We start from the raw sequence: 144,179 nt of genomic DNA, 5'->3' as shown, positions 1-144,179 counted from the left end.
GGAGGGAGGGAGTTCCATGGCAAACATGACATCAGAGTAAGCCTTGGTGTCATCCATCCTGTGGTTCAGCTTGGCAAGCAGGTGTGAGCAACCTCCTGGACCAAACAAAATACCAACACAGTGCTGCTACTTGGCTTCACCCAAAAAACCAACAAGCTTGACCCCCAGGCTAAAAGTTCCAAATGTCACGTTGCTTTGGGGATTTCTCTTCCCCTCCTGTGTGCTCCTCTCCTCTACCCATTTCCTCTACTCCAACAGTGTCTTCTCCACATCAGACAGGGAGGACACTGTTATGGGTCATTTGCTTTTGTGAGGGACTACGTTTCAGTGTAAACGTGCTCCAGCAGTTTTAGTCCAGTGGTACTTAACCTTCCTGGGTGGATGCATCATAGGCCTATCGATGTCCTGATAAAAGCTACCACTCGTCTTCTAGGAAAACGCACCCCTACTGCCCCTCAAATGCACAAACTCTGACACCATTCCAGGAAGCTTCTGGGGCACACAGCCTTGAGATATGTGGCCCAGGGCTACTGGACTCTGTGATATTTGGCTCAGGATATTTTTTAATGTTAAACTTCTGCTCTCTCATTGGTAAAGTACCCAACTTAGAGGACTGTCAGGCACAAATAACCAGATGGGGAGAAAGATGTTTCGCTGATCTGAATCATACCTCAAGGTGCAGGAAGGAAAGCCTTGTTGATCTTCCTGGTAATTGGGAGAAGATAAGGTACCAAGAATGGAGACGCCCTTCTCCCAACCCCTTGGCCCCCACCTGTCCTGCACACACACACACAAACACTGGCCATTGGACAAAAGTGCCAGAAGACTATCACCTCTGGGGAGCAGCCCCCATGGACGATTGATATGAGTCAATGGATCAGCTGCTCAGCTTCCTTCAGGTGGAACACCTGGGCATGCTCCCTTGTCTCCCAGAAGTCCCATGGGGTGAAGGTGCATCTGGCCACAGTGTCACCTGTGCACTCATGCACCCATGTTGGCCTCCTTCCCTCCCCAACTCACCTTCCAGCTCTGCCACCAGGGCCTCCTGGGACCATCTCCCAAGAAACTACCTGTATGTCAACCCTTGTTTCAGAGTCTGAATGAACACAACCTGATACAGGTGGTGGCCAGAACTTTGAACTATCAGATACGATTCTGAGAGAGCTTTATAAGATGGTCAACAGATTTCACCATCAGGTTCAGTATCTGGCCTCCTAGAAGAGAGGAGCAGGAAGCAGGTGAGGGTGCGGCTGTGCCTGGGATGTAGAGGAACAGAGGGTGTGGAGAGCTCACCTCCAGGCACCTGAGGGTGTGGCCATGACAGGAAACAAGGTGGGTCTGTCACTCAGGCCACCCTGATGGAATGCCCCAGCATGGGGGGCTTACACAGCAGACCCTACTTCTCACAGTTCTGCAAGCTGAACATCCGAGATCAAGGTGCTCATAGATTCTGTCCATGGTGAGAACCCTCTTCCTGGCTTGTCGATAGCCCTCCTCACTGTGTGCTCACACAGAGGGGAAACAGACAGGGGGTCACTCCTCTTTTTCTCCTAAGGGTACTAATCTCATCCTGAGGGTCCCACCCGTGTGACCTCCTTTAAACCTTACTACTTCCCAAAGGCTCCACCACTAAATACCATCACAGTGGGAAGTTAGGGCTTCAACAAAGGGATTTGTGGAGGATATGGATACTCAGTCCATATCAAAGTGTATAACTGTTTTAGTTGAAAACTATGCATTGTTTCAGTTAGCGCTTAACCATGTTTCTCAGATGGCATTTGCTACCCAGCTTGTTGCTGTTGTTTGAAGTAGCTGTACTACATCATCAGATGTCTGATCTGTGGAGCTCATTTTCCAGGGGGCAGCGGCCACTCTAGCCATGTGTATTTAGGGGAGGTGGGTCCTAGACTGAAGGAGCCCAGGAATTTAAGGGGAGGGAGGGAGCCCAGAACAACACCGCCAAATGCCTCTTTGCAGACACCCTAGGAGACTCTTCCAGTCAGGATGTCACCTTTAAGCCCTTAGGGAGTGGCTCTCAAAAACTATCAGCAACAGTGTTACCTGGGAACTTGTGAGACATGCAAATGAAGGGCCTCACTGTAGACCCACTGCAGCATGAATTCTGAGTAGGCACCTGCAATCTATTCCAACAAGCTCTCAGGGTGAGGACACGGGCTCAAACTGGAGAGTCACTCCCCGAGGGGGTGGCAGTCCTAGAGGGGTTGTCCTTGTAGGTATAATTTTCTAGCTTTGGGGGTTTAGAACCAGAGGAGTGGGGAGTTGAATGCCTACCACCAGTTTTTTTTTTTTCAACATCTCACACCAGACAGGTTTTCCTCAACCCTGATCTCACCCAACAGGTGCTGGCATCAGTGGTCTGGACCCTTGTTGAAGATTTATGAAGTCAAGAAAAGAAGCAGAAACTGTCCCAAGACTTGTGAGCAAAAGGCAAGAGGAGAAGCCAAAAATCTTTCTGCCAATCTGTCATCTCTGTGCAACTTCTGACCCTCCTCTTCCCCAACCACAATCTCCCGCTTCCACACAAGTCTGGGGTGGCCTTCAGTTCCTGAAGGGATTCTCATGCTTACTTTCAAAATCTTTTTGTTAATTCCCCCTTAATTCCTGTGCTTTTATCAGGTTTGAGGGTAGGGAGCCAAAACTGTTGATACACCATTTTGTCACCTACCCTGAGAATTCTAACACTATAGGTCTTGAGACCTAATTTTCTAGAGCAATCTACCCGTGGCATTCTAAATAGACCAATCACTTACAGCCTTCTTTTAAATAGCCCTTTTTTTAATTGAAGTATAGTTAATTTACAATGTTTTGTTAATTTCAAGTATACAGAAAAATGATTCAATTATATATATATATATATATATATATATATATATATATATATATATATATATATATATATATTCTTTCTCAGATTCTTTTCCATTATAGGTTATTACAGGATGTTGAATATAGTTCCTGTGCTATACAGTAGGTCCTTCTTTCTTATCTACGTTAAATATAGAAGTGTGTATCTGTTAGTCCCAAACTGCTAATTTATCCCTCTCCCCACCCCAGCCTGGACCTTATTTTTTAAATAAACATTGAGCAGAAAGTACAGAGATGCCCTTTATACCTCTGGTCTCCACACACTCATACCCTCCCCACTATCAACACCCCCAAAAGATGGTACATTTTTTATAAGCCATGAACCTACACTGACACATCAATATCACCCAACGTCCGTAGTTATAGTAGGGTTCACTCGGTGTTGTATATTCTATGGATTTTGACAAACGTATCACGACATGTATCCACTATTATAGTGTCATACAGAGTCGTTTCACTGCCCTAAAATCCCTTGTCCTCTGTCTATTCATCTCTCCCTGCCCCCTAACCCTTGGTAACCACTGTTTTTTTTACTCTCTCCATATTTTTGCCTTTTCCAGAATGTCATATAGTTGGAAGCATACAGTATGTAACCTTTTCAGACTGACTTCTTTTACTTTGTAACATATACTTAATATTCCTCAGTGTCTTTATATGGCTTGATAACTTGTTTATTTCTAGTGCTAAGTAACATCCATGTCTGGATGGGCCACAGTTTATTTAAACACTCACCCATTGAAGGACATTTTGGTTACTCGCAAGTTTTGCCAAATATGAATAAAACTGCTATACATACACACATGCATGTGTGCTATACATGCACACATGGACCTAAGTCTTCAACTCACTTGGGTAAATACCAAGGAACACACTGCTGGATCATATGGTAAGAGAATGCTTAGTTTTGTAAGAAACTTCCAAACTGTTCTACAAAGTGGCTGCACCATTTTGCATTCCCACCATCAATGGATGAGAGTTCCTGTTACTCCACATTCTCGTCAGCACTAGGTGTTATCAGTGCTAGAGATTTTGGTCATTTAAATAGGTGTGTAGGTGTATCTTATTGTTGTTTTAATTTGCAAATCCCTAATGACATGATGTTAGGTATCTTTTCATATGTCTATTTGCCATCTGTATCTCTTTTTTTGGTAACGTGTCTAGCTCAAGTATTTGATTTGTCACTAGTAATATAGCTGGTCACTAGTCTTATAGCCCATGAATTGATATTGTTAACCCCATTATCATTTTTACAATCATCCTGAATCCTTTTTTAAAGTTGGCGACTATATTTTTTCCTCAATGAATAAGTAATGGTTCAGTACATAATGACTTATAATTTCTTAAGTATCAGAAAACACAAACAATTGGATCCAATTGTACTGACTAAAATCACTTTTTACTTTCAAAAGTACTATTTAGTTGCATTCTTTCCAATTATAGCATACATCTCATCTCTCTAACATAGAAAGCTTTAGCTTTTAGGTCACAGCTGTTTTTTTTTTTTTACGAAAACAAGTAAAACCCATGAAAAGCTTCCAACTTCTTAATTTTACACTAAAGTTTTATTTTCACCAACTAGATGAAGACCATGCACTTTTTAAGAACAACAACAACAACAAAGGAAACAGACATTTTAATACAAAATTATTTCAGGGAAAGAACATACATTTAAGTAAATAATCATGGGTGATAAAAACACACCAGAGTTCCCCTTACAGATAAATTCGAATATGCCAAAATGCAATGAAAATTGACATTAAGATATGACATTAAGATTGACATTAATGCAGTCAATGAAAGAAAAAACAGATAAATTGGACTTCATCAAAATTTTAAAATTTTGTGCATCAGTAAATCAAGAACACTATCCAGAGAGTGAAAAGACAACCCATAGAATGGACCAAAATATTTGCAAATCATGCATCCAATATGATTCTAGATATTAGAATATATAAAGTCTAGTATATAGCCAGAATATCTAAAGTGTTCAGAATATATAGAGAACACTTACAATTCAAAAACAAAAACACACACAATCCAATTAAAAAATGACTAAAGGACTTGGATAGACATTCCTCCAAAGAAGATATACACATGGCCACCAAATATATGAAAAGGTGCTCAATGTCATTAGTCATCAGGTAAATGCAAATTAAAACCACAATGAGATACCACTTCACAACCATTAAAATAGATATAATCTAAAAAATGGAAATTCATGGGTATCAATGAGGATGTGGTGAAACTGGAACACTTACACATTGCTGGTAGGAATGTAAAATGGTGCAGCTGCTGTGGAAAAAATTTAGTAATTCCTCAATAAGTTACACATAGAACTACTACATAACCCAGCAATTCCACTCCTAAGTCTATACCCACAAGAATTCAAAACAGGTACAGTATCCAAACAAAATCTTGTACACAAATGTTCATAGCAGCTCTGTTCACATTAACCAAAAGGTACAAACAACCCACATGTTCATCAACAGATGAATGGATAAACAAAATATCACACAGTGGGATGTTGTTCAGCCATAACAAGGAGTGAAAAACAAATACATGCTACAACATGGATGAACATTATTCTCAACAACTTTCTAAGTGAAAGAAACCAGACACAAAAGGCCACATGTTGTATGACTCCATTTATAGAAAATATCCATAATAGACAAATTAATGGAGATAAAAGCGGATTAATAGTTGCCAGGGGCTGGGGAGGGGTGAATGAAAGCAACTGTTTAATGGGTATGGGGTTTCCTTGGGGTGATGAGAAAGTTCTAGAGATGATGGTGGTGATGGTTTACAACACTGTGGATGTACTTAACACCCCTGAACTGTATACTTTAAGTAGGTTATGATGTAAATGTTATTTGATGTGTATTTTACCACAGTAAAAACAGTCAAATGCTTCAAAAGCATCATCTAAATTGGCTTCATTAGCCAATTTTATTTCAGAAACTAGTGCTTCCACTATTTAAAACAGAAATTCTCTGTGTTTAAAGCTTATTTTCTATGGGACAGTTGTAACGTTTCCCACCTTCCTCTCATGTTCTAAAGAGCATTTCGTTTGTTATACTGGTTTGAAAAGTATGTCTAGTTTTTTTAGTTAATATGGCTTCCACAGGTGTGTGTTAAATCTTGGGGTTCAAGATGTGTGACAGATTCATCATAAATGCTGTTGAATACAAACAATAAATGCTAGAGAGAGTGGGGAGAAAAGGGAACCCTCCTGCACTGTTGGTGGGAATGTCAGTTGGTGCAGCCACTATGGAAAACAATATGGAGGTTCCTTAAAAAACTAAAAATAGAACTATCATATGATCCTGCAATCCCACTCCTGGGCATATATCCAGACAAAACCATAATTCAAAAAGATGCATGCACCCCTATGTTCATAGCAGCACTATTCACAACAGCCAAGACATGGAAGCAACCTAAATGTCCATCGACAGCTGAATGGATGAAGAAGATGTGGTACATTTAGACAATGGAATACTACCCAGCCATAAAAAAGAATGAAATAATGCCATTTGCAGCAACATGGATGGATCTAGAGATTGTCATACCAAGTGAAGTAAGTCAGAAAGATAAAGACAAATAGCATATGATATCACTTATATGTGGAATCTAAAATATGGCACAACTGAACTTATCAATGAAACAGAAACAGACTCACAGACTTAGAGAACAGCCTTGTGGTTGCCAATGGGGGAGGGGGTTGGGGGAAGATGGAATGGGAGGTTGGGGTTAGCAGACATGAGCTATTATATATAGGATGGATAAACAACAATGTCCTCCTATATAGCACAGGGAACTATATTCATATCCTATGGTAAACCATAATGGAAAAGAATATTTTAAAAAATATATATATATATATGTATAACTGAATCACTTTGCTGTACAGCAGAAATTAACAAAACATTGTAAATCAACTATACTTCAATTTTTTTTTTTTTTTTTTTCTTTTTGCGGTATGTGGGCCTCTCACTGTTGTGGCCTCTCCCGTTGCGGAGCACAGGCTCCGGATGCGCAGGCCCAGCGGCCATGGCTCACGGGCCCAGCCGCTCCGCGGCATATGGGATCCTCCCAGACCGGGGCACGAACCCGTATCCCCTGCATCGGCAGGCGGACTCTTAACCACTGCGCCACCAGGGAGGCCCTATACTTCAATTTTTAAAAAAAGAAAAGAAAAAATAAATGCTGTTGGAGACGTATTTATGGGTCTTTCTAAATTTTGTATACCTGGGTTTTATTTACCAGTGTGCAATAAACTGTCTTTCACTTTTCCAGTAAAGTTGATAATTAAGCTATCAAAATATTTGCATCTAACACTCTTGGACTCATGGATATCTTAGAATTAAATTAATTTTCAAAACAGTCTTTGCTTATTATATACTTTTCTTTTTCCTTATGAATTAATCAGTTATCATGATGGTTTCCAACATAATTTTGGCCCAACTTAGGTTCTTGTTAACACTTTTTTAATTCTATGAAGCAAATCAAATGAGGTATCTCAACTACAATTTTTTACATTACATAGCTTTATCGATAATATTAGATATTACTAATAATACTGTAATACAGTCAAAGAATATAGAAAATTATTAAGAAGAAAATATAAGTCACTCAAGAAACTCTCACCCACAGGTAATGTTAACATTTTAGTGAGAGCCTTGTAGATATATATATGAAAAACCTGTGAAATGCTTAAAATCATTTTGCAATTTGAATTTTCACTCAACTACTTATAGTGCGTATCTTTTCATCTCAAAAAATCATCTACATCATCTACTTTTACAGGAACTACTATAAAAACTACTCATTTATAGGAACATATATTTATAGGAACATGTCAAATTTTATCTTATCTTGTGATGAACATTCAGTTTGTTTTCAATTTCTGTTTATAAAAACCTCATTCTAAAAAACCAACTACTACGTATAAAATATATAACTAATGAGAACCTACTGTATAGCACAGGGAACTCTACTCAATGCTCTGTGGTGACCTAAATGGGAAGGAAATCCAAAAAAGAGCAGATATATGTATACGTATAGCTGATTCACTTTGCTGTACAGCAGAAACTAATACAACTTTGTAAAGCAACTATACTCCAATAAAAAAGTAATTAAAAAAAAGAAGACTCAGAGTACAATGGAAAGAAGAAAAAAAGAACCAACAAATCATACACACACACACACACACACACACACACACACACACCCCTATTTCTTGAGCATGCATTCCTTGAAGTTACAAAGTACACTTATACATTTTACGTTTTGATTCATATTGACATGCAGTGCTCAGTGGTGCACTAATCCACCCTATGAATGCCACCAAGGAGCCCCACTTTCTCCACCCCCTTAACAGCAATCTTTGAGGTGCGATAAATAAAAAGTCATATCTTGCAATATATTTTAATTTTCATTTTTTAACCGCTACTAAAGCTGAATCTTTTTCTTGTATTCAGTGGCCTTTTTGTTTCTTTTGTAAGTTGTATAATGAAGTGATTTGCCCGTTGCTTATTGAGTTACTTCTTTTTCTTTTTTTTATTAATTTGTAAGAGCTCTTTGTATATGAGCAAATATATGCATATATGGACTTTCTTTCATATGCATTGCAAATATTATCTCAAGCTATCATTTGTATTTAAATAGTGGTCTTCTTGCCTTCTTTTTCTTTCTTAAAAAATGCTGTCACAGAAATTTTCAAATATATACAAAAACAGATAATCATATAATGAATCCCCATATAGCCATCACCCCCATCAACAATTATCAAAGATGTTACGAACCTGGTTCCATCCCTCAACTGCTTTTTTGATTTATAATTGTTGTTGTTGTTGTTGTTTTGCTGGAGTATTTTAAAGCACAGCTCATTTTACCCATAAATAGATCAGTAGGCATCTCTAATTGATAAGGACATTTTGACATATAACTACAAGACATTTTCGCAACCTATCCATCTTTAATACTAAGAAAATTTCACCTACCATGTGAAAGTTTTTTGGATGATATATATCCATTTCAAAATACCACCCCCCAGGTCATTTTGCTTAGGCTGTTTTGCCTTTTTAACCAGAGGCAATTTCATCTATTTACTTTGCATAATTTCTTATGCACATTTCTATAATTCTTATCATATTCTCTTTCCCTACAAAGAATTTTTGCTCCACTCATATGTTCTCTACACTTTCATCACATTCTCTTTTCTGAGCATCAGATGATTATAGGCCTTTGAACCTACACACTGTTGTAATTCTGACCTTCACGGCCTCTCTTCAGTTTCAGCTCAACATTTCCAGTTGAAGTGACAGGGTTTGCTGAGATCTCAGGGTCTCCCTGCCAATTTTCCATGTTGTAGGCATTTACATAGGCATTTGGGGAAGTCATGGGTTTTCCCCAAAGCATTTCCTACTTACCAACGGCCTAGCTCACAGCAGAGTTCAGAATTTCCCTCATATCGATACACTTACTTTAGTTTGATATTAACTCATCTTCCTTAAATCTCCCCTTGCTGATGCAGGAGGCAGCCTTTTCCAAGAGTTCTGATCTTCACCAGGTGTCTCTCTCCTTTTACTCAGGAGGACTTTCCCAGGAAAATCCTGCCGCAAGCAAGAAACTTCAAGCTTCTCTGTGAGGGCACTGCACAGATCAAAGGCAAGTGGGTCTTTCTCTCTAGCACATATCTGTTTTACTTACGTTTCAGGTAGGAGAACTGTCTACTTCTTCACTCCTCTCACACAGTCCTGAAGTCAAACCATCCAGGTTTGGCCAAAGAGGCTTAGTCAGTATAGGTTAGTAGGTGGTGGAGTTACTGGTTGTGTTGGTGCATGTTTCAGGGTGTGATAAGTTCTGACTGCTTTTGGAAGAGTTAGCCCTCAGTGTTTGGGGATTTCTGGGAAGCACGGCACTAAAGGACAGAGGGAGGGTGGACTTACAGATAATGGGCCAAGAGCCTGCAGAGCTTTTTGCCAAGGCTGTTCTAAGGTCTATGCAAGCCCACAGAAAAACATTGCCAAAGCCAAAATCAAGTCATGGAGGATCACTCTGGGGAGACCACAGAGACCACCTTGTCAACCATTCCAATCTTATGACCAAAGGAAATGATGCTTAGGAAGGTGACCTGAAGGACTTGCCCAAGGCTGGAGAGAGAAGCATGACCAAAACCAGGTCACCTGACTCTAACGAGGGACACTGTCCATCTACCCAACCAAACCAAACTGTCTCTGGCTGGTGACATTTTCCAACCACCCAACCTCTACCAAAGCTCAGAAGGCCAGTGATGCTTCTCTAAAGCATCTCATCTTGTCCAGAGCCTACAATCACCTCAATGGGGTTGACCACCATGGTCAAACTAATTCCAAGGGACTTCAAAGATAACTTGCTCCATCTGGGGTCCCATCAATTGCAATTCTGGAATCCCTCATCATGGACATCAGGAAGATGGGACTAGATATTGGCTTGTTGAATGAGGTAAGGTCTACTGAAACAAAAGAGAATGGTTGGCCTAGGATAAAATGAAAAATACACTTCAAAGGGAATAGACTACTAACCCTGCTGTCCTCTGGAAGACCCAATCCAATGCTTCAATTCCCTCCTACCCTTGGCCTGTCTCCGTCCTTAAAGTACTCAGTCTTTTGTCTGTGAAAAGACAACAGGATTGGGTCTTTAAGAGAAGAAATAAATAGTAAGTAGTTCTCCAGGTTTTCTGCAGCTATGTCTCATATTTGACAATCTCACACTCACCGACTTGACAGTCTGCTTTTGCTAATCCATATGCATATAAGGTGTATATTACCCCCACGTCTACGAGATTCTCACTTAGCCAACGACATCTGTCTGTGAACTGTCACGAAATGCTAGAATGATTCTTTTTCTTTTGTGGTGTCAATTCCTCTATCTGTCATTATGAACCTTGTTAAATACCCTCTTCCCTCCCCTTATGAAAGGCATGAACTGAGTGCTAAGTTTCAAACATACCCCCTTAGCTCATCCAGATGGGGAGAAAAAAAGGCACATCTAACTATCTACTTAATCAAACATCTACTTTTACTCCATCAACGGGGAGGAGGCCCTTTTGTACATTTAACAAATTCAAGCAATTTAGCAACTGAGTTAAAGCCTATGTAAAGTACTTCAACAACATGGGAAATAAAGACACTGGTCTTCTGTCTTAGAATTGGTTAATGGAAGACGTGAAGTCTCAAAGCGCGCACAACCGTGGGTTCTTACGGAGCTGCCCTAATGCACTGCTGGGAAAACCTTGTGAAGTTTTCCATCACGGGGGGAGGTGGGTTGACAGTTTTTGCTTTTGCTGTCAGTTCCACTGTGGGAGGCTCCTAAATTTATTATATCTAGGAAATGATTCTGGTGCAAGCCTATCCTGGAGGAAGCAAAGAAGCAAGGCATGCAGCCCGCTCTTCCGAATGTATTGTCTGTTATTACTACAAGGCTGTGGGCTGAGTCTTGGCAACTCCATGGGCAGGGACCTTGGGCGCTTCTCGGTCTAAACTTGATCAAGGGGAGGCATAGCAAGAAAGAGGTCCCACTGGCCTTTCTTCATCTACCAGCTTGACAAGCCCTAGCTAAACAATATATTCAGAAAGTTAAATGGAATCGTCACAGTGGAGCAGCAGTGTTTTCCACTGGTGTGAATGTCTCCATCAAATACCATCTCTGCTAAGTCATCGAAATGCTCAATACCACCTGTTAGAAGATGAGATGTCAAATATTACTTTTGGATCGTCAAGAAAGAGCTTTGTCTCTTTTTTTGCAATCTCCTCACTTTGGGAGGGTCCATCACCTCAGTTTCCTCATCCACAAAATATGAATAATAGCGCGGTCCAACTTCCTGGGGAGGAGAAGATAAATGAGTGCTTTTTGCTGACTAGCTCAAAAGCCACGCACATATAAGTCACTGAGTACTGCACACGCTGCCTTGCTGCTGCTGTAGGCGCCTGGAGCTGTCACTGAAGCCTGCGAGGGCTACAGGAACCTACAAGAAATATGCTCTGGGAGAGCCAGGTCCAGTGTCTTTTGGTGGTGATGACTGAAACGCTGTTGTAGTGGAGGGGAAGCTGCTAAGTATATGGTTATCGACCGCTGGACTTGGACTTGCTCTGAGAAGCCTGCTCCATCAGGCCATCCGGCTCAAAGGGCATCAGTCACTTGGTGCAACACTGTGTCTCATGGGCTTAATGGTATTGGAATCTGAAGGGCCAGAAGCTGCCCTTGGAAGTGAACAAAGGGCTGCTCACAGGCCGGAGGAGTGAGCACAAGACGGACCTGACTTTTGCTTCACAAATAATCTAATAATAAAGGAATGAAACCAACACGCAGGTTCTATTGATCTATAATAGTGATTGAATGATCAATAAATGCACATCTGCACTCTACAACTTAGCAAATGGAGCCAAATCTCTCAGTTATATCCTCAGGTTAGTTACTTGGCTTGTCACCTTTTGGTGATTGTGGAATGTGTCCCCAACTACAATTAATCATCTTACAAATGTATACAAATCCCCCATCTCAACTTGCACCAAGTACTAGCAATAGCCTTTGGTATCATCTATCAATCAGTACATTATCCCTCCTCCCCAAATGCAGGGTCATTCACTACAACCTATTGGAAACATGCTGCTTGGCAGACAATGTTTATGAAATATAAGCATAGAAAATAAAGGGATATTATAATGAGAAGTCAACCCTTCAGTTTAATTGCAAAAGACTGTTTGAGCTAAAGGAAATAGTGTATTTGAGCTCTGAAGTGGAAATAAAGTTGCCAGTTTCTGAAATGCATATCATAGAAAATGAGTTCTTTTTCTTCATTAGAAAAAACATATCTGCAAGTAATAAGAATATTATGAATAAATACTAAAAGAATACATAGCCATTGGGCTGTGAGTAGCTACAGAGTACATTATATCTTTGAATAATTTCTAAATCACCGACGTAGAGAAATACTGAGTCCTGGCCTTGGTAAATCATAATCTGTGTTCTTATCCTATAGAAATGAAAAGGATCATCACCCCCCCCACAGCCAGAACAGGAAAAGTTTATTATGAATCTGAAGTGTTGCATTTTTAAATTATTCTTTGCCTCCCTTTTGAAAAATAGCTTGAAAATGAACAGAATAATGTATGTATAAGGATAGTATGAACTAAACTGTCAAATTCTCTATAGACCTAAGGAGGGAAGAAATTTGGAACTTGCTGTGCTGAAGTTGTTGTTGCTAAGGAAGCACTAAACAGGTGAAGGCGAAACCCTACGATGTGCATGAACTTGGTGCCCCAGATGGACGGAGGAACAAAGAGAAGGTAGGTCCTTCCAGCTCTAAAGCCAGGAAAAAGCAGTTCCTATGCAAATTTGAAAACAAAGATGACAACTCTTTGTTGTTTGACTTAAACAAAATTGTTTTTCCTGAGTTAGAAAAGTCAGATTAACCCTTCAAAATCAGTACCCATAAATGGAAATATCAGTTAACTGTTCTGGTCACTGTTCCAGCCACTGAAGAAACAAAGGAAAAATATTCTATCTTCCTAGAGAGTAAACAAAATACGTGTTAACTCTACAACATGGTACAGATGATAAGGGTTGTAGGGAAAAAAAGTAAAGAAAGAAGGAGAACAGGAAATGCTTGGGTGGGGGTGGGGGGAGGGTTGTCCGTGCTTTACAGAGGGTAGAAGTGACAGTCTCTGAGCCAAGATAACATCGGAGCAAAGATTTGAAGCCAGCAGGAGGGCAGGCAGGCAGGTACCCGGAGGACAGTGAGCTGGTCCAGATGCTTGAAAAGTAGCAAAGCAGAGCAAAGTGGCTGGAGACAAGTGAGCAAGGGCACAAGAGCTGGACATGAGACATGGGAGAGACATGAGGAAGGAGAGAAAAATCACACATCCTCAGGACTTCGGCTTTAGTCAGAGAGCGCTGGCACACTGTCCAGCAAAGAAGCATACAATCTGACTTCGTTTTTCTCAGGCTCTCCCTGGGTGCTGTGAGGGGCGAAGACAGAAGCAGAGAGTGACTAGGAGGGCCCACAGTTTGCAGATGGAAGGCGACAGTAGTTTGGACCAATATGGTTGCCATGGAGATGAGAGGAGGTTGGATTCTGGATACCTGTTGGAAGAAGAGCTGGCACGAGGTCTTGGCAGATGGGATGGGAAGAGAAGGAGGCATCCAAGATGACTTCAAGGCTTTTTGGCCTCAGCCATTTCCAGTTGCTATTAGATAAGATGAAGCAGTTTTGAGAGGAAATATCAGGGATTTGGTTTGAGGCCATGGTAAATATGAGATGCCAATTAGATCTCCAGGTAAGGTGTATGAATCCTGATTTCAGAGGGAGGTCTGAACTGCAGATGTCAGGATACACGTGACATTGTAAAGTATGTCTGGGGCCTTGTCTGGAGAGCTCCAGCATTTCAGGAAGGAGACGGAGGAGTCCATGACACAGGGAAAAACCTGGCAAATGTGGCCTCATGAACATCTACCTCCCTGATGTCATCAGGTCCAGAAGAAATGTTTATGGGTGTTTTAGGTAAACTTTAAAGCCCGAGATCAGTGCTCACTTACTACTCCTGGAACCAGCTGGACTTTGCACCAACCACTTTGAGTTAATTCTTCCCAGCTCTTCTCAGATAAAGAAACAATCAATTTGCAACTTGGTCAAGGTGAGTCCCAACTGCGAGCCTGCAAACCCCTTTCAGGCACTTGGCCTTCTTCCTCACCTGCTTTCTGCTGGATGTCACCTTCCAAGAATCCTCAAGGACCTCCCTAAACAGGGGAAAGGAAAGAGAGGGGACTAACACGGATTACCAGGCAACAGGATTGAAGATTTACATCCAGGCTCTCAATCACTCTTTAGGCCAACTCCATGCAGCACGATTGACCTCTCCTGTCGCAGATACAGATAAGAACGTGATGCTCAGAGAGGTGATGTAATTCAGCTAAGTTCCTACCGTGGCCTTACCTGGAGCTGGGAGAGACACCAAGATCTTCAGGACAGTGTCCACTATAGAGCCCCAAAGCGCAACCCCTTCTCCAAAACCATCCCAATTCCTCTACCGATGGGACGGGAAAGATTTATGATGTATTAACACTGAAAAGAGAAAGTTGCTATGACGCTACAGAAAGAGCTAGACTCAATGTCCATGTACTTTACAGATTGGAAAGCCCAGTCACAAACCTTCATCTTTCCTGGACGTGTCGATCTGATCCCTTTACCAAGACTCGTGCTGCCAAGATTGGTAACTTGGCCTCAGGGGAATAAAACACTGAAAGTGACCTGGAAAGAAAGACTTTCCACCAGTGGGAGGAGGATGTCTTAAAGGTCAATGAGTCCTTGGAGGGATCTCAGCTCTCTGCTGGGAAACAGGGCATAGGCAGGGGACAGAGCTGAGAGAAGTGACCAGATTTGTGTTCCAGCCCAACCACTTAGAAACCGAATACTTCAAAAGTATCGAACACTGATTCAGTGCTAAGTATCCATTCAAGGTTGCTTAGGGCACATTGACTCAATCAGACTGTGGACGTTACTGATGAAGATTTGACTGTTGGTGGTGGTGGTGTTATATTCCCATTTTACAGAAGAGGAAACTGAGGCTTCGGGAAGCCTAGGAGCTTGCTAAGCTCCCAAACGCAGTTTGGTTCCAGAGTCTGGCCCTTAACCTTCAACCTCGGGCAAGCCACGCTCTCTGAACTTGAGTATCCTCGTTGCGTTGTTAGACGGAAAATAATCTGGCAATAATAGGCTGGCAATGTCCTCCACAGAGCTGGGCTCAATAGGGCTGTTTCCTGAATATGACTGTTCCACTTTGGTTAATTGTCTCTTTGGAGGAAACTCTTCTAAAGCCCCCGCAGGTAGAGAAGACCAGCACCTCCTACACTAGCTGGAGTACCATTGAGCAGCTTCACCCCCTGTGTGTCCGCAGCCTTTGTGTCTGAATTTACCACAGCGCGTTGCACGTCAAAATGCGGTTGTTTCCACTTTTCTGGATTAGCAATTGGAGGCCCTTCAGGGATAAAACCACATCTGATGCTTTATCGGGCCTATCTGCCTCTCAAATACCACCTGCAAAGGTAGGTGCTCAATGGATGCATGCTCTTTGCATAAACGAATAAATGCATCCCACCGGAAGGTGTGACACCACGAGAAATAGTGTTCTAATCCCGATCTTACCCCATACAGTCAGTGGGGGGAGGGTGACACTCAGCCCTCGGTTTTCTTTATCCTAATCTGTTCAGATCACTTCAATATCTGCTTTTCTTTTACTCACACAAAACATCTTTAAACCTTTTCATTGGAAAGCTTTTGGGTGAATCTATCTTCTCCAAATCACTATATCTGACTCAGTTTGTTTTTCAGTTGCTTCTAACCAAACGATATTGATAAAAAGTCACTGCTTTTGAGAGTCTAAGTGTATTCTTCTTACAAATACCAAAGGGAATAAAGTGAAAGAATTATCATAAAGTGGGAAGGATTTGGTTGTCAGCTGCATCACATCCTTGATTCAAAACCCAGCTGCACTGCTGCATTTCTCTGAGTTTCAAAACCAGGAGCCACGGAGCCTCTGGAGAGGACATGGCGCACCCTGAGGGGTCTCCTTCTGGGTCCCCAGGCATTTCCCACCCAGCTGGACGTCTTGGCTCTGCATGAGCCACCTGCCACACTTCCCCACCCCTGAGTCCTGGCTCTTCCCTTCCAAACCCAAGGAGTGAGCCCCAAGAAAAAGGGTCGAGGCCTTGCCCCAGGCGGGAAAGCTTTGGTTTTCAAAAACAGAAGAAGCAGAAGCTGGAGATCATAAAAACTGGGAAAAAGAAACCAGAGAAGCACAGGCCCTGTTGCAGAAGTTTCATCCCAGTCCTCGGTCTTTTTCCTCAAGTTCATGATCCTTTACACTATACAGAACCACAAGCGTTCTGTATGAGTTTCCCACTACAGAAAGATAATAGAATTTCATTTTTTACAGAAAACTTTACCTATTATTTAACAAGATACTTACTATTTAACAAGATACTTACTATTTAACAAGATACGTATTATTTCTCAACTGCTGGAGGCAAAGGGATGCTAATTTTATTGCTGTTTAATAGATTTTCTTAAAGAAAAAAACACCATCATCATCGTAATTACTTACATACATTATCTCATTTAATTTCACTGAATTCTAGCAACACCATTGGAAAGTAGGTATGCTCTGCAGATGACAAACTGAAACTCAGAGAGGTTAAGTAACTTACCAAGACTCACACAGCTAGTAAGAAACAAAACTAATAACCACACTTATCACCTCAACTATCCTTTTCCTCTACAAAACTCACTCTCCTTTAAAATGCAATCCAGGCTCTGCCAGAACAAAGCGCCAGTAACTGACTCCATTATTATAGTAAGTTCTGAATACATCGACTTTGATTCATTCTATAGGTGTTTTTTTTCTTTTGAGAAGATTATCTCGAGAGAAAAAAATGGTAATTTAGCAATTATTGTCTGAATGAACTAAGCTATTTTTAACACTCTAACATGGAAACAGCTATCTATCTCTATCTATCTATCTATCTATCCACACACACATATATATATTTCTAAATAAACAAAATGACACCTATAAATTTTTAGAGGATCACACCTGTTTCAATTTCCACTGATACGTTTTCTCCTCCAATGTGTTTTTTAATGTTTATCGTTTTTAATTTATTTTTTATCAAAAGATTCTTTAAATTATAGAGTGCTTTACAATTTAAAAAGTTTCACACACATGGTTTCACATAATCCCATAATAACCCTTTTTTTTTAACCCCCTACCCCTATATAGATCCTCCAATATGCTTTAACTGTTGTCTTTAGCAGCTTTAACTTCTGATGGAAGGGTCGTCTCTGGCCCCACGGAGCCTTATCCACAGACCCAGGTTACAGGCCGAGTTCCTTCTGCTCCACGTCTTTGCAGTGGTACATGAGACTGGCTAATAATAGTAGAGTTCATCATAAATAATAATTACTGCTCACAGAGTCCTCCTCTCTGCTATGGCAAGAAGCATACGGCAAGGAGTTTTGTATGTGATCTACTTTATTCACCAACAATTCCGGGAGGTAGCTTGTATTATTACCATCAATGTATAGATGGGGAAACTGAAGCTCAGAGAGGTTAATGACCTCGGTCAAGGTCACACAGCCAAACAGTCTGGGCTCCTAGCCTCATGCTCTTCTGCCTCAGGAGGCTTTGCCTCGGTGGGATGAACACATCTGAGTCCTTGACACGCACTCCTGGGGACCATGGCACACATTTAAAGAGAGGAGCCTGGGGGGCGGAGCTAAGAGTGCCGCACTCATCCAAGGTCATGACCCCTCCACCGCGTGTCATCTGCCTCCCTTGGGGCCCTGCACCCTATGTTTATTGCCTCATTGAACCTTGACAAGGACTCTTTAGGATGAAGTAGCGTTTATTTCTTTTTCAGATAAAGAAGACGAGGCTCAGAGAGGTTCAATAACTTTCCCAAGGCCACACAGGTAAAGGAAGGACTAGGAATTAAGTCAATGAACCTTTTACAAGGCCACCCTCCTCTGGGCTTTTAAGCATGGAGTTAACTGTCTCGGGCTCAGCACAGCAGAATTTCAGGACGAACCGAGTACTAGTGTCGCTGAAGTGGTCCAGCAAGAACTTGGCACATCCTGTTTGTAGCTCAAGGATGGTAGGAGAGACTTCTCCCAGGGATGGCAGAGGTGAAGGTGGTCCACAGGGCCCCTGGCCCCGCCACGAGCAGCCTCCGTAGACGGGCCACAGCCTCCCCTGGCCTCGCTCAGCTGCCCGTTCCCTGTGCCCGGAGGCACTTCTCTCCACTTGCAAGACCTGCCCAGCCTCCCGCTTCGAGGCCCCGGGGCCCTTTCTCGCTCTTGCCATGGAAAGACGCGGTCCCGTTTGTCCTGCTCGCAGGGATGCGCCGGCGTTGGTCTGAGCCTTACCGAGGCGCCCCTGCAAGTCTTGAAAGGCCGCGGTCTGGGCTCGTGTAACAGACCCTCCCCTGGCGCCTGGGCGGGGTTGGGGGGCGATGCCCAGCACAAATCTGTTGAATTCATGACTCCCGCCCTTCTGCTCGAATTGAGCACCCTCGCCGGGCTCCTGCCGGTGGGGCCTGCCTGATCAGAATGACGGATTCCTCGCGGAGGGCGAAGAGGTGCGCCATCAGAGCCGGCATCCCCGTTTGAATCGATACTCAGCGCCTAACACTCGCGCTTCGGGGCTCGCGGAGGGAGAGGCTGAGGCGCAGAGAGCCGAGGAGGGGTCACAGGTTTGCCTTCCGAGCCGCCCGCGCCGCCGCCGCCGCCGCCCTTTCACACTCGCGTGTGCACACAGGCCAAGCCGGAAGGCGCGATCCTAAATTGTGCCTCGAGCGGGTGGGAGGGAAGAGAGACGAGAGGTATTCCATTGGTTGTCTGGGAAAATGAATTGCACCTTCCCCTCACTTGCGGAGGATCAACTTTTCCCACCCCCTCGGGTGGGCACTCATAACCTGGGGTCGCAGCCAGAACCGGGGAGCCAAGTGGCCCTAGCTGGAGGGAAGCGAAGCCGGGCGGGCAGTGGGCTGCCCTAGACGTCGGGGAAAGTGCTGCACTGGACCCCGAGTGCCCCGGGCGGCCGAGCACGCGGGTGCCCCGACGAGCGGCCCGGGGCGCAGGGTTGAGGGTCCCCGGGAGGGCGCCCCGGCTCCAGCGGCCCTGCACGCGTCGTCCGCGCCGGACCCCCAAGGGTTAAGCGCGGGCCCCGCGGCGCGGTGGCAGACACGCCAGCCAGCCCGGGACGCGGAAAGGCGGTCACCGCCGGCCGCGCGGGGCCGCGGCGGGATGCGGCGCTGGAATGAGGAAGCGCGGCGGCGCGGGGAGGGCTGGGGCGCGCGGGCGCGGGGGTGGCGGCGGCGCGCCCAGCGGGCCCGGCGCGGGCGAGCGGGCTGCAGCCGGCGGCGGCGCCAGCAGGTACGGCCCGTGCCCGCCGCCGCCCCGAGAGCCTGGGCTCGGGGGACCGGCGTCCAGCCCAGCGCGGCGGCAAAGTTTGCGCGCGCGGCCCCGGAGTTGCGGTCGGGACGACGCAGCGCGAGCGGGCGACCGGCGGCGGGGCGGCGCGCCCCGCTCCGCGTCCCGCTGCGAGCCTCGCTCCGAGTTCCGCGCCGCGCCCGGTTCCGAGTCCCGCCCCGCGGCCTGTCCCCGTCTCTCTCCGAGCCCCGCTCCGCGTCCCGCCCCGCTCCCCGCTCCTGTCCCGCTCGGTGCCGGGACAGGGCGCACCGGGACCGGCTTAGCGCCCAGCCCCAAAGTTTGTGGAGCGCGGGCTGCGGGGGCGCGCTCGGGCCGGGCGGCCGCAGGTGGCGGAGCGCTGGTCCGCGGGGGCGCGGCGCGGAGCCCAGGTGCGCGGCCCGTGGGCGGCGCTGTGCGCGCGGGACGGGCCGACCGGCCGGGAGCGCGAAAGCCTGGTGGCGGCCGGCGGGGGGTGGGGAGCGCAGAGGAGAAATGGGGAACAATGCGAGTGAGCAACTTCAGGAAGTCATTGTGAAAGAAAGCTGGGAAGAGCTGGGCGGCCGAGCGAGCCGGGCGCTCTGACAAGTGCCTGCGCGGCCCGCGCCCGGGGCGGCGTCTACGGCGACGGTCCTGGGTCCCCGCGGAGCGCAGCCGAGCCCGGGCGGGACGCTTGGCCGTGGCGAGGGGGCCGAGCCGGCGAGCCCGGCTCCGAGGTGCTCTTGGCGCCCGAGGATCGGTCTTGGACCCCCAGAGTGCGACGCACACATCCACGTGAGTGTTTCCAGGTAGAATTTCCGTAGGAAAACTTGGATTAAAAAAGAGAGAGAGAAAGAAAGAAAAGACGAGGCGGTTAGATGTGTAAGTACTGGTTTCGCTCGGGTCCGCCTCTCCTCTGTGGGGACAGTGGGAGCGCTGACTTTTGTCAGAGCCTGGGCCACTTGGTGCTGTGACTGCAGGTGCAGGGCAGGCCGGCCGTGGGACACCTGTGAGCCGTTCCGCTGTCCCCGTGGGGAGGACACCGTGGTCCCGGTCATGTTTAAATCGATCTACGCTTATATAGTGAGATCACGGAAGTCAGCCTTTATAAAGTCATTCATAACGCGCTTTCTTTTCTTGTTTTTGACGTGAGAGCTTTTTGTTTATACTGTAAAATAAATAGACCGAGTCTGAACTTGCTTTCCGCAAAATCGGAATTATCCCGGTTTGAAAAGTTGGTAGTACTTTTGCCGAGTGCCGTTTTGGCTGTCAGGTTACGAAACCGCTCGGTCAGAAGGCGTCGGGTTACTTGCGACTGTATTTGAAACGTGTTTGAAAAATTCGTCAAGGATCCTTGGTGATTCCTAAGGAATCTCCTGAAGGTGTGATTGTTTTTTCTTCTAAGTTGGAGGCACGGAGTGTAGCATCTCGAGAAGCAAAGAGGGTTACGATTCGATTTGCAGGGTCTGATCCAGCACTTCCAAATGCAGTTTCCATTCTGTCTCGACTGCAGCCCCCGGAGTGAATGTCAAGGCCTGTGCTTCCCTCAATTTCAACACTCAAAATTCCCCACCCTGCTCCCCACGGGGTATTTCAGCTTTGAGGTACCTTATTTTAAACTTGGAAAGACAAACTGGTATTGAAGAAAGATCTCCTTAACCTTCTGTTAAAAGTTAAAAAAAAAGGAAACTGAAAATATTTAATATGCATAATATTTAAACTTTCATGGAAATTTCAGTGATTTTAAGGATTGGTTCACTTTGGTTATAAGTTGAGGGGAGAGTGGAACCTGCAGGAAATGGTCTGAGCCTCTTGAATTCACTGCTTTGTTTGAAGATGTTTATTTGATGAGGTTATTTGGATTCATCTTTTATATGGGATTTTTAAAGTAAATAATTCAAGTATTATGTATATTATATGTGTTGCAATTGTTTCAGTGACAAATTAGATTATTTGATATGTGACTTAAAATTTAAGCAGTCACAGATATCTCTAACCGGAAGATTACTTGCTTACGTTCCAGATTATACAGAACGTGTTAAAAAAATAATTTGTGTGCACAGATATAAATAATGATGTCGCATTTTAAAATCCTATACAACTTGGGTTTGATATAGTGTATCCGATTTCAAAACTTCCCATGGTCATACATGTTTATACCTTTTTTCCATGGGAAAAAAAATGTGTTTCCTGGCCTCAAAGTCCACCAGAGCTGAAGACCAAAACATGTCACTGAGTTAAATGGTCAGGTTTTCTTCCCGTCCTGTTTCTTGGTGATAGTTGAAGGCAGCAGTTTCAGCAACTCCTCCTTGCTTCTTTAATTCATCAATATTTTAATAAAAGTGCTACATCTTGGGAAACTACATATCCTCGGAAATTCAGAAGCATCGTAACAATAAAAGCCCATCATCACGGCCTCATGGGATGAGCCCACAGGTCCGTGAATCAAAGTATGTTGCATTTGGGTCTTTTGAGAAGTATGTCTGAAGACTCCTGAGAGAAGGTAACCAGTGGTTTCCTTGCAGCCATTTCCCTTGTTGAAAATTAAGATCACATCCAAGTTCCTGGCCAAGAGGCTGCAGCCAGTAGTGCTGGGACCACTGTGTCTTCCTCGCTGGAGGCCTAGATTCTGAGGATCGTGGTTCTTTGGTTTGGGGATCTTTTCCCCTTGGCTTGGATGTGCGTGTCTCACGTTGGGTCATGTGTAGGAGCATATTGTCAGTATAAACGTCAAACTCTTGAAGTTTGAGAGGACCCGGTGTATATATACAGTCTACTACATGCCATGCTGTGAAACACCTCCACCCTGTCCACGTGTCGTGTGTATCCTTCACGGTTACATGTGTATTAATAGATACAGGAAATCAAGGCATTATGTGACCATATGCACACAGACACACACGGGGAGTACACACAGCGTGGGGAGAGACGCAGGGGGCAGAATGGGAAAGGGTTATAACATCAAACACATCTGACCCGAGTACTAAAGCCCCTCCTTTCGGGGTTTGTTGGTTGGTTGGTTTGATTTTTACCTTTTACTAAAACAAGACAGATTTTCCTGCTTGGAATGGTGCATTTAAGCATAAGTGATGCTCGTACTCTGGGTGTCTGCCTCACGTATTTTCAGTTAACCCAGAATTCATCAAGGGTAGCAGCGTTCAGAGGCATTTTTGTTTCTTTTTCCCTCCTCTAATATTTGTCATTATGAAATAATTTCACTACGAAATAACTCTTGGTTTTGTTGCCTTATTTGAATGGAGATTTATATCAGTGGATCCAGCTCACAGAGTGCAACCCTTTGGGGTTGACTGGCAGCCCTTGCTATTTCTCTTTTTTTTTAATTATTATTTTTAAAATTTCACTGAAGCATAGTTGATTTACCATGTTGTGTTCATTTCTGCTGTTTTTACACACGTTTTTGGGTGCTGTGACTCCCACTTGTGGCCATAAGACGCCGCCCCTCCGGCCCTGATGGTTACCGTTAGTCCCTGTCTGGTGTCGGTCCGTTTGTACCTGCAGAGCCCTCAGGCGTGTGTGTAGCATCGTTCCATGTCACTGGAGAAAACACAAGATGTAAAAGCGGCAAGTGACCCATCCTTTGAGGCTGACAAGGGGAGAACCGTTGATCCAGTTGACACCTTCAGACGGATCATTCTGGTTTTGCTCAGAACAGGCACATGTACACGTGTGGTCCAGACCTTGGGCGGGTTGCATTTCAGAGCGTAGGCATTACACACACACACACACACACACACATATTTAAAATCCAGATGAGGAGGGAGACAGGAATGGGGTTCATCAGGGACGTGGGCCTCCCAAAGCAGACTCGAGCCACACCACCAAAACTGGTTTTATCATGGGGTCGACCAGATGCCCACCCTGGTTTCTCCACGGAGACCTGGCCTGTTGTTGGCTGCAGTGTAATCAATGTCTCTGCACTGCAGGTTATCTTTCGACATCTCCTGTTATATATGTTCACGTCCTTCCAGTTTCAGTGTCGTTGCTTTAATAGCTTGTGTTTGACATCACTTTGAAATGTTGGATGATATTCTAACAAATATTTGTAAGATGTTATGAAACATTAAAAGTGAAATGCTGCATTATTACAAGTGAAATAGAGCAAACAAAAGAAGCTTTGCAGAGAGCCCCAGGGTGGAGAGGTGGGCAGGGCCCACCCTGCTTTGGTGTGTGTGTGGTTGGGGGCCGGGAGTCACTCCTGAGCAGGGCCTGGTGGGGAGGCAGCCCGGACCTCCTCTGCAGGACATGGCCTCATCCCTCGAGTCCGTCTTTTTTTCCCTTCTCCTGTTTTGCTGCAATAAACAGGTGGGTGGATGCCTTGGGTGCCTCCCATGATCCACCTGGGGATGAACTGTGAAAAATGCTGAAAACCCCGAGTTCCAGGCCTGGGGGCCACCTGCGTTCCCCGCCACAGGCCTGGCTGTGTCTCCCTTCTCCCGGGGCCATTTGTTTCTGCCTTTGGGGCGCTCAGAATGCCTGTTGACTAAAAGAGATCCCTCTCCCACCCACCGCAAGCCCGCCAAGTCAGACGTCCTAATCTGTGAACCCGTTTTGGTCAGGACAGGAAGCACGGGCTCCCTTCCTGCCCCTGTTTTCCTGAGAGAAAACTACCTTCCCTCCTTTTTTGCATATTTGGCAAATGGGCCCACCTTCCTCTCCGCCCCAGTGGAAGGCGAGAGGGCAGTGACGAGGCGAAGGAGACACCAGGGTCCCTTGCAGGTGGCTGAGTCCAGGGGCTTCTGCGCAGCTCAGGGTCCGAAGGCCCCAGGCCTCCAAGGTAGGACTGGGGGGCAGCCCCCCTGGGTCTCCAGGGGCCACAGGCTCCTGGGTGAGATCGCCCATTTCTTTGCGGCTTTTCCACAGATGGGATGTTCCCAGCGTGCACTCTCCTCCTTCCCAGGGCAACCTACGACCCAGCCCCTGCCCGGCACCCCTCCCGTTGTCTGTCCTGGGTGATGGAGAGCCTCATTACCTTCCATGTGTTCTCTCTGCTTTCGGGGGTCCCCGCTTCACCTCCTGATGGCTTACGGCGCAGGGCCACGGCTTAACGAATTGCTGAAGATGGGCCCCAATGAGAGGGAAAGCTCCTCCTTCAGCTTTTCTCGTTCAAGTGTGCAATGATTCGTTTTTCTTCAGCAGTCAGCTCACTGCTAAAAGAAATCTGACTCTCTTCCTGCCATGTTCGCGCCAAAAGTGAGGTCTCGTGGACGTGCAGTCGGTGCAGGGCTTCTGGGGCGTGTTGAGGGCAGGTGCCGTGTGCGAGGGTCCCAGCTCTGTGACTGAGTCCCTTCCCTCCCTCCCTTCTCTCTGTCTCTGCCGCTGTCTCTCCATCTTCCTTCTGTCTCTCGTGTGTGGGGTGTTTGCAGAGACACCTCAGAACTGCATAAAGACCTTGTAGATGACTTTACACATACTGAAATAGACTTCTGGGCTCCATTGTTGAGTTCACGTGCTAAAATGGACACTCTAAAGCTTTTTCGGGCAGTTTGAAACTGTCTAAAATTGAACAGGATGGTTTGGATTAGAGTCCTTTTCTAAAGCGAGGGGTTCCACAGTGAATATTGATTCATCAGTTTTTGGTAAATTTTTGTTGTTACATCAGACTTTCACTAGCACACTTGGAGCATATGAAATAGCACGCAGGACACCTCCTTAGACCAAATGGGGGAAATGTTTAATTTCGAATCTTTAGGAGAAATGATAATGAGGGATTGATCTCTTATAAGCTGACTTTGGAGGCACTCTGAAATGAACTCCAGTGCTTTTAATGGAAACTAGAAAGTGCCGTTGACCCCCTGGTGTGAGCCCCACTCTGAGCCTGAAAAAGTGACCTTTTCTTCCTCCTTTGTGCTGGGTTTTGTGTAGGGCAGTGATATTCAAAGAGATCCACAGTGAAAACATATTGATAAATTGTGTATCCTACTCCATTAAATTAAAAATCATACTGCTAATTATCTCAGGTTGTTAGAGATAAGGCAATTAATTACCATTTAAAAATGGTTTCGAAATTTCTAGTGCATTTCTACCTGCGTTTTCTCGCTTCTCTCTGGAGTTGTGTTTCTTTAACCTGAATTTCAAGAATTTTCAGTTTAATTTAGAGCAGATAACCTTTTGTAAAAGAAATGTAATTTGCTGGGAAAAAAAGTAAAACATTGAAAATAAATAACTTAAACTTATTTAAGGGCTGCAGAAAAATCTGACTGTAGTGTTTAAAATGAGTTTTCCTATATTTTGCTCCCTGATGGATGTGAGCATTTTCTGCCTGATTATACATAAAGATGTGCTGATTTTGTAGGCCAGAAAACGAGGAAGTTGTAAGCCTCTGTGAGGTTCTACTGACGACACCCACCCCCCGGGTTTGCATTGTGGGCTGAAGGTTGTGGATGACAGAAAGGACACCAAGCAGTCCTGGTTGGGCCTGATACCCACTAGGAGAGCACATCCATATGGACCTTGTTACATGTTCTGTTATGTTGGGCATTTTGTCCTTGGGATCCTACAAGGTTTGGGTTACAGGATAGCTCAGCTCACTGTCCGTCACCGAATACAATGGAAATCTAGAACTTTTCTTGCTAATTTGGTCCAACTAAAGAACCCATTCAGAATATCAAGTGGTATTCTTCTCTGTGATCATTTTAGTTACTGTCAGTAGCATCCACTGTTACCAAATCATTGATACATTTGTACTTCCTTTACCCTTCTCAGACACAGCTGAACTTGACTTCGGCTGACCCATTTGAAGCTGGGGTGACCAAAGTAAATTCCCAAAGTCCTGAAGCTGCTAAGAGATTAAGCTACGATTTAAGGAGCCTGATTTTTGAATTTACATTCTGTGTACTATGAACTTGGTTTTGAAAAGTGGATGGAGATGATTTTTTAAGAATTTTTATAAGAAGTTACTTCATATTAATTCATTACAGCTGATAATTTAATTCATTGCAGCTGATAATTTAATTCACTACAGCTGATAATTTTGGGGTGTTGTAAACAGAAGTGATCTCAGAATGCAAGTCCTTTAGGGAGAATTTCCCATTAACCTGGAAACCACATGGCCTTAACATGGAGAGTCAGCCATCAGGATGTCTGCACCCATTTCTCTGTGGAGCCAGCATCCTATGATGCTCTGGAACACATTTTCTCTCACTGTTTGCATCTAGATTTGTAGCTCTTGTTTCCCACCAGCTAGGCAGGTGAGACTTTTCTAAATTAAAAAAAAAAAAAAAAAGTTATATGGTAAACTGGATGGTGTCCTCAGTGGGAAAATCAACAATAGCTTTTCAGTTGTTGTTAATAAATAGATATGTATGGATTGCAAACACTGGGTATTCCTGTGGGGATTAGTATAATTTTACTTCCTTGGGTCTAAATAACATAAATATAGCTTTAAAAAGAAGTCCAATGGCCTTTGTAGAAACCTCAGTACGACAGGTATGTTTTTCGGAGTGTTATGGGTAGACAGGTGGATTTTCCTACCATATACAATTTTAATTTTGAATTTTTCATGTCCACATAAAACTTCACTGCTAAGAAGGCAAGAAGAGATACTGTATTCATGACAGCATCTTGCCTTGCTGAGTAAAAAACTGAGTGCATATTGTAACTTTGTATTTATCTACTTTATTAAAAATGAAAAAAATCTTTGAAAAATAATAGGAACACAAAAACTATTCCTGGGTTCCTCTGTCTTTTCACTTTATAATGACAAGAGATCAACACTTATGAGAATATCCGTGTAAATCATTATTTTAGTCCAGTTCCTACATTTTTCTTTAAGGATGGAGACGTCACTTTTGTTGCACAGTTGCTGGCCAAGCATGAAGTCTTCTAAAATCGGGAAGAAGGTAGAAGAAAATGATCTAAACTTAGACTTTTTACTTAAGTGATGAAGTGTAAAAGGCCATTTATATTTAAGGAAGTGACTTAGGAAATGGCCTCTGATGACGGCCAGAATCAGGAAAAGTCCTCTAAAAGAGTATGTAAATTCTGAGTGTGTCTGTCTCTCCCAGGGTTGCTGAATAAACAGCAGTTACTGTCAGTAGTTTGAGAGGCAGTGTTCAGGGGTGCACACATGAGCGGGTCCAGACACACAGCAGTTGTGCAGCGCTGGACCTTCCTGGGGCACTTGAAACCCAGCTCTGGACCTGTTTTGAAAGCACAAACTGTCTCCAGCTCCGTTTTCTGTATAATTTTCTGATTTCTAATATTTTGCATCTGTTTTTCTGCCTCACTTCGAGACAGGTAGCTCCATGATGGCTTTTACAAATAGCCTCATGGTTCTTTTCATTCTGTATTAAATCCCTCCTCACTAAGCATGTTTTCAGACAGCAGCGTTTTCAGCTGTTTTTTGAAGAGGCTTCCCGAGTTCCCCCTGACCCTTCCTCTTTTGCATATCAGTTCCTGCCCCTAGAAACAAAATGTGAGGACAGATTGCACATGGGAGCTAATTTGCCCTCAAAAAGGAGGTTCACAGCAGAACAAACCGCTGGAGGAAGAGCTCTCTGTAGCTCAGTTTTAAAAAAGGGTGTGTGTGTGTGTATGTGTGAATGGCTCAGTTAAATATGGGGGAGCGGGTGTGTGAAAGCCAAATTGGATTCCCTGCCATCCTGTTTAAATCTTGTTTTTCATTGTTATTTGCACCAGCCCTAATCTCTGTGGAATAATCATGAAAATGTGTAGATTGGCAGCTAATTTTTGAAAAATGAAAAGACTCAGAAATGGAATAACTGGGCTCCGAAGTTGTTACGTTCTCCCGACCTGTTTTGTCAAGTTGTTAGGAAGACCTCTGTGGTCCTCAGAACCAGACACAAAGACCCTGCATATTGCCTTTGCTTTCTCTTGGAAAGTTTCCTTTTTTAAGAGACAGTGTAATTCACAGTGATAGGGTACATTTGCAAAAATAAAATCTACCAGTCTGAAGATCAAAAGACTTTCTCTCAGCAGGAATAATGGGTTTTATTAAAGAGGTCTGTGACCTAAAACATTTTAAATAGATTATAGGCTTGGCCCGTGTTCCCCCTTCAAAATAAGCGTCATTGAGATTAGAAGGAAATAACCCCAAACGTAACTCTAGTGGAACCTCACTCATCAGGGAGGAAAATAACCAATAGCATCCATTGGACCAAATAACCAGAATTTAACTATATTGTAGAAGTTTTGTGATGAAGTTTGCCTTAATTGCAGAGTATTACAAAGAACATGCTTATTTTCTGTGAAGATACAGGTAACACCCATTCCTTATCCATTTATCCATTTAAAATTTGGGACCGCTGCCCAGGTGGTCCTGGGTTCAGATCTCAGCTCTGTTGTCTGTTTAGATGTGTGGCCTTGGGCAGAATACTTCTTTCTTAGCCTCGGTTTTCTCATCTACAAAATGGAAAGAATAATATGGATTATGTATCATAATAAGAATACAGTTTAATTGTAAGGATTAAAGATGCACACTTAGCAAATGGGGATTGAATACTAGATCTACAGTGGACACTCTGCCGGGAGCTCAGATAAGACAGAGGACAATGTGGGTGGTGTCCAGGCCTGTGGAGATTAGCAGTGAAATGCCAGGCGCATGGTAGTTGCTTCAAGAAAGCAAACTAACCCCAGTATCGTTTCCTTTCCCTCTTTTTCTGGCATATATAAGGCACTCAAGAAAGGCTATGAAATATTTCTGGACAGAAACCCACCCATGTGGTTCCTCATAGCACATTTGTTGTGCTGTGTACTTAATTCTTTAATCGCCATTCATCAGGGTGGCTTGGAGAGTCATCGAACTGTGGTTCGTGACAAGCATCTGGCTTTTAATTTTGACTTCATTAATCTAGACTCACCTTTTTGGACTATGGACAAGCCCTGGTACCTCAGGGAACGTGCTGTGAGGGGAGGCGGCTGAGGAGGGTCCGGGGACCCCTGCTGTCCCCAGCTCTTCCCACCTGGGTGGTCCTCGCAGGCTCTTGCCGAGCCGTTCTTCCAGCTGCTGGCTCTCCGGTGGGTGGAAATGGGGCCACTCGTCCTAGAGATGTGCCCGGGCTCCACACTCGGAAGCGACGGCTGCCCGGGGCTGTTGGATGCTTGTCCCCGGGGAGGCATCCAGGTCCCAGCCCCCGTGGGTATGGGAGGTAATGTTCCCGTGAAGTAAGTGTTCCCTCTGGCATCTCCCTTTACAGGCCTGCTGGTCTTCGTTTGGGTTTTGGGGAAGGTTTGTGAAAATAAGGTGTTAAGTCCCTTTTGCGATAAACTCCTCTTCCTGACTGCAAGCCTTTTGTACTGAGATCAGATCAAGCCTGAGTCCCATTTTCCATTTGACACTGGGCACCGCTTCCACGAGTCTAAAAAGAAACACAGAGCCTGGGCCGTGCCTGTGTTCCCGGGGATGGGGTTATTTCACTGTCCCCTTCGAGACCCTTCCAGGCTGCCCCTTGGCAGCTTCTTGGTCTCAGAGGGGGTGGCGTTTCCTCTCCCTCAGACAGTTTTCCATTGTCGGATTATTCCTTGGTCTTTGCCTAAAAGCAAAGTCACTTTTACGAAAAACTCACTACTTTTTGGCCCCAAGAGATGCAAATTTCGACTTTGGGGAAGTTTGAGGGAGCTTGTCAAGCTACCCCCTGAACCACCGTGTGCTGTCAGACAAGACAGGCCACAGAATCACAGGGCCGGCGTGGACTGTGCCCTAATTCTTAGGAATCTCAAAACGATGGTGCCCACAAAACGTTGGTCCAGTCAAGGGGGGCGGCCCGTAAGCACAGCCGCAGGACTGCAGTGGCTGCAGACCCACACACAGTGGGTCCGGGTAGGGTCGGTAGAGAGTGCATTGGAAAGTCTAGGTGAGGCTGAGGACCTAACAGTTCCACGTGGGGGTGAAAATGGAAACAGGCCTGTGACAGGGATCCTGCATCCCCTGATGGCTGGGGTCGGCTCCCTACCACGCCCACTGTCCAGAGCACCAGTGGACACAGAGGCAGGGCTGGATCCAGGAAGGGGCCCTCGCCCTGCCCCCTGGGAACACACAGGCGCACACGCCCGCCCAGCAGAGCCGGGCCTGGGCCTTAGCCACGGGCCCAGAGCATCCTTTTGCTGCTTTGTGACGTGTTCTCCCGTCTCCCCACCTGAAGAGACCGACGCACAAAGGGGAACTGGGAGTGGGTCGATTTGGCCCCGACAGTGAACCCAGAGGGTCCAGAGGGTCCGGTGGGCTGGAAGGCACCTTCTCCGGCAGGACCAGGGCGGGGGGCCATCAGCTGGGCCTCGCGAAACACCTTCTCTGTTTCCTCGGAAATTACTTGAATATACAGTAGGGTATTGAGGAAATCAGTCCCTGCCACTGAGCAGCGCGTAGGCATTAAAACAAGAACGTCGATGCCTATTTATCAATGAAAAAGATACGGGTAGTGTTAAATGAAGAAATTGTTTTACAACAGTTTATTTGGAATATGTTTAGTGTCCTGTTCTTCTAAAAAGTTCTGTGTGTACACACACACACACATACACACACACAGAAAAACTGTAGTAGTCCTAAGTAGTGGAAATTATGGGCATTTACTTGCCTCTGTTTTAAAACAGTTGTAAAATACGTATCACTCGCACAGCAGAAAAAAAGTTCAAAGTCAACAAAATAAAAATTGGGAGTTAGAGTACCATTTGTTGCTGCAACATTTGAGTTCTATCTACTATACGTCGCCCCGCCAATATGGGGACACTTTAGAAGTGGTTTGTGATATTTGACTGTAAAATACCATGTTTGTCTTCAGAAAGCTGAATCTTGTATTAATGCTGCACAGTGAACACAAAGGTTTTTCTCATTTGAGTCTGTCTTGTTTCTTTAGAATTGTTTCAGCACGTTTCAGAAGAATCATAGGTTTTTTTTACCTTTTTTAACTGTTAAAAGGATGTGAGACTTTGGACACATTGCTTTTTGGTGACCCTAGACAGGTTTTGTGTTTGCTTCTGGGGCTAGTTTGTCTGGCTTTGCTTTTGGTGGACCCTCAGTCTTGGGGCTGAAACACAAGTGGGCCATTGGGGCCATTTTCCCTTCTGGGGTCACAGACTGTACCCCTAAGGCCCACACTTGCCTTGGAAATTCGAGTCACAGCTCAGACTAGTGCAATGGCTTTTTCAGGAATAGATGCAAACCGTTCCCCATCCAGAGCCAGTGCTGGTCATCCGTGTCCTCTTCCTGACTAGTACCGCCAGGACTGAAACTGAAAATCTGTATTCCGAGTGCACCATGATGGCTGTTACATACACACACACGTGGCCTCTGTCTGCTCAGAGCTGTAGCCTCCCCTGAGAGTGTCAGGCCCCCTGAACCTTCCTTCGCTGTGTAGGCATCTGCTGAGAACAGGCCTGAAAGCGCAGACACACACAGCTGAACAGGAGAGACAGAGGTGGTCCCCCAGAAGGAAGTGACCTGATTTCGAGTCAAAACAGGCTCCGCTGGCTGGGTGGAGAAGGCGCTCTTCTGAAGGTTGTCCAGCAGAGCACAAACAGGCAGACTTGGTGGAGGTCATCTGCTACTGGGCCCCAGCGTTCCTATCCACGGAGCCTCCAGATGTCACCTACAAGGGGTACCTGAGACCTGTGGGGTGCAGGCCAGGACCCTGAGCGCAGAACGCAGCCATCCCTCCCTCCTGCTCGGCTGACGTGGCCTCTGCCCGGTGTTTGTGGTGGCCGCGAGCAGAACGGTCCCCATCGCCACCCAAGGGCAGCTCCTCCAGGCTCGCTTTCTCTCTCTCCACCCGCCTGAGGAGCCAGCCACGTGTCAGCAGAACAGGAAGGTCTGGGCGCTCTCCGGGTCTGGTTTGGGTGCCGTCGTGAGGTTTCCTTCTCCCCGCGTCAGAGCCTGGCAGAGTCTCAGGCAGGGGCCCTGAAAGAGCGGGGGACAAAGCCAGCGGCGCGAGGCCCATCTGCCAGGCTGGAGGTGTATCTATTATTGATGGACGGAGCACGGTGGCTGCTCATATATGCAGCCCTGCCTGGGTAAATGAGACATTCTTCAGCAAATTGCTTCGTTTTTTGATTGCTGATTGTACGCGTGTCACCAAGCTGACTCAAGGTTCATCGATGCATGCTCAGTAAATTAGAAAGAACATAACTGTGGATCAGCCAAGAGAATGAATTCTGTGCCTACAATGACCCAGGGCCATTTAATTTTCTGCTTAATTTTGTTGCAGTCAGTTTGCATTTTGGGTTATTATGCAGTAGGAAATTAACAATAAATAACAAATTTGGTCCTCCTGTCCTCGTAATGATATTTTTATAAATCTTTGTAATGCTGTTTTTCAAAGGATCAAGGTCTGTGCCAGTCTGATACTCCAGCGAGTGTGTGAGGAGGAAAATGCATTATTCTTTGTAGATAGCCTCGCTGTTAAAGAGCTCAGCCCTTATCTCTCTTTCTCTCTCTCTCGTATCTTATGAGTAATTTGCTTTCAACTAAAATCCCTTCCTCTCTTTCTCAGATAACCCGAGGACCATGGATGCTGATGAGGGTCAAGACATGTCCCAGGTTTCAGGTGAGAGCTGGCGAGATGCCCATACGGGGAGTCCAGGAAGCCCGCTTCAGTGGGCGCCCAAAGCCAAGGTGCTTGCTGGGGGGTGGGGGAGGAAGAGGGCTGTCCTGCCAGAGGAAAGGCCAAGATGGAATTGGTATCCATGTTTTGCTTCAGCTCTTAGAGATTATCCCAATATGGCCACCTGGACCGAAAAATCTCCCTCCCAGATAAAACTGGTTTTCCTGTTACATCTGTGAGCGACTTGGAAAGGATTCAATCTATGTTGATACTCTTGGAGGGCAGAAAGGACAGGTGACCTGCCCTAGAGTCCAGACACAGGCCAGTGAAGGTGCTTGAAACAGAGAGAGAAAGATGGAGGGAGGAGGGGGAAGGGGACAAGGAGAAAGTCGATTGGAAAACAGGGTTTGGGGCACAATTCAGGATACTTGTTAAACGTGGCAACAACACTGCCCCAGTCACCGTAGGTTTATTTCAAGCCCTCTTGGACATAGCTCCTCCCATCCCGGGAGCTCCAGGGCCTGGGGCAGTCCTGGGAGATGAGGCCCAAGGTTGGACCACGCTGTCCTGCTGGGCGATGCCCGTGCGGTGGACCCCCAGCCCGTCTAGCCAAGCCTGCCCAGCTCCATATTCACAGACCCAGGAAGCCCACTGTCTGGCTAGCCCTGAACCTAGATGTGTCAGCAGCAGTCGGGTTTTCGGTATTTTATATTCTCCAGTCTCAGGCCCACGGTCAATCCCAGGTAAGCCTCTCTGCTAGAATGGCCCATGTGGTCCTCTGGGCATGGCCAGCCTGCCCCCATGGGTTTTCAGTTTGTGACTGAATTCTGCATCTGGGCCTCGGTCCGTCCTGGTGATGGATATCAGGGCTGAGCGTGTGGCTGCCACTGCCTGCTCGCTGCTCCCGGGAGATGGGCAGGAGGGGAGATTCAAGTTCCCTCCACCTGGAGACGGCCTCCTGCAGCCCACGGTCCCCCCTGCTGTGTCCCTGCCACTCCTGTCATTTAGAAAGTCTGGATTGAACTCCCCAGGCTGTGAAGTACCAGCAGACTCCTGGCTTTTCAGCTGCAGCATGTAGGCAGGTGACGGACAGTTGGTGGACGTGAACATTGGTCAACACGTTCGGCCTCATCTGTAGAAACGAAAGTTGTGTTGGATTAATCAGCCCAGGAGACGTGCTCGCACACAGGCACAGGGCGTCGCTGCCAATACTCGCTGCAGCGTTGGTGCTGATGCTGGAACACGTTGGTCCCTCCGTGCCCTTGTTCATTCAGCTCTGAACAGTGAGGGCCCTGTGGACACAGTCATGTGGAAAGACATCCAAGATGTACGTGAAGGTGAGAAAAGCCTGTTTCAGGATGATATGCAGAGTATGATACCATCCTTTGTAATGAAAACATATCACACACACACACACAGACTTTCCACGTGCCTGTATATACGTTTAGGAAAATTCTGGAGTGATACTTATTACACGTGCACTTCCTCTTAGAAGACTGAGGATGGAAGGAAGGAATGGGTTAGAGTAGAAGGGGGCGGAGACTTTGGTTTTCCGTCTTCTACCTGTCAGCATTGTTTGGATTTATTTCCCTTAAACACAGCCTTTGTTTCTTAAATGTAAGTAGAACAGCAACAACAATAAAACTATGTAAAAAAACAAAAATGTTTGCTCTTTGGAGCCTGTCCTTCAGCTTGGCCAGGATCTGATCGCTGCTGGTAGATGCAGTCTGAGCTGAAGGAGAGGTGAGTCCCATTCCCTGGAATTGCAGACCATGGCTAGAGGTGATGAGAGGGTCAGAAACACGGGATGTTAAACATCCCAAAGGCTCAAAGAGACCCCTTCGTGGTTTCTGATCCTCTGTGTTCCCTTGTCACCTTCTTCTTGGGTGGCTTCCAGATTGGCATCTTACATGATGCATTGAGGAGGGGACCCCTTGGATCCATGCAGACTCTGCTGTCCCAAAGGCAAAGCCGAAAGCCCGAGCCTGGGCTGGCATCTCTAGAAAGTTTTGTAGGAGAATGGCCAGTCAATATTCGGATCCCCTCAGTTGGTTACAAACATAACAAAACTCATTTTCTTCTGCTATTTTTCTTGCCCTTAACATTATGCTAAACACTCAATTTGTTTGGAAGTGGCTGAAGAGAAGGTTGGCAGGGGGTGGAGTCAAGAGTGAGGTTGGCCTGAAAAAGCCAAACTCTTCTTTGGTTTAAAAAAGATTCAAGATTTGGTCTGCAATTTACTTTTGCATACTCCTGGCAAAGGAAATGCTACTTTTAGTACTTTACACAAATAGTCCTTTGGATTGTGTCAAGCTTGGAGCATTCTAAACAGAGATTGGAGCATTTAAAGAGTTGTGCCCTTTTTTAAAATATATTTTTTAAATTTATTTATTTATTTTTTGGCTGCGTTGGGTCTTCATTGCTGCACGCGGGCTTTCTCTAGTTGCGGCGACAGGGGGCTACTCTTCACTGCGGTGCGCGGGCTTCTCACTGCGGTGGCTTCTCTTGTTGCGGAGCACGGGCTCTAGGCGTGCGGGCTTCAGTAGTTGTGGCTTGCAGGCTCAGTAGTTGTGGCTCGCGGGCTTAGTTGCTCTGTGGCATGTGGGATCTTCCCAGACCAGGACTCGAACCCATGTCCGCTTCGTTGGCAGGCAGATTCTTAAGCACTGCGCCAGCAGGGAAGCCCACATTGTGCCATTTTTACTAAAGATTTGAAGCATACTTTTTCTACTTCTCCAATACAATCCTTATAATGATCACTTTTCCTTTTTGATTTCTAAAATGGAGGAAGGTGGCAGTAAGTTGTACAATAAGGATGTACACTTAGCCAAACAGAAGTTGAATTTTTGATTTATATGAGGAATATGTTCTGAATCATCCCCTTTTCCCACAAAATTATTCCTTGTTATATGCTGCTCCCGAAAAAGAAAAATAGATTTTTTTCTCAGTTGAACCCTATGAAATTGCCACTATCACAGGTAAAAAAAGTTCCAACATCAGCAATTTCATAAGAGTCCACCTAATCTATGTGTACTACTCCCTTGAAAAATAGAGAAGTACTTAATACCTACCTTTTTTTTCAAACTACCTGTTTCTTTCTACCCTGGGGTTTATCCTAAATGTGGACTGAGCCCTGGTTTACAGGGTCTTGCATATAGTAGACACTCAATAAATATTTACCCACTTGCACCCACCAGAGTCGGGAAATGGTGTTGAATAGGCTTGGAGGAGAGTGTGTCTAAAGCAAAGCCATCCTTTCCTTTAGGGCACATCTCCTTCATTCTTTGGGTAAGTTTTCTATTGCTTTCTCTGTCTCTTTTTTATTTGGCACACTTTCCAAATTATTGGTTATGCGTGTGGTTTATGGTTTGTTTTGGGTCCTAAGGGAAGAGGCAGCCTGTGGGAGGACGGGAATTGTGAGGCCCGTATCAGCACCTCATCTGTGCCTCCAGCTCTGAGACCTGAAACTGTTCTCCATGCCTCCTGGACCACTGTGTGTCCTCTGCAAAGTGGGGGACTGGAGCCAGTTGAGCTTAGAGGATGCTCAGGCTCCTGGGGCCCTATGGGATGTTTTCTTAGTGGTTGTCTGTAATGTTCGTTGGAACAAGGAAATAAGAACTATGCTCTGTAGACATCCATTGCCTGCCTGGGAAATGAGGCTCATCTATGTTGACGTGTCAGTGCAAATGTCAGTCAGAGTAAATCACATTGATTGAGTGCTTGATACTGACCAAACACCACCCTCAGCATTTTTCTCCTTTCAACTTTACAAGACCCCCGTGAAGAAGACACAGGGACCATCTTCAATTCACAGGGAGCTGAGACTCACAGTTTCAATAACCAATCAGAAGTCCCATGGGAGCGAGACATGGCACTGAGCAGGAGCTTCCCCACTATTCTGTAGAGTCTGTTTTCTGAGTTGTTCTTTTTTTTTTTTTTTTTTTTTGCGGTATGCGGGCCTCTCACTGCTGTGGCCTCCCCCGTTGCGGAGCACAGGCTCCGGACACGCAGGCTCCGGACGCGCAGGCTCAGCGGCCATGGCCCACGGGCCCAGCCGCTCCGCGGCATATGGGATCCTCCCAGACCGGGGCACGAACCCGTATCCCCTGCATCGGCAGGCGGACTCTCAACCACTTGCGCCACCAGGGAGGCCCCTTCTGAGTTGTTCTTTACACCCAGGAATTATGTTCTCCTGGGTCACTGTGCATAGTAAAAGCTCATCCACTAGGGAGAAAGGGAATCACAGAACTTTGTTGGGTGAATTATAATCTACTTGAGGAATATTTGCTTGCTGTTGATAAGCTAATTATACAATTTTCTCATCTAATTTGCCCAAAATGCTTCTCGTAGGTAAAGCTTTATTTGAAACATGGGTAGTAGGTAACTTACATAGAAATTGGTAAGAAGTTTCTTTCATTTTTCTGAATAAATAAAATGACCTCTCACCTCCCAAATTCTTCCATTTCAATACTTGATTTCTCACTGTCTACAGTTCTGCGTGTCTGTGTGACATTGTACATGCACTTGGGGGACATATGGGCACTTGGTGCTGTGCATACCTCTTTCTATAGGATGTTACATTTACAAAATAATACCGTAAGCTTATTTAGCATATTAGCATCCATGCACTTTATTATTTTATCCTCACAACAACCTTGTGAGCTAAGCCAAAATCATGTTTTTTAGCCTCATTGTACTCTTGAGGAAAGAGACTTAAAGAGGTGACTTAGGATGGAATCTGTCTTATAGTTGGTCAAATCTGAGCTGTACCCCGTGTCAACTAACTTCTAGTCACAGTGTGTTAATATCTGCTATGTGTTGACTTGATTTAACAACTTCATTTTCTTATCTTTTATCATGGTGTTATGTTTTATACCTGGTGTTGTATTTTAAGTGGTTAACTGGGTGAATTGGTTTAAAAGCAACACATAAAAATATGTTTGCTCCCCGTGAAGGTTTTGATGAAGTGGTGGAGGTTCATCGTGGAACTCTCCGGCAGGGAAAGGATCCCAGGGTCGCTGAGTACCGAGGCTCAAGCCAGTGATTAATGCCTCAGTAGCCGCTGCTCAAACTTGGGGGCTTTTAGGCAAATCAGATGAGCTCTTAAAAACCATCACAGAGTGCAGGCCAGGTGAGGCTGAATTCCAGCAGGGCTCGTGACAGGCACGCGGCTGTCTCACCTCGCTCTCTTCCAGTACTGACTTGTTACCAGATGCCCCTGCACACGCCGAGACGGATGTTTTATTCTCGCTTCTTCTGCATGGGGAGCTCCTGTGGATCGACCCGGCCCAGGGTATTTAGAATCACGGCCCCTACCGTTTCCATTATTCCTTTTTCTCCCCCGTGTAGGAAACAATGAAAGCGCTGAGATGCTGCAGGACTGCCGGGCTGTAGCTCAGCACGGGAGTCCAGCCAGACGGAAGCACGCCTAGGATCTCACCAAGTTCTAGTTGGTCTTGTTCCCAAGAAACGAATCAGCTAAATTTGAGAAAAGATTATGTGGATGCATTTTTCACATGAATGGAGGAGAGAGACCACATCCCTTCACTGGATGAATCCCGAGTCTTTATGATGCTCCCTTGGTTTCTCATGCCTGGGTATCTAAATTGATCGCAGAGTTCGCCAATGTCATCATCAGGAAGCTCAGAATAAAAAAAAAAAAAAAAAAAAACATGAATACAGTCTAGTTTCTCAGTGTCCCACTCCCAGCCCGTAACCATGACAGCTGGTTAATCAGAAAGGCGAACGTGCACACCCCACACTCTGTACCTTAATGATCTGGTCAGTTTGTGGGGCCAGAGTTCCCATGGCCAGTTCTGTGGAGGCTCCTTGGGGGCCTTCGCAGAAGCAAGTGGCCTGGGCCTCTGGTCCTTCAGCCCTCCCTACCCTGCAGTGTCCCCACTTTACACAGAAGACGGGTTTCGTATATTGAAGTTCTGTGTAAGAACTAGAGATTTTCACCCGAAGTGAAGTAAGTCAGACAGAGAAAGACAAATATCATATGATATCGCTTATATGCGGAATCTAAAATACGATACAAATCAACATACCTACGAAACAGAAACAAACTCACAGATGTAGAAAACAAACTTATGGTTATCAAAGGGGAAAGGGGGGAGAGATAAATTAGAAGTTTGGAATTAACAGATACACGCTACTATACATAAAATAGACGAACAGCAGGGTCCTACTATATAGCACAGGCAACTGTATTCAATATCTTCTAATAACCTATAATGGAAAAGAATCTGTAAAAGAATATGTGTGTGTGTATGTATAACTGAATCACTTTGCTGTATACCTGAAACTAACACAATATTGTAAATCAACTTTACTTCAATAATTTAAAAAATATATTATTCTTACCAAAAAAAATTGAAAAAGAGTCCTCTGACCACCTCCCTGAAGTCCTCAAGGTTTGAAGACCATAACTCTAGGAAATCAGAAGGAAAAAAGAGTTGTCGGTTGGTCATATGCTTCCTGCAGGCTCCTGTTCAGAACTTTGGCCCACCTGTACAGGTGAACAGTAGCACTGCGTCTTGAGCTGTTGCTACTTTTAAAGTCTTCCTTTTAGGGTGATGAAAATATTACTGATGTAATGCACATTTAGTGTAACACAAGCACTTCAATCAATTTCTCTCTGGCCTTTGGCTTTTCCTTGGGAAATTCTTATCATCCTGCCCCACCTTTAACTATCCATCTTGTATTGGCTATCCAAATATACCCAATAATGCTATTTCTGAAAGTATGCCAATTGAGGTAATTACAGCTAAGCTGGAATATTAAACTGTGATGTCTGTTTGCTAGAGAATGCGATACTATTCCCCAAAGCATCACCTTGGTGCCTTGCAGCTTCTATTTTAAATTATTCCTGGAACGGTCATCTCCTGTGCTGGGGACGCTTGCACTGGTCCTGCCCATCCCCTGAAGGGTCGTGTCGCTTTTGCAGGTGGTTTATTCAAACAAACAAGATGATTTCACACTCTGCCTCTCCCTGTCTTCCAGGTTTGCCCTCATCATCATCTGTGCGCTCTCCTGCAGGTCTGGGCTTCTGTGCAGGAATAGCCTTTGTCTGGGATGCCAGGTTGCCGGCCCAGCCAGCAACCCGCAATCCCAGCCCATCCCTTTTCCAGGAACCTTCCTTGAGGCTCCTCATCCCTGCTTGTCTTCCACAGCAGTGCTCATGTGCTATTCTGCATCCACTGGGGGCCTCACCAGCCCTTTTCTTGCCTGGGTTTATTGTCTCCTAACTCAATTTTAGGTAACATCTATGTTAGAAGGTACAGGGGTTTCCATTTCAAAGGAGAAGGAGCATTTTCTACACATCTAGGCTTCCCAGTATTGAGTTCTTGGGAGTGGGAGTGATTTCCCCATTTCTGGAGCTTCCGATGAAACATTTTAATATAGTCAAAAATAGAGTCGGGCATCCTGTAAAACCCTATCTCATTTGGTAAATCCTACTTTGTGAAGCAACTTTTGGAGTTGTGTGGATTCTGTTTTGTTTTCATATTTTGAGGATAAAACTTCCCAGTGGCCGACTCTCTGTGCAGGCGGGGCAGAATCGTGTTGATTCCCTGTTCATCCTCCTTCCAGACTTCCCGGCCCCATCAAGTTAATCAAATTGGGCGGCTGGCAAAATACGTAACCCCTGGCTCTTGAAAAAGAGAGTGAACAGACCCAGAATGTGTAGCTCTGAGCAGGATGCTCCATCTGGTGACCTTAAAATCGAAATAATATGAGGGTGTGGTGAGCAGGCTTGTAGGAGGCTAAAGTGGAACAAACTTACAGGGGAAAATTTGGCCCTAACACGTGAAGAGGCTTAAAAATGTGGATGCCTTTTGACCCAGGCATAAAACTCCCGGGGTTTATACTATGGTGATTCTTAAAAACGTGGGCAGAAGCTGTCTGTTTGGAGGTTTACCACAGTGTTGTTTCATAAAAAAAAAAAAAAAAAAAAAGATTGAAAATCTAAGTTCAAAAGTAGAAAAAGGATTTAAGTAAATCCTAGTGTGCCCATGCAATGAAGTATTACACAGACACCACAAAGTTATGGAAGTAGGGCCACTGGTTATGAGAATGTCTAAAAAGTGCAGTTTATTTTGATCAAGAACATATGTCACCACGCATTATCCATCATGTATAAGTATCCATGTATGTGTACACACACGCACACGCACACACACCACAGTTTTAATAGTGGTGATCTCTAGGTGATATGTATTTTTCACATCTGTGTCCTCTCGGTTTTGGGTGTGGCAATGATATTATTTTATAAAAAGGAAAGCAGGTTCTAATCCCCAGAGAGAGACGTGAACTCAATCCAGTAACTTGAATGAAGCCAAGCCACGGTGAGGCCCAGGCTGTCCCTGCTGACCCATTGCAGCGACCACCACCCCAGGGTTGACCATGTCCCCAGAAACTCAAGCTCCTAATTGCCTCCTCAGGGAAGGAAAGCCCCCCGGTGAGTGACACCCCCGACGATGGCGATGAACCCATGCCTGTCCCTGAAGACCTTTCCACCACGTCTGGAGGCCAGCAGAGCTCCAAGGGTGATAGAGGACTGGGTAAGTGGCCTCCTGTCCACAGACTGTCACGTGCTCTAGTCCTCCTGGACCTTTGTCTCCTTACAGTCATTTCACCTGTGGTTTCCCCTCCACCCCCATGTCAAGGAAACACGAAATGCAGGACGGGGTCCTATTGTATGCAGGACGGGAGACCCAGCTCAGTGTGGTCTTGAGTCCCATGTGGGAAGCAACGTGGCCAAGCTGCGGAGCATCCCCCAAAGCAGGCACATCACTGGCCTCCTGTCCTCAGCGCGCTGCAGCAACATCCAAGTTGATGGATTGTAGATAGGGAAGATTATCCATTTTATCCATGTATAAATTATCCAATTTATCCATTTATTGCCATTATGTGTAATGGCAATAGGGCTGTTCATTTTCATAGTTTTGGTTTAGAAGGAGCCGAATCTGGCCATGTTAAGTTATCCTTCTCATCTCTGTTTCTTGAATGTCCAGTTTAACTGACAGTAGAAAATTTGACAAGTAGAAAAATTTTAATGTTAAAAAAAATCTAGATAATCTTGACTAGCAGACATTTAACACGCCTCCTCCGTAAAAGAATGTATATGGAAGTATCTGCAATCTCTCCCCTGGTTAACCTACCCAGGCTACAGTTCATGGTGAGAAATCTTAATCCACCCTCTTTAAGAAAACAGAGGCCCAGAGAAATTCAGTGAATTAGCCAAGGTCACATAGCAGGGTCAGAAGGAGACTCAATTTCTGACTCAAAGACTGGTTTTCACTCCATTATACCCTATTCTCATCAGCTAATGAGTCAACAGTTCCTTGGAATACCTATCTTTTTTCTTTTTATAAAGATAAAACTGTGATGTTGAGAGCCACTTATCTGCACAAAAGAGTATCATGAAGGGTACACAGGTGGACATGAGGTAGGACAGGTAGGACAGATCTCATGCGGATCAGCTCAGAAGCGCCGCAGCCAGGGAGGGCACGTGGGTAAAGTTCTCGGGGTTCTGAAAATCGCCAGTGATTTTCCTGTAGGATATCCTAATGTGATAACTAGGAAACATATTTTGTATGTTTTCATGTGTCTTGGAAACCAAATAGACTCTGGGTATTATGGTTCTTCTGTTTTAATTTAGCTCTACAACTAGCTGTACAAACAGACAAAGATAGTGGCTAAAGCCCTTTGACATAGGTGAACCAAGAAAACAAGTACGTTTCTGAATTCCTTTTCCCTGTTAGAAAATGTGTATGTGGGTGAGCAGGGGGAGAGAAGAAGGTTTGTGGGTCTTGCCCTTTGTTCCACACACAGCCTTTCAGCGTTTCCCAAAGCTGAGACCCAAAGGAGCATGCTTTCTTGTAACTGATGCCTTTATGTTGAAGATTGTCTTCTGTTTATTACAAGACATACTGGTTTGTCCTACACCCTGTACTGCTGCAGGGTTTCCTTTCAAGGCACATTTACATAAATTAAAAGATCTAATTTAAATAAAAACATTAGGACAATGAGGGTGTGTCTACATGATAAAAACTTGCAAAGGCTCAGGGACCAAAAGGCAGGAGAAATTATGTGGATACGTACCCACTAACCATTTAAATGAACCGAGAACCCAGACATCAGAGTTAGGACTCTGGGGTCATTATGGAGAAACTGCGGAGCCCCCCACCGCCACCCCCGCACCGAGATCCCTGCAGCTGCTGTGCAGGCTGACAGCCATAGTCACCTTGGGCAACCTGTAGAGAACTGAAAGTCGGGCCGGTTCCTGGGGAGTGAAGAAGCGTCCACTTGCTGTAGGTAAACAAGCCTTCGTTATAAATGCCTTCACGGTCTACATATACCACCCCTTAAGAACTTCCGGTTGTGGGTGATCTGCCTTGGGAAGAGGTCATCAAGCCCCTGGTTCCAAAGTTCTGGTGGTGAGATCCGGGCTGGGTCCTGACAGAGCCCGTGCGGGCGTGGCTGGTACAGCCGGGGGGTGTGATCTCCCGCTGGCTCTTTCCAGTGCTTGGTCGCCATGCGACTCGATGCTCACCCACTTCTCCTTTCAGCATAAGGTTTCTAAAGACTGAATTTCAGAGTTGTAAGACTTCAAACGCCCAAGCATCCTCTTTCCTTGGTTTGTAAGTAGCGGCTGCCGTGTGGACAGGCAGGGAAAGTGGCTGGAAGTGGGGGCCAGGGACAGAGACGTGATGGGTCACTGCCAGGAAACTAGAAAGGACAGGAGCAAGACAGCGGGCAGGTTTAAGGGGACAGGTGAGCGGGAGCGAATCCCAGAGGACCGAGGGGTGGAGGGAAGCGTCAAGGGAATCGACTGCTGTTCGCGCTCGGCCAGTGAGCGTTAGAAACCAGCCTCTATGGTTTTTGAAGGAAATCAGCTGGCTTGAGTAGGCGGTGCTAGGTTGTTTATTAAAGTAATGCATCTTAGGTAGCACTGAACAAATGAAGTATGTCAATAGCATTAGGAGACCACTTGAAAAGATGGGGAATTCGAAGCTGGAAGGAGAAGGAAAGGCACTCAAAGGCGTGTTTCCTCAGCTCCCTGGGAAGAAAGCAAAGGAAGGAGGGTCAGGGCACAGACAACAGGAAGCAGTTGGGGGCCCCTCCCTGCTCGGGGGCCCCTCCCTTCACAGAAGCAGGAGCAGCACAGCACAAAAAGGCAGAGCCTGGGAGAAGGCACCGGGGAGGGTGGTGAGGAGGCCGGAGGCTGGCCCGGGAGAAGGTGCCCCTGGGAGGGCAAGGGTGAAGCCTGGGCCCCTCCCAGGCAGACCTCCGAGCCTCGGTGCCCTCATGTCAAACGGGCGGCAGCATCGGAACTCAACGCACAGAATGGTCTCCAGGGGTAACTGAAAACATGCGAGCACGCTTTGCTGAAGACAGACTAACAAAGTCAAAAAGTAAAACAGGAAAAGGCAGAAAAAGATCTTTTAAAGGTTTATGGGCAGAGTGAATAGCTTCCCCTGAGAGAAGGGAACGAGAATGGATAAGATTTGCAGCACCAGGCACAGAAGAGGAATTTATTACTTAAAAACATGGGATCCAGAGAACAAGCAAACCGAAAACACAGCCAAGAAGACGGGGGAGGGATCAGTTAGGAGAGGGCAAGACCGAGAGGGACATGGAGGTGCCGGCTACCCCCAGACCCAAGGTCCAGCCAAGCGTGCTGGCTCCTCCGGTGGAAATGTCAAGGAGAGACGGCGAGAGGCCAAAAGATGGGGAAAGATGGGAAAGCCTTAGGTGAGACTAGATCACTGGGCGTCTGTTTTAGAAAGAGCCAAGGGGTGCCCTCGTTACCAGTTTTAGACAAATCGAATCCCAACCAGGAGAACAGACCTGAGTAATGAACACGTTGTTGGGAAAGGTGGGAACCAGCCCCCTGAGATGGGAAGGTAACGGCTCACTGGTGGCAGGTCATTCCCAGCACGAGAGACGTAATGGGTTTGCGCCTCAAGCCTTCCCCCAGTCTTGAGGGAAGTCCTGCAGGACTGTGGAAAGGGGGTCAGAGGAATAAGGCCAAGGCCAAGGCTGTTGCTCTCGTCTGCCTCCATTTTCTTCTGGGCCTGAATAAGAGGAAGCAAGGGTCTGAAGTGCAGCGTGAAGAATGGAAGATAGACACAGCAGAGAACTTCCTGGCCGTGAGGGATTTAGTCATCAGGACAGTCTCCTTAATGAGTTCCTAGCTCGTTCTTCTGAAGTGGTCTCTGTAAAAATGAGAGAAATCTCGCCTCTCTGAAGTGGTTGTGTATGAAACTGCTGAAACGGAGGATGCACTCAGTGACCTCCTAAGGCAACCCCCAAATTTACCCCCAATCACCCATGGCAGGTGCCCTAGAGAAGTGGAAAATGGGACGAGAGTTCTTCTGACAGCTGTGGACCAGGGGTGGTTAAAAGTGTCTCGTGTAGAAATGATGTCAGGACGGGCGTGTAACAGGACAGATAAGCGTCGTGAGTAAAGGAACGAAAAGCTTACTTCTCTTCCTCCTTTATTCAATAACCCGTACATTGCTTTCTTCCTTCAGGCGTGGATTTTTACCCATTCCTGCCTGACTCTCCCTTGGCTTGTGTGGGTTTCCCTGCCCTAAAATTGGGCAGGGGTCCTCCAGCGCCCGCATGCTATATCAGTGAGTGCACAGGCCTGGAGAGGAAGGGTGAGGACTGCAGGCTGGCTGGTTCCAGCCCCAAGAGAGACTGTGAATAAAGTCAGAAGCCCCTTCCCCTTTGCGTGTAGATGGCTGGCAGGGAAGGAGGCTTGCTGGGCTGGAACAAAAGAGACAGGGAGAGGCCAGAGATGGAGAAGAGAGATGTGAGGCCAGAAAACCAGATGGTACCCTAAGAGAGATGCCTGGCAAGGTTAGGATTTAACGTAGAATCAAAGGGAAGACTCAGGAGCAGGAGCCCAGTCACGCCCAGGGGGTGGTTGAATTAGCCGACAGCCAAAGGCTCGAGGCTGGTTTGAGGTGGAAGGAGGCTTTCCAAATGGCTCGGTCGGCTCCATGGACAGACAATCAGGCTGACCTTGTGTCGTAGTCACTCGGATGCAGAGGGAGATGCGGGGTTGGGTGCCTTTGAATACGGGGCGATGACGTGTGTTTGTGCATGCCCTGCCACATTCTAGAATGTTCTTCCCTTGCTCAGGACCTACACCCAGAGCAGGGCGGCAACAGCCATTGCTTCCTGGGTGGTTTATTGTAGGACCTAAGTCCTGCAGGTCACATCCCCCAGAGTGGTGTTTGGAGCATTTTTGAAGCTGAATTCTTGCATCAGCTTGGGTCCTTGGGTCCTTCCCTTGGAAGACTTTGACCAGAGTTTGATTCACCCTGGCAAAAATGGAAAGAAAAAAAAAAGTAGAAAAAAAATCTGGCGTTCTCCCCCTGGAATCCAGGAAAATGATTGTGTCTACACATAAATTCTCTTTTTTGGTCCATTCACTTGAAATAAACATTACTTTATTCCATCATGAGTTCCAGACCTAAAGTGTGAATCGTAAGAGGATTCATATATTTTTCACTGGTGATTCTGGTACCAGATCTCACTTTTGTTTTAAAGTTCTAGGCAGGGCACCAAGACGGTGGCAGGACAGTGGGTGAGGGCTGTAACACCTCTCCACAGCCTGGGTGGATGGGAGATGCTGGAGAGAGTTTTTCACGGTGGAAAACAGTGGGCTTTGGTCTAATTAGAGCTGGGGCGCTGGCGTTTGAGTACGGATGCTGCGCCCGCTTATCTAATCAGCAGTTAGAGGAAGTCGTTTTTATCTGTGCAATGCATCTCCTCTGAACCGAGAAACCCCATTTGAGCTCGGGAGAACTATTATCTCACAGCATCTGAGCATTAGCTGCAGCTGGTCTCGAGCTTGTTGGGATGGGATGTGCGCTGTGAAACAGTCTCACAGAGAAACCCGTCCAGGGCTGAACTCCATCCAGGGCTCGGGTATCTTGGTTTCCAGATTTCTTCTGAGGAACAGCTCAAAGCATGTCATTTAGATTCGTGTTCACGTCTCTGTTTTATTTAGTTCCTTACTCCTTTTCGTAGTTGACACATTGTGCAGTGCTTTTGATGGGGCACCTTTTAAAGATCCTGTCCTCTTCATGTTCCAATTTGCTGTCTCTGCCTGGGGTGCCTGGTGAAGACCACAGAGGCTACCATACATCAGCAAACAAAGAGGAGGCCAGTTGGAAAGATTCTCATTTTTCTGAATTTCCCAAAACGTGAGACACAGCATCCAAAAATATATATATATATTTTGCCTACTGTCTAAGTCTTTCTAGTTTTGAAGAGGAGCTATTATGTAGCAGGTTCATTGCTTCCCATTTAAAAGTAAATGTTAAGTTTTTTCTGACCTCTGTTTTGTGGGGCAGAGCAAACCACTTGGAAATCATGATCTTTGTGGAACATCAGGACCCGTTGGTACACGAAATTAAAATAAGTGGTTGTGTGCTGCATGGGGTACCATCCTGTACTGGGTTTTGGTATATAAGGTGAGACCAGGCAGCAGAGGCTTCTGTGTGTAGTGCCTTGGTGTGTGTGTGCGTGTGTGTGTGTGTGTGTGCTGTGTGGTAGTCAACAAGACACCACAGTGGGTCGCTTGGAGGAGCATCTCTGTGCCTGGGGCCCAGCTGCAGGGATTCCGTCCTGCTGGCCCTGGCAGGCCGCCTCCCTGTGGGGTGAGGGCGTCACCTTGCCCATCGCTGTAACCTAGGGCGAGCGCCCGGGGGGCGGCGGGGCCGCGAGGTAGGGGCATCGGTGTAGCGGCAGCCGTGTGTGTGTCATCATCACCCGTCAGGCATGCTGGCTGTGAGATCTCTGCGGGATCTGGACACCAGATGAGCACGGACTCAGGTCACCTCCTGGCAGGTGACTTCGGGGAGAAGCACCAAGGCGGTGACCTCACAAGACGCCGAACATTCCCAAGAAAGAAGGCACACGGGAAGCAGCACGTGATCGGTGTGGCAAGACTGGAGGGTCTCAGCAAACTCCGGGTCCTTCCCAGCGGCTGGAGAGAGCGGGATACGAGGAAAGGCCTGGCTGGAGGGTGGAGGGCTCGTGAAGGTCCCCCCACCAACCCCGCCGTGGTGAGGGCTGGCCCACCGGAAGGATGTGCTTGGGGACGAGGGACTCGCGGCGCTGGGCTGTCAGGTCATCTGAGGGCCAGTGTGTCCTGCTTGTACTCGGAGGTCAGTGACCACACGGTTGGAAGCTGTCAAGGTGTGTGTGACCGAAAGCAGGGCCCCTGCTGGAGGCCAGGCTGCTCTGGGCCTCGCACTCCTGTCACCTCCCCACTGGGAGGTGGGACCGCACCGTTGAGGTTGGCTCTGTGCTTTGTTTGAACTTGTGTTTCTGTGACTCTTAGGACATGAGGACCTTCCATTCAATAACAGTAATATTGACTGAGCCCTGCTCCCTGGCTGGCTGATGCAGCCGCTGCCTTGCCGACCTGAGCAGTTACAGCTTGCAGACTAATAGCCCAGCCCCGTACGGCCCGGCAGAGCGCTCACAGGGACATCAAGTTCTCTTTAAAGAAAGTGGGCAGAAAGGCTTGTTCCCAGCTGGGCTGGGGGCGGGGGGGGGGCCCTGGGGAGACGCAGGCAGCTGAAGTTCTCACAGAGGCGCGAAGGTGAGTCACGTCTGACCTTAGGAAACGGGTGGCAGGTGGGCGGGGCGGGAGGGGGTGGGCCACGTCACAACCAGGGCCCCCGTGGCCAGCTCTGGGAGCGAGCTGTGGGCTTTGGAGGGGACCCCGCAAAATGTTTCCTCCAGACCGGAGTGCTGGCAAGATCATCTGGTGACAGCAAACAGGGAGAGATGTCCTGTGCCTGAGCCGGGAGGGGCCGGGTGGGGAGGCGATTCCCAGCAGTGGCCGTGGCGTGTGTCCACGCGGCGTGGGCACGTGAGTGAAGGGACTGCGGCGGTTCTCTTAACAGAACGGGAAATGGACACAGAGTTGGGGTTGACTGGAAGTCCATTGACAAGCTTGAGGCCAAGGAACTGTCTGGAAGGCAGGGCATGGGAGGGGTGGACGGAGCTGGTCCGGCTATGCCAGGAGGGACGCTGAGCACCAGGGCCTTGGGAATACATGCGTGTGATTGTCTGGAAGAGAAAGCAAGGGAGGAAGCAGAGAATGAGTTGCTTGATCCGGGTACAATTTTCTGGAAAGAAACATGGTGTAGAAGTTACCGGGATAGAGGTTTTAGGGAAGGTGCGAAGCATGAAAGGGTGGACGGAGGGGCTGGGCAGGGGCCTTCGGGAGTTGGGTGGTAGCTTCCCAGAGGGCTCGGCAGGGGTGGAGGCCCAGCTCGAAATGTAGCAGAACAGGAGGGGCCGGGGAGCTCAGGCAGCTGGCAGACAGTAGGGATGCAGGGACGAGCCGGGAGCAGGCTGCGAGGATGCAGCCGGGGAGGATGCTCGGGGTGGCCTGTGTCAGAGGAGGATAGTTAAGTCTGTTAGAAGGCAGATAGGAAGGAGTGACTGAAGAGAAAGGACTAATATATGACAGCCCAGTGGAGCCCCAGCACAGGCAGGACCAGCCATCCAGGGGCTGGGCTGGGCTGGGGTGTCTGCCTTTCCTGTCCCCCACCAGGCCCTTGTGACCCTCTCCCCTCCTGCATTCAGTCTCCATTCGGAAATGCCACGTCCGAGGGGCCCTCCCTGACCTAAAGTAGCAGCACCAACCTCTCGCTCTTCACCTGGCCCCACTTGCAGGGAAAGTGCGCCCCTGGGCTTTGCTCAGTGCATCCCAGCATCCGGGGGGCGCCCAGGACGCGGGCACCGAATGCATGGGATGGTGGCCCAGCTTTCTCAGGCAGAGAGCTGGCAGGACAGCAGAGAGAGCTTTTAAGTTGAGGGGGAGGAATTTAAGGCTGCACCCGAATTTAAGGTTCATCACGTGGATTTTTTAGGCCCCTTTTCTCAATGGGCGCCATCGGTATTTGGGGCAGAGAGGCCTTCCTGGGCTGACTGTCCTTCCTCCCCCAACCAGGGGCTGTTTAGCCACCTGTGTCCCACTTCGGCCCCCTCATCGTGATGCCCTGGTGTCACCATGTTTCCCAGCTGAGAACCATCTAACCTGAGCACCGCCATCCTCACGGGGCTCCATGTGTGCACTCACACGAGCTTCACACTGCAGACGGGCGTGTTGTGGCCGACTGTTTAAGGTTTTTTATACAGTGAGTAGTGTCCCAGAACCGGAAGTGTGACTTTTTTACAAAGGGAATAACCTATAGAAAAACGGGGCCCGGAGAGGTTGGAATACCCCAAGCCTGGCATTTCTAACCAAACTTCCAGTTTTCTTTTTTTGTTTGTTTTTTGCTTTCTGAATTTTATTTATGTATTTTTTATACATCAAGTTCTTATTAGTTCTCTATTTTATACATAATAGTGTATATATGTCAATCCCAATCTCCCAGTTCATCTCACCACCACCCACAGCCCACCCCTGCTTTCCCTCCTTGGTGTCCATATGTTTCTTCTCTACATCTGTGTCTTTTACTTCTGCGTTGCAAACTGGTTCATCTGTACCATTTTTCTAGATTCCACATATATGCATTAATATACTGTCGTTTCATTTTGTGTCTCCAAAGGAGTGTGTGAACTCAGAAATGCTGGTTATTTTTACAAAGAGAAACCAGTGACCGGCTTCTGTCCATCTTCTTCTGACAACCTAAATTCAGGATCACATTGTACCTAGTTGGTTTACTGAGGGCAATAAAGATAGATTCTTACCTATCAAGGAGAGATAAACAGTATGTTCTGTTCCAGGGTTTTGGTCCCCATTTTATTCTCTGCTGTGTTCCATCTGTGTTGAAAGCATACTTAGCTCTGGGGGTAAAACAACCAACCGACATTTTGTTAACTTTCCTTCTACATGGGGTTTCAGAAAGAAATGGAAAAAAAAAGAAAAAATGCTTTTGAGCTGTGGTTGCCAGTTGCCACCTGTCCTATCTGGTTAGGACATTTCTGATTTGGGAAGTGTAAATATAACCCAGAAAAAAAAAAAGCTTCCCCTCCTTTTATGCAAAAGTAGAAGCCTAAGCAGAGCTGAGCCCTAACCATTGCCCTGTAAAGTTTCCACAGTACCAGTTCGATGAGATGAAAACACTTGCTCGGTTGAGCCAGGCCCCAGGAAGCCGCCTTCCTGGTCCCACAGCCGTGGGGCGGGGTTGAGGCCGAGCCCACTGTAGCCGCCAGATAAGCCCAGCACCCTGCAAGGTCTTAGCAGGAACTGCAGTTCACACGTTACCGCAGAGCCGCTCAAAACTGTAAACGCTTTGCCTGTTAGGACTTGGCGGGGGACAGGAGCTTACAGGCAACTAGGAGCCTGTCTTCAGGTTCTCGGGCCGGAATCAAAGCTTCCAGGCTCTGTTTATCTATTGGTAGCCAGCAGACTACTGTGATTGGAAGGATTTACACCAAAGAAATGGGCAAATGCTACAAATTAGGAATTTTTTCTTTTTTTTTTTTTTTTTGAGAGCTAGTTTACCCACATACAGTGGCTTAACTCTGGTTGTAATGTCTTGACAGCTCCAGTGGAAAGCAGGAACTATCTTGCTGATGGCTGTGTGGGGTGGGTGTTTTTTGGAGGGGGTGTTAGGGAAGTCTCAGTCTGTTGGGGAGACCGGGGGCAGTGAGGGGTAAATGCAGCTTGTCCAACACGAGTTGATTCCAAGTGACATTTTGCTGTTGATGTCACAAACTGGAAATGTCACAGCAACTAGATTCTCTGTATTAATAAGTAGAATGCTGCTTTAGCAATTTAGTTTTGCTGCTGGGGGAGTGTGATTAGAAAGGATTCTGTGTCTTATTTATGAGAGTAGTATTATTATTTTTGCTGTTATTTCGGTTTGAAGAACTTTAAATGCAAAGCGAGACTTGTCTGCATTCCACCAATATGTTGCTAAATTACAGTGATTTTTCCAGGAAAGCACTGGCCTCATGCTGTTCTTCAAAACACATGGGATTGAATGAACTTGGTCTTCTCAAAAATGTTTTTGTATTGAGTTCCTTGGATGAAACACAACCCTGAGATGTGGGTACAGATCTGGGAGGTGACCTCTGTGATGGTCCCTAAGTATGTGGTGGCTCCACTGGGACATTTTCTCAGCAAGGGCCCAGCATGTGTGAGCGGCCTGGGGAGCGATTGGAAAGCTAATCGCCATGGCAGGACCAGAGAGGCTCTTTCCAACATTCACGCTCGAAGCGCCTGACCCTGGCAGCAGCTGGATTAACGGAAGAGTCTTCGTGCCCTACTTTGAGGAGTGAGTTGAGCTGAAAGGATCTTTCAGCAGGTCTAGGGCGTGTCTTGCGAGGCTGCCTGCCAGGAGAACACTTCCCCTGCAGGGGATGTGGCTGCAGGCTGTTGATTTCCACTGAAATCACCCGGGCCTGATTCCGGTGAAGCCCTGAACATCCGGTGTCTTCCCCGCAGGGTGGGGTGTGATGGACGGAAGGCCTGCAACCCTGGGGCCTCACTGTGTTGACAGAGCGCGTGGCAGAGGCGGCCACTTTCCTTTTCAGAATGAAGGACTGCCACACTAGAGGTGAAATCCTGCTGAAATGGGAAAAGGACTTTTATGACAGCCCTGCAGGCAGCTCTGTGATTATTTTTATTGCTATTATTGGAATCCGGCAGAATTTTGCTCCTGTCACAATATCTCTACTCTGTCCAGTTAAACGCAGTAACAATAAAAATATAACTTCGCCTGGACTCCCCCCAGCACTTCTGATGGGCCTGTCCCCCCGACCACCGCCGTAATATTAAATGATGACGATTAACTATTATCCGGTATAGAGGGCGCTTAGGTAATCCTAGCGTTACGGTTCACGCGGCCTTTGGCGAAATTCATGTTCAGTAGACAGTGCTGTGGTTTGAAGTGAGAAAGAAGAGAAGAGAAGGGAAGGGAAGGGAAGAGGAATGATTTTGTCATGATCCACACGACACTTACAATTTTAAACAAGTGCTATTATTACAAATATGCAGACTCACTGCTGATTTTTATACTTGAAGCCAGAGCTATAGGTGTTAACAGTTAAGGGTTTGTATTTGTTCATTTGTTTGTTTTTCCCATTTCAATAGCTTTTTTTTTTTTTTTTTTTTTTTTTTTTTTTACTGATGGAGTATCTCCTAACAAGGCATCCTTAAAATCAGCCTGCCCTGTGCATGCACACACATGCACACTCTCTGCAGGGGAGGTGTGGGGTCCTTCCAGCCAGGTCCTCGCAGACAGCTGGACTCCAAGCCTTCTGAGACATGGTGACCTTGAACAGCCCTTGTTTGGGGAAAGGTTTCATGGATGAAGGACAGCCAGCATTTCTGGAACATAGTTGTGAAATCTGGGAATCACCTATTCCAGGGTAACACTGTCCATGGACTATAATGAGACTCACATAGATCATTCTCAGTTTTCTAGGAGTCACATTAAAAAAGAAAAATGGCACAGGTGAGACGAATTTTTATTTATATTTTATTGAACTCAGTACGCCCCAAATTTTATTATTTAAACGTGCTCTCAGTATAGACAATCATTAATGACCATTTTACCCCTTTTTTCTACTGAGTCTTTGAAACCCAGTGTGTATTTGAGGTTTACAGCACATCTCAATTTGGATTGCGCATGTTTCAAGGCTCAGAAGCCTCCTGTGTCCAGCGGCTACCTACTGGGTGCAGCAGATCTGGGATTCTATGGAAGTATGTGTCATTATATCATAGAAAACCTTTTACAATTAATTCTTGCTGAAATTAAGCCCCAAACTAGTCTTCTACTCTCTAAAGTAGTTTTTAAATCAGTTTTATCTTCAAAACATTTTCTCAATTGTCATCACAAAGGAATTGGAAATTTTTCATTTTATTTCTGGTTTTGGCCACATATGATTTAGAGAAAACCTAGGTCCAGTTCCTTTTTTTTTTACATCATTTGGATTTACTTAACGTAGCTCTGTTTCAGCCATAGGTTTTGTAGGCATTTGATTAAGTATGCAGTAACAGGAATAAAGCAAAATGTAAACATGTAAAATAAAGTAGTTTTCCAAAGCATAGTAGCTGCATGGAATACAGAAATCTACTGTGTTTTTTTTTCTTGTTTTAGTTTTCGTCCATTCGTTTTATTCTCATGCACTCTCTATGGTCCTTTTGGGTGGTGGGAAATCCTTTTGAATGTTTTGAAGCAAGGCAGCTCTTTTATAGACATAAAGCCCGTTTCCATAAGCGTGCCATTAGGACAGGCACCACATGAACTGAGCTCCAGACCCGGGCACCATCATCGTGGTGAACTTGTTTGCAAAAATTGTGGAGGATGAAGCTTCTTGATAACTTCCTAAAAGATGCTGCTGCAACCTGATGAAGCAATGGGGCAGAGGTGGTGGAGGGGAGGCTTTTTGCTTTTATTGTAATGTGGGAAAGGGAAGCAGCCGGTGCCTATACTGCACCCTGAGAAAACAAGCCTGGGGTTTCATCTCGGCACCAGGTCCTGATGCCCGTGCATGGGGCACCCTGGCATCCAGCCAGGCTGAGCTGTGTGCAAGCCAGACCCCAGCCTTCCTGTGCAAGGACGCCTCATGCTTACTTACTGGCTCGCTTCTTGCATCTCAGGAGACAGCGTGTGCTTGTGTGGCTGCTAGGCTTCCTGAGCACAGCAGATCCAAAGAGCCACAGAGGCAGTACTGTGGCTTTGATTGTGCTTCACTCCCTGAGGCTTTTTTTCTTTCTTTCCTCCTGTCTTTCTTTCCTTCTCTCTCTCTTTCCTTCCTTCTCCCTCCTTCCTTCCTTCCTTTTCTCCCTCTCCCCTTCTTTCTTTCTTTTTTCCTTTCCTGCCAGTGTTTCTTCCTTCCCTTTTTTTTTTTTTTTTAATATTGATCTTGGAAACAGTTTCATCAAGGTTCTCGAACTTGGTTCCAAGGACCAATAACGGAAACCTTTAGCTCAGGAACAAAGTATCTTAGGTGGCCTCAAGGAGAGGCTGCTCCAGTGCCCTCGGGTACCGCACGCCTGTGCGATAAGTAACCTAACGTAGCAGTACAGTCGGCAGTGACGGGAAGCCTCACAGCCTCCCAAGTTCAAGGTCACTGGCTCTTGCCTTTTGCTGCTTGTTAAATGGAATAGACAGGGATGACCTGGTTCATGATTTGTTGAGAAGAACCACGTCTTTGTACAAAAGGGCTGTGCCAGGAAAAACCATCGTGGGGAAGGGTTGCCTCTGGAGCTGAAAAGCACACCTTCCCCAGCTCAGCGCACGTGGAGGAATGCTGTGCCACCAGGCTGGGCTCCAGGCCACCGCACCTGAATGCATATGCCCAGCACTTGTCCTCAGGGGCCCAGATTCTCCATCGCTCACACTCACATTGTAGCTTCCGCACCGTCATTCCCTGCTGAGCCCCAAGCACCTACTTTTAAATATTTGGGGCAAGGCTTTCTTTTTCTTTTAGGAATAGTTAAAAGTCCATTTGGAACCTTAGAGCTTTGCATGAAAGTGTTGGCTTAGTCTGGGGAATGCTATTGTTTGGTTCAAAAACACAGTTTAATTGTAAAGTAGTGAGAATTGTTTTCTGGGTTGACCTAAGTTCACCCTAAAAAATCACCCCCGGAAGATGATGAGTCCAGCTCGTTGTAGGTTGGAAGCAGAGCTCCCTGCATGCACTGCCTGCATCTGCAGGTACATGGAATGAATCAGACGTTTTCCCTAAGTACATTCTGTGTAAGGTAGTATTTATTTATTTATTTATTTTTTATTTTTTATTTTTTTTTTGCGGTATATGGGCCTCTCACTGTTGTGGCCTCTCCCGTTGCGGAGCACAGGCTCCGGACGCACAGGCCCAACGGCCATGGCTCACGGGCCCAGCCGCTCCGCGGCATGTGGGATTTTCCCAGACCGGGGCACGAACCCGTGTCCCCTGCATCGGCAGGCGGACTCTCAACCACTGCGCCACCAGGGAAGCCCGTAAGGTAGTATTTAAAACTGGCTTGCAAAGCACAGCCATCTTGCTGTGTGTTTGCCACGCGCGTCTCCTCGTGCGTGGGGGATGGACAGGCCACATCCTGTGCGGCTCCAGATTCCTTTCTTTATCCCTCCCGATGAGTCCTTGATGAAGCCCTTTGGCGCCTGTCTCCCCCATTCTCTTTACGGGTTGGTACCGTAAGGACCTGTCAGCCACATCTCACCTCTGTATCCGTTGTACTCTGGGAAATATATTTCACAACTTCCAAGCTGTGTACCTAACTTCACCTGAGCACACCTGGCCTTCCTGCACTCCATCAGTGCTGAAACTGCAAAACCAGCCTAAAGATGCCGTGAGGCACATGCACCACCTTTGGATGTGACCCGCCCTGAGGGCACCGATGCCCAGTGCCCGTGCGTCGCGTCCAGCTAGGTGTCAGGGTCCCTGCGGGCAGCACTTCTCCTGCTGCTTCTCCAGCCCGTCACACAACGAGGGGAAAAGCAGGACATAATGGACATCCTGACACTCAGAAATACCAAATCCAGTGTATTGTTAAAATCCTCTTTATTGTGTCTGTTCATGAGACTGGCTGTAGAAATAGAAAATCATTTCAGTTGAAAGTCTGGAAACAATATTTTCACCATTGAAGGAAAATAGTGAACACAAATGGGAAGGAAGCAAGACTTAACACAGTTGAGGGGAAAATAAAATGTCATCCAAAACTTTAAATCAATATGTATGGGAAGTAAAAGGGAAATGAATATTTTCAGTTTTGCTGTATAATTAGGATTTGCTTTGCGGTCCAGAGTCTGTGAAGGCCCCCCCCCTCTGGGCTTCTCTCAACCCTTAAGGGGACAAATAATCCGAATTAACAGCATCCTGGGATCCCAGAAATTATTAGCACGCCCTACACGGAAGTGCCATCTTTTTCAATGTTTACAGGCATAGACTATGGGTTTGTTTGATCCTCTTCAGTCTTGAAAATTGAAAAGAAATCCGATTGCTCATTGACATGGTATTGAAAACTGTATTGTCTTCAAAGTGCTATCACTGAATCCATCCCAAGCTGCTAGACCAGCTGTCATGGGGAGTCAAAGCTGTGTGAGAAGCGGCATCCACAGGGGTTAAATAGACAGAGGGGCCTAAAGGATCCCTGGTAGGTTTGTGGCCAAATGGTTAGCCCAGGTCCTAAGCAGTGTCAGCGTTCCAGATGGCAGGGGAGCAAGCTGGAGGTGGGGATGGAGCCAGCCTTGGAGGACTGATTAGTGAGAGAAATGTTTGTTAATGACCTGCTCCATCCCAAGCACCCTGCTAGGCACAGGGGCGACTAAGAAAGGTAAGATTCCGGGGCTCAAAGAGTTTACCTGCTGGTGGGAGAGAGGAAGGATGCAGCTGAGCAGAGAGAGAGAAATAGTAAAAAGGGAAAATATAGAAACAAAATATTTCCTCTTGTCCGGCAGACAGTTCTGCCTGGTTATAAACGTCTGCTTCATAGTAATGAAAACGTTTAGCTTGATGCTTTGAAGTTCATGACCGCACTGACTGCGATATGACCGTTCCCCTGGGGAAAAGGTGAATGGGAGCATCTGTCTGCACGTGCTTGAAACCAGGCCAGTTTAGGAAAGCTCCTGAGGCTGACTGCTTCCGCCACCCCAGCACTCACGGAACCAGCCGTGCACACAGCTTGCTTGCTCTCTGCTCTGTGTCTGCGGTAGGGGTGGATTCCCAGTCCCATAAAGCATTCCAGACCAAAGTTCCTGAGTGGTCCTGAGCCCAGGGCTCGGCATCCTCGATAGGGGATGGTCGGCCTGTGCGGGCACCTCGTGAGACAGCCTGCTTGAGGTTTCGAGAGACGCTGAATGTTAGAAAAGCCTTGAAGGAATCTTCTTCTGTCCAGAGCCATCCCTGCTATAGCAACACTTTCTCCGAAGTGTGGGAGCCCCACCAAGCATTGGAGACGGTAGACCAGGCCCTCGAAGCACCTCCTTCTCCCAGCCAATGTGTCCTGGTTCCCTCCGAGTGTGTGAAAGAAACAGGATCGTATATTTGCCCCGCCTCTCCTCACTGTTCTCGTGGTACCTGGGCATCGCACGGTGTGCCCAGGTCTCCTGAAACCCGGCACCAAAGGGCCCCGCTGGCCTTGGCTGGGGACGCAGGTGAGAGAGAAAGCCCAGCCTCTGCCCCGAAGATGAGCTCCCCTTGGTCCACATCTACCTCTGTCCCCAGGGTGCGAGGGAAGACCGCATGTCAAAGCCAATTTTGTTACCCTGCAGGACTCTCTGCTGTTAGTTTATAAACACGTGGGTATAGAGCACATCTTCTGTCCTTTTGAACTTTAATGTTCTAGTTCTGTAGAGCAGGGGCCACGTAGGAATAGAGCCTTCCTTGATGAGGTGCAGGTTTCTCCTAGATGCACAGTCGGGTCAGATGTGTGCAGCCGAGACTCGGGTTCACCGCCAAATAAGAACTCAGCGTCCATTTCTCAGAACAGCCCTGAAGACTGTCTCCCTCCTCTTGCACCTGTGCCTTTGGTGTTTGGAGTCTCACGTGCTGTTGGGTACAGGGTGTTTCCCTTCAGCCTGTTAGGGTCCTTCTGGAAGGACTGTGGGTTCCTCATGCAGGGACGGCGGTGAATAAGAGGGGGCCTCCCTTGACATGTTGGTACCTCAGCAACTTTGCCTGCTGAAAATGTAGCCTTTTTAAAAAACATTCAGATAATCTAGTTTTTTAAAAAAGATGGAATGAGCATACCTGTGCTGCTAATGACCACTCTGTCTGATCCCTGATTCCCTCAGGATCTTTGCCCTGCAATCAGGACAAGCAGATATAAAAAGGAGGCAGTTCATGGTAGTTTGTCAGCAAACCAGGGCTAAGGTCAAAGTCTTGCTTTTAAACCTAAGTTTTTAAAAGGTTCTTCAAAGGAGCAAAGCTCACGCCGTGCATCAAAGCAAAAAGCAGAGAAATATCCCATTGCTCCCACTGAAATTCTTCCTCCGTGCTGTTTTATTCTAGGTAAAGCTAGTCTTGCAAACAGCTGTGTCTATGAGATCTTTCATTGAGTTTAAGTTTTACTTTTGTAAATAGAAACGTTATCTTTAAACAGATCGGTCCACTCCTTCAATCCAGAATTTCCACAGCTCAGTTGAAACGTCAGGTGTCGTGTCGCGTAATTTCGTGAACCATTCACACGCAGGTGGTGCACCATAAAGACGGAAAGATTTCTTAGAAAGTTTCAAGTGAAAGGGAAATCAGGTAGAAAGTGTGCTTTAAACTGTTAGGTACGTGGATGGTCTTCTCTGTGATGCTTTGTGCAGTCATCACGGTTTTGCTGCTGTGACTGGATTCCCAGCTCTTTGGGTCAGGAAGGCTCACATTCCAAGATGCACAGAGAAACAGGGGGAGCCTGGAGGGCAGGATGCTTTACTGTCATCGAAGGATGAGGTATGTCCTTTTCTTCATTTGGGAAAAATAAAGAAAATGCCACGATTTCCCTATGAGATGCCAGAGGCGCTTCCAGGAGGATTCCCCTTTCAGAGAGACACACCTGTAGATGCCCATCCGTCGGCTGTACCTTCCAAATAGTCCAACAGGGAAAGGAATTCAGTTTTTAAGTTTGTCAGAAAATTTTAATTATTTGAAATCTTCAGCTGCTGCCCCTGGGAGTGACGGGCCCGACTTCTCGGAGTCCATGGAAAGAGCATGTGATTCCCACAGGAAACAGAAAACGAAGACGCAGCACGACTGATGAGCGATTTCAGGAGATGCCCTACAAACTGGCTGTTAGCACACATTCTCCCCTCAAAAAAAAATAAGAGTAGGGTATGTACATTGAGAAACAGTTATTTTTGGCACAGTCTTTGAGGTCAGATACCTCTGTGAGGTGCCGCTTCCTCATTACTATGGCACAAAGGTCAGAACAGGAGTGCGGTGGTTCTGAAACCATGGGCGTCAATCAGAGCAGCTACGGAAGCTCCACCCACTTGTGGAAGGAGGCCGGCCGCCACGTTGATTCAGGAATGGACGGATGGAGCCCAGACGGATCCCGTGGCAGGTGTGATCACAGCAGGCAGCTCTTCTGAAGGTAGACGAGGGAAAACGTGAAGAAAACACCACACGAGACAGGACCGCACAATGATGATTTTATGCATCGTAGTACCCACTCATTTAACAACATTCACCAGAATCGTGCCCTACGGATACCAGCCCCCTGCCCTTAAATGACACACAGTCAGTTGGAGGGAGACAGAGTGTGGACAGGTGGACAGGTAGGCATCACCCTCTCTGCTTTACAGATGAGAGCGTTCCCAGCATCTGCCCAGCCGCTAAAGGCCTAGAAGGGCAGTTGGTGCTTAGAGTCGCCCGGCCTCCTTGGGCAGGTCGTGGGTATACAGTTAATGAGCTTAATTAACTGATCTTCAAATCACTCAACCTGTGTGAACCCAACGTTTCTGATCTTAAATCTTGCATTCTTTTGACTGTTAGTTTTACCATGTTTATTTTAAGTGTGTGTGTGTATGATCTTTGTCACCGTTCAAAACACAAGTATTAGCTGAGTGACAGTACTGTCTTGTATTCTCAATGGGATTGGGAAAGTGGTGAGAGACTGTGGTCCTGATCGCTGCCGTCCAGCTAGCGTCATCGTGCCGTATTCGCAGAGCACGGAGGGAAGGGTGAAGAGGATGAGGAAGGCAAGGCCAGCCTTCCCTAGGGGACAGCAAACACGAAATGCTGCCGGAGCTAGAAGACCCCACAGAGCAGGCCCGGAGCGCAATCAGCTTTGATGAGAAGAGGGTAGGCTTTTGAGAAGACATGACATATATTCTGTTCCCTCAAGAATGGGTAGGATTGTAAGAGCTCGATGGGAGAGGGATCCAGTGGGGGACGTATCTGTGGGCCAAGGAAGCATCACTGCAGCTTCGGTGTCTGCATGGGCCGAGGCGGACCCTGGTCTGACCTCAGAGGAGGTGCTCTGGAAACGTCTTCCCTGGGCAGTCACAGCCATGGGTGATGGAGATGGGGCGAGGAGTCTCTGGCTTAGCTTTCCCCCAAATGATTGCAAGTTGAACCCTTTATTCCGTTGCCTTTCAACAAGAAGTCTCGTTACCTGGATCACCCTCATTGAAACCCTGTCACCTTCAGGGCATTCATTCTTCGAGGTGAAGTCGTGTTCTAGGAGCTGTGAGAAAGGAGTTCGGGCCAATGGGAACCCTCTGTGCAAAGTTTGAGTCCAAGCTTTGGAAACCAGACAGCTTGTCTTATTTATTTTACAAGTTCATCCAGAAAGCTGTCGGTTTGAAAATTCCAAAAGTAGGGATGAGAACCCACGTGAGAAACAATTGAAATGATCCCCAAGTCAGACGGAGGTGTTGGAGCAGATCTTACGTGGATGCAGAGGGGGGTGGCCCTGGGTGGCCCTGGGTGGGCCCTGTGGACACGCAGGCCTGCGTGTCACTCAACATCACCTTCGTGACCACGTGGCTTTGAGGCGCCTCCCCCCACCCCTTCCCGAGCACCCAGTACTGCTACCCTCAGCTCCAGAGGCCGTGGTGGGAAACCCTGGGACATGGAAGCCCCTTCAGGGATCCCAGGGGTCACGGCCATGCTCTGTTTCTCAAGAAGGCAGTACAGACCTCCCCTCCTCCCCTCTGTTGCCACCTCCATGGGTTCTCCTGGTGCAGAGGCCAGTTCACCTCTCAGGGCCCATCTGGGAATAGAGTGAATTGAGCAGGTGAGACAGGTAAAGCCTCTGAACCCATTGAAGCCCAGGCCGTGGTGCTTCCCGTGACCTTGAGACAACATGCAGGTGCTTCTGCAGCTGGAGGGAGACCCCTCCAGGACTTGGAGACAGGCAGATGGGAGGATAGTTCTGAGAGCGTGTCCCCCAGTAGACTCGGCCGGCGGCCCTACATCACGTACAGGTAACCGCCTCGGTCTGAGCCATTGGAAGTGTGTCGCTGAAGTGTAAACATATTTATGCTGTTAGATTTCCCATCATTTTCTGTTCTTTCATTTCCTCTCATTTGCATTGGTTACTCATAAATGTAGATCTTCAGTGCGATTTGTACAACCGCTCTGTGTGTCAGCCTGTGAAAAGAAATCTTGGGGCCAGCCGAGCTGCCGGGGTCGCTTGGTCCCCACATGGCCGGGTGCCAGTGGTCAGTTTGAAGTGGGATCACAGTGGGCCCGGCCTGGGCTGCTGGCCACCAGCAAACAGGGGACAGTGGGCTTATGCTTCACTCACTTACTGTTGAAGAGCTGCTTTTGAACATCCTAGCTGTGCTTTTTAGCAGAAAGGTCTGGTGTCGTCACACAATGACTCTAGTTGTTTAATTCAATTTGTGGATTACACCTCTGAGCAAAACCAACCAATTATAATCTTTATAAGTTCTGATTTGAGATCATTGAAATACTCACCATATCACCATAGTCCATTAGATACTTTCCCTTTTTATTGTCTATTAATAGAAAATACCCAAGCATCGAGTGCCTTGCAGTTTTATGATCTGGGAAGGGGTGGGTTTAACCATTATACTCATTTTTTTAAAGTTTAAAAGGTCGTTTCTCATGAAGAGAAATCGTGTGCCTTAATAACCTTGAGAAACGAAGCTTTGCATGATTACACCTTAAGGTTGAAACACATTTCATTTCATCGTTTCCCAGAAGGGGCACTGAATTCACCCATTTCCTGTTTTTCATCTCAGAATGTTCTGTATTTCCTCCATATATCTGCTTTCCTGGCAGCAGGACCCTGGAAGCAATTGACAGCAAACTCTTTTACCTCAGATGTTTGCACTTGGCACGTCGTTGCCATCAGATCTACAAGATCTCTGCACAGAAAAGGAAGCGTGAGGCAAATTCGCTGTCCCTACTGTGCGCAAAATCGTTCAGCCAGCTGGTCTGTGAGCCCCTGTAATGCTGGGCCTGGTGCCAGGTCTGGTACCGGGTCTGACCTCATGGTCACGGTTCTCATCCACAGGCCACCTCATCCAACATCTCGGTCATGTAGCATTTGCTGGGGAGGGAGCATTTCTTCACAACTAAATGTTCTAAATTACTCAAGCCTACTCCATTTTACTTTCATTGTGTTTTAACCCTTCTGGATAAGGAATCTTTGCTAGAACCTGCTAGACCCCCCGAGATCCTTTTAAGAATATCTTGAATATGCTCCAACCTTTTTTTCTTAAGTCCTGCTCACTGCTGTAAACACTTAGACCCAGCATGTTAGAGACAGTATTGCGTGCACACGCTTGGCAAACTGTGAGCCCTGCCAGCAGGGAGGTTTGTATTATCAGGGCGTTCACTTACTCATTCATTTATTCATCCCTTCAGCAGACATTTCTCACACCTGCAGCGTAACGTACAGATGACAACTGTGCAGTCTTCTTGTGGCCAGAAAACTTAGTTGCATGTGTCCAACCCTTAGGTCCTGAACGTGGCTTCAGAAATAGTCATTGTGTGTATGGAGCTTATCACTAACTGTTGCCTAAATGACGCTGGCCTTGAATTCTCTTATCTGTTTGGATAGTATTTTCAGTCTCTTTATTGACTTTCTAATTTGCAACTTTTAATCTGCTGAGTGTTAAGATAAGAAAGAACCACTTAATCGTTTCCACCGCTGTCCACAACGTGGAAGACAGATGCCCCCGCCGAGTGGGGAGGGACTGACTCACCCATGAGTAAACAAGTGAATTTTGGCTGAAAGGTTTCCTACTTCTCTTTTATTGGTTGTCTCAGAGGTCAGTGTTACTTTTTTTCTCCTTCCTGACCTGTTGCTGTGGGTCGTTGTAGATGGCCGCATGGCTTCTGCGTAAGGGAAATGTCATGGGCATGAGGTCAGTTAGGGATGCTCTTGAGTTCCCCAAGTTTATATTTCTAAGTTTTTCAATCTCTTTGATCTTTATTCAGATGCTTCCAATTTAAGTTTTTGTTGTGCTTCTTTCTGTCCCTTAAACCGGCAGCCTCCAAATCAAAATGAAAGGCTCATAGTGGGCAAATGAAAGGCTTTATCTAGTGGGCAAATAGATCTCCTTATTTCTTGATTAGAAATGTTATTTTACTTGGCTCTCAACCATGACATACCTTGGAATAATTGGCAACCTAAATAGGAATATTTTGTCATTGCAGGGGGTAAAACTTTCTGTGAATTCCACGTGTGGTGTGTATCTTTCCATCTTACATACTGTTAGGCTTTTTAAATACTTGGTTTTCTGAAAATAAAATAAAATTGCTTCTCAGCAAGACTATGGCTTCCCAAATCTCCCTTCCTTGCTTCGATGGCAGTATCTCATCACAGAAGTCAAGCTGGAGAGCCAGGGTCTGGAGGGGCTGCAGAACTGGTTGGCGGCGATGCTTCCCCATGGGACATGCCTGGGGCCATCCTCTTCCCCGCCGTCCCATGGAAGTTGCAGCTCCACTTTTCCCAGACTTCCAGGGCACTTGACAGAGAGAGGAACCTGCTTTTCTGTACCCTCAGCCGTGCCGGCCACAGCCCTGGCCAGAACGTGCTGTCGTAGCCTTCAGACCCTTGACCACCACCGCCCCACCCCGGGGTGGGTGGGGCTCCTGCTGTGGGCCACCCACCCACCGTGCATAAGTCCGCTACTGTTTCCTTTTCCCTTAGCCTGTGAACCCCGTGAAGCCTGCAGGGTTTGCACTGATGCTTCTGAGGGAGAAAGAAGTTTGCCATCCTCTCTCCCATCCCCCTCCAGCCACAATGCTGGGGACTCTCTGATGTCACCAGATGCAGTGACTTACCGTCGAAGCCAGTCCTCCGGTGGGGACATGGGGTCTCTCTGGCCCCAGAGGCTTTGGAAGCCTCATTGCCAAGGACCCAGGGGCTGCATCTCTGCTCTACATGATCTGTTAGTGAGTCTCTAAATCTGCTGCATTTATTGAAAAGTGTCCACAAGTCTTTTGCCTGTTTCTCCTGGGACCTCTGTTACAAGGAGGGAGACCCATTCATGCCAGGGACCCAGCCTGTCCCAGAGCCTGGAAGTGTATGAAAACTCTGAATGACAAAGGGTCCAGGGAAGGCGGAATTCCTCCGGAGCATCTGCAGCGGATGGCGCTTGTTGGCAGGTTCTACCCGCGTTTATCTGTAACTCAGGACTTAAAACCCCAGGGCTGCCTTCTGTGCAGGTGAGCGTCCTCTTGATCAACATCCCCCCACTTGGAAGAGCTCAGTGGTTCTCCCAGCCCGGGTTCCCTCCAGGGCAGCTGGACGTGAGTGCTGTGAGCAGACAGTTTATTTCATTTAAAAGATGAGCCTGTGGAAGGGGGAGCAGAGGAAGGCAGTGGGCGGAAAGCAGGAGGGAAAACCAGTGCGCAGGCGACCACCGTCTCTCCAGGGCGTTCTGAGCGCCAGGCTGGGGGCAGGCGGGGCATGCGTGGCCCCCTCCCCCCACTGGCCGAGGGCTGCCCCACGGAGGGTGAGCATCTGCTTTCTGAGATGAGAAACCAACTTACCAAAACCCAAGGGAGAAAAAGGGCTCAGGGGTCACGGGCCTTTGGTGCCCCTCTTGCATTGCTGCCCTTTGTCCCAGAATCGGAAGGGACAACGCAAAGAGTAAAAAAGGTAAACAGCGCCCGTGGTGACGGGCTGTGGCCCCGGGGGTGGATGTGGCATCCTCGGTGGTGCAGAGAGTTGGCATCACAGGTCTTCAGCATGAGCTGGTTGAGTAAACTGAAGTTTGCCCAGGAAGGAAAACGCTCAGTCTCGGTTTGACGTGGATGCTTGGACCACGTCAGGATCAAAGCATCACGTGAGGGGTAGGAAGGATGGGAGTTGCACCGTCATCTAGAACGTTCACCCAGGAGGCCCGGAGGTGGAGTCCTGGGGTCTTGGGTGGAGATGGAGACAAGGGCCTCGACCCAGGACAACCGTCTCCGGGACCGCAGCCCCTCCCGACTCCCCTGCACCCCAGGAGGCGTGCCCAGGGGTGAGATGATACCCACAGGCTGAAGGTTGGCCACCGTCTCCTTGGGACACGGCCTCTCTCGGCTTATATTTGTGTGATTCAACATGTGAGCCTGTGAAGAATAACCGGAAAGGACCGCTCCTGGGAAGGTGCTCCTGAAATGTAGTCTCAAGAGATAATCAGCAGTGTTCTATAAGAACAATAGTAGTTCTTGGAAAATACGGAAGGGGGAAGATAGTGCATTCATTTAAAAACCCGAGCCTGGGAGGGAACTTTCCATCTGCATTCAGAGACCTCAAAGGCAGGCCGGTGGGCCCCCGCCCCTCAGACACACGCCGTGGAAATGCTAGATAAGGCGCTTTTCTGAGCACCCTCCAGGCTTCTCCGATGGGAATGCCTAACCCAGAGAACTGCTGCTGGTTATCTCCATGCACAGAAAACGCTGCAGATGAGTTAATTCACAGTTTCTTTCTCATTTTTCCCTTGATTCCATGCTTTACTCTCATGGCCTGTTCTCATTTTTCAAAATGGTATTTGCAGGCCCCAGAGAGGAGCTGCCTGCGTGCACCTGTGCTTTCCGTACCTTTCGTCCACTGTTTTGGGCTCGGCTCTCAAACTCTGTGTTTGATGACACAAGGCAACGTTACCATGTTTTTAACTCTGGCTTTTTAAATACAAGAGAAAAATAACAGATTGGCCTCCGAGAATTACTGGGAATTTCTGGATCTAGTATGGTTTAGTGCAGACATGCAGGTGACCCTTGCACCACATCCCCCAGCCCACTGGACCACAGGGCAGACGTGTCCCTCTCCCTCCCGGGCTGAGAACTAGGAGATCATCCTCTTGTAGAAGTTTTGACTGACATGCAAGACAGGGTGTGCGAGTGTCAGTGTCTGTCTTGGGGGTGTGTATATGTGTGTGACTGTGTGTATGTTTGTGTGTATATGAGTGGGTATGTGGGTGTGTATGTGTGTCTGTGTATATGACAATGTGTGTGTTTGAGTATAAGTATGTGTGCGTATGGGGGTGTGTATGGGGGTATGTCTGTGTATGTGAGTGTGTGTATGGGGATGTGTATGTGAGTGTGTCTGTGTGTGTATGTGTGTGTATGTGAGTGTGTATGTGTGTAAGGGGTGTATCTGTATGTGTGTGAGTGTGTGCATATGTGTGTCTCTGGGTATGTGAGTGTGTGTGACTGTGTGTGTGTCTGTGTGTGCCTGTGTGTGTATGTGACAGTGTGTGTATGCGTGTGTCTGTCTGTAGGTGTGTGAGTGTGTGTGTCTGTGTGTGTATGGGGGTGTGTGTGTATGTAGGGGTGTCTGTGTGTGACGGTGTGAATGTGTGTGCACACACACTCTGCTCAGCCGCCCCAAATGCAATTCCTGCGCTGCTTCCCTTTCTGTCACTTCTCCATAATTCTCTGCACTTCGGTTGGGCTGCCGTCCCAGGCTTCCTCTTTCCCCGCGTCCCTGTATTTCATTACTCGCCCTTGTTCCTCTTCTAGGGCTTGTACGACACAGCCAGGAGGATGTGGAAACGCAGTTACGATATGACACGCGGGCTGCCGTGTCACAATCGCGCTCCTGGGCTTGCCTCCTGGAGGCTTCGGGATGAGACGGGAGGAGGGAGGCACGGAGAGGGGAGAAGACAATGCAGAAGCGCTGGCGACGCCCGCGCGCTTCGCCTCTGAAGCCTGGAGTTTCCCGCTAGCCGAGGCTGCGGAAGCCTGCGGCTGCCATTTCTGCTCAGGGAGCCTGGGGCACCCAGGAGCCCCTTCCCGAGTCAGAGCCTCCTTGCCCCGGGCCACGCTGGCTCCCAGCTTCCCTGTCTGACTGTCTGTCTGTCTGTGGGCTGTTCGTCTCCTCCGCGTCCCCTCTGCCCAGCCCCCCACGGCAGCCCCTCCATCCTGACTCCTAACCCAGGCCCCCCAGCGCGGCCCCTTGGGCTGGGACCTCGATGCTCCCTGTGGCCTGGGGGCCTCATCTCAGCTTCCAGGAGCCTCCAGAACCCAGCCCTGCCCCGCGGCGCCCCGTCGTCTGGAGGACCTCCGCCACCCACGCGGCTGCCCCGTGTGTCCGCTGGGGATGCCTTCTTCCCGCTTCTCATTCTAAATGTGCTCCTTCTGGGACACCAGGCCCCGTGTCACTGGCTCCAAGCTGGGGGACTCCCTGGTGCTGGGCCCCCTGAGCTGGGGGGCCTCTCTCCCCCTGCCCCTCCTAGACTTCACCTTCCTGCCGTCAGAGGCCCTATTGCCCTCCCTCGGGGCTTCACACCACACTCTGCAAGGCCTGAGTGTAAGCCACCCCCGAATGCTAGGTGCCCAGACGCGCTCAGGGCCTCCTTAAACTCCTTCATTGCCGGCCCCGGGGGTCTTCAGAGGCCAGAGCAGCCCTGGTGGGACCCAGAGGAAGACGGTGAATTGTTTCCCGAGTGATAACCCCCTGACCTCAGGCACCAGGGTTCAGTCCGCTTTCCCGTCAGACGGGCCTGGGCTGATCAGCTGAGCTGCAGGTAGAAGACACCCTGGGGGGTGGCGGGGGGACCCGGGTCCCAGTCCCCACCGGCAGCCCTGGGCAGGGCAGGCGGCCTGTCTGAGCCTATTCCTCCATTTGTAAAGTGGGGTCGTGGTTTCCTCATGGGGCGGCTTCAAAAAGGAAAGAAACGGGTGCCCAGAAGGCATTTTGCACAGTAGGTGGAAGCACACCCCGACGGGAGGGGGCGGGTTCAGGCCGGGCAGCCCCGCCCTAGCTTGGTGCAGCTTGGATGTTGAACGGGAAGAACACGTGATCTAAACTGGTCCTTTCCACACGTTTCTCAGTAAATGGTTTTGAATCACAGAGCTGGCGGGGGTGGGGGGGTGGGGGGTGCCGGGGGGCGGGGGAAACGGAGGAGGAACCTTCCTCATTTGAAAGAAATGTTGCCCGAGGGAAGGACAGGACTTTTTGAGAGACCCTATTCCTAAGAAACGGCTGAAACCTGCTGGGAAGCCCCGTGTGATGTTTCAGGTTCTTGCCGAGAGACGCGAGATGTTGGCTGAAGTGCCGGGGTGCGGGGCTGCTGGGTAATGAGTGCGGGGTGTCTGTGCCCTGTGACTGCGGGGCCCTCGCCCTCCGAGGGTCCGCACCCCCGAGCCAGCCTTGTGTGCTCGTGTCACATCTGAGGGGACGCAGCCTGAGGCCGGGTTGACGCTCTGGGTCCCGGAGCTTCTCGAAGGTGGAGGGAACACAGCAGGACTTCTTTCCCCAAATCCATCTCCAGCGCCCTCCCTGGACTAAAGCTCTGGGATCTGATCCCCGAGCTTTACAGGGAGGGTGGATATACTGACATCGCATCTGTTAGGCACGTGGATAGTGAGATGGGTAAGAGAAGAGAGAGGAAGAGCGGGAAAGCTTTAGAGTTCCGTAAGAGAAGAACTATAGAACGCGGAGTATTCAGGCTTATTTTATCCAGGTTCGCAGTAAGTCCACACCAGACACTGAAGAGCTTGCGGCGGCCGCATCTCTGGCCCACGTCTCCCCCTGTGTGAGTTTACTGTCACGATGCAGGGTTCCCAGCTAAGAAACGAAGGCAGCAGGGACCTCACCGTGACTTCTGGGCACGGTGGAGATGCCTCTGACCACGGGGCCGGGCGGAAGTGGGACGGAGTGGGGCCCGTCTGTGCCCTGGGGACACTGTCCTTCGAGTGTGACGGTCAGCATGACAGCCTGGCTGTCTGCCTTCGAGGCTGTTTCTCTGAGCTGCCTTTGTAAATGCACGGGCAGGAAGAGCGGTCTTTGCCACTGACGCGCACACGCACGTGCATAGACACGCACGTGCACACACGCGCACACACGTGTGAGCCTGGTGCACAGGCCAGGGGCGGCCACCCCACCACGTGTCAGTCCTGGCCACTTGCCCAGCCTCGGCCCTGTCCCCCTGCAGATGCCCACGTGCTCGCAGACCCGAGGTGCCTCCTACTTTCTGCCCTCTTCCATCCTGGCCCCTCGCCTGGCCTCACCTCGCCCCCAGCTGCTGCCCGACAGCATGCTTTTGGGCGGAGAACAGGAAGAGATGGGAAAGGCGGGGTGAGGGCTTGTCTCCACCCTGGGCCGTAGGGCATGAGCAGCCTGAGCAGCCTGTCCTTACAGATCAGCGCCCTTGAAGACAGAGCGCGTTGCTGCTCCCCCGGGCTCGGGACAGTGGGGCAGCGGGCAGAGCTGTCCTGCCGGGCCCACCTCCCCGTGCTGAGTCACCTCTTGCTTGGAATTCTGGCAGGGACCCCCCTGAGCTTCTGGAAGGGAGGGACGGCAGGGGACCCGCCCTCCGTGTGTCCCGGGGGAGATTACTTTATCTCCGGCCTCCCCGAAGCATGGCCTGGGCTCCTGGGATCTGTGGGGCTTGACACGGTGCCAACTGCGGGCCCGGAGTGTCTGCAGAGCCGGAGGGGGCCCTCCCTTCACCCCTCTGCCGACAGATCAGCCCGTCCTGTACCTCCTCAGTGTGGCAGAGGTGCACACAGCAACCATGCTTCAGGGGCCAGGCACGTCTAACCGTCGAAACACCGCCTTCAGCCCTCACCGCTTCATCTCGCGCTGGCAGCGACCTTCAGCCCGTTGCTTCAGTAAGAATGTGCCCCGGGAAAACCACAACTGAAACACGCACAGTGTTTACAGTCACATCAGCTAAAGCACCTGCGGGTACACCCTGCATACGCCCCAACGGCCGAGAGCTGTCCATCCCCATCCCTCCTGTCTGTGTGGCCAGGGATCCAGTCACCCATCGCCTGGTCTCCTCCCATCCTCACGGGGCCTTGACACTGAAAGGTGGCCCCGTGCACCTGTGCCGGCCCCACCCACTGGCACCGTCCACATGCCTGCGAGCGGTCTGAGCAAACTCTCCCTCCCTTGCTGTTTCGGCCTGTCTGATCCAGTATGAATTCCCCTCACCGGAACAAGATTTGGAATGGAAAAGAAAAACAAAATAAAATTCAAGGTTTCGCCTACACCCAGGCCCTCACACTACTTCACCCTCCCCAGGCCCATGGTGAGACTTCTGTGGCTTCTCATTGCTTCTCCAGCCATCTGAAGTTCCTTCAGCCCTTATTTACTGCCTGAAAATGTCCCGTCCCTTCTCTCATTTTAAAGCTTGAGCTAAGCTCTCTTACTCTGTTTTTATGAAGTTTCCGTGTTCTCCTCTTCATGGTTTTCTTTAGATTATAGGCGTTGGAGGCGAATTTTAGAAATTTCATCTTGGTATTTCTATATACTTGCTATCTTTGAATAGGCAAATACTATTTTTACCAATAAAAAGTTATTTTTTTCTTTGAAAAAAAGAGAAAAAGCAAGAAGGACACAACATTCTGAAAATACCCCTAAATCTATTCTTTAACCTGTTGAATGTTTCACCCTAAATTGCAGTAAACCCTATCTGAGAGGGTGGCTAGGGGGCGATTCCAAAAGACACCAAAGCAATGACTTCAAAGACAGTCCCATAAACAGAATCATCATTTCTGAACCTGTCTGTTCAGTTGTGCTCTTCAGAAGAAGAGTCTTTGCTTATCCACATTTCCCTTTCTAAATTACAGGTTTATCCATCCGAGCTTTTCCATGCTCTTTAGTTCACTGTGAACACTTAACATTGTACTAATGAAATGTAAACGGAAATAGGGCTGGTCCCCAGCTGGTCTCCTCCTTGGAGAGGATCAGAAGTTGGTTTGTCCGCGTCAGCTCATCAGGCTGTTGGTTAGCTCCGTGTGTTGTCTGCTCTGGACGGCAGACCCAGCGGTTGTCGTGGGAAGGAACGCCAAGTCGACTTTGACCATTTTGTCGCTTTCCACTTGAAACAACCAAAACTGCCCCACGACCTGGCTGTCAGCTGGAAACCCTGTAAGGGTGAGTGAAGGCCTTATAAGGTCACCCCAGCTCCATTCCCAAGTGGAGGTGAGGACCTGCCAGGGTGTTTGGGGTGGGAGGGAAGCCTGCCTAGACTTGGGTTTCCAGGTGCCAAGGGCATGGTCCCTGAGGGTGTCTGTCTTTCCTAGGCACCGTCACGGTCTTGCAAAGCACCAGCCCTGTTGTTTTTCCCGTGTATTAAAAACTTGGTCAGTGCTAGTCAGCTCTAGCTAATCCCTTCAGCCTGAAGTCTTTGTTGACGAGAAGATAGGTGTTATCACTGGTCCTGGTTATCCACGGCTTTCCACTGAGAAGAGGGACGGCTGAGGAGCAGGGCCTTATAAGCGTTACAGTGCATCTGCACGTGGACCCGACAGAATAGACACGATGATTCCCGTTCTGTGGGTGAGGACGCTGGGGCTCAGGGCAGCTGGTGCCTGACCGGGTCCACGTCACCTGGGGGGACAAAGCCAAGTGTCCACCCCTGCAGCCCCTGCACCCTGCTCTCTCTGACAGCACTCCTCCTTCCCAGAAGTTGACACAGCTCCAGGTTCGGGGACGTCTGGGGCGTGATGTGACACAGGCAGGAGTAGCCAGAAGACCCGTTTGAACAGAAAGGTTGGGCCCATGTGCTCGATTCTCTAAACTGAAGTCAAGTCCAGCACTTTCCCCGAGACTCACTCGACCTAAATGACCCGCTTCCTTGGAGCCACACTCAGACCTAAGAAGTACAGCGCCTTCTGCTTCATACTCTGCAGTTCCTCCTGGAATGAAATTCTGAAAATGTCCAGGTCGGACGGTTGTCTCCAAAAATACGGAGTTTGTTGATTCAATAACCCTGTGATGAACCCCTCATGTCCTAGGTCTTGTGCAGGAGGAGAGGAAATGTGAGAAGGGAGCAAAGTGCCCGCAGCCTTTGATCTGATCACGGAATTGGGCTCCAGACACACCAGCTTCCAGAACCGGGCGTGAATCCCAAGGGCTCTGGAGTGGAGATGGCGCAGGCTGTCGTACCGAGAGAGAGGGTGGCTTCTGACCGGTTGTCGAAAGGGTGGGAGAGCAGAGGGTCCCCTCGTGGGGCGGAGAGGCATTGCTAGCTGAGCAGGTCGGGGGGACGAGACTTGAGGCCAGTGGCCCTGACATCTGCACAGGACACGGATCTGCTTGGACGAGGAGGACGTCTCCATACAGGCTGCAAGGCGTTTACAAATGAGTGCAGCTGGTGGTTTGGTTTTTCTTGCATTTTTCCTGCAGGTTCATCCATTTGGTTGTCTGAATAGCATTACCAGCTGGGAGGGTCATGGTCATTGCTGACCCGTCCTAGAGGGATTTGGCCCAGGACTTGGGGGTTTTGTCTCATCACAACAGTGCAGACCAGTGGAAACTCTGGACGTAGGTGCCCTGATAAAGGCAGCCTGTGGATGAGGATCTCAGGGCGATGGGCAGGGTGGATTGGAAGCGGAGCCTGAAAGCAGGGTCCCCAGGGTGCAGGTCATCCCCATCCCTGTGCCGGGCAGTGGGCAGGAATCCCTGGCAGGATGTGGGGCGGGGCAGGGCAGGGTGCCGCCCTGCGGGGCAAGGCAGCGGCTTCACGCGTGTGCTGGCTGCGATGTGACTGGAAAAGAGTCGGAGAGACAGAACTCAGAGAGAAATTGGCCATGGAAGGCCAGGGGTGGGAGTGAGTCCATGCGGCCAGATGAGAGGACCACTGGTACATGGGATGAGAGGCAGAGAGCTGGGTCTGAAGAAAGACCTTGAGCCTGGATTAGGGACGGAGCCCAGGAGACCCTGCAGCCAGGGGGCTCTGGCACATTGCTGCTTCCCGTGTCCATGCAGGACACAGGGCTGAATAGACGCTGGGTCCCGGAAGGCTACAGGAAGGATCTGGAGCGGGAAGTGGGGTGTAGCAACAGGAGCCGCTTGGGAGTGGCTCAGCCTAGGTGTGAGGCCTCGGCCAATGCTCGTGGCTCGGTGTGCGGGGTCAGACTAGCTTCCTCTTCTGTCAGGCTGGAAGGACACCCCCTTCCTGGCGTGAGTGGTCAGGAAATGTCAGCGTTCTCTTCCCCAGAAAGACACAGAGCCCCCTAACATAGAGGATGGTCTGGGGACAAATATGCACCCCAGAAACGTCTGGGTGTGGCCGAATCGCAAGAAAATCTGGATCTGGTACCTGTGCAGGATGTAACCAGGTCCCTAGCAGGAGAATGGCCTTGGGGTTTTGGCCCTCGGGGGGGGGGGGGGGGGGGCGGTCCCTGGTCCTCTCCTTTGCCCACTGGCCCACTCGGGGACCCTGTCGCTAGGGCAGTGACAGGGTGAGGGTGCCCTTCCCTGAAATGCTAGATCTGCAGGTATCGCAAAGGTCACTGCAAACCATACTTACACAAGTTAATAAGAGACTGCTGATCTGGCTGTGACCGACAGGCTAATATGAGTTAAAGAATATGTAAAAAAGTCACATGACTGCACATTTCTAAATTCTCCTAAATACGAATCTGAATGTGTTCACACTGAAATCGTCAGAGTCTTTTTTTTTTGACTTGGAAGTGGGCAGACTTCCTCTCTCCCCGTTTGAAAATCCCAAGTATGTTTTCAGCTCTCCTGAAGGTTCCAGCAGTGTGAGAAGTATATAATGATATTCTTTATAGTTTGCACAACTAAAGGCAAACTGAAGAGTGTGGTTTTGGGGCCTTTCACCTCTTTCCCAGAATGCTCATCAATTGGCAATCTGAATAGGGTTCAGAATCTGAGATACTCCCAGCATTTTATACAAAAATGTTCGTGGCAACTTGGGGAATAAAAATTCCTAGCAAATGAGCTCAATTTGCTCTTGGTTCTAAGAATATATTTCATGAAATTTAGGAAACTTAACAAGGTGCATTAAATCTGTTTGTATCTGCACCTTTTTATGAAACAAGAGCCTGAAATGTGGGGTGAAATTTACTAGGGAAATGAAGACAAGGCTGAGAGTCAAGGAGGCATCACTTCTGCCCCCATGGTGAAGCTTCTAGGACCAGCCAGGATTGTGATCAGAGACACATCAGGTCTGCACCTGTAACACAGCCCCCCAGGTGCCTGGGGAGAAAGGTGGTGTGGCTGATTTTCACACTCGTCAGACACGTGGACACCATCAGAGTGCAGGGTACTCATGTCAACAGTCCAGAGAGAGCAAGAGACCCTGACCGCCATGCCCACCATGCATTCTCACTGCCCATGGGCAAGGGGGCCGGGTGTCCGTGCACAGTACAGCAAGGGGAGGGGGGGCACACTTTCCAGACCACTCACTGGTCATCATTTTGTTGTGTGGGCAATTCCTTTTTTTTAGTAAAGATATTTATTCTTTATTTTATCATTTTTAAGTGAAGTACAGTTGTTTTACAATGTTGTATTTGTTTCAGGTGTACAGCGTAGAGATTCGGTATTTTTTACAGATTATACTCCATTAAAAGTTATGACAAAATACATGGCTATAATTCCCTGTGCTACACAATATATCCTTGTCGCTCATCTATTTTGGGTTTTTTTATTTTCATTTTTATTTTTATTTTTATTTTGGAGGAGAGGTGGTTTACAATGTTGTGATAGTTTCAGGTGTGCAGCAAAGTGAATCAGCTCTACAGATACATACATCTATTCTTTTTCAGATTCTTTCCCCACATGGGTCATTACAGAGTATGAGCAGAGCCCCCTGTGCTCTACAGTAGGTCCTTGTTGGTTACCTGTTTTTTACACAGTGGTGTGTGTCTGCTAATTGCGCAGGGGATTCTGTAGGTAAATGCGTTGTAGCTGTCACGCGTGGTGAGTGTGTGTGAAGCTGCGGTAACGTTCTCGAGGTCCAGTGCCTCTCCAGCATTTTAAGGGACGGAGCACAGCTCCCAGAGGCCCTTCCGGCAGGGAGGGAGTAGTGACTCTATGCGTCAATTACATATGGTCTCAGATTCACCTGTTTCCCTGCCAACCACCAAGAGGATACACTCCAGAGCTTCCTGGAAGCCCCAGCCTCCTCCCTGTGACCTAATGATAGTTCCTGCCTTGGAGGACCTCGTGGGGACTAAAGGCAGCTTGTGGAAGGTGCTTGGAAGTCCCCGGTGTTGACAGAGCCCCTGGCGAATGCCTTCCCCGAGGCACTGGACCGACCAGAGTAAAATGGGATGAGATGGGACGAGACGGGACGGGGCAGGATAGGGTGAGTTTTCACGGTTCCCTGCTGTGCATCATTTCCCCACAGGGGGTGAGAGCTCGCCTTTGCCTGAACTCAGAAGCAGGTAACTGCAGGAACATGTATGGTACCCGAGCAAGGGTGAATCCTTAGCGGTTCAGCTTTCCTCAGGGAAAGCACAACAACTTTATAGCTACAACTGTTTTGTCTTTTAAACTTTTTGTAATTTGAAGGGAATCAAATCTTTAGGACAACAACTTTCAAATTCATTTGAATCATACTAGGCAAAGAACTGATGCTCTTGAAGAATGATTAACATTCAGTGTCCGACGATGTGCTGTAATATTATTTATAGTCAAAGGTAGTGGGTGAAATGGAAAGCATTCTGACAGAATTCCATACTTGAAGGCTTACGCTCTGATCACCCAGGATCTCTGCAAGTGTACATCTTCTCCCGGCGAGGCAGCTTTTAGATGAATGCTGTTCATCATCACGCCTGGCCTGTAGCTGAAGGGGTACCAGGAAGTTCACTTTCAAATCAAGTCACGCTCGAGCCCCCTATCAGCAATCTCAGCCGCATCTCAGGGAATCGGGGCAGTGACGTCATTTAATCAGAGAACTTTATATCATGTCATGTACTGTGATGTTCCTGATTGAAAAAGGTAATGCTTACCTTTCAAAACAGCTCAACCTTTTCTCCCTTATCTGAGATGGTAGCGCCCCCATGACACAGAACGACTGAGGTGCCGAAAGTCAATACAAAGGGTTAGAACGCAGTGACGACGATAGAATTGCAAAGGCCACTGTGAAACCAGCATCCCATGGCTGACTGTCTGCAGACCATGGAGCACAGGTGCACCCAAGTGGACCACCTGATGACAGCTCTGCTGGGTGGGACACAGGTGGTGACTGTTAGATTCGGATGCTCAAGGAACAAAAGGAATAGAGGGAGACCAAAGGTTTGTTAGGAAGTCATTAATGTAGCGACTTCAAGGAATAGCTTTGGAAGTGTCTACCAGACTGTTTCCCCATTATCCCAGCATTCTACTAAATTTTTCATGAGGAAAAAAAAGGGAGCCTCTGTGGTCCGATAAGTTTGGAAAACACTGGTCTAAGCACACTTCAGTAGGTCTCTTTCCTGCAGGAAACTCTGCTAATTCAGTAGTTCAGCAACACGTTTAACTTAGCAGCTACTCTGTATGCATAACTCAGACAGTTACTGGGGGGTCACTCCAGCAGAGAAAACTCTGTGTGTGTGTGTGTGTGTGTGTGTGTGTGTGTGTGTGTATGAGAGAGAGAGAGAGAGAGAGAGAGAGAGAGAGAGAGAGAGAGGTGCGGTAGCTATGACCTACAAAACCGAACAAACTTGGTGATTTGAGGTGGTGATAGTATTCATGAAGGCAGCTGATAAGGAAAACCCACAGAAATTGGTAGCTCGTTTTGAGGTAGAAAACACGCATTTTTCTCCACTCAGTGTGTTGCATGAACATTTTCTAATTTTCTGTGAACACTTTCAAAGAAAAAGCTGAAGGAAGAACATTTGCAATGCAGTCAGCCCATTAAGAGTCACACTGCTTTTTTGAACATAAGCACTTTCCCAGGAGACGCTTGGCTGTGATGCTGAGATCTTGGACCTGTTTATACCAACTCCCCTGAAGGGTTTCTCAGCAGAGAAAGTTCTAGAATGTTCTAGGTTGCAGCCCCTAAGACGTTCAACACACCAGACGTTGCTCTGCAGTGCCTGTGTGATATAGTGCCGTGAGCTCAGACCTCTGGGAAGTGGGGTCCTCTTTCGGAGCAAAGCACTGTGTTACGGTTTCAGCCTTCTGTCTGAGGGCTAACAGTACCAGATTAGTAACTCAATAATGGTTTTGAGTAATAGTACTTTCCTTTTAAAAAACAATGCTTTCTTTTAAACTCTCACTCTGTCTCTCAGATGGTGTTACAGCCCAGCTTTCTTTTTGCCTTCTCTATTGCAGTTGCTTATGGGGCTGACGGCTTTAGGGATTTTCAGGCAATAATTCCCAATTCTTTCTCTCGTAAGTATACACTTTGCTTCTAGAAAATGGTAACGTGTATTCATTTCATACTCAGTTTCCATCGTGTAAATGTTGTGAATGCATCTTTTTCCATCACCTTCCTTCATACTTGAAAAAATGAGATCAATTAAATATCAATCACGCTGTTTATTAAACATCTATCATCGAGAACATCTCTTACACACTGAGGTGTGTACGCCTGGTTTTAGACTGTTGGATATACTATGGAGCATGCCTTTTGTGGTGGCAGTGCAGTAATAGTAAGGGTAAAAGTAACAGTAGTATCGACAGAATTGTTACCTTACTAATGCTGTTAAACAGCTTTGTTACGAATGTTACGAGTATCTCCTCTTTGTTGAGTATGACGATCAAGGCCAGACTTTCTGCCACCGTTAAATAACCTAACATACTTTCAAGATACGTTTTACAGTTTTGTAGGATGGAGAAGGATACATACTGTCCTCCTGTTTGCTCTGAAGTATTAATTTCAGAACCGAGAGAGAAAAATCACGGGGCTTCAAGGCCGTTAGTCCATGGTCCTCGCTTCCTGAGCAGACACACTGAGTGCTTTTGCGTGCGGGATGCTCCTGATCTGAGCTGTCAAACCAAACACAGATGTTAATTTCATTTTTATTTTTTATGTATTGAGAGATGATGAATGATAAATATATTTGGGCAACATCCCTGAAGGGGTATGTTAAGGAGTGGAAAGTGCTTTTTAAAAATGTCCAGAGAGCTGAATATTCAAAGTGGTGCCAGTTGGCACCTTTAGGACTTAAGTCTTCAGAGCCTGTATTAGTAAATTATCTAATATTAAAGCAACATCAGAAGACAGGCCATGCTTGTTAATACTCTAACAATTATTAATATAGGCTGTAATCTAAAAGGTGTCAGGGGGCTTCCATGGTGGCGCAGTGGTTGAGAATCTGCCTGCTAATGCAGGGGACACAGGTTCGAGCCCTGGTCTGGGAGGATCCCACATGCCACAGAGCAACTAGGCCCGTGAGCCGCAACTACTGAGCCTGCGCGTCTGGAGCCTGTGCTCCGCAACAAGAGAGGCCGCGATAGTGAGAGGCTGCGATAGTGAGAGGCCCGTGCACCGCGATGAACAGTGGCCCCCGCTCACCACAACTAGAGAAAGCCCTCGCACAGCAACGAAGACCCAACACAGCAAAAATAAATTAATTAATTAAAAGGTGTCAGTAGCTGTTAAAGATAGGTTTCTGACATCCTGGCTATCAAAAGCTCTTTGGTATAAAGGGTTTGGCAGTATCAACCTAAGAATATCCCTTTTCTCATAACCTACATTGACTGCTTTTCCAGTATAGAGAATGGACTTGAGGACGCAGGGAGGGGGGAGGGTAAGCTGGGACAAAGTGAGAGAGTGGCGTGGACTTATATATACACTACCAAATGTAAAATAGATAGCTAGTGGGAAGCAGCCACGTAGCACAGGGAGATCAGCTCTGTGCTTTGTGACCACCTTGAGGGGTGGGATAGGGAGGGTGGTAGGGAGATGCAAGAGGGAGGAGATATGGGGATGTATATATACATATAGCTGATTCACTTTGTTATACAGCAGAAACTAACACAACGTTGTGAAGCAATTATACTCCTATAAAGATGTTAAAAAAAGTTATAGAGATCTTTCTCTTACTAATGCTCCTTTGAAGTAACTTTAACAGCTTGAAATTTATTTCTGTGAGATCTATATGCATATATATATAAACGTGTATATGTGCATCTATATGTATATGTGTGCTGGTATGATTATATAAAACGTTATACTAGGACAGATAACTAATTTCGAGATGAACAATCACATTGTTGAACTATTAAAAAGTCAAAAGCACTTAAGAGTAAGATAATGCATTCTAAGATGTGTTTTCATTAAATCTGAGGAAGGTTTAGGCTCGAGCATCTTGTAATATTGGAACAGATCCTTTGGTGAAGACTTCAGTCTGTAAAACCTTGCTACCTCTACAATACGTGGAGATACTGTAAGATAGATAGACGATACAGGTTTCGATACACTTCCTGTCTATATATTTATACAGTTGGGTTCACAAGGTATTCATATCTCTTTCTCTCCTCCTTCCCCACCCCCTCCCACGTACCCAAGTTGTAACTAAATGGCTGTTGACCTTGATGAAGTCTCCACCCAAACAGCAACCCAACTGTTCTGGGCCAACATCACCACCTAGTGGTCATAGTGGGAAATTGTCCTCCTCACTCATCTCTCTTTTTTTCCTTCCTGAAAACTAAAAACATAAACTGTTTGACCCCCTCTACCTCAGTTTGTGTCCCTTGTTACCTGAGGAAAATGTAAATATACTTGTAACTCATTCTTTGTTTCATAATCTTCCTCTTTTGTCTCTCCCTGATTTCATTCCATTTAAAACCTAAAACATCAAATAAGGATAAACGTATTCCTAATCATACATCTTTGCAAGGGAAAATAAAACACCTGATTTTAAAATAATATAAGTTATAATAAATGGTCTCAGTAACCTTAAAAATGCTTGAAAGTTTTCATAAATCCTTTAGAGGCGGTGCAAAAACTTCTACACATCTTCTCTGCATCTAAAATTTTCGTTTAATTACCCTCATTCAAGATATCTCTTAAATATTTTTATTCCATTTGATTTTTTACTAGTCGTCAGTTGCAGGAATATTCCTGTCTCCTGTTTCTTCACTTAAAATATTGAGCATTTTGAGCTTACCTGGCTTAAACTCACAGTGACAGCTTGGGGATATCTTTTCAGTGGAAAAATGCTGTCAGAGTACCATTTACCTCACCAGGAAATATAAAGACACATTCGAAAGGAAGAAGACGACGAAGGGGAAACAGAACCCGTTTGTGAGGCGGGGCTGCCAGTGTGCATTATTCCTGTGCATTAAAATGATTTGATCATTCATGAGGTCGTATGATGCTTGGCAGGAGACCCAGGCCCCGATGACCCCGAGTTCCCTGGATTCTCTCATTGCTAAACTTGTCTAAGTGCTAAGGTTCAGAGGTCCAGGGTCAACTGGATCTGCCCTGTTACTAAACACATAGAAGGCCTCTGAAATATATAACAGTGAAACTTTCATTTTCCTGAATTTTCAATTGCATCGGGGAAGGAAAGTGGCTTTTGGCTCAGGACTTGAAGGCATCCACTCTTCATGCAGCCACATTTATTAAATAATGACATTGGGGTCTCGTCCATTAGCTCCCGGGCGTCAGTGGAAAGGCTGCAAGGTTAGGCCTGAGCCAGAGTGTTCTGGGGTCAAGAAACACAGAAGTCCCCATTTCATGTTCTAGATTTAATCACTTCCATTCAGCACCTTACTGAGTTTGACATCTTTCTAAGTGGTGCGAGGATGCAGTCAGAAGATATTTGTGAGTATAATCCCTGTATTCAAGGAGAGTATAACATTTCACAGGAGCAGTACTGCAGATAAGCAGTTTCGGGTCCAAGGAAACGGAGCCAAAGAAGTGGTTTAGGAATTCCGAGGAGGGGAGGGACATAGAGGCAGCCTCCGTGGGGTGGACGTTACAGTAAACGCAGGTTAGGGAGGACTGACCATTTCCTGGAGTTGATGACGGGCGGGTCTGAAGAAAGAAAACGACGGGGCTGGTCCTGTGGCGTTCTCAAGAAGCGGATGCAGGAAGCCTGCTTGTCCCTTTGGGTGGGCTCTGGGGTGTTTGCATGTGAACCTGCAGGGGATGGGCAGCACCTGTTCCCCGTCTCCTCCTTCACCAGCGGGAGCAAAGGCTGGTGCTGCTGACTCTCAGCGGGCGTAGTTCAGAATCACGGGCCCCCCGGCGCTCAGACCCGAGGACCTCCCCGCACCAGCGCCCGCCCCTCTGGCGCCTTGACTGGGAGCCTGGCAGCCAGAGCCCGGCTGTTGCCCTCTGCCCTCGGGCTGCTCAGAGGCCTCCCGGGGCGGGTGCCCCCCTGTGGAGGGACCTCCGATCCCCACTTGGCCGCTCTTCCTGCCCCCCTTCGTCCAGGAGCTCGGGGTGGGTGGCGGCATCTCTGCGCTCAGCCGGAGGCTTGTGCCTCTGAGCCGAGCATGTCCGGGCCCCTCGATGGCCGCTAGGAATGGGCTTCAGTGTCCGCCGACTTCCTTCCTTCTGACCCTCTCCGGGCTGCGCTCCCCCATGTAAAGGAGGCGTTCGGCCTGGCTGGCTCCGGGGACTCTAGATGTCAATAACAGGGGCCCCCGAGACTACAGCCTCTGCTACCCTTTGCTCAGGCCTCGTCACTAATCAAGCTCATCATCACCTAAAACCCCCGAAGCCATTTTCACACTTACCGAAGTGGTGAAGCCAAGACACCCCTGTCCGAGCTTGTGTTTCTAAAATGTGTATTCTACCTTAAGTGATGGATGTCTGTTAGATTTTGACCTTTGAGATCTGGTCTGTGTTTGCCGTGTCTTAAGACAGTTCCGTGGCCTGATTTCCATCATCTACGAAAATAATACGCATGTCGCCTGTATTCGCCTCTCCGTCACACGAGAGGCTCCGTTTTCACAGACGCAAGGGTGGGGGGTGCCCCTCTTCCATGCAACCAGCACCCAGACTGCATTTGTCCACAAAGAGATGGGAACCTTCCCTCAACACTGAGAGAAAATGCACACGTGCTTGAATCTGCTGAGCCCATGCTGACGTGTTGCCCTCTGGTTCTCACCTCCACTCCCAGCACCCTCGGGCCCCCTTTCTCCCCTCTTACTTGCCACAGATCTCTCCTGTCACAGTCTGGCCTCAAATTCACCCGCAGAGCTCTAGCACGCTTCCAGCCCTGCATCCCCGGCATCTGGCCTCCGGCTTTTGTGACTCAGTGCATCTACCGTTTGCTTACCTGGAGCGCTCTGTCCAGTTCCCATTACTTACGCTGCCTTGACCTTGCCACTGTGATCCAGGGACCCCCAGTCTGGGGGTCTGCCTACCTTTTTTCCGAAAACCAGAACATCACAGGATACTGAATTTTCTTCTTCAAGTTTGGTCCCTTCTGGCACCAAACACATCTACCTAAAATCGTACGAGGGGACCCACAGTGATCGGAGGGTAGTTTAAAATAAGCTCTCTTCAGCCTCTGGTTTTCGGCTCTGTGAACAGAGTCCTCAGAGAAGCTGTCACATGGCAGCTGGCCCGCCTTCGTCAACTGCTGTCGGATGAGTGACTGGTGTCAAGGCTCCTGGCTTGAGGGAGTCTGTGATATTTAAGGTGACATCCGTCCCTCAATTTTCACTCCCGCTGTCCTCACCCCGTTCACTCCTGACGTGCTTTACCTGCTCTGCCGGCAGGCTGCCCGCGGGACCGGGACGTGTGTCCTGATGGCAGAAACCTCAGGTCGCCCGAAGCTCCCCTGTTGCTCACCAGGAAGGGCCCGCACTTCGTCATCGACACAAGCCACAGGGCCACCAGACGGTCACACAAACACCTGTCTTCTTAATGCAGAACAGGTGGGAGTTTGGGGCAAGTGTTAATAAGTCCTGTACTGAGGTGTGTTTTGGAGCAAGCAAGAGTCAGTTCCATTGAGCTGGTTGCCTCTAAACTTATGACCTGGAGCTGAGTGCAGGAAGATCGGCGAAGGGAGTTATGCCAACGCTTGTTCATCTCCATGGGTCCCTTCCTCCGTCCACAGGGTCCTTGGCCTGCGCCCTGGGTCCCAGCTCCGGGCGCTGCAGAACCTGCCACACCTACAGTCATTTGCCCCGCTGTGCTCTGAACTGGCCCCATCTCATTTTCAAAAGCCGTGAGACAGATGATTAAAAATAACCCTGGTGGGCTTCCCTGGTGGCGCAGTGGTTGAGAGTCCGCCTGCCGATGCAGGGGACACGGGTTCGTGCCCCGATCCCGGAAGATCCCACATGCCGCGGAGCGGCTGGGCCCGCGAGCCATGGCCGCGGAGCCTGTGTGTCCGGAGCCTGTGCTCCGCAACGGGAGAGGCCACAGCAGTGAGAGGCCGGCGTACAGCAAAAAAAATAAAATAAAATAACCCTGGTGAAGGAGCGCAGACGGCTGTGAGCGTTCCGGAGCAGAAGCCAGTGGGCAGGGAGGCCCTCGTGAGTTCGCTTTGAGAACGGGATTCCAGAGGGCTCCGGGGTGAAGCACCTTCACGTGATGGTACAGCTACCGTCCTTACCTGTCTCGTCTCCTGAGCTCGCCATGTCGGTAGGGCTTGGTTCCCTGTCTCCAGCGGCTGGGAGAGGTCAGCAGGAGGCCACTGAGATGCAGGATGCTCCCGGGTCCCTGCTCTTCGGGATCTAGTAGGGAGGCTCACCTGGACACGCCCACTTCCTGGAGTCCTCGGGACAGTGTACTGTGATGCAAGGACGTGATGGGAAGAGATATCCCCTCATTTCTGGGGTCTCCAAGTCCACAGTGGGGGTGTGGCCCGTGTCCCAGCTCGTTCATTCCGTTTGCTTATTTGTCTGCAAGTCTTCAAAGATCTGATGGGCAACCTGGGCGGTGTGGTGGTTAGGAGCGTGGGCGCTGGGGCCAGGCTGCCTGCAGTATCTCCCAGCTGTGTGACCTCAGGCAAGTTGCTCGACTTCTCTGTGCCTGGGCATCTTCAACTGTAAAATAGGATAACAGCACCTCACTTATAGGGCCGTTGTGAGGGTTACCCATGACAGGGCAGTTAAAGCACCTGGCACGCGCTCCATGCCGTGAACATTCCTGGGGAGCCCCCTCAAGGGGACGGCTTTGTGGGAACGTGCTTTCATTTGCCAGGCCAGTCGCTGGCCTCAGTTCACTTTACATCTCTTTACCCACTAAATCCTCTCAAAGCCCCTGCCGGGCTAGTGTGGATAGTTCCCGTTTGTACAGATGAGGATTGCCCAAGATCTCAGAGCTTATAAAGAGTGGAGCTGAGATTCCAAACCGGGAATTTTGATTTCAGAGTCTGGGCTCTGGGCTTCCAAATCATGAGAAATGTGTTGAGTCAAACGAACTTGGAGTGTTATTAGCACAGGTTTTCTCAGAATCGAGTGTACATGGAAATCCCTTGGGTGCTCATGTGCAGAATGCCCAGGGCAGGGCCCACCTCCCAGACTTTCTTGTTCAGTGGGTGAGGGTGGACCCAAGGGTCTGCTCTTCCAGCAAGTTCTCAGGAGATGCCAGTGCTGCTGGTCCAGGGACCACACTTGGAGAACCCCTGACTTGCAACGTCGATCATAGATTTTGTAGCCATGGTTACGGTCGATCTCATTGATTATTTTACCTGGCAGAATTTACCTACTTCCTGTTGTTCACGTCTAGAGGCTGTGATGAACGTGAGGCCTCTCAGTGTAACTGCAGTTCCTCCCGGTCATCACAACATTGGATTCAGCCATCCATCATCAGTTGGTGTTTCAGAAGAATGCAAACCAAATGTCTATTTTCTTTACCAAGAAAAATACATGAATGACAGAAATAATGACTCTAAATGCAGAGTAGACAGTGGTTATTGTACTATTCACCCCCATGCACACACGAGTCTTGCTTTCTGAAAAGCTAGTGCAGATCTGTTACGTTCACCATCATGCTGGTCAACCCTTTAGCACCTGGAAGAAACCTGAGAAATCATGGCACTTCTTTAGGACACAGGTTTTATTTTCATCATGGAATAAAAAGGGTTTAGAGTGACCACGTGCCAAAGAAAAAACAAACAAACAGAACTCTTCCAGGAATCTTTGGTCAGAAATCTGAGCGCGTGTTTGCTGAGTTTTGTCTCCATGTTTATTCATACATGAACGAAGGAGAGGTAGCTTATGCTTTTCCTTATGCTTAAGGGGACTTTTTCAGGCTAGATCAGCGCTTCTTAGGGGGTCTTGCCAAACGAGGTCCCACACCTGGGGGGGCTACGTGATCAGTACTCACCTTCTGGCGTGAGGGGTCTTCTGGCTCACAGGGTGTCGGATTTGGCCTCAGGTCACTCCAGAGGGGCCCAGGCTGTCACAGTGGACCTGGTGACCTTACCCTGCATAGAGGTCCCCCCCCACACCCAGTCCAAAGCGAGAATTTATAAATTCCATGCCTTTTCACCGTCTGCCCTCCAGACCTACAGAGAAGGCAGACAAGGCTCCCAAACCCGTGATGCTTGCTACCATGTGTCACAGTCCTCTGTGGGCCGGTGGGTCCAGAGCCCGGGCCACTGTCCCCTGGTGTCAGCTGCCAGGAACCTGCGTGTAGAAGGTGTCGCTCCTGCCGGGTTGTCTCTGCTGCTGTGCTGTTCTGTTCTGTTTTTGCGATGACACTGAGCGGCCCCCTGTGTTGTATTGTCTCTTTCAGCTGGTAATGTTAAAGTAGAGACTCAGAGTGATGAAGAGAATGGGCGTGCCTGTGCAGTGAATGGGGAAGAGTGTGCGGAGGACGTACGGATGCTCGATGCCTCCGGAGAGAAAATGAATGGCTCCCACGGTGTCCAAGGCAGCAAAGCTTTGTCAGGAGCTGGGGGCATTCGACTTCCTAACGGCAAACTAAAGTGTGATGTCTGTGGGATAATTTGCATCGGCCCCAATGTGCTCATGGTCCACAAAAGAAGCCACACTGGTAAGGCCTGGCGTAGTTCCTCCTTTGGCGGCCTGGAGGGGCCCACGGGGTGTCGCAGAGGACAAGGCCCTTCCCGGCTGAGTGTCCTGAGTGAGGCGTAGCCTCCCTATTCGGGAACAATATTCAGAAAAGGACTTCTGAACATGCACCCATTCGATCCTATATATTAAAGCCGTAAACAGAAAGGAAAAGGTAGCAGGTATGCAAGTTCTGACAAGGGCCTGAAAGCATACTCTCTAAATATTGGCGGTGGGGCTGTCAGGTGGTTCACCCTTAAACAAATGAGACAAAGCAAGATAAGAGGAGGTTGATACGCTGAAATCTACTCCTCCAGTTTTCCACTAAGAAACCCATGAGTCAAATCTACATGTTGGGGGTATCCAAACTGACAAAGGCTTGATTTTTAGAAACACTCGTTGAATGGTGGAACAGCAGCAAAATTTAGTCTTTCAGAAAGAGTTCTGTTTTCAGATGGCTTATCCTCCAGCAGGTGACACTCCCACCAAGATGGTTTGGTTGCCACTAGATTCTATCTCAAATTGGTAAAGAATTGAATACCCAAACCCCTGTCCTAGTGGACGGGGCAGTGGAGGCTTTGTCAGTAGAGAACAGTATTCTGTGTCCAGAAAGGAAGGGACGCAGACACTCTTGTGTCTGACGGCTGCACCCAGGCGCCTGACATGTTCTCACACTGGGGGCTGGAGGAATAGGGTCTCCGTTCTGCCCCGTCCACATCCCCCGGGGTGCACAGTCCTGGTGGGTGACCAGTCACGGGTATCCCCACCAGGACTGTCACCACAAGTGGCACTAGACAGTCTTCAAAATAAAATGTTAACAGGTCGCATCTTACCTAAACTGCATGCATAAGGTGTCTTTCGAATTGAACAGGAACTTTACTCTTCTGCCCGAAGGGTGGAAACAACACAATAAATGTGCCAACTCCAGTGGTCACTGAAAGTTGGGATATAAAACATACCGTGAGCCTTTGCTGCCCCAGAGGGTGGCATCTTAGGTCATCGTAAAGCCAGCGTCTGCCCCTGTTCTCCACAAGAGGAGAAAAACAGACCGATAAAAGCAGACTGAAGAGGCGGAGTGGGTTTTGTAAGCCAGCTCAGGGAAGTGAGGAAGAACATCACAGCCTGCTGTGATTCTCCCCAGGGGCCAAACGCTTATCTGATGATCAAAACTGAAGCAGGAACTCAGAAAATTCATGGAGCAAAACAGCTGGTTTGTCAGGAAATGCGGACCTTTGTGGAGTTGTCATTTTTGTATTTGAATCAGGCAGTTCCCAGAAAAATTTCTGTTTGTCATACATCTGGAAAACCGTAAAATATGTTGATTTTCAGTCAACGTTCATTTTCGGTAAAAACGTAACTTCTACAGTTTAGCAGATTTTGCTTTCCCTAATGTGCCTCTTAATCCTCCAATTATCCAGTGGAATGTCCCCGCCACATCCAGCCCCAAGGGAAGCTCACAGGGGAGTAGTCAGGCTCCCCGCTTTGTAATGAGGTGGAAATTAATGTGAAGGTAGGTTACGTAGTGATAGACCCTTCACAGGATACACCGGGACCCATATCAATTCATTCCTGATGGAGGAACAGACCTTGCAAATGAATTACTTTCCTGCTAATTCATGTAAAACCTGACTATACAGTGAAAGTTCTCTTCAATAAATATTTGATAACTGAATGAAATGCTGGCATACTAAATGGCCAAAATATAATGACTGCCTGCCCTGATAAAAAGAATAATTGCGTTTAATGAATAAACCCACCAAGTATGGATATGCAGAGTAGACCGGCTGTTTGCTGCCCACTTCTGCTCACAGATAGTGGCTACGGGCCAAGTAGGTGCCAACACGTGGAGTCTTTCGCTTACAGAACGAGTTCATTCCAGAAAGAGAGACATAGAGACCATCAGTTTTATGGTTCCTGCCTTGACTTTTATTTAAAAAAAAAAAAAAAAAAAAAAAAAAAAACAAGGAACTCCTGATTTGCTTTCATAATGCTTTTCCACTTTGCATAAATATAGTCATAGGTCGATATAGAAATAGTTTGGCCAAACTAGGCTTGAATAAATAGACATGCTAGGAGGTTTCCACTTTCCTGGAATCGGAGTGGAATGTATCAGAAAGACACGCTTTGCTAATCACCAACCCCGTCCTGAATTCTCTAACATGTCAAGTCCCCATAAATCACTGGGGTGTCCTGTGAAAATGCAGACTCTGGTCCAGACCCTGAGGACACTGGGAGCATCCGTAGGTGGTGGGACGTGCAGTTGACAGCGGACCGGAAACAGTGCCACTTCAGGGGGCCCTTCGTCGGGGAGCCTGGGCTCCACCTAATGTCCCCCCAGAAGCCAGGACTTGCCCCTGCCGTCACCGAGTGGGATGAGCGCACTGGGGTTTCCTTCTGGAGGACTGCAGCTCTCTGGGGCAATCTCCCACGTCACCGCCTCCGAGACAGGCCAGGGCTGCCCTTGTGTGAGTCGTCCATTGATGACACCATTTCACTTCCCCAGTTGTGCTGCTCAGTTTCATTTTTTTAAACCCAAGTGTCATTTGTAACACTTTCCCGCCAACCTCTGAGGGCTCACGGGAGAGTCAGAGGGAGGGTAGTGGTAGAGGACCGTGCAGTAATCTGATTCTAAGTGATGGGTTTTTAACAGGAAGCCTCAGGAAAAGTGTCTGAATGATGGTTCTTCTGTCCGGCCCTGCGCCCACTCCGTTCCCATCTATAAGGCGGAAAGGCAGAGTCGCCGTGCTTTGTAAATACGGCATCGCACTGGGTGCTGCTCCAAGGCACAGCTGCAATAAGCCCAAGCGAAGCCTTGTAGTTCCGTGTATTTTTTAATTCACTTTCTTCTGATATAGGGTCAGAAATTTCATGATGTGGGCATCCGTGGAGACTTTCTTTTTTGCCCAATTAAGTTATGCAAAGGAGCTCAGACATTTCTTACAGGGAGTCTCTGAAATGACAGATTATAGAGTTACTGGGATTAAAAACTAAATTTTGAATTAATGATATGAAAACCCTCAACCCAATTAAATAAAAGGGAATACAGCCTTGGAGGAACTTGGTCTACCTTGGCTACCACCAGCCGTGTACGTGCGGGGGGCAAGCGATCACCAGTAGAAGTACACAGATATCGTGGGCCGTGTTCTGCCATCTAGCTCCGGGGCCCTGATCCCTTTCCTGCTAACACCCCCAAAGGGAAATCACCTTGAGTTGAACTCCGTGTTGTCACTTCAGGGAACGCTGTCTTCCAGTCCCCAGGCCCTGTGATACATATTCATGCCAGCACAGCAATCAGAAACAAATAGATTTCCAGGAAAGCTTGCCAGCAGGATTAAGACACCAGGCCCAGCAGGATACACGAGAGCCGATGACTCAAATTAGAAGACAGATTGCACTCTGAAAGACACGGACCCTGTCTTTCCTGCCTGCCCTGTTCTGCAGAAGGGACGCATGGCTGGAAGGATCTGTCCTTTACTCACTCTGCTGACTTGCTGTCCTGCACAGACGCTGGCTGGACGGCAGGGTCCAAGCTGGTGTTCCCTCCAGCCCGTCCGACCTCAGGAGGAGCCCAGCCAGCACCTCGTCAGCACAGAGGGGACGCTTCACAATGTGTGGGGTCACACTTAGGCATGCTGGTCACCAAGAGTGGCCCACGTCCTTGTCACAAGCATTTTCGTGGCATGAGACCACCCAGCTTTCCAGAACAGCCAGCCTGAGGGTCCCCCTGCCAGGGCGAGTGGGTGGAAGCTTTTCCCCTACGAGGTCGCCCTGGGCTCTTCTTCCTTCTTTTGTCTGCTTAGAGTTAAGCCACACACGCGTGTGTGTGTGTGTGTGTGTGTGTGTGTGTGTGTGTGTGTGTGTGTGTGTGTGAAGGCTCAGAAGTGTTTCTAGTAGGTAATTAACAATCTGTATTGGACGCTCCTCGGGGCTGCCTGACTATCAGCTATTTTAATCTCATCCAGTGTGGCCTCCTGACTCAGAGACGTAGGGAGCTATAGTGACTTTTATAATCACCTTCCCACCTGCTGGACTTCCTCTGCTCAGCCAACTCCAATCTAGATCTAGATTTGGGAAAATTCTGAATATATTCTGGTTAGTGTCAAGATTCCAAATGGTCTATAATTGAATATCATTGTAAATTAGTTTCAGTTTTTCCAGTAGCACATCTGTCCTGCCCACTTAAAATTAAGAATGATAGTAATCATGAAATCCAGAGGTCAATATAGACTTTTCAGTTTAATCTGGTGTAGAGTTTAAGGGAACCAGATATGCTTCTACTTAATCGCTTTTGCTAAGTGCTGTCTTGTTCACCAAAATCATGTAAGCCAATTGGGAAAATTAACTGTACATTTTAACACATTCTTCTTCCTGAAGAAAAAATTGTCAGTAGGAAGTGCATTTTCATGGTATCTCAACACCAGATATTGTGGTCATACAGAGCTCTTCTTCTTAAAAAAAAAAAAAAAGGAAAAAAAAGCATTTGTTTTTAAAGGAGCTTTAATGCTTACTTAAACATGACAAATGTATCCCTGTTTTAATTGAGAGTTAAATAAAAATGTTCACCGATTTTAGATTCTGAGACCTATGACTACTCAATAGCATATTTCTTGAGCACAGATGCCTGTTTATTCCTTTGTTGGATTCAGAGTTTGGGGACATGAGCTGACACACAGCAGAGGGTCCAGTGTTTTTTTGTTGTTTTTGTTTTTGTCACCACTCCAGTGTAGTGCCACCCCTGAAAGAATTCCTAATGACAACTAAATTGCACCTCTTAGAATATTTGTACTGAAAATATAACTGTCTTCTATGAATATGGATAGAACAATACTAGCTTCAAGGTTGTAGGGTTGTGAGGAAAGCAAAAAGCCAGAAATCTCAGTGCAGGTCAGATTTTGAGATTCTGGACTTTTCTTTGGACGGTGCAGACCTTCCCTCCAGTGTCTCAACTTCTCATTTTATTCAATCTTTCTCTTTCTCTCTCTCTCCCACCCTCACACTCTGTCTGTCTCTTTCCTGATTTGCCTGCATAGGGACAGACAGGTAATGGAGAAGAAATTGAAAGGGAAAATACAGGGAAAATGTAAATGAAAAGAAGTTATTATAACTGTTATAATGAAGTGCCTTTCATTTAAATATAAGAATGTAACGCTGAAATGAACTTGTGATCCTGAAATGCATTTTTAATGAGTTTCCTTTTTATTTTGCTGCTTCAGTGGCATATTTTAAAGACCCTTTGAAAAAAGCCACATTAAAAGCCCCACCAAATGCCACAACACGCAAAATTGGATATTGGTTTATTCCAAAACTGCTGATGAGGAAGAGTGGCTCTTCATCACAAAATGTTGCAGTCACTTTATTTAAATGAGTTTGAATTTGCATTGTGATGTGCCATTCTGATTTAGGGGAAAAAAATTAGATTTTCAGATCAAATTGACCCAACCAGTGAAGCGTTAAGGAACTGGCAGGTTTAGTCTGAAAGCCTCGTGTTCCATCAAACCTGCAGCCGGTGGAAGTCACCGGACCCGCGGGAAACAACTTTCTCACCCCGTCCTCCCCTCGTCCCAGCGCCGAGTCCCGCTCTCACCGGCTCCCTTCTCGTCCCCGCAGGAGAGCGGCCCTTCCAGTGCAACCAGTGCGGGGCCTCCTTCACGCAGAAAGGCAACCTGCTGCGGCACATCAAGCTTCACTCGGGCGAGAAGCCCTTCAAGTGCCACCTCTGCAACTACGCGTGTCGCCGGCGGGACGCCCTCACCGGCCACCTGAGGACGCACTCTGGTAGGTCCTCTGGGCGCAGCGGGGCTTGGCTTGGGGACTGCCTGGCATCCTCCCAGGGATGCCCTGCTCCCGGGACACCGCTCCCTCGGGCATCGGCTGCACCTGACGGAGCAGCAGTGCCCTCCCCCATGTGCTCTGAGGAAGTGGGTGGGGAAACTTAACACGTACACGCGTGCGCGCGCACACACACGCATGCACACGTCTCATCTTAGGTAGAGTATTTCAAAAGAGGCCTCCTCGTCCCCTTGTGTCAGGTAAGTGGGTTTCTCTTTTAAAGGATTTTGCCCGCTCGTACTTGTCCTGAGTGTGCTGCTAAAGCCCCAGAGTTTCCAAATATGTCTCTCAATGTTAACTGTTAAGCCACCCTCGCTACTGTTTCATGCCGAGCGTTTCGGGAGTCATCATGGGGCCAGTTTTCTTTGCAAAATAAGGCGAGTCTGTCCTGATTGGTGTTGCCTGTTCCCTGAGGGTGCGCTCCCGACTGGGCCCAAGTGCGACGGTCACGCTAGAGGCCAGCCGAGCCCTCTGTGGGAGAGGCCAGTTTGGGGCTGTTATGAGGTTTTAGTAAATGCACCCTGGGTAGTCAGGGTCTCAGCAAGGTCATGGTAAACGAGAATGTCCCACAATGTTCGAAGCGCTCCAGCCTGAGAGCACAGATCCACCTCTGAGTAGACTGTATCTTCTGCCCCCAGAAAAGCTTCCTGGGTGTTTCATGATCTGGTGGCCCCGTAATCTTCCAGGTCAGAAGAAGACAGGGTAGGGAGCGTGTGCCGTGCCAGCACGCCGCCCCGCAGGGGTATTTGACATCACGCCCTCCCCAGCCCCGAGAGCAGGAGGTGATGGGCCCTCACCCCTGCCCTCAGGGAGCTCACTGTCCAGACTGTCCAGACCTGTGGTGGGAGAGGAAGAGGCTGTAGACCAGCTCCCCCCCACGCCCCCAGGACAGCAGCACAGGAGGCGCCCCCACCAGAGGAGAGGATGTGTGTCCCTGGGGAAGGTTGGCTTACGCTCAGGCCACTCTCCCCAGAGGTTATGGGTATAGTTGATGCCAGGGTTGGGGCCGCTTCCTCGTCACACATTTACTGGGCACCCCGGGGAGGAGATGGCAGAGCCCCAGCGTGTGCCGGGTACCGTGGTGCGAGCATCCGAGGGGACAGCGGGAGCGCGGGGAGGGGACAGTGAGTCTCGGGCGGGAGGTGTCCATCCAGGAGGAGCCAGGGCTTGGGTCCAGCCACAGGGCGAGTTTCTAGGCTCACCTTCGGCAAAGTTCCCAGTGAGCATGTGGTCCTGGAAAGGGAGGTGCTGGGCATTTACAAGTGTTGTGGGGAGGCGGTCCCCCTCTGGTGGGTGGTGCTGGCAGGGAGTCAGCGGAAGGCCACAGGGACAGTGTGGGGGGCGGGTCCCGGCAGCTCTGGGTCTCAGATGCTCGGCCCGGCCATCTCCCCTGGTTCCTACCTCCTTCCTGACCGTCAGCGTGGAGGAGGCTCCCAAATGCTCTTAGAAAACTGGGATGGTGTAGGAAAGCTTCTCAAAATCTTCCAAGAAAGGAGCCGAGGAGTGGCTTCTCCACAAGGAGAGGTCAGCGGGGGTGACTGTGGGGCTTGGGCCCTGCTGAGGGCTGGGGAGGACTTTGCTGCAGGGGACAGGAAGACAGGCGGCTCCCCCAAAGTGGGATGATGACGCCGTGACAGTGAGCATTCGCAGACGCTTACACGTGTGGCTCAGAAGGAGCACATGTGTTGTCCCCCCAGAGGTGGAGGTTTGCAGGGTCTCTGTAGGCTTCAGATGTGACAGTGACACCGTCTGTGTACAGAGTCTACCAGGGGGTCTGGGGCAGAGAAACTTCACAGGTGGCCTTCATGTGGAGTCAAGTTGACATCACCACAGCAGTAACACTGCATTAGAGTTGTAGGATGCACAATATCCCCTTCAGTAGAAAACACAAAGACTCAGCCTTAGCTTGACAGCAACCATACTGTCATCATCCCTGGGTCACTCTGACTGGCAACAGAAATCTCTCCTGCGTATCAGTTCTATGGTGAAGTTAGAAATACCTAGTGCAGTATTTTAGCTTCTTCTGGCTCCATGCCTGCTTATTTCATTTGAGGCATGATGGTATCCTGCTCCAAGTATGGCTGATTATATATAACAGTGGTAGACTTTGGACAGTTTATTTCTATTAGGGATCCACTGATGAGCGAGTAGACAAAACTGTAGTGAGAAAACCATCATCGATCCAGGGCTGCTGGTGATTCTGCCGTCGGAAAGTGCCACAGACACACAACTCCTACAAAAAACAAGACAATGACTTAGGTTCTACAAGATGATTTCACTAGAATGAAATGAGGACTTCAGCCTTGGTCTGCAAATCCAACTATGGTCACGTTCTAGTCCGTTGTGAAATGGCGGCACCCCCATTCCGCTAAAAACCACCATCAACCTGGTAGCTTTCCCTGGCAACCAGTGGTGGCCTGAGATTCCAGCTATAGGATTTGTCCCATACTGATAAGAGGGGCTTGGGTAGTCTGGAAGGGTGAGGAGGGGTCCCCCTCCCTTCTTCTCTGCTTTCTTTGGAAATTGGAAGCTTGGCTAGAGACCTGCTTTCCTGCAGAATAGTGGACTACACTTCAAGATATACTTTTGTTCAGTTTCTTTCATGAACTTCTTATGTTCCAGAGTTGAAATCAATCATATACTCAGACAGAAACGGATATTCAGACGCCAGGCTATATGTATGGAAATTTGCTAAAGCTGTAGCTTTTCCAGGAAAAGACATTGAGTGGGTTATCTATATTCTATGAGTTTCTAAAGGCCATACTCAATAAAACGTGCAGTTTTAGACAACATTGTATATGTCAATGTTGTTTCTCTGACATTAGGGATACAACACTTTCTCCAGATAAAAAAAGATCCCTTTTCCCTCCAGTAAATGTTCCAGAAGTCAAATTTTGGTTTTCATCTTAGTCTTCTTAAACCATAGTTTCTGTTCACCTAAGGAAGGGATTTAACCAATACAAGATTTGATTAAGCCGTTTCACCAAACGTTCCTATTTGGATGGCATCGATTTTGACATAATACTCTCAAATATGTGAAATCTAACAAGATGAGAGGAACTGAAAGGTTCTGGCTTTAGGATGGAAATTTGTATTCTATAAATAATAGAAGATCCTTTATCCATTTTATCTCCTAAAATGCTATTAAAATCTTTAAACTTAGGCATGATATGAACTTGTGCTAGTCTTCTTTTCCTAAAATACCACTCAATAAAATTCAAGAAGAACTAAACTCTGTATAGAAGTGCACTGCTCAATACAGTAGCCACGAGCCATATGTGGTATATAAATTTTAATTTTAATTAGTGAAACAAAATTCAAACTTCTGTTCTTAGTGACGCGAGCCATACTTCGAATGCTCAGTGGACACGCGTGGTTGGTGGCTGCCATATTGGACAGAACAGGTGGATAACATTTCCTTCTTCATAGTAAATTCTGTTGGACAGGGCTGATCTAGAAGCCATGCCATCCCTAAAGGTCTCTGGGGAGAAAACAGAGCTTTTCCAGGTTAGAACAAGAAAATACATTTTGGAAACAAAATGCTCATTTCATTAAAGTCTATTTATCCACTGTGGTGTCTTAGAGACCTCAAGGTATTTGTTTAGCACTAGTTTAGGAGTTGAATTCACTTTGGTTGCATCAGACCTGGCGCCACTGTCACTCCAGACCTCGCCCACAGTTGTGGCCATGGACAAGAGGCCAACTTTGGAGCTGAGCTGTATACTATCCAGCCAGCTCGGGCCTTCCTCACATCTCTGCCCTGTTGTCGGGCATCCCTGTTATAACACTGCAGTGGTTTCTTTCCTCCAGTTAAAGTTCAGACTTTGTGATTTAAGTAGAAGAGAATTTGTTAGGCAGTGAACAAGTTAAAATGAAAAAAAGGTAACAGGAGTTCTTGGTACAATCAGGAAACCCCTGGGCATTCACATCTTTAAATTCAGTCAACTCGACGGAGCCCATAATGCTTTTAGCTCTCAAGAGCAGAGGTTTTTTTTGGGTTTTTTTTGCCTTTTTGGTAAAAAGTGTATTGCATGCCTTCCCATGACACATACGGCCGCTATTTAATCGGGGTCTTGAACTCCATTGTGTCTCCTGCAGTTGGTAAGCCTCACAAATGTGGATATTGTGGCCGAAGCTATAAACAGCGAAGCTCTTTAGAGGAACACAAAGAGCGCTGCCACAACTACTTGCAAAGCATGGGCCTTCCAGGCACACTGTACCCAGGTAAGCACCGAGGGCACAGGCTGCCTGGCCTTGGCTCCCCCTCCCTCCCCAGCGGGGGGGAAGGAGGGCCCCCTGCCCGCTGGGATGCAGCTGGACCGGAGCACAGGCCTGGGAGCCACCACGGCTGGGATGGAGGGACGTTTTTGGCCGCTGAACTCTCACTAGGAGTGCCCTGTGCTTCCCAGCTTTCCAAGACCTCCTCTTACCAGGGAGCATGTGACCTTGAAATCCCTTCCTCTCGAAATCTGGGGAAGCTTCTAAGATGGTAGTGACCCTTGAAAGTCTGGGGTTTTTTCATGTCTTTCTGGTTTTTGGTGTTTTGGTTTTTTTTTTTTTAACCTGGAGTATCGATTGCTTCTTTGTGCTTAGTCATCAAAATAAGATGTGAAATCTGGTTTTAAAAATGATTTTTTCATGAAGTGGATCAAATAAGAGCTTTCAGGCCATGTTTTCACCAATCAGTGTCAGCACCTGCCTGGAACATGGGATGATTGGAAGACCCCGACTGTCTGTAGTTTTGCAGCTGTCACGGGTTTCAAGGGAAGCTTGCTTTTTTTTCCTCATGTGCTCTGATGCTTCGCTGTGTATTGCATCTCGAGATAACATTTGGCTCTGATCTGAGATAATGTAAAGTGAAAGATGTAAACAGAGAGAGTGTGGATCCATTTAGTCCTAAGATGCAAGTTGATTCCCTTTGGTGATCAGATGGTTTGGGGTTCTTCATGATGGCTTTCTGTCCTGTACTCAGATGAGACGGCTTCTCGTGTGGAGTTAGTGCTGGTTGAGGATCCATAAAAGCCAGTGGAAGTCCTGCAAGGCTACACCGGGTCTCGGGCAGGCAGTGGGTGGGGGTCTCACTGTGCTGGGCTGGTTGACCTGTGCCCTCTGTGCATTTCTCATCACCCATCCCTCCCGGGCCCCCCAGGACCAGCCCCCATGAGCACTCAGATGGGCCCTTAAGCAGGCTCACCCCTCTCCATCCCCTTAGGTTGGAACCATTCTTTGGGCTTAGGTACAGACAAAGCCTAGCTTATGGGATGTAGCAAAGATTTAATTTTTCTGAATATGATTTTATTTAGGAAAAGGCTTTTTGGTCATCTGTCATAATTTCCTAATGTCTCTGTGGAAAACATGAGGTTCCCTTGAGCCTTAGGTGCACAGATTGTGTTACAAGCTTAGAGAGAAATGAATCAAATGGCAGAAGAGTCAGTGGTCTGGGAGCTCTGGGCTCGTGGCCCCTCGCTGTGCTGTCTCTGAGGGTCTCAGGAGGCCCCATGGCCTGGCAGAGAGGAAACCCAGCTTGAGGTGCTATAGGCGCCCTGGACAGGCCACGGGCCCATCTTTGCAGAGAAGGATGGATACACTGGGAAGCATATTCGCTTGATAGATCAAAAATACTACCAGTGCAATTGAATTCTATAGATTTTATGGGTACCCCTCCTATAAATCAGGGTGCGGGCTGTTTGCCCATTTAATAAGAAACCCACATTTCCAAGGCTAAAAAATTACATTTACCAGCGATAATAACCAATTTGAAATATACTTTTTCAAAGTGGCGTTCATCATGAAGCAATGAAGACATAAAATGCTTAGAAATAATCTTAGCAGGTCATGTGCAGTCCATGATGAAGAAAGCTAGCAAACAATACTGGGGCCAGAAAACATGGAGGAGTCACAGGGAGAGAGGCCTGGATGCTGCACGTCTTTCCTCTGGGATCACAGCATGGTTTTAGCATGAAATTGGTTTGTCAATCTTATTGGAATGTTATACAGTGTATCTGGAAAAGTAAATGAGGGAAATGGCATTTTTTAAAAAGAAGAGTAATGTCTAATGCTGTATTCAAATGTAGCTGTCATCTGGACCTCTTTGAAGAATAGACAGACAAATCAATAACAGAAATGGATAAAACTTCCAGAGACCCTGTGATCCATCAGCCTGTCCCATCTGAAAAAGGAAGAGGCACAGGGCAGTGGGATTTCAATGGACTTTTCAGACTCCGTGTGGGAAGAATTGATTAGCCATTTGGAAGATAATCAGTTTGCATTTTTAGCTTCTCATAGCTTAGGAGAAATTGCAGGGAGATGAAAGAGCAATATTTCCAAAAATCCAACCATAAAAACTAGAACATGGATGGTTATGCAGGATACAAAGCTGTGTCTTCAATTACAGAAAGAAAGGGATGACATAGAAAAGCACAGGTTGGCTAGAAACACTTCCTAGATCAACATTCACCTCCACAATTTCTAGATTTCCTATGGTGCATGTTTTTTGATTTTCCAGTTTGCTGTGTTCAGGGTCCAGGAGCTCTGAGTTCATTCCCATGTTACCAGGATTGGCTGCAGCATCTTTGTGGCCAGGTTTCTCCTGCACCTCTGTTCACTGTGCCAGAGTCTGAGCCTTAGATCATTTCTAGCTGAGAGTTCTTTGACTCTCAGGAGGGCTGCTGTCAGGATTGACTGAATTAGTGGATTGGGGTGTATTTGAAAAGTTAAGAGGACTTGTCAAAGGGACACAATTACTTAATCACAGTCCAGCTTCTAGGGACAGTGGTGGTGCTTATTCCCTGGTCTTGGGGGATAAGGCAGGTGTCATTAGCAGGTGGCTCTGGTCAGCCTCCATCTGGCTGGCAGGGTTGCTAGGAAGATTCGAAATAATCTCCGTGAAGGTCCTGCCTCTTGTAGGCGCTTAACACATGTCATATTTAACACTGATGATGAGACTGAATCCTTTCACCATAAGTGCTTCTAAACTGGTCTTTCTAACTGTCTTTGACTTTAGTCATTAAAGAAGAAACTAATCACAGTGAAATGGCAGAAGACCTGTGCAAGATGGGATCGGAGCGCTCGCTCGTGCTGGACAGGCTAGCAAGTAACGTCGCCAAACGTAAGAGCTCTATGCCTCAGAAATTTGTTGGTAAGAGTTAAACGTTTCCTGTCTCTTAAAAGAACAACCACGCGGGTGCTTTAGATGGTGATTAGTTGAGGGGAGAAGAAAGGAAAACATATCTCATGTTTTAAAAAGCAAACATTGGCAAGCTTAACATTTCTCAAATATCTCGGAATGGTTTTCCAATAGGCTTCTTAAAAATAACAGACCTTCTCCCAGGAGTTGTCCTTAGAGGTGGTTCGCAGCATCTGGGGCACTCGGTGAGATCTGCCTGTGGACGCTCTGTGTCCATTGGGGGTGGCCTGTCAGTGAGCACAGGGCAGGGGGTGCATGGCCCAGAGAGCAGCCTCTCTGAGCCTCAGGTGCTCATTTTTCAGAAGAAGCTCATAATACTCCCCACATGCGCTACTTTGAAGGCTAAAAGGGCAGAATTGCAGGGCAACTGGTGCCCAGCAAGGAGATACCTCTGACTCTCTACCTGTGCCAGGTGCTTTCAGGGTGGGGCAGCCCTTCCTCTAGGAGGTTATTGTCCAATGTAGCCATCATCCAGCCCAGACACTGGAAGTTCAAGAAGGATGACACCTGGGCAGGTGGGAGGGATGAAGGGCTCTGGGCTGGGGACCCAGCCTGAGGGTGTGAGTTCACAGCCACACTGTCACCTTCGCAAAGTTAGTCAAACTCTCCAGCCTTGGTTCCACTCTTTATGTATATAAAGGGTTTTATGAACATAGATTAACACCAAGGAAGTGAGAACATTTAGAAGCCCTCAATGTGAAGATAATATCATGAAGATAATGTAGAAAGAGGAACATAGAGGAGAGGATCACCTCCAAGGAGGAGGACTGGGGGGGAGGGTCATGTCCAGGGAGGAGGACCAGGGGGGAGGGTCACGTCCAGAGAAGAGGACTGGGGGGGGAGGGTCATGTCCAGGGAGGAGGACCAGGGGGGAGGGTCATGTCCAGGGAGGAGGACCAGGGGGGAGGGTCATGTCCAGGGAGGAGGACCAGGGGGGAGGGTCATGTCCAGGGAAGAGGACCAGGGGGGAGGGTCATGTCCAGGGAGGAGGACCAGGGGGAGGGTCACGTCCAGGGAGGAGGATCAGTAAAAGCTTGTGAAGCTGACAGTGACCTGTCACTGGGAGGGAGGAAGAGGATTTCAAGACATTTTTGACAGTGGAAGAATGGAGGAGGGTTCTAGGCAGATGGATACAAATACAGAGAAATGGTGATGCCGTTTGGGGGCTGGAGGGGGACGTGTGGACACGTCCGACAAGGAGGGCGCGTCCTGGGGTGACTCACGGACCCTCAGGGAAGCCATAACAGTAAAGCCCGAGTCAGCTCTGGCCACAGGTGAATGGCCTTGGAATACCTAGGTGAGAAATGTAGCCTCAATGCAGTAGGCAGAAGAAAGCATTGGCGTGTTTTTGATTGGAGCCACATCTTGGAAAATAGAGAGCTCGAGTGCCAAAGATGGACTGGAAATGCGAGGACGGTGGGGCTGTGGTGGAAGGAGGGAGGTCTGGGGGCCGTGCCGGGACTGGGGGATGGAAGTCATGAGTCATGGGGACCCATGTGCCATTGACAGGTTCTGGGAAAAGATAGAGTCTGGGTCTGATCTGCTTGTTTTCAAGGGTTTTCTGAGTGACGTCCCGCGGGAGCCTGGGAAACGTGTGTTGGGAGAGGGCGTGGGTCCAGCACGGGGTTAGTGGTCAGTGAGGCCTGGGCCAGCTGCTTTCCTGCAGGAGGAGGGCGGGACCAACAGGAGGCCAAGTTCTTGGGCTCCATCCTCTCTCTGACACTTAAAACAGGCTCCATTTTGATCAGGTTTTAAGTAGAGGCTTGTCATAGGCTGCGGGTTGGGAGGGGTGGGGGGAGGAAGGATTCAGTTAAAAAACACTTTTGCAAACCACCGGCTGGAGACGCAGCCTGGGGGAGTCGCCCACACAAACCTGAGCCTTTAGACTGTTGCGCGGGGGAGGCCTCATGTTTCCTGAGCAGAGGCGGAGTGACGTGACGCGGAGGACCGAGTGCTGAGGGTGGGATTTCAGGTAGCACCGGGTGGAGGTGAGCCTGGGGCCCCTCAGCTCCTCCCTGGAGGCCTGTGTGGAGGGGGCTTGGGGGCCGGTGACCAGGAGAGATGGAGCAGCACGTGTGCCCGAGGATTGTTGACAGTCACGGGCCCTGGGGAGCTGGGTAGCACTTCCTCCTTCAGATGAGGAAAGTGAGGGATGTCAAGAGCTTTATAAATGGGCGTTTCAACCCCTGCAGCTTACGGAGACTTCAAATAACTCTCTGTGAAACTCCGCAGTAGCCTCCGCGGGTGAGACCACACTTTAGGTGTTGTATTGAGATTTAGATGCTTTCGCATTAAAATAAATAAATAAATAAACAACACCAGAACCCCTCTGCCTGATCAAGCAAAGCTAAGGTAAAAAGGAGTCCCTGGGGAGATGTGGACAGCACAGGAGAAGTGGCAAGGTCCCAGGGGGAACAACAGTAGACAGTAGGACAAGGATGGCAGAGTGGAGATTGGAAAAAAGGGCTCAGAACTGGCTGTGTGTTCTGTTAGGCGTTTCCCCAAGAGTTTGGTGATTGGCAGTTTATTTCTAAGATAATGCCTCTTCTTGCCCCCAGATGACTACCTTACCCTCATGTCAACTTGATGGGGTTTTCATCAACCACTCCTAACTTGTGGTTTCTCCATCTCTAAAATTAAAAAGGAGATGGACCTCTAACCTCTAGAAGCGGTCTATCTTGTATATAAATTCAGAAAGAGTGTGTAGGAATGCAGCTGTTACCGTACAAGCTGGCAGGGTATTGGTGGGGTTGAAAGAGCTCCAAGTTTGCTCTCAAGAGAGGCTCAGACCCAGTCCTTCTACTACTATTTCTATTTATTTAGAGTGATCTCTTAATTGATTGGACTTTACATGCTACTCTTTTCAAGAAGCTTCTGTAGGGGTTCTGTTTTCCTAATTGTTTTGTGTTTGAGGAGGTCTGCCTGCTGCCTTTCTACTTGAAGAGCATGCTGACGAGTATGTGATGTTGGTCACTCTTTTTTTTCCCCTGGGAACTTTTTAGGTCTTGCCATCATGACTGAAGGCAAGATTTCCATTTTCTCTCTGATACCTGAAGAGTTTTTTCTTTAACCTATAAGTTAAATACCCTAACTGGGATGTGTCTTGGTGTTTTTGCATTCTGAATAAAAATTTCCTGACATTTTAATCTGGGGATTCCCTACTTTTTTATTTCTTGGAAATTCTCTTTTCTATAAATATATATTTTGTTTCATCTGCTGTGATCTCTCTTCAGAGATACCAGGTGTCCTTATGTGGGAGAGTTTGTCTTCCATATCTGTTAGCATTTCTCTAAGTTTATTTTTTTGGCTTTTTCACATTTATTCACTGTTATTATCTTGTGTTTTTCCTCTATGTCAGTAATTCCATTTTTAGGGGTTTATGTTCTATTACTTGATGTTTCTAATCCATGTATTAATTCTGTAATAATACTGTCTGGACCTCATTTTGTTTCCTGAGATCGAAAATCTCTGTTTTCATCTTATTCTGTTGTTTTAGCCTGCCATGTTTCAGTATCTTTTTTAATTGAATCCGTGTCACAAAGCAATTATGAGACATTACTTCTCTTCCTTGAATTAAGCTCTTCCCTAGGATGGGCTTAATGGTCTGTGTTTTACTTCCTTTCCTCCCTTGTCTTGCTAGAAAATATCTTCACAGCAACCATGACCTTTTCTTTTCATCTTGCTTATTCAGCTTGGGCTGATAGAGTTTGATTGACATGTCTACATTCTTCCTATTGTATCTGAGATTTTTTTTTTTCCTGTGAGAGCTATTGACTTTTCTCAATACTGAAAGAATGCCAAGGATGGGGTTGGGGGAGTTCAGGTGAGGCAAAGTGCAGTCTTTGTTAAAAGAGTTCCTCTCTGCCCTCTCTCCCTCGTTCTGAGACCTGGTTAAATGCCCTAAACCAGTTATCACTGTACTGTACCTGGTTGGGGAGTACTTCCCACAGGGGGCTGCCTGGTCCTTTGGGCTGTTTCCTCCCAGTGTACAGCATTGAGGACTTAACTCCTGTCTCCCATCCAGAGAACCAGCCTCAACGCTCACTTGGCCAGGGTCACCTGGTCTCATTAGCAGAGGTTTTAACTGCTTTTTGATCAGAAGTGGAAAAAGACACCTATTTGAATTGATTCTCTATGGATATGAGGATATTAGGGGAAATGCTGAAGATTTTGTTGATTCATACTTAAGGTTTTTGTAAGTGAGATCAACAGCCAAGCTTTGCCATGTATCTCATGCCAGAATTTTCTTTCCTTGGTCCTTGATTTTTTATAAACATGTATTTCATTAGACTATGTACCTTTCTTTAGTATATCGCCAAAGTGAATGTTGCGCGATTTTCTCACTTTGTGGAATATTAGGGAAGAGAAATTCTGTGGGTGGTTTCAATATGCCACGTGAGTCTGAAATCTATGTTGTTTTTTTTTATTTCCTACATTCTTCTGTTGTTGATTCCCAGTTTTAAAAACAACAGATTTCAATGGTTGCTTAGGAAGCCACAGAACCATGACTTTGGGAGAAACAGGATGATTAGGTGGGAAAGCACCATATTTGGTGGAGCTGTAAGCACTTTTATACGTATCAGAATTGTCCATGAAGTCCACTCCCCTCCCCGCTCCCGCTGGGGTTTGGTGGAGGGATAGACTGAGATACCAGCCAGAAGGGACTCCTTCTCCTCTGAGGTTAATGTAACCAGACACTTGGCACCTCGACACAAAAACAGCGGAAAAAAATCACGTGGTTTCTGTAATGCTACTCAATTATTTCTAACCTTAAATGGGGAGAAACGCCACTTCTGTGGTCCCTGCCACTCAACTTATGTAGAAATTCCATTCTGTTCCAGTTCTGCAGAGGGCGTGGCAGTCCACTGACAAGTTTCTTTGTGTCGTCCAAGGGTCACATTGTACTGTTGTCAGGGCATGTGTCACTTCTGACCACCAGCAGATTTGAATGAATGAGAGCCAGGCCGCTGTATGATACACATCCCTAACAAAGCAAGAAGTGGGACCTAATGATGCTTTCTAGTATGATGGGGCATACTCCTGGACAGTTATCGAAGGTTACAGACATTTTTCAGGATGATTAATAAGTCTACGAATTGTGGAGCAATTTATCCTTTCGTTGCTAAGAACGGCTGCAGACCGTGCTGTCAGGTGTCAGTGTGGGAGGTGTGGGGGTCCTTGCTGTCACCAGCTGCACCAGCCACCACCAGCCATAACCTGGACCCTTGGGCAGCCGGAAGGCATTCCTCACCTTTGCCTCCCGCCAGTGACCGAGAAGGGTGCTTCCTTCCTTCAGACCGTTCTGTCTTCCTTCAGACACAGTCTCTGCGGGGTTTACCCAGCCTACTGATCCGCCCGGGGCTCTGGCCACCTTCATCCATCCCTTCAAGGCTCCAGTCTCCCTCTCCTCTCGGTATCCTCTTGCTGCTCCCCGTGTGGGACACGCTTCACGGTCTGCAGCTAGCTCTTAGCAACAGAAGGATAAACTGATCCATACTTCCTAGACTTATTATTAATCCTTAAAAAAATCTGTGACCATTGATAAGTGTCAGGAATATGCCTCATCATACTAGAAAGCATCATTAGGTCCCCGTAGCAAACCTTCCTTTCCTTTCATGCAACTTCTCGGACAGGGATGCACTGCATGTTATCATGTGTTAATGTCTGTCTCCCCTGTGGGCTGCTGAGGATGGGGACCACTGTTCCTTGTTCGCCATTCCGTCCCTCCTGTCTGCTCCATGGTGGACGCTTGGTGGAGATGTGGTGCGAGAAGGAAAGAAACAGAGCGAGGGGTGAAACGTAAACAATTCAGACCTGCCTGTGGATGGCCTCTCGTCCTGTGACTTATTAACTAACCACCGCTGAAAGTCAAGTGAATCAATGGCCCTGAGAGTGAGGGCAGACAGTTCATTAATAAATTTGCTAATGAAGCCATGGTTTCCTACTGAGCTTAGAACCAGTATATCGAGAAGGTGTATCTTCAAGTCTATTCATTTTATTTCATTGTGAAAATTTATACTCGAAAGTTAATTACAAGAAGTCAAATCTTTTCTCAAATGTCCCCTTTCCAGGGGAAGCGAGCTTGCCGCCTTCTACAAACCGTGATATTAGATCTTAAGTTTCTTGAGGCTAAGCTTGCTGACAAGTCCTTGACAACAATTCTCGGGCATCGTTCACGCTCAGTAATTGTTTGAAAGGACAAGTAAATGTCACCCCTGGAGCCTCCTTGCTTTGCTCCCGGCTCTCCACCCCGTGACTCTGCAGCACAGGCTCGGTGCTGCTAAGGCTGGGAGGCGAGAGTGGAATTGGAGGCCAGGCAGGATGTGGAGGCCGGCACGTCTGATGAGGCTGTTCACGCTCACGCAAGTCAGAGCCAGCTTTGTGCTACTGACAAGACTGATACCCTTTCACTATAAAGAATAGACAGTTTTCGTATTTTTGATTAAGCCTTATTCTAGCGTATTAAAGATGGGAATTTAAAACATACAAGATACTATTATTTTAAATAAGTACGTCGCACATTGTTGTAATCGTATAATTATGTTTTAATGAAATAAATCTGATAAATTAAGCAGCCATTGTAAATTTCTTACAACAGTATATTGAAAATACATCGTTTAAATATTAATGTTAAATAGAAAAATGTTTCTAACATCCGGAGTAAAAGACACAAGTATTGGTCTCATCCGTTTGAATATATGCTGTTTAAATTGGCACACCATCCTCGGTTCCCCGATTCATTTATTGATCTGTCCAGACAAATTGGTTTAAACGCCGACCCCGGGCAGAACCCCGTGCCAGGTGCCCGGCAGGCAGAGACGCGTCAGCTCTCCGCCACGTTGGAGGTGCTCCCGAGGTCGGTGCCCCCACAGGTGTACATGTCAGCTCTTGCCGCCGGGCGCAGAGGTAACCTGGGCCTCTCTGACTGTCCCCCGCTTCCCACAGGGGACAAGTGCCTGTCGGACCTGCCCTACGACGGCAGCGCCAGCTACGAGAAGGAGAACGAGATGATGCAGACGCACGTGATGGACCAGGCCATCAACAACGCCATCAGCTACCTGGGGGCCGAGTCCCTGCGCCCCCTGGTGCAGACGCCCCCGGGCAGCTCCGACGTGGTCCCGGTGCTCAGCCCCATGTACCACCTCCACAAGCCCCACGCCGAGGGCCCCGCGCGCTCCAACCACTCGGCCCAGGACGGCGCCGTGGAGAACCTGCTGCTGCTCTCCAAGGCAAAGTCCGCGTCCTCCGAGCGCGAGGCGTCGCCGAGCAACAGCTGCCAAGACTCCACGGACACCGAAAGCAACACGGAGGAGCAGCGGGGCGGCCTCATCTACCTGACCAACCACTTCACCCCTCACGCGCGCAACGGCCTGTCCATCAAGGAGGAGCACGCGGCCTACGACGTGCTGCGCGCGGCCTCCGAGGGCCCCGCGGACGCGCTGCGCGTGATCGGCACGAGCGGGGAGCCCCTCAAGGTGTACAGGTGCGAACACTGTCGCGTGCTCTTCCTGGACCACGTCATGTACACCATCCACATGGGCTGCCACGGCTTCCGAGACCCCTTCGAGTGCAACATGTGCGGCTACCACAGCCAGGACCGCTACGAGTTCTCGTCCCACATCACACGGGGGGAGCACCGCTTCCACATGAGCTAAAGCGCCCCCCCGCCCGCGGACGGCGCCCCGCCCCCCGGAAGAGCATCCAGGACCCGCGCCAGCCCCTGCGCGGGCAGCCGGATGGACCGACTGCTGTGCTTTGACCTCTAGGTCGTGTTTCGTTTTGTTCTGAGTTGGTTTGCTTTTGAAAACAAGGAGCTTTTCTTGTTAGATGCAGGGTTCCGTTCGGAGACCCCGAAATGCTCTCTTACTAGACAATTCTGTACACCGCTGGCTGAAATCCCCTCCCCTGTTGCTTCCTAGAAATTGCTGGCCTCCAGATGATGGGTCATTTTCGGAGAGAATTTTATAAAAACAGGCGCAAGCCCTGGAAGGAATGAGCCGGTTCCGTGCTAAGCACGGGATTCACGCCCCAGATGGGGTTTCCGAGGTCCCAGGAGCTGTGTGCGCAGCCCCTGAGCTGTGGTCGTGAGCTGACCCTGGGGGTGAGTGCCCCTACAGCAGGGCCGGAAGCTGCGTGCATGCAGGGAAGACAGGCCACAGGTTCTAAACAAAGATAGGATTCCAAGTCAAATTCTGCACATTGTTGGGGACAAGTGACCATTGGGCAGAGGGAGGGAGGGATTGGAGAGCCTTTGGATTCATGCTCGATTTCCAGACCGTGAGGTTGCTCAGCCCACAGCTAAGCCTTCCGAGGCCTGTCGTCACGTGGGATGAACTCCTGTTCCCCTGGGGCACCTGGGACTACTGTCCTCTGTCATACCGGTACTTTGAAGGGCCCCCCCAAAACCTATCACTACATTTTTAACACCAGTCCTGAAATTTGAACCTTAATTCCTTCTGAAACGTTCAGATAATAAAATCCTCCAGAAACCAAAATTTTATTCTAAATTCCACACTCATTTCTTTGGTTCTGTGCTCCTTCCCCGCTGGGTTCTACCTATGACCAGAAGGGTATTTTCCCTGCAGAAGGCCTGTCCTAGACCTCATTTAATGTTTTGTTTGCAGCCCCAGGCCTGGATTTCTTACCGTCAGTACATTTCTTACCCTGCTCGCTGTGTATATTATTCTCATTTTAAAATCCGTAAAAGAAGGATTCAGAATGACCCTTCATTTTTAGGTCAAGGAAGTTTGCCAGGTGAAGTCCGGGAGATGCTTCTTACACACAGCACCTATTTGTTTGAAACTAAACTTGCCAACCATCTGAAACTCTCTCCTGTAACGACAGAGCTGCACCCTGCATCCACGTAGGCAGGATGCACCCGTCTGACTCGGGACCATCTCATGACCAGAACTCGGGGTCCAACAGAGGCAGGTGGCCCCCGAGGTGCTCTCTGAGGCTCCACGAAGGTGTCCGTGGGTTCTCATCCCAACCAGGAAGGTAATGCTGTCATCAAGGACATTCATCTCAACCATCTAGCAGAAAGGGCATACAGTTTCAAAGGTTTCCAGTATTTGTCATCACCAAAAATATCCAAGGTGACCATGAAGAAACAGGAAAAATTGTGCACAAGCACCTCTGCATTTCATCTAAATCCAGAGTTCTTGGGCTCAGCTCTCTTGACATTTGGGGCTGGATTCTCTGTCACAGGGGATTCCCCTGGGCATCATAGGCTAACAGCACCCCTGGTCCCTACCCGATAGATGCCAATAAGACACCGAGTTGACTACCAGAAATGTTCCCTGGGGAACAAGCATTGCCCCTAGTGGAGAACACTGCTCTAAACGAATTCGAAACCAGTCAAGGGTCTGGAGGTCTTCCAAAGGGTCTGGAAGGGTCTGGAAGGGTCTGGAAGGGCCTTCAAGGGTCTGGAAGCCCTGCAAGAATGTTCCCCATCAGCAGTCTGGAGACTGACTCCTGTTCCTTTGGATTCATTATAAATTCTCTCAATGAATTATCCCTCTTCAGGCTTCAGAGACATACCCTCTCAGGTGCATTTGAGTTTTCTGGAAAGGATGGCGTCCCAGCATCCTTGAGGCATGGGGTTCTTTGCTTACAGAACCGTATGACATTTTGAACCTGGAAATAGACAAAGTTGTCCTAATTGGGGCCGTGACACACTGATGCACTGGGGGAGGGGTCAGAGGGAGGGAGGCTCTGGGCTGTGGACAGTGTTCGTTCCATTTGCAGCTGCAGAGAAGGAGCCACCTCAGCCCCGAGAACATACATAGTCAAGGTGAGAGACTGCTTAGACTTCCAGTCTGTAGGCCAAGTTCACCTGCCCTGTTCTTTCCCATCCGGCTCCACAGGGTCCATTGGCTGAACGGAGTTATTTTTCCCTGTGACTTCAAACAGCTGGATCCACCACTGTAAATAGTGGCTACAGGAGTTCTTTTCTCCAGGGCTTTCCCCTCCCTCTCTCTGCCTTTTATAGCCAATATAACTGTTTATTTACACACCTTTTGTTGTGGTTTTCTATTGTAATACCATTTTTCTTTCAAACTATTGTATTTAAAGTAAGGTTTCATATAATGTCAACAAGTAATTAAATTATGTTTGAAAAGCGGCCATGTTCTGTACCGAAAGCTGTTAATGTTTTCCTCCTAGCTGGTAAAAGTAGGATTTTGCATGATCTCACTCCCTTTTGTTCTGTGGTTTGTTCTGCTGTTTGATGGTGTGAGTGTGTGTCTCGGGGACTGTCATGGATGCACTAGGTTTCATGCACTCTCGTTGCATTGAAAATAAATATCAACCAAAGGAGGGGCACCGGTAGCAGGTGGATTCATTGATCACAACGAGAAATCCCTGCTTGGCGTTCCTGCCCCTCCGTGTCACCCAGCTTCCCTCCACATGAAACACCTGGATGCCCGCTCCTTACCCAGGTCCTCCTGCATCGCGTACCTTAAAGCATGGGCTTGTCCTAGTAGAAGAGCCACTAAAAAGAATTGTGTTACCATTGCTTTATTGCCCAAGGGCATGTCCCAGCACACAGCGCTTCAGATACCCGCACGTTTCACTTCCAATTCAGAGTCAACCGCAGAATGAAATCTCAGAAACTTCACTGAGAAAGACAGCTACCTGTTATGGAGATGTGAGTTCTTTTTCTTTCTTTTCTATTTTAGTGCTTTTTTCTTGTTTTGTTTTGATTGTGACTCTCAATCGTGTCATCTTCTTGCCGAAACAAAAGCGAGATGGAATGAACTGCTGTAGACAAGTCATGAAGCAAATGTATTTCTCTCTCTTGCACTTCTTAAGTTCCAGCCATAATGAAGGGTCACCACTACTCAAAACCCAGATCCTGCTCCTTCAGTTCAGTGTGTGTGTGTGTGTGTGTGTGTGTGTGTGTGTTTTACTTTAAAATGAACCAAAATTAGAGTTATTTAAGATATACAGACATCAGAAAAAAAAAAAAAAAGCACATAGGCTGTTGGTGCCGTAGCATTCACTGTGAACCCACGTAACCAGATATGAATATGCAATCTTGTTTCCAATACTTTCTAATACACTTTTTTACAATGTTGTGGGTGATGACTGTTCAGGGTTCAGTTTGTTTGTATCTAACGCAGCTTTAGGTGTTCGGCTGCCATCCTGGCGGTTACATGTACAGGATTGTAAATGGGAAAATGCAGTTGTATTTCCAATCTGCCTCTATGACGATGTTAAATTATTTCTGTTTTGCTGTGAACAAGGGGTGTACCCCTGGAGGAATAGAGTATCCTTTTGTACACATTTTGAAATGCTTCCTCTGTAGTGATAGAACAAATAAATGCAACAAGTACTCTGTCTGCCCTATCCTGTGAAGCCCACGCTAGTCTGAGAAAAGGTCCCGCAGAACTGCCGCCTGCTACAGACCCCCTCCGGGTCGGAGGAGACAGAGGTGGGCTTGGGGGCGGGGACAGTACAAGTTGGAGTCTTATGTGATCGTCTGCATACGACGTTGCTGCCAGAGCATCCGTTCACTTCAGCAGACTGACACCCCGCCCCCCGCCCCGGGCCTAGCTGTGCTGGGCTTAGGGTACTTGTGGGTTTGAGGGTAGGTAGAAGTCGTGAACAACAAGACATACATCCCTGGCTCTTCGTAGAGCAGTGCTTAATGCCGCAAGCAGCAGGCCCGTGGCCCGGGGAGCCCAGAGGCAGTGACCGACCGCAGTGACCGCCTGGTGGCACTCTCCCTGCAGAGCTGCACACGTAGGGCAGGGGCGCTTCTCTCGGTGGTGAAAACCCTCTGGTCCTTTTGGACAACTAGCCAGACATCCTATGGGTTCAGATCTACTAAACAAGGTGAAGTGGCCAAGCTTCCATGGTCCAACATTTGACCCAAATGGGGCGAAACTTGAATGAAATCCATAGACTGTTCCGTTTCACATCAGGCTGTGGCATCAGGGGCTTTTCGTAAGTGGTGTTGGCTGCGGCAACATCCTTCAGCGGACGTTCTCACGGTGAATGCCTCCTCAGGCTACAGCACGGACGGTGTGCCTGAGTTCTGAAAGAGCGTGTGGCTTAGAGAGACGCGAGGACGCACCCATTGCCAGATCCATCCCACCGTTTCACAGCTGTGTCCTGTCATTTCTCAGTGATCACAGGTCCAAAAAATAAAGAAGGCTTGCATTAACTCAGAAATGACCTAGGCTCAACCGAAGGAGAAAAAGTGGCTCAAAAGCGCGGGGTTAGACCGTGAGAGTGAGGACCATGAGCGTGTCTGTGTACATCTTACAAAGCTTAATGAGTGTGTGTGGAAGGGATCTGAGGAGAGCTGCTGCCTGCCCTCCTCTCTCCAGCCGCCCTGGTGCCCGTCGACTGAGCATGGGAGGTGGGGGCGGGGGCATCCATCCTGGATCCCGGGACGTGATGACGAGTGAGGGTGAGCTTTCAAACACCCACTTCAAGAGCCCTAGCAAGACGAGACTTCATTTCTTGGTTTTCACTACCGTTTATTCTAGTTGAGTCCTCCTGAGAAAGATTATTCTCAGCATGTCTTTCTGAGGCTGTAAACCATCCTCTGGGGCCCATTAACCTTCCTCTGGGCCCCTGCGGACTTGTAGCGAGTCGGTGGTATATCCAATCCATGCGCCCAACCCGGTTGGCCCCATTCTGGGGAGTCTGACCTGGAGGGTGTCCCCTTCTTGGGGTGACGGTGAGGACCAGAGCATTCCACCTCCACACCTGGGAGGGAGCGGAGTCAGCATCGGTCTGCCTGGTTGGCCCCAGGAAGACTACACCTGATTCCAGGTGGATGCAGCAAGGTTCAAAGAGCCAGCGGCTGGCACGGAGGGCCTGGAAGAAGCTGAGTGGAGGAAGCGAAGTACGGACGCAGCTCTCACACCTGACACTGTTCCCAGCGCACCTGGAACAACCTGGCACATGCTGGACAGCTCCCTCTCTGATGATCCCCATGGGGCAGCCCTGGAAGTTTCCTGCATGTGGTTTATCATCCCCCCGACCCCCTGAAAACAGCTGCTCATCTGCAGTCCAGTTCTATTCCTGATGAGTGCTGTGCTATATTTTAAATATTAGTGTGAAATCTGGGGAGCTAAACATCAGAATCCGGGGTTCAGATGCCAAAGATTTCTGATCCCATTTCCAATTAATTGGTCATATTTGCTGTCAAAATAAAACATCTTGGTGGTTCTGTGACTCCTTGGTGAGGTTGTGCATTCTCGTTAAAAGCACGTACATTCTCAGGGAACAGGATCCCTTGGACATTGCCAAAAGTCTGGTTTTTTTCGTATGGCCACCTCTCAACTCCAAACACACAGCAGAGCTCAAAACAGACATCTAGGAGCTGGGCAATCTGTTGAAGACTCGGAAGAAGTTCTCAGACCACTGACACAGGAGTTCAATATTCCTCCAAAGCCCAGGGCATCGCTCTGAACCCCGCTGGCCTTTCTCTGCCACCAGAACCCAGAGCAGCAACCCTGGCGCAGCTGTTGAGCAGGGGTGGAGCCCGAGTGCTGCCCATGTAGCATTGACCTTCTCTGCCTTTCCCCAGAGAACCCAGGAACGAGGGGGGAAATGGATTCCCTTGGCTCCTGGAATAACAATTCTGCCTCACAGCCAGGCTGCCATCCTCCCACTGGCCTCTCCCATCATTAACCCAAATTCCCAGTTCCTGGCTCAAGGCTGCCTCTGGACTCCCTAAACCACGCCACCTTCCCCAGGCCCCAGGGCTTCCAAAAATCCCCCATGACCCTGGTTCTCAAAGGCAGCTCAGAATCACCTGGCTGGTTCTTTAAAATGCAGTTTCCAGAGACCCACTCCTGACCGTTCTGGAGCTGGAGGTCTGCGTGGAGCTCCCCCACCAGGTGTGGGACCAGCTCCCCAAGTCTGGATAAGCTGACTCCCCCCAGCCCCCTCGCCGTCAAGGCAGGTACAGCCTTCACCCTCTCCTCCAGCTCAATCACGCCCCTCTTTTTTGACAGAGGAAGAAAATTAATAATTACTTAAAAATGAATAATTATTAAAAATGAATAATGTCTCTCTCTTCCCCCTCTTAAGTTTGAAACAACTCAGATATAGACAAGAGAGTCAGAGAGTAGGAAGTCAAAATCCTATCCATGCTACCCATAGAAACCTAGATTAGAGGACACGGCTTCAGTGCATGCACCACAGCGGGCTTGCAAACCTCAGGCAGACTTGCTCTGCTGGACGCAGGCAGGATTTAAACTCGGGCACCCCATGAAGAGGCTCAGCCCCTGCCCTGCAAGAAAGGGGAGGTGGACCAGAGCCCACATCCTGCAGGCAGCAGAACCCAGGAAAGCAGCAGAAAGCAAGCTCAGTTCCTGCAGCCAGACAAGTGTGGAAAGGTAGAGAAGCAGGTGCAGGCGAGCCACTGGAAACAGAGAAGAGAGTGATGTCGTGGGAGCCAGGGAGAGTGATGGGAGGGCCAGGCAGCAGTCCTGGCAGGAGAGACATGGCTGTAACCTGTACAGCAGCAGGGCTGGAGCAGAAGCAGAGAGGGGAGGACATGAATCTCTGCCACTGGAATGCAATCTCCAGGAACAGGGACAATTTTTTGTAATTTACTGTCATATCCACAGTGTCAAGAAGAGTACCTGGCACATAGTAGGTGCTTGCTATTGTCTGAATGTTTGTGTCCCCCCAGAATTCAGATGCAGAAATCCTATGCCCCCGAAGGTGATGGTATTTGAATGTGGACCTTTGGCGTGTGATGAGGTCATATGGGTGATGCCCTTGTGATGGGATTAGCGCCCTTATAAAGAGGCTTCAAGGAGCTCCCTCACCCTTTCGAACGTGAGGACACAGTGAGAAGTCTGCCATCTGGGAGGGGGTCCTCACCTGACCCTGATCTCAGACGTCCAGCTTCCAGAACTGGGGGAAATAAATTGCTGTTGTTTATAAACCATTCAGTCTTTGGCATTTTGTTATAGCAGCTCACAGAGTGAGACGGAGGTCAATAACCATGTGTGCATAATCATCTACTGAAGATGATTAAAGTGACTGTACATGAAGGAATCATGAGGCGTTGACCCCAAGTCTCTGGTCCTGTATGAGCAGTTAGTAGGGAGGCTGGGCAGAGGGATTGGGGAAGGAAGCTCGGTTTCGTTTAATTGAAGCCATTGGATGACAAGAGTAGGTCAGCTGTTGAAGACAGGTCAGAGTTTGAGAGTCATGTGGACAACAGCGAGGAAAGCGGGATGGACACAGGAAGGTGCCCGAGGGGAGAGCCAGGTGGGAGGGTGGGAGACGCTTTGGAACTGCAGAAGAGGGCGATTGTTCCAGACAGAAGGAAAGCACACTGAGTCCAGGACCTGGGTCTCCTCTATGAAGAAGAGGCCAAAAAGCAGGTGCAATAAAGCAGCTGAAACGAGGAGGAGGCTGAGTGTCCAGGACTCTTGCAGTGACCTGTGGTAGGTCAGGCAGGTGGGTTCAAGAGGCAAGGATGGGCGGAGGACAGCTGGGACCCGAGACGCTGGCAGAGAAGAAATGGGGACTCGCTGAAGCACGGGCCTCAGGCCTCAGCTGGGACCTGATGCTTCAAAATGCCAAGTACTGGGCTGAACTTTCCTAAGGAGGAAGGTGAAAACCTCAGTGTGAAGTCCCCTCACTTTTTCTGCTTTTTGGCAAAGCCAAGGACAGGAACAAGGCACCATCCCTGCGCAATGTCTCCTGTGGCCACCCTTTTCTGGGGCCCTGGCCACCCCTGGGGAGCCAGCCTCACATCCCTCCCCAACTCAAGCAGCCCGTGCCCCCCTTCCCTGGCAGCGGGGTGCCTCCCCGGCAGAGCAGATGGGCTGTGGCTGCCCGGGGGATTGCAGGACCGGAAGCAGATGCGGCCACCGTGGTCTCCTGTGCACAACTGGGACCCAGCGCTTGGGGAGGACATTTGCATAATAAGGATAATTTGGTACCAAAGCTGTCCCCTGAAGTGAACTGCCTGGATCTCGGTACAGTTAACAAATTTCACTTCTTCTTTCCCATGTTTTGTCAGGCCAACTAGATATGACATTGAGTGTGTGAATTGTCCAAAGATGTCTTCTTTCTCCCTGCGTGAGTCAGGCCTCCTCCCTCTCCCCCGATTTTACTCTCCCAGGGTCCCCTCCCCGGCTGGTCCATGGCCCCCGTGGGCAACCCAGCAATGCCCCTGCCCACGCAGAAGCTCGCTCCCTCTCAGAGGGACCCCGTGGCAGGGCCCCATGCTCCGGGCAGCAGCTCTTCCCGGACAGCTCACCCCATCCCCACACCTGCGGCTGCATCATCCCTCCCACTTCCTGTGGGCACGGGCAGGCGAGGCCCCACAGCAAGGGGGGCATGCGGTTTCAAACCCTCAGTTCGATTCCCCTTTCAGGGCCCTCCTCCCTTCTGGGCACTGCCTTCCACAAAACCCGTCGCGGCTCCCCCTGCCCACACCCGGACCCCACCCCTTAAGGCATCACAATTCCTTTTCTAAGTTGCCTTTGAACCATCTTACAAGAAAGCAATCATACGTGTATATCCAGTGCTACAAAACTAAAATAGTCACGGGTATAAGCTTGGGGGTCTGTTGCCATCACCGTGGGCCTGGTGGTCAGGGAGACGGGTCTGGGGTTCAAGTCCACCCCCTCCAGAATGGCATCCAGCCTGACCAAGACCTGAGCCCCGGCCTCTCTCCAGGCTCCTTCCAGCCTTCAAGGCAGCCTGGTACCCAGGCTCCCTCTCATCACGGGCCCGCTGGCTCTGGGATGCCCCCCGAGCCTTGCCGGCTGCTGAACTAGGCGTGTGACAAGGCTGAACCCTTGTCTTTGGCTAATTTTTGGAGTTTTCTAAAGGCCAGTTCTCTGGGCTCCTGGAGCAGCATGTTTAAGTCTGTGTCAGGGCCCTCACAGTGCTGTGTTCAGTGCCAACCTCCCCTGTCAGACTATGAGTCATGGGTCTTACCTCATCACCCCAAACCTCCAATCCAAGCTGGGGTCATGCCCCTGTGGCCCCAGGAATGGCACGTAGCATGTAGGATGGACTCTCCTCCCCTGCTTCTGGAAGTCTGTGAAGTCTTATCTCACCCAAGATGGTGGCCTGGACCCCAGCCCGCGGCTCTTCTTTCTGAAGCCCCGTCCCATCTTTCCACTTGCTTCAGGGCCAACGTCGTCTCCCCAGAGAAAAGCAGGAGGCAATGGGACACAGGGCCCATGCTCCTGGGGTCTCCAGGAGGGTCCTCTCTCGTGGGTCCTGGTGTTCAGGCCCTGGCAGGGGCGTCTCGTCCCTGGGTGGGTGCTGCTCAGAGAGCAGCAAGGACTGGAGGCACGGCAGCCAGGTTCCACTGACCAAGCGTGTCTCAGCTGAGTCAGGAGAGACAGAGGCAGAAAGACAAGAGACAGAAACACTCGATTAAAAGCAGGGAAGGCAGGGCTTCCCTGGGGGCTCAGTGGTTGAGGGTCCGCCTGCCGATGCAGGGGACACGGGTTCGTGCCCCGGTCTGGGAGGATCCCACATGCTGCGGAGCGGCTGGGCCCGTGAGCCATGGCCGCTGAGCCTGCGCGTCCAGAGCCTGTGCTCCGCAACGGGAGAGGCCACAGCAGTGAGAGGCCCGCGTACCGCAAAAAAAAACAAAAAACAGGGAAGGCAGAAGGAGTGGAAGACAATACATTTTAAAAAAGGAGAGCAACAAGGGCAACAAACAGACCACAGTAACAGATGCGGTGGACACTCGTCCAACTGCATCAACCCTCATTCTAAATGGCCTTGATCTACCTGCACCGGTGAAAACACAGCGACTGTCAGGGTGGATCCACAGACAAGACCCAAGCACACGTGGTCCATGAGCAATTCACTTGAAATGTAAGACACAGAGATTGAAGTGAAGGGCTGAAGAAGGCCACACCCTGCTCACGCCAGTCGGAAGAAAGCAGGACCAGAGCCTACATTATGTTCAGACACAGCGGACTTCAGAGCCAGGGAGACTTCCAGGGGTAAAGAGGGGCCTTGTGTCACGGTAAAGGGGTCAGTCCTCTGGGAGGACAGAACAATTCTTATCGTGTATGCACCTGGAAACAGAGCATCCAAATATGCCATAGGACCACAGGGAGACATAGACAAACCCACTCACGGTTGGAGACGTCCACACCCTCCATCAGAAGCAGACAGATCCAGCAGACAGAAATCCAGGAAGGACGGGCTGATCGGAAAGACAGAAGGTGTTTGGGTGAAGAAGGTGTGAAGGCACTTGGGGCAGGGGGACAGGTGAGCCCAGGCCCAGAGGCCAGAACACGGCCATGTGTTTGGGGACGGCCACGCCATTGAGTTTGGCCAGAGGGACCCGGAAAGCTTTGGGGGTCTGCAGCCTCCGTGGTGCTGAGGGGCCAGCAGGAAGTGGGGCATCCACGCTGAGCCTGAGAAGGGCCTTCTCAATGCTAAGCAGAGGCTTGGGGAGAGAAGCAGGAAACGAGCCCCCGTCCTGGTCCTGGAACTGCCCGGCTGTCAAGGGACTTCGGAGGAAACGCAGGGCGGGGGCTTATCAGTAGCTTCAGGTAGTGGAGCGCAGGCCAGGGAAGCAGAGAGACTTGTTCAAGGTTACAGAGGGTCACCCCTGAACCACACTTCCTGACGCCCCTTATGCCCAGGATACACAGTTCCTGAATGAACATTTCTCTGGGCCAGACACATAGGAAAAAGAATAATACTGCAGGGCAACGCGGATAGCAATCCTGAAACAAAGGTGTCGCTATCCCCGTGCCCTAGAGACGAAGTGAAAGAGGCTTAGAGGGCCCCACCTGGCCTGGGGTCCCCCAGCTGGGGGGAGCTGTCACCACACTACGAGGCCGTGGGGCAGCTCAGACTCCTGGTGACCTGGGCGGGAACTCACGTACAACAGGATCGTGTTAAACCACTAGAAAGGAAAAAAGGTAACAGTGTCTTACCCTGAGGATTACCTGGTCACTGCCACACACTCTGGGTGCATGCCCAGCCCCACGCAGGCTGTACTGAGAGACTAAACACAGAGCGGTCGAAAAGGAGCACAGAAACAAAGGCGCACAGAAACCAAGAGCAATTCTGCTTCTCGCCTGTTTGCTTCGAGGAACAGGGCATCCTTTTCCACACCTGCAGCTTGGAAATGCCAGAACAGAGTATTGATATCCTTCCCCAGAGAGAGGTTCTACACAGAACGATGGTGTCCCACACGTTAGCCACCAGCCACCCCCAGCGATTTAAACTTAAAATCATCAGAACCATATAAATTAGAAAATTCAGCCTGTCCATTGCAATAGCCTCATTCCAAATGCCCCATAAGGCACGTGGGGCTTCTGGCTGCCATGCTGGACAGAGCAGATAGGAAAGCTTCCCATCGCAGCAGCAGCTCTGTCCTAGGGTGCCGAGCAGCCCCTCAGCGTCCAGCGCCTGGAAGGGGACACCTTAACTCCCTCCCCCAAAAAACCATGGGCTCCTAGCTTGTTCCTGAGGAAGCCTGCCCTGGGGTACCGAATCCTGAAGGCTGCCATCAATATTCAAATTATACAGCAACTTTCACTTCCCCTTGGGGAATCAGGCCTTCCACTCCGCCAGCAGGGACACCACATTGCCTGAGACCATGTGCCTTTAATAACGCAGGCTCACGGGCCCCTCAAGGTGTCTCTGGGGTAGGGCTGCTCTTCCCTGATGCCCCACGGATATCTCCCAGACTTCCACCCTGCTTCCCCTGGGTCTGTGCCCCGGCAGCACCTCCTGTGACCTCCAGTCCCCTCCTGGCAGTGGTGACCTGCTGAGCAGCCGCGGGAGGGTGGGATTTCCAGCAAATAGGGAAGGACCCGGACGCCCTGCTGGTAGATTCTTGCAGGACCGTTCTCCTCTCAGGAGAAAAAGAGGAAAAAAAGGCAAATCACTTTCCTCCTGCTTCTGCTTCTCCTCGATAAACTGCTTGTCTCATTTCCTTTGCAGTTAGAGAAATGTTCCTCGTGAAGGCGATTTCCACACATCCACACGCTGTGCTGCCCCGGCCTCCAGTAGGGATTTGTATGGCAGCTTCCTCCCCGGGCCTGGCTCCCCCATCCCTGGACTTTGGCTAAAGTCCCTGCATCTCTGTTGGAAGACAAACGCCAGCTCGAGCCATCCAGCTCTTCCTTTGATGGTGTGTGCTCATCTCCGCTGGACTCCAGGGTGGGACGGGATGCAGCTCTGGGAGCTCTGGAAGGTTTCACCCGAGAACTGGGGGCCTCCCAGGGTGGACCGCCACCATGTCAGCCAGCAGCAGCCTCCCGAAGGCCCAGGCCTCTCTGTGGCCCTGCTGCAAATGGACAAAGTGAAGGCCTCTGTGTGTGCTGGGGGGCTGGGGGGAACCCCTTGGTTAGCAACTCACTCTAACCTGCCTCCTTTGTAACGATCAAGATTGAAAATACTCGTCCTGAGAGCAGAGGGAGGGGTTCAAGAAGACGCTAGACGACGAGAGAGGACGTGTGCATGGCCCTCCCAGGGAGCCATTCCGGGCATGTGTGTGTTCAGTGTCTGGGCTGAGGACCTGGGGACACTGGCAGGCGACCGAGCTGGGAAAGCACAGAGGCTGGAAGGGTGGAAGGAACCGACTGGCCGCCTTCCCCCATCTCCACCGGTTCACACGTCTGCTTGGCCCAAGAAAGAACAGGTCCCTTGGAAGGGACTCGAGGCCCTTTCTGTGTACACAGAAGCCAGCATCAGTAAAGCAATCCAGCTGGAAATCTCCCAGTAACACTATAGGCCAGAGCATTTTTAAAAGCCAATTCAGTAAGCATAATTTGTTTTTAATTTAAATACAAAAGTGAAGAAACTCAATATTTGAGTTTTGTGGCAAACTAGCTGAACATTCTCTAACATCTGAGTTGGAATTCCTTAAAATAGTATCAAACTTCAAATAGAAAGACAAATACCATATGATATCGCTTATATGTGGAATCTAATTTAAAAAAATGATACCAATGAACTTATTTACAAAACAGAAATGGACTCACAGATCTCAAAATCAAATTGATGGTTACCAAAAGGGCAACGTGGGGGGCGCGGGGAGTGATAAATTAGGAGATTGGGGTTGACACATGCACGCACTGCTATGTATAAAATAGATACCTAATACGGACCTGCTGTAGAGCTCGGGGAGCTCTGCTCAATACTCTGTAACAACTTATATGGGAAAAGAATCTGAAAAAGAATAGATACATTGTATACCTATAACTGAAGTACTATGCTGTACACCTGAAATTAACACAACATTGTAAATCAACTATACTCCAATAAAAATTAAAAAGTAAAATAAAACAAAAAAGAGCTCACAAATGAAATTAAAAAAAAAAAAATGTCAAGGGCTGGCTGGATACAGGCAACTCCAGAGCCCACCCAGAGCCCCAAGGAAAGCGGGAGACGCGCGCCCCCTAGTGGTGAAGGCAGAGAGTGCAGCCGCCAACCCCCTGCTTCCAGGACCGGGTCCCACAGCACCTACCAGGGGAGAGCGTTTCTGCACCCTGAACCCAGCTCGCCACTGCGACGAGGACAAACGGAGCCCTGGAGCAGTGAAAACTGAACTGGTCACTTAGCATGTTAAGGCTGGAAATGCGTTCTCTCAGTATCATTAGCTTATAGTTTGATGTTCAATACCCTTAAAATCTGTTATTCAGATGTTATGCCCCCTGAAATCAGTTCTGGCATAAACTCTGTCAACACCAAGTGCAGGGACCTCCCTCACCCAGAGGGGGGTCCTCACTCTAGCCCAGAAATCTTCTAACTTGACGGGTGCTCCTATCTGACCCCTACCTGGGATCCCACCTCGACCTATGTGGCGCTTCCCCCTGGCCTGAGCAAGGGGTCTCGGGAGCTCACCTGCTCAGGAGTGATTCTTCTTCCCACTGGCCCTTAACCCGGGGCCTCCGGGTCCCTGTAACCAAGATGCCTGATGTCTGTAGGGAAGGAAACATTGGCCTCTACCCACTTAAGTTCAGTGGCTGAGTCTGCGAAATAAGCTAACAATAGGTCAACAGGAGAAAAGGCACACAATTTTATTTGGTGTTAAAAGTTTTACGTGGCACAAGGGACTTCATAGAAAGGAGAGAACCACCCCTCTCCCAAGAAACAGTGAGGCTTGGGGGCTGTTGAACCATCCAAAGAAAGATCAATTGAATGAGAAGGGCCAAGACTGAGGAAAGGGACTCAATGTCTGGGGCTGGCAGTTTGTGGGAAGGCAACGGTACCTAAGGGTTGGCTAGTAAGGTTGGTGCAGGTACTGTGATATTGTGATTCATAAGAAACACATAGGGCTTCCCTGGTGGCGCAGTGGTTGAGAGTCCACCTGCTGATGCAGGGGACACGGGTTCGTGCCCCAGTCCGGGAAGATCCCACATGCCGCGGAGAGGCTGGGCCCGTGAGCCATGGCCGCTGAGCCTGCGCGTCCGGAGCCTGTGCTCTGCAATGGGAGAGGCCACAACAGTGAGAGGCCCACGTACCACAAAAAAAAAAAAAAAAGAAACACATATATACTTTTGCTCATTCACCTGAATCACCACGCACGTTTCTCCTATACGATTGGTCTTCAGGCGCCATCCTTGGCTCACAGATCCCGACACCCTCGGGCTGACCTGAGTGATAAAAGCAATGGCATCAGCTCCAGAAAACCCTTCAGGGAAGGTGACTTTTGGGGTCCCACCTAAGGATGGGGCTCGTTGCCAGGAGAACCAACCATGTGATCAGACAGTTGGAACTTTCAGTCCCACCCCTCCCCCCACCCCCCTATTTCCCAGGAGGAAAGAGGCGCTGGAGGTTGAATCTCTCACAATAGTCAATGGTTGACTCCATCCTGCCTGTGCCATGAAGCCTCCATAAAATCCCAAGAAAACGGGGTTCATAGAGCTTCTGGGTTGGTGACCACGTGGAGGTTGAGGGGATGGCAGCACCCAGAAAAAGCATGGGAGCCTCACAACCTCTCCCCCACCTTGTCCTATGCATCTCCTCCATCTGGATGTCCCTCTGTATCCCTTATGTCCTTTTATAATAAGTCAGTAACTCAGTAAAATGTCTCCGTGAGTTTTGTGAGCTCTTCTAACCAATGAATCGGACCCAAGGAGGGGCTGTGGGAACCTCTGATGTATAGCCAGTTGGTTAGAAGCGCAGGTAATAGTCTGGGTTTGGGACCGGCCCCTGAAGTGGAGGGTGGTCTTGTGGGACGGAGCCCTTCACCTGTGGCATCTGATCCTGCCTCCAGGCAGACAGTGTCAGAACTGAGTTAAACTGTAGGACCCCCAGCTGGTGTCTGAGAAGCACCTGGTGCTGTGGGAATTCCCCTGCCCCACACACATTGGAGTTGGGTCCCGGGTCTTTATGGAGGCGCCCACGTGCTTAAGAAAGGGCAATGCCACCATGTGAGGAGGAATGGGAGAAAGTGCTTGGGAGATCCCGGCTCGGGAGCTCTAGCCCTGATGCATGAGGTCTGTTGGCCTCCAGACGGCGGGCTCCTTTAGGTCAGGCCTCACGTCCCGTCCATACTTGTAACCCCACTGTCACCAGCGATTGTCCCTATGTGTTTATTGAATAAATGTCTGTGAAGAAGGGCTGAGGCCAGACAGGAGGCTTCAACAATGCACAGAAACCCGAGGGTGGGAGAAAACCTGCCAACAGCGGGAGATTGATTGCCGAGGGCTGTGCCGGATTGCCTGGGAACTGACTGCATTCTGGTCCTTGGAGACGATCGGGGATCCCCAGAGTCCTGGAAACCGGGAGGCTCCCTGACATTTACGGATTCTTGGTCTGTGCTAGGATGGTCTATTTGGGAAAGTGTGAATGTCAGAGCAAACCGGTGACCTCTGATGCCTGGAGGGCAGCCGTGTCCTAGAGCAGATCGGACCCTTGGCATTCACAGGCAACTTTGCCTCAGGAGACTCGTGGGTCCCCAGCTTCACAAGGGTCCTCCCAACACGCGTGAGGAATGAGGAGGGAAGACTGACAAGCCCGTGGTGTCCTTCAGCCCAGACTCACCTTGGGGCCGGGAGACCGGCCTCCGTACACGACGCATCCGTTAGGATCCAGTGCAGATACCACCACTGCCCATCCTGGCATCTGGGACCCTTGAAAATTGTCAAAATCACAAATATTTAACCCCACATGTAGGATTTGCTGGAAACAGGGTCGCATTCCTTGTATTTAGTAGTCATTCTAAAGGTAAAAGGGAAATGATAGCCCTACAACTTATTTAATTCATTCTGCCTCACTCTGCTAATGGCACAGGCAACAATAAATAATAAACCGCTCTTGTGAGAAGTCTGAAAACTGAAGAATTGAAGGAAGATATTTAGTCAAGATGTTGGCTCTAAATTCAGACTCACCTTGAAATGGGCTTGGATTCGCTGGCTGAGTCGCTGGTGTGATCTCGGCAGTGAGGCAACCTCATCTCGCTAAGTGTCCTCCTCGTGTGTAAGACAGTGACAGTGACTACTCGGGACAATGATCCAAAACGTGGTGCGAAAAGCAAAGGATGGTGTGTCTTTTTAGGATCACACCGGGGCCCAGGCGCACAGATCCACCAAGGGTCACTTAATTCTCTAGGAGAGACTGTGTTTAACTTATTATTTATGCTGCTGCTGTGGATTCAGCCCAGGTTCTGGGAAGTCGTTTGTCCACTTGTGCATCTTGTCCAGCCTCCGATTGCTTTTGGTACCTTTGTACAGGGAGCACAGCCCAAACCCCACAGCATCTCTGTAGGGATCTGTGCTCGTCAGCAAAGGTAGAGCAGCATCAACCTGGCCTGCCTATTGCAGCCCTGATGAGCCTGCCCCGCAGAAGGCGCTGGGCTCTCAGGAGAGCTCCTGAGAGGGGTCCAACAGCCCTAGGCTTCAGGGGAAAGCCACACCACCAAAATAATAGCAGCAGCAGCAGCAGCAGCATGGTGATATACACAACAGATTCCAGGAGGAAGGGGGCACTGCTACTCGGATTCAGGCAACAGCAAGCATCACTTCAATCGTGGCTCTGGGCACCTAAGCGTGAGACGTCACAAGATCCTTTCAGCTAAATGACAGACTTGTTCTTGATTCACACCTCTCAGGATAGGCAAGGGCTCTTGTCAACAATTTCCAAGTTTAAAACCCTGTGTAGGTGTTTCATTTAAGAGTAAGTGTGGAATCAACCTCACAGTGCAGTCCCCAGCAAAAACTCAGAACATTAATGTGGCAAAGCCATTAAATAAGTAGAGACCATTTAGGAAATGATCTGCTCAGGAGACACGGGATAATGAACGGTTTTTCCAGTGGCATGTAGACCTCTGTTATCTCAAACAGTAGCCACCATCCACGTGTGGCTTTAACTTCACATTAATTAAAATGAAATGAAATGAAACATTCAGGTCCTTAGTTACACTGGCCACATTTCAAGTGCTCAGTAGCACACGTGGCCAAAGGATTTTGTCTGGGACGGTGTAGACACAGAACATTTCCAGCACCACAGAAAGTTCTTTGGGACAGCTGGTCTAGACAATGCAAGGATCTGGAAGGAAAGAGAACATGGGATGTGAGACCAGATGTGACGTGGCACGTGAACTGCAGCATGGTCCTTTGATGCTGTTAAATGTCATGGGGTGTTTAGATGGATGTTTCCAAATAACTCACCAAGTATCTCTGCAAAATTTTTGAGTAATATTTCTTCCCCACTGATATTTCTAATTCCTCCTTTTCCAGTCTCAGGAGACTTTGGAGTCTTGGCCATTCACCACGGGAACGCCTTTCTTCTTTGAAGAAAAGATGGACTTGGAAAGCTGCCCTAGGAAAGCATGGCCCTGCAAGCTTGGGTCCTTATCTTTGCACGAAGCACTCTCTGTAGAGCAAGAATAGAACAGAATAGAATAGAATAAAGATAAAATAAGGTAAAGCAAGATAAAATCAAAAGCATGAGATGGTCTTCACTTTTCTGTCCTGCTCTCTGAGGACTTCTCCTGCCCTGTGACGTCCCTCTGGGTTGAACCAGGAAGCCTGAGGACCCCCTCACTCCACCCCTGCCCATCCTGAGACCCTCCCCACATCAGTGAATATACTTCTACTCCATCATCTGTCTTGATGGCAAAGTGTTTCATTTCACCACAGCAAAATACTTTATAAACCTTTACAATCATTTCCTTTCACCAGCCCATTACATATATTACTTCATCAAGTTTAAACAATATACTATTTCATATACTATAATTTATATTAAGAAGTGAAATTCAGTTATAGAATTTTTTCTAATGTTTCACATGTAACTGGTACTGTGTACTTTTAAATATGCCATTTCAGTTGTTTTTAGCAAGTGCTACGAGTGACGCACACACAGTAGGTATGATCAGACCCAGTTTACAGACAAGGAGACTTGGTTCAGAGCAGTGAGGTCGCATCCAAAGTCCTCATTGGGACTGAGTCGGGGTTAAGGCCCAAGACTTATCCCAAAGCCCCACTGAGATGCAAGTTGCCACTTTAAAACTTTATCTTTAAAAAGGCAAATTTTTAGTTCATTAAGATGCAGATCTTCCCCAAACAAAGTGCAACATTTTGCCGCACAAAATGTGGTGGTGAAATTTGGTTGTGCAATTGCAGAACTTGCAATCCGGTGCAAAGACTCATTCCTAGGTCATCTCCCTCCGCGTGCATGAGCACCAGAGGGATCTGAGAGCAGCAGGTCCAACCCTAAGTTTACAGGAAAGAGTTGTTATATAGCGAGACAAGAGAAAGGTCCATTAAAACACCGAGTTGGCACGGTCTGGTACATAAACAGATAGGAACCAGAACTGGAGAGGAAGAGGGCAAGGAGACCAATTTGCTGGGCGTCTGGGAACAGGCTTTTCCTTGCAAGGTGGACACGTAGGAGTCTCTCTCTGCGTCTCCCTCTCTCTCTGTCTCTGTCTCTGACCCCCTCCCCAGCTCTCCCTCCTGTCTCTCCCTGTCTCTCACCACCTCCCCAGCTCTCTCCTCTCTGTCTCTCACCCCCTCCCCAGCTCTCTCCTGTCTCTGTCTCTCTGTCCCTCACCCCTTCGCCAGCTCTCCCTCCTGTCTCTCCCTGTCTCTCTCTCACCCCCTCCCCAGCTCTCTCCTGTCTCTCCCTGTCTCTCTCTCACCCCCTCCCCAGCTCTCTCCTGTCTCTCCCTGTCTGTCTCTCTGTCCCTCACCCCCTCCCCAGCTCTCTCCTGTCTCTCCCTGTCTGTCTCTCTGTCCCTCACCCCCTCCCCAGCTCTCTCCTGTCTCTCCCTCTCTGTCCCTCACCCCTTCGCCAGCTCTCCCTCCTGTCTCTCCCTGTCTCTCTGTCTCTCACCCCCTCCCCAGCTCTCTCCTGTCTCTCCCTGTCTCTCTGTCTCTCACCCCCTCCCCAGCTCTCTCCTGTCTCTCCCTGTCTCTCTGTCCCTCACCCCCTCCCCAGCTCTCCCTCCTGTCTCTCCCTGTCTCTCTCTCACCCCCTCCTCAACTCTCTCCTGTCTCTCCCTCTCTGTCCCTCACCCCCTCCCCAGCTCTCTCCTGTCTCTCCCTGTGTGTCTGTCTCTCACCCCCTCCCCAGCTCTCTCTCCTGTCTCTCCTGTCTGTCTCTCTGTCCCTCACCCCCTCCCCAGCTCTCTCTCCTGTCTCTCCCTGTCTGTCTCTCTGTCCCTCACCCCCTCCCCAGCTCTCTCTCCTGTCTCTCCCTGTCTCTCTGTCCCTCACCCCCTCCCCAGCTCTCTCCTGTCTCTCCTGTCTCTCTGTCCCTCACCCCCTCCCCAGCTCTCTCTCCTGTCTCTCCCTGTCTGTCTCTCTGTCCCTCACCCCCTCCCCAGCTCTCTCTCCTGTCTCTCCCTGTCTCTCTGTCCCTCACCCCCTCCCCAGCTCTCTCTCCTGTCTCTCCTGTCTGTCTCTCTGTCCCTCACCCCCTCCCCAGCTCTCTCTCCTGTCTCTCCCTGTCTCTCTGTCCCTCACCCCCTCCCCAGCTCTCTCTCCTGTCTCTCCTGTCTTGTCTCTCTGTCCCTCACCCCTCCCCAGCTCTCTCTCCTGTCTCTCTGTCCCTCACCCCCTCCCCAGCTCTCTCTCCTGTCTCTCCCTGTCTCTCACCCCCTCCCCAGCTCTCTCTCCTGTCTCTGTCTCTCTGTCCCTCACCCCCTCCCCAGCTCTCTCTCCTGTCTCTCCCTGTCTCTGTCCCTCACCCCCTCCCCAGCTCTCTCTCCTGTCTCTCCCTGTCTGTCTCTCTGTCCCTCACCCCCTCCCCAGCTCTCTCTCCTGTCTCTCCCTGTCTCTCTGTCTCTCACCCCCTCCCCAGCTCTCTGTCTCTCCCTGTCTCTCTGTCCCTCACCCCCTCCCCAGCTCTCTCTCCTGTCTCTCCGTCTGTCTCTCACCCCCTCCCCAGCTCTCTCTCCTGTCTCTCTGCCCCTCACCCCCTCCCCAGCTCTCTCTCCTGTCTCTCCCTGTCTGTCTCTCTGTCCCTCACCCCCTCCCCAGCTCTCTCTCCTGTCTCTCCCTGTCTGTCTCTCTGTCCCTCACCCCCTCCCCAGCTCTCCCTCCTGTCTCTGTCTCTCTGTCCCTCACCCCCTCCCCAGCTCTCTCTCCTGTCTCTCCCTGTCTGTCTCTCTGTCCCTCACCCCCTCCCCAGCTCTCCCTCCTGTCTCTCCCTCTCTGTCCCTCACCCCCTCCCCAGCTCTCTCTCCTGTCTCTCCCTGTCTCTCTGTCCCTCACCCCCTCCCCAGCTCTCTCTCCTGTCTCTCCCTGTCTGTCTCTCTGTCCCTCACCCCCTCCCCAGCTCTCTCTCCTGTCTCTCCCTGTCTGTCTCTCTGTCCCTCACCCCCTCCCCAGCTCTCTCTCCTGTCTCTCTGTCCCTCACCCCCTCCCCAGCTCTCTCTCCTGTCTCTCCCTGTCTGTCTCTCTGTCCCTCACTCCCTCCCCAGCTCTCTCTCCTGTCTCTCCCTATCTGTCTCTCTGTCCCTCACCCCCTCCCCAGCTCTCTCTCCCTGTCTGTCTCTCTGTCCCTCACCCCCTCCCCAGCTCTCTCTCCTGTCTCTGTCTGTCTCTCTCATTTAACTATGTAAAATCTTCACCCAACCCTGCTCCCTGTACAAAAGCACCCAAAGCGATCAGGATGCCGAATAAGAGACACACTGAGTCTGGATCTACGGCTGGAAAGCCAAGGCTGACAGAGGACTGAAAGTCAGTAAAACTGTGAAGAACCCGAGAACTCTGCTCTAGAGCCTCAGCATAAACACTGACCTGGAGCAGCGAAGTCGTTCTCCCTTCAGCCTGGAAGGACACAGTGCCAGGAAGTGCTCCTTTCACTGGGCACATAAACCAGAGACCCCAAGATGGAGAACCTGCTGGAAACACCATCCATGCCCGGTTTCCTCCAAGAAGCATCCTGGTTGTGAGGGTCGCGGGGGTGGGGGAGGCCCGAGAGCAGGTTGGAGGCTGAGGATGGGCATATCTAGCACCGCTGACCAGTGATGACCCAAGGCCTGGGAAGCAGTCGAATCATCTTCCTATCGGCTTGTACCCTGTGAAGTTCCACGGTTTAGGTAAAAAGTGGTCCAATGTGGGCAAATTTATGGGATTCAGCCTAGCGTAAGGCCTGCACAGAGGTATTGGTTCCCATCAATCTTTGGAATAATTTCTGTTAAACAAGAGAAAAATGACGACCTGAAGCCACATCTGGGGGAAGGTTCCAGTGACAGAGAGACTTTCCATGGAGGGGGAACTCCTACTTATAAACCTTCCAGATAGACTTATTCTTCTATTCAAAAAATAGAGCAGATGATGTTTATGATGAATTACAGCTATGTATGATGTTATCACAGGGGAAACTGGGAGAGGGTACAAAACCTGTACTATTTTTGCAACTTCTTGTAAGTCTGAAATTTTTAAATAGGAAGTATTTTTAAGTGAATAAAATAGGAGAAGTTTTAATCGGAACAAAAAAAATAGTGGGTGAGCTAGAAAGTTTCAAATAAGGAGTGGGATCCCTGAGTTTTTAAATAAATAGTAGCTATGGGAAAGACACCACGAAATCTATGAAAGCAAATCATAAAGTCTTCCTTTTACTGCAAGCCTTTTAGGGGTAAACGTATATGGTTAGCAGTGAAATTATGCATACTATAATATGTTTGAATTTCAGGCCACCAACTCAAGTGTGCAAAAAATATCAATTTACAGGCCTTATTGGTTATCTATTGCTACACACACCTTATCCCAAAACTTAGCAGCTTCAAATGGGAAATATTTGTTCTCTAACAGTTTCTGTAGGTCAGGAATGCAGGTGCAGCTTAGCTGGGTTTCCTGGTTCAAGGCATCCAACAAGACTGCAAACAAGGTTTGCCTGGGCTGAGGTCTTGTCTGAAGGCTCAAATGGGGGAGACTCACTCAAGTTCATTTATGGGATGCAAATGAACTTTCTGATGCAATTCCTCTCGGGATGTTGGATGGAGAACCCCAGCTCCTTACTGACCATGGGCTAAAGGCCTATGTCCTTGCTGCGTGGGCCTCCACAGGGCAGCTCACACATGGCAGCCGTCCACCCACAGAGTGAGGCAGCGATAGAGAGTGAGTGAGCTAGAATCCGGCCTTGAGAACTAATCATGGAGGTGACATCTGCTCACTTTTGCTATACAGTAAGTCCCCTACATATGAACGAATTCCATTCTGAGAGCACATTCCTAAGTCCAAGTTGTTCATAAGTCCAACAAAATTAGCCTAGGTACCCAACTAACACAGTTAGCCTAGGTACACACTAACCGTGCTATATAGTACTGTACTGTAATAGGTTTACAATGCTTTTCACACAAATAATATGTACATAAAAAAACAGACAAACACAAAAAATAAACACTTTTAATCTTACAGCACAGTACCTTGAAAAGTACAGTAGTCCAGTACAACAGCTGGCACACGGGCTGGCATCGAGTAAACAGGCAAGAAGACTTACTGACTAGAGAAGGGAGAGGAGGTGGGAGATGGTAGAGCTGAAGGATCGTCAGCAACAGGAGACGGAGGGCAGGCTGCAATTTCACTCACGCCTGACGTTGATGGAACACATGTTCGCATCTTTGAAAGTTCGCAACTTGAAGGTTTGTATGTACTGGACTTTCTATATTGTATTCATAGTTTCCTGTAATCCCCTCAAGGAGAGGGGATTACAGGAAACCATGAACAAAAGAAGTCAGAATCGTGGGAACTGCCTTGTAGTCCATCCACCAGAATCCTCCCACTGGCCCCAGTGATTCTATCCTGACACCTGTAAGATACAGTCACCCCTTGAAAAGTCTCAACCCATTCAAATCAAAGTCCAAACTCTTATCACCTAAGTCAAGTCCAGGTCCAGATGTGGCCCCTGAGCAAGTTCCTGGGGTTCAAAATCTCTTGATCTGAGAGCCTGCAAATGAAAGACAAGCTGTCTACCCCCATCACAACCTGAGTACAATGGTAGGACAGCAGCTACACACACCCTCACTCCAAATGAGCACACGGGAGAGGCACACAGGTGGGTGGCACTGACCCCGAGAGGTTCTGAAATTCCACCAGGCTAACGTTGGGAGGGGCTTCTGTTTCAAGGCCTGAGTACAAGATCCTGTGGCCCTGGCCCTGCCCTCGGAGTCTCGGGTTCTGCCCTCTGAGCCATCCTTCCTTTCTCATGGAAGGTACTGACAGGTGAGCAGTTTCATCAGCCTGTTTTCTGCCAGAAGTGTTCGAGAGTCTGCCATCTGCCTTCATTTTTATTCTTTGTCCCTGTTAATCTAAGCTGACAGCGTTTCCACTAAAACAGTGTTTCTCAGATACTTTATGAGCCTTCTGTGGATTCTGGTGGGTTCACCCTATCAGACATCTGAGGGATGTTCATGCCCTCAGATCATCCCTCCTGTTCCGTGGCCCCTGAGCACGACCAAAGGACAGAGGTCAGCCAGCTGAACGGGGTGGGGGTGGGGGGTCTGTGGGGCACCAAAGTGTCTTTTGTGTGAGTGTTCTGAACTTTTCATCCTTCCGAAGTCACACCCTCTGCTTTTCCTCGAGACATTTTCCTGACAATAAATCTCTTAATTTTAGCACCTTTGCCATCTGGAGAGGCTGAGGATTTTCAGAATCATCAAGCCCTGGTTCTGTTTTGTCTGATGGTTCTTCTCTCGGTACCCATCTCTCCTCCCGTGTTTCACTACGAGCAGGAACCAGTTAGCACCTTCCACACTTTGCTTGGAAGCCCCGTGTCTGGCCACAATGACGAGTTAGTCACTTACAAGTCCTGCTTCCCCTGCAATGACAGGAGACAGTTCTGCTAAGCTTTCTGTCCCTACATAAAAGGATGCCCATTCTTCTAGTTTACAGTAACACAGTCCTCACTTCTGTTAGGTCCTCAACAACAGGGTCCAAGGCCATGTCTCTAATAACTGTTGCTCAAGATAGTTCAGGACTTCTCTCTTATACTCCCCCAAATTCTCTCAGCCTCCCCATGGTCTGCTTCCAAAACCATCATGACGTCTGTCTTACTATCTACTGTTGCATAACAGACTACCACAAACTTGCCTCTAAATGACACAGTGTCTGTGCGTACAGAGTGTAGACACAGGGCAGCTGGGTCCTCTGACCCGGAATGTAAATGTAACTATAAGATCTCTGCAGAGTCTCTCATCTCTGTCTGGAAAGAGGCTTTCTGAACTGAAAGCTAGAGTAGAAATCACAGAATACAGATTTGAAGATTTGGCTAATAAAAAAATCAATTTCCAACTGTAAATGGAAAGTAACCTTTAAAAATTGTATAAAATTTTTTAAAAACTAAGAAAAAATAAAATTTATTAGAATTCCAAAAAAAAAAAAAAAAACCATTTCCATGACATTTACCTTCTTTCTCAATCCAACTTTTCTCTGAGATAGTCCAAACCTCAACTCCCATTTCCTATGTCTAGCCTGAAATACTGGGAAACAGCATCACCACTGGGAATGATTTCAAGAATCCTATCCAAAGGTGGCTATTTATACTCTTTGAAAATAGCACTCAGCATCACCAATTACATAATTTCCTCTGTTGCACGAAGCAAAGCTTCTTAAACTATGAATGGGTCTGGGGTGGGGCCCAGGGGATGCTCGGCTGTGATCCATGGAAACATATCCCATTCTCCACTGACTCAGGGGCTGGAGAAATGAAATGTTGGGGGCTCTTGTTGTTACTGAGCCAAGGGGGTCACTGCCCGATGCACACAGAAGCCAGAACTATGGCACCAGCTCTTGGGGAGAGAAAGAGCTTTACTTCAAGGTCAACTGGCAAGAAGACAAAGCTCAAATGTGTGTCCTTGATCTGGGTCACACCTGTATGAGTTAGGGAAGGAGGGTTGGTGTGCAGAAGCACTGTGAGGGGTGGGGCAGGTTTCAATGGGAGGGCTTTGGAAGTGGCCGTTCATGGTAAGGTGTGTGAAGGGGTTTCAGCACCAGATCTCCTGGACAGCAGAACCTTCACTTCTGAAAGGGCTCTGGTGTCCAGGTTCTGGTCATGTCCTGGTTCTTTGGTCTGTGTGGGGAGAAACTTTGGCTCTGGGTGTTATTTGAGGTCAAAATTTCCTCTCTGTTCATGCTTTGGCGGCATGACTTGTGGTTTTGTTCTGTTGTCTCTAAAAAACAACTCAGTATCATGTTAGAAACAGGATAGGATCAGTTAGTTTGGGGCTGGTTCTGCAGTTGCATTGTTAAGGTTGTCACCTCCTATTTCTCCTAAGGCCATATAGTTTTCTGCTGTTCTTTTAAGAATTTTCTCAACATTTAACAATCTTGTCCTAGACAACAGGCCAACATCAGGTGCTGAGTTGAGTAAAGCTTGGTTCATGCATTCGGTGGAATACTATGCAACCCTGAAAAATTTGTAGAAATAGAGAGGTCCACTTACAGTGTACTGTTAAGGTTTATGCTAATTGTGTCTGCAGTACAATTCTAGCTATATAAAAGTTAATTATACTGTGTACATCATAGAGAGTATGACCAAAACATTCGGGGTTGTGGAATTGTGTATGTTTTGTTTCCCTTTATATTCTGTACTTTTCAAATTTTCTTCAGTGAGCATATATTATAATAATTAAATTTGTTATATGCCTTAAAATGTTTCTAAAAATTAAGATTGCTCTAATGGTCTGAAGTGGCAGAATCTGTGGCAGGAATTCCAGCTGGGAATTTATCACTAAGATCCATACAGAAAACTTTAACTCTAGTCTCAAGATGAGATATTTGCAAAGGTAAATTTTCTGAGTTGTAGTTGTTTGTTTTAAAAAGACATTAAAAGTTCCTTATGTGAGATAGCCTCATCCACCAGAGGGCAGACAGCAGAAGCAAGAAAAACTACAATCCTGCAGCCTGTGGAACAAAAACCACATTCACAGAAAGATAGACAAAATGAAAAGGCAGAGGAATATGTACCAGATGAAGGAACAAGATAAAACACCAGAAAAACAACTAAATGAAGTGGAGATAGGCAACCTTGCAGAAAAAGAATTCAGAATAATGATAGTGAAGATGATCCAGGACCTTGGAAAAAGAATGGAGGCAAAGACTGAGAAGATGCAAGAAATGTTTAACAAAGACCTAGAAGAATTAAAGAACGAACAAATAGAGATGACCAATACAATAACTGAAACGAAAACTACACTAGAAGGAATCAATAGCAGAATAACTGAGGCAGAAGAACAGATAAGTGACCTGTCAGACAGAATGGTGGAAATCACTGACATGGAACAGAATAAAGAAAAAAGAATGAAAGGAAATGAAGACAGCCTAAGAGACCACTGGGACATTAAACGCACCAACAGTCACATTATGGGGTCCCAGAAGGAGAAGAGAGAGAGAAAGGACCTGAGAAAATATTTGAAGAGATAATAGTCAAAAACTTCCCTAACATGGGAAAGGAAATAGCCACCCAAGTCCAGGAAGTGCAGAATCCCAGGCAGGATACACCCAAGGAGAAGCATGCCAAGACACATAGTAATCAAACTGACAAAAATTAAAAACAATGAAAAATTATTAAAATCAACAAATATTATTAAAAGGAAAAATGACAAATAACAGAAAAGGGAACTCCCATAAGGTTAACAGCTGATTTCGCAGCAGAAACTCTACAAGCCAGAATGGAGCAGCTTGATATATTTAAAGTAATGAAAGGCAAGAACCTACAACCAAGATTACTCTACCCGGCAAGGATCTCATTCAGATTCGATGGAGAAATCAAAAGCTTTACAGACAAACAAAAGCTAAGAGAATTCAGCACCACCAAACCAGCTCTACAACAAATGCTAAAGGAACTTCTCTAAGTGGGAAACACAGGAGAAGAAAAGGACCTACAAAAACAAACCCAAAACAATTAAGAAAATGGTAATAGGAACATACATATCGACAATTACCTTAAATGTGAATGAATTAAATGCTCCAACCAAAACACACAGGCTTGCTGAATGGATATATACACTGTCTACAAGAGACCCACTTCAGACCTAGGGACACATACAGACTGAAAGTTAGGGGACAGAAAAAGGTACTCCATGCAAATAGAAATCAAAAGAAAGCTGGAGTAGCAATACTTGTATCACATAAAATACACTTTAAAATACAGAATGTTACAAGAGACAAGGAAGGACACTACATAGTGACCAAGGGATCAATGCAAGGAGAAGATATAACAATTATAAATATATATGCATCCAACATAGGAAGCACCTCAATACATAAGGCAAATGCTAACAGCTATTTAAGAGGAAATCGACAGTAACACAATAATAGTGGGGGACTTTAACACCTCACTTACACCAATGGACAGATCATCCAGACAGAAAATTAATAAGGAAACAAAAGCTTTAAATGACACAATAGACCAGATAGATTTAATTGATATTTAGAGGACATTCCATCCGAAAAGAACAGATTACACTTTCTTCTCAAATGCACATGGAACATTCTCCAGGATAGATCACATCTTGGGTCACAAATCAAGCCTTGGTAAATTTAAGAAAACTGAAATCATATCAAGCATCTTTTCTGACCACAACGTTATGAGATTAGAAATAAATTACAGTGAAAAAACCATAAAAAATACAAACACATGGAGGCTAAACAATACATTACTAAATAACTAAGAAATCACTGAAGAAATCAAAGAGGGAATCAAAAAATACCTAGAGACAAATGACAATGAAAACGCGATAATCCAAAACCTATGGGATGCAGCAAAAGCAGTTCTAAGAGGGAAGTTTATAGCAATACAATCCTACCTCAAGAAACAAGAAAAATCTCAAATAAAAAATCTAACCTTACACCTAAAGGAACTAGAGAAAGAAGAACAAACAAAACTCAAAGTTAGTAGAAGGAAAGAAATCATAAAGATCAGAGCAGAAATAAATGAAATTGAAACAGAACAATAGCAAAGATCAATAAAACTAAAAGCCTGTTCTTTGAGAAGATAAACATAATTGATAAATCATTAGCCAGACTCATCAAAAAAAAGAGGGAGAGGACTCAAATCAATAAAATTAGAAATGAAAAAGGAGAAGTTAACAACAGACACTGAAGAAATACAAAGCATCCTAAGAGACTACTACAAGTAACCCTATGCCAATAAAATGGACAACCTGGAAGAAATGGACAAATTCTTAGAAAGGTATAACCTTCCAAGACTGAACAAGGAAGAAATAGAAAATATGAACAGACCAATCACAAGTAATGAAATTGAAACTGTGATTAAAAATCTTCCAACAAGGGCTTCCCTGGTGGCACAGTAGTTAAGAACCCACCTGCCAATGCAGGGGACATGGGTTGGAGCCCTGGTCCTGGAATATCCCACATGCCATGGAGCAACAAAGCCCGTGAGCCACAACTACTGAGCCCATGTGCCTAGAGCCCGTGCTCCACCATAAAAGAAGCCACCGCAATGAGAAGCATGCATACTGCAGAGAAGAGTAGCCCCCACTCCACACAACTAGAGAAAGCCTGCGTGCAGCAATGAAGACTCAACACAGCCAAAAGTTAAATAAATTAAATAAATTAAAAATGGATTTCTATTAAAAAAAAACATCTTCCAACAAAAAAAAAGTCCAGGACCACATGGTTTAACAGGTGAATTCTATCAAACATTTGGAGAAGAGCTAACACCCATCCTTCTCAAACTCTTCCAAAAAATTGCAGAGGAAGGAACACTCCCAAACTCAAATCTATGAGGCCACCATCACCCTGATGCCAAAACCAGACAAAGATACTACAAAAAAAGAAAACTACAGACCAATATCACTGATGTATATAAATGCAAAAATCCTCAAGAAAATACAAGCAAACAGAAACCAACAAACAACACACTAATAGGATCATACACCATGATCAAGTGGGATTTATCCCAGGGAATCAAGGATTCTCCAATATTTGCAAATCAATCAATGTGATACACCATATTAACAAATTGAAGAATAAAAACCATATGATCAACTCAATAGATGCAGAAAAAGCTTTTACAAAACTCAACACCCATTTATGATAAAAACTCTCCAGAAAATGAGCATAGAGGGAAACTATCTCAACATAATAAAGGCCAAATATGACAAACTCACAGCCAACATCATTCTCTATGGTGAAAAACTGAAAGTATTTCCTCTCAGATCAGGAACAAGACAAGGATGTCCACTCTCACCACTCTATGCAACATAGTTTCAGACGTCCTAGCCACAGAAATCAGAAAAGAAAAAGAAATAAAAGGAATACACATTGGAAAGGAAGAAGTAAAACTGTCACTGTTTGCAGATGACATGATACTATACATAGAGAATCCTAAAGATGCCACCAGAAAACTACTAGAACTAATCAATGAATGTGGTAAAGTTGCAGGATACAAAATTAATGCACAGAAATCTCTTGCATTCCTATACACTAAAAACAAAAGATCAGACAGAGAAATTAAGGAAACAATCCCATTCACCACTGCAACAAAAAGAATAAAATACCTAGGAATAAATCTACCTAAGGAGGTAAAAGACCTGTACTCAAAAAACTATAAGACACTGATGAAAGAAATCACAGATGACACAAACAGATGGAGAGATATGCCATGTTCTTGGATTGGAAGAATCAATATTGTGAAAATAACTATACTACCCAAAGCAATCTACAGATTCAATGCAACGCCTATCAAATTACTAATGGCATTTTTTACAGAACTAGAACAAAAAATTTCACAATTTGTATGGAGACAGAAAAGATCCCCAACAGCCAAAGCAATCTTGAGGGAAAAAAACGGAGCTGGAGGAATCAGACTCCCTGACTTCAGACTATACTACAAAGCTACAGTAATCAAGGCAATATGGTACTGGCACAAAAATAGAAATATAGGTCAATGGAACAAGATAGAAAGCCCAGAGATAAACCCATGCACCTATGGTCAACTAATCTATGACAAAGGAGGCAACAATATACTATGGAGAAAAGACAGTCTCTTCAATAAGTGGTGCTGGGAAAATTGGACAGCTACATGTAAGAGAATGAAATGAGAACACCACCTAATACCATACACAAACATAAACTCAAAATGGATTAAAGACCTAAATGTAAGGCCAGACACTATAAAACTCTTAGAGGAAAACATAGGCAGAACACTCTATGACATAAATCACAGCAAGATCCTTTTTGACCCACCTCCTAGAGAAATGGAAATAAAAACAAAAATAAACAAATGGGACCTAATGAAACTTAAAAGGTTTTGCACAGCAAAGGAAACCATAAACAAGATGAAAAGACAGTCCTCAGAATGGAAGAAAATATTTTCAAATGAAGCAAATGACAAAGGATTAATCTCCAAAATATATAAACAGTTCATGCAGCTCAATATAAAAAAAAACTAAGAACCCAATCCAAAAATGGGCAGAAGGCCTAAATAGACATTTCTCCAAAGAAGACATACAGATGGCCAAGAGGCACATGAAAAGCTGCTCAACATCACTAATTATTAGAGAAATGCAAATCAAAACTACAATGAGGTATCACTTCACACCAGTCAGAATGGGCATCATCAGAAAATCTACAAACAACAAATGCTGGAGAGGGTGTGGAGAAAAGGGAACCCTCTTGCACTGTTGGTGGGAATGTAAATTGATACAGCCACTATGGAGAACAGTATGGAGGTCCCTTAAAAAACTAAAAATAGAACTACCATATGACCCAGCAATCCCACTACTGGGCATATACCCAGAGAAAACCATAATTCCAAAAGGCACATGTACCCCAATGTTCATTGCAGCACTATTTACAATAGCCAGGCCATGGAAGCAACCTAAATGCCCATCGACAGACAAATGGATAAAGAAGTTGTGGTACATATATACAATGGAATATTACTCAGCCATAAAAAGGAACGAAATCGGGTCATTTGTAGAGATGTGGATGAACCTAGAGACTGTCAAACAGAGTGAAGTAAGTCAGAGAGAGAAAAACAAATATCGTATATTAATGCATATATGTCGAATCTAGAGAAATGGTACAGATGAACCAGTTTGCAAGGCAGAAATAGAGACACAGATGTAGAGAACAAACGTATGGACACCAAGGGGGGAAAGTGGCGGGGGGTGGTGGTGGGGTGATGAATTGGGAGATTGGGATTGCCATATATACAATAATATGTATAAAATAGATAACTAATAAGAACTTGCTGTATAAAAATAAATAAATAAATAATTTAAAAAAGCTCCTTATGTATCCAAATAGTAATCAGAAAGCTTAAATTAATACTTGAAGAAAAAATAAAAAATGGGGGAAAATGGAAGAAAAAGAAAAAAATGTTTTAATGTCTATTGAGCATGTCTCTGATTAACCTTATGAAAAATAAAACATAAAACATCAAGAAGAGAGAAGGAAAGCAAGTATTCTTAAATCCCAGTACCTAGAATTTTATATTCTTGATTTTTATGCTTGAAAGACCCAATTTCAGTTGTTTCACTTTTTGACCCTGGACCTGTACATACTTTTATGGTTTCCTTAGAAAATGTGTTGGGCTTTTTTCTCAGGCAAAATTCAGCTTTGTCTTTTTAATATACTTTCTCCTGTTTCAAGTTGATAACTAAACTAAACTTAGAGGAGTTCATTTATCTTAAGTGGATAACACTACTTACAGAATTTTATCAGGGAATTTGTTTCTTTGCCTTTAAAAAAAGTCTTATTTTCTCTAGGACATGATAAAATGTGTATTATTTTTTACATAAATTAGAAAATTTAATATAATAAAGGAAATATTATACTGAATTCCCCATTTCTTAGGATAAATATCTATGAATTGATTTCTCAACTTAGGTAGAATTTTAGGAGCGTCTGGAATCGTAAAAGTTTAGACTTTTAGGTCCCCTTCTTAATCTATCTGTTGTGTTGGCTGCAAGAAAGACAAGCCTTGCTCATGAATTAATCACATCGCTCAATAAACCAAGAGTTACCAAATTGGAAGGTATCACAGCATTTTGTGTTGGCCTCATCCCCATTTGCCCTTTTGTCTGGTAGTAATGACAGGCAGCTCTTTCTGTCCAATTCACTAACCTAAATTTTGCTGAATGAAAATACCTTAGAGTCCAGAGAGACTCACTTGATCCGAAGGGCATTTGTGAACTTCATTCAGTGGTGAGCCTAAGTAATGTGTGACACAAAAAGATACATAATAGATCATGTAGTGAAGTTGAGTCAGAAAGAGCCTTTGAAATTAGTTATACAGTAGGATTAAGTTTCTCCTAAATACTAAAATGGTTTAGGGAAAACACATTTTTTTCATTTCTGTGTACAATTGCAGGCTGGATATTATGTGCATTTTCCACTCTAATTTAGGCCAGTTGAGAGGAATAAATAATGAAGTACTGACATATTTATTTTGCATCTACTAAGCTTATCCACTAAAATAGATTTATCTGCACCATTTCCCTTAAATTGCAATTGTGCCCTAGTTTTACAGCAATTTTCTATATTTTGTGAAATTATGTCTCAAAATTTCATACATTCAGGCTGCCATGTCCCACAGGGTCAGAAGCATATTTATGGCCATGCCGTTTCTTCCAGATGTGAGGACCCAACATTATCTGCACCCCAAACTCTGATAAAATAGAATTTAACCACTTCCGTGGTCATTGTTTTGACGTTATGCATGTATGTTGCTTTCTCAAAGATTCCTTTGTATAATGGGTTTCTGAGCATTCCGTTTCTTAAAATGCAGATGAAATCTGTATTTGTCTCACACCTACTTTTTAAAGCAATTTTGATGGTTTTGCTCAATTTGGAGTTGGATGAATGACTATTTGCTACAAATTCTGATTCTGAGAGGTTTACTTCTAAATACAATTATATGTATGTGCAAAACGGGGAGACTTCCACCCTGGTTTTTAAAGATTTATTTTCTGTTTGGTCATCATCTTTTCAGCCTCATTTTCCATATGAAATGCATAATATTTTTTAACAGGAATTTATAATAGGGTTTTCAGTTCTCACCCCTTGTCTCTTCCTTACTAGCAAACTTCATGGCTCCTCTAATTAAGAAAAAAAAAAAACTTTAATTATTCAACAAAGCCAAGTTCAACACCTTAAAAATACTATTTCACTGAGTGTTTTAAAATTACAAAAAGAGTACATTATTTTTGTCAGATATGGAGATTGGCCACCTCCTCCAACCTCACTCCAAGAGGTAAGCAGTCTTAATGGTCACTGCATACCCTTCTGGAGCATTTTTGCATTCCCTTGCTTACACAGAGACACATGAATTACTGTGCAACTTGCCCGTTTCAATGAACAATGGGGCCTGGCGCTCTCTCTCCATCAGTGTATATGCAGACATCTACTTGATTCTTAAAAACCACTACTAAAACCCCGTGGACCAGATTAACGATTCTCCATTGATAGATGTCTGCACTAGTTTTCACATACTAAAATGTTCCCATGAACGTATTTATGTAATACGTACCTAGCAGTGGAGGCATTTCTAGGCAGCTGTGATCAGACTGCCTTCCTGCACGGCTGGACTCATCTCTACTCTCCCCCAGCAGTGTGCGCAATGCCTGCTCTCCAAAGCCTTACCAGCGCGGAGCACAATGGATATTTCACATCGTTGCTGGTGCTCTAATCGTTTGTAGTCGTTAATTGTTTATTTTCATGCTTTTGGCTCCACGTATAAAGGTTCACGAATGGTGTGAAAGGTAGGAAACTTTTATCAACATGAAATATTTTTTCTCACCAAGTTTACTGCTTTTGACCCCGATTCCTCTCTCCTTGGGAGTAAGGGTGCCACTCCTGCTGCTGTCAGCACTTTCCTGCTTGCATCTCTCTCCATCCCTTTATTGTCACCGTTCCTGTTTCACTTCATAAAGATAATATCATCGGACTTTGCCTTTTTTAGCTAATCTATGAGGCTTTGATTATTAATCAAGTTCTTCCCATTTATTTTGAACCTGATTTAATCTTTCTTCTGACATCTTACTTAAAATGTTCTGTTATTAAGCTTTTATTCTTTTTTTCTTCATCCTTTTTTAAAAAGTCTTTTTTTCTCTTTCATTGGATTGATCAGGTTTTCCTTGCTTTTATTTTTCTCTGGTGATTTGGAGGTTTTATGTCTCATTTCTTATCTTTGTCCTATTTCTTACTATCATTTTCACTTACATTTTAGACAGATGTATTTAAAATATATATACAAACATATACACACATATATCATATATTTGTTTCTACCTTAATTTAAATGGGATATATATTTAAATATGCATATATATTCATATATTACATAGTTAGATGTTTAATCAGTGCTGATTGAATAATAATTTGCCATTTATTCTAAAGGAGTGATTTAACATGAAACATTCATCAATATTCAGTCATCTACTTCAAGTATTAAAGAGAACATAAGAACATGATACAAGAAGTTAAATGCAATATTAAATACACACTACTCTATGAGTTCCGAACTTCAATATCAACAATTTTAGAGACATTTTTAAACGGAAATTTATGTGAATAAAAGCATTATTGTTTTTAAGCATTTCTATTTTTATGTACCTTCTCTTTTTTTTATAGTAAGTACTTCTAAATTACTTATAGATAAAATCACTTAATTTTTCCTCTTGACAGTGATTTTGGATGACAGAATGAGCCTGGGCTGCAACAAAATGCCTGACAATGAAGCCTGGGAGAGTTTAAAGATCACTGTCACATTTGCTGCAGCACTGAGGTAACATGATGAGGAGCTGTTTGCCCAGAAGCCGACATTGTATGAAGTTCACCAATTCCTGAAGCCAGATTCTTAACGTTAGCTTTAATGGTATAGAAATTATTTCCTACAAGGCTGACTAACACAACAATGTAAAGCAATTATACTCCAATAAAGATGTTAAAAAAAAAAAGGCTGACTGCATATATACAACACAGAGTTTAAGAGAACTACTTACCTTAATTACAAGTATGGGGTTGAATATACCATCTCTGGACCTGCCCTGTCCAGTGTGGCGGCCACATGTGACCGTCTAGTATTTGGATGTGGTCACTTAGATCGAGACGTGATGTGAATGAAAAACACTCACTGATTTCAAAGACTCAGTATGAGAAAAAGAAAGTAGAATATCATGAATAATTCTTACATTGATTGCATATTGGAATGACAATAATTAGATATTAATTTCACCTGGTTCTTTTTCTTTTTAACTGTTGTTACTGGAAATTTTTAAATTACATATGTGGTCCTCATTATATATATATATACATTGAACAGCCCTGTTCTAGATGTCCTGCACCCATTCAACAGATGAAAGGCTGGGAAAAGTGTGATTACAAAGGAAAAACTATTCCCATGAGCTGCTGACATAGGGATTGCAGGAAGAGCATCAGTTCTTGGTAGGGCCCCTGGCTCATTTACAGTAGGCGCTTTACAACCCCACGTGTTGCTTTACTGAATCATGTCTGCTCTGCCTGGAATCGGTGGGTTGGTTATCAGTTTATTAAAACACCAATAATTCTGCTTTGGCAACATCTGTGATTGTTTCAGGCCTGCTTAGTTTTACTTCCATCCCAAGGATTTCAGCAGGAATTTCAGCAGGGATTCTCTGAAAACACAGGAAACAGTTTCCTCTCTTTAATGAGACAAATGTCTACTGACATGATCTTCCTAGAAAAGGTGGAGCTGCCTTTATTCGGTCTATTAGCTTAGGTCCCAAATTCATCACGTGGCCCAGGAATGGGACCAGTGGCTGAGCTTCTGACTCTGGATTCATTTCAGTTTTGCACTATGTTAATCCTATCTTTTTTTTTTTTGATTGAAGTATAATTGATTTACAATGTTGTATATAGCAGAGATTCATATATATATGAATGTCTTTTCCCTTATAGGCTATTACAAAATATTGAGTATAATTCCCTC

At 47.7% G+C, this 144,179-nt stretch overlaps 1 protein-coding gene across 15 annotated transcripts; it reads left to right on the top strand.

Moving 5' to 3' along the window:
• The first annotated feature begins 33,341 nt into the window (after positions 1-33,341).
• On the top strand, positions 33,342-107,515 carry IKZF1 (IKAROS family zinc finger 1). Of its 15 annotated transcripts, XM_060107786.1 has the most exons (8): positions 33,342-33,381; positions 41,823-41,942; positions 78,245-78,304; positions 86,568-86,828; positions 92,453-92,620; positions 96,773-96,898; positions 99,678-99,812; positions 106,806-107,515. In XM_060107786.1, the coding sequence occupies exons 1-8, from the start codon at positions 33,342-33,344 to the stop codon at positions 107,513-107,515; spliced, it is 1,620 nt and encodes a 539-aa protein (XP_059963769.1). The 15 variants fall into 15 exon arrangements, with proteins under 15 accessions (XP_059963769.1, XP_059963771.1, XP_059963775.1 ...); XM_060107788.1 differs by lacking the exon at positions 78,245-78,304; XM_060107792.1 differs by lacking the exons at positions 78,245-78,304; positions 86,568-86,828 and having other exon boundaries at positions 99,678-99,782.
• The last annotated feature ends 36,664 nt before the right edge of the window (positions 107,516-144,179 follow it).

The sequence above is a fragment of the Mesoplodon densirostris genome, chromosome 9 (genome assembly GCF_025265405.1).
Source record: "Mesoplodon densirostris isolate mMesDen1 chromosome 9, mMesDen1 primary haplotype, whole genome shotgun sequence".
NCBI classification, from domain to species: Eukaryota; Metazoa; Chordata; class Mammalia; order Artiodactyla; family Ziphiidae; genus Mesoplodon; species Mesoplodon densirostris.
Note: the sequence above shows the minus strand (reverse complement) of the source record. Positions and strands in the feature narration are given on the sequence as shown.

Excerpts from the sequence above, each read along its gene's own strand:
- IKZF1 (XM_060107786.1), top strand. The coding sequence starts at position 33,342 with ATGGATGCTGATGAGGGTCAAGACATGTCCCAGGTTTCAG. Across the intron at positions 41,943-78,244 it reads CAAGGGTGATAGAGGACTGG|TTGCTTATGGGGCTGACGGC; the intron begins GTAAGTGGCCTC and ends TCTCTATTGCAG. Across the intron at positions 96,899-99,677 it reads TCCAGGCACACTGTACCCAG|TCATTAAAGAAGAAACTAAT; the intron begins GTAAGCACCGAG and ends CTTTGACTTTAG.